The sequence below is a fragment of the Lepisma saccharinum genome, chromosome 11, assembly GCF_977018435.1.
Source record: "Lepisma saccharinum chromosome 11, izLepSacc3.1, whole genome shotgun sequence".
In the NCBI taxonomy this organism is placed as follows: domain Eukaryota; kingdom Metazoa; phylum Arthropoda; class Insecta; order Zygentoma; family Lepismatidae; genus Lepisma; species Lepisma saccharinum.
The window spans coordinates 42,147,680-42,291,858 of record NC_139239.1 but is presented as its reverse complement, the minus strand read 5'-3'; the positions used below and the strand labels follow the sequence as shown (position 1 = coordinate 42,291,858).

The 144,179-nt window shown below is 38.3% G+C and overlaps 1 protein-coding gene and 1 long non-coding RNA gene across 2 annotated transcripts; both read left to right on the top strand.

Annotated features, from left to right (window-relative positions):
• Positions 1 to 11,813: 11,813 nt before the first annotated feature.
• LOC145995218 (uncharacterized) lies at positions 11,814 to 14,255 on the top strand. The gene is made up of 2 exons (XR_014442426.1): positions 11,814 to 12,027; positions 14,183 to 14,255. It is a non-coding gene; the product is annotated as an uncharacterized LOC145995218 (long non-coding RNA).
• Positions 14,256 to 35,750: 21,495 nt separating this feature from the next.
• On the top strand, positions 35,751 to 94,231 carry LOC145995006 (sodium- and chloride-dependent GABA transporter 2-like). The gene is made up of 2 exons (XM_083131538.1): positions 35,751 to 37,277; positions 93,734 to 94,231. Exons 1-2 carry the CDS (start codon positions 35,751 to 35,753, stop codon positions 94,229 to 94,231), a joined length of 2,025 nt encoding a protein of 674 aa, XP_082987664.1.
• Positions 94,232 to 144,179: the final 49,948 nt, after the last annotated feature.

The window sequence follows — 144,179 nt, the reverse complement described above, 5'->3', positions numbered from 1 at the left end:
CAGGTCCGGCAAATTGTTGACCGCCATATTGAATTCAACGCAAAAATTTCAAAGGAAGGGGGGTGATGTGATATATCAAATGAGGCTAGAATTTCACGAGAAATGAAGTGACGAAGGATTTTCCAACGTATCTTACGCCAGCAAAAAGTTATACACATATCTTTCACTTACGATATATGCACATTATAATGTTGTCAATGTTCCTGTGAGCACACTCGTTGACGTCTTTCACATTCGCATAGAACATTTGGTAATGTAGCATGTGCAACAACATCGCAAGCAGCAACTATGCCTTCTCTCAGATGGTCAATATCAGGGACTTTTAGTGCATGCACCATTCTCTTCAAATGTTTCTGAAGGTAAAAGTCCTCCTAAGATGTTAGATCTGGGGAATGTGCAGGCCTTTTAATAGATCCCCGTGTGCCCATCAATCTACCTACAAAATTACCATGAAGAAATTGCGAAAATGTCCACATAGTGTGGTCACACTCTGTCTCCTGTTTCAAAACTCTCGAAAAGTGCCATATCCCGTAAGCAAGGGTGAAAAAACCTGTTCACTTAACAAATCCAAGAAGCCCTCACCATTTAATGTTCGCCATACATTATACCACATAATTAGCTTACCAGCAACAACCATTCGACTGAGCAAATCACGGGTATTGCATATTATTTTTATTAACTTCACCGTGAACATAAAAATTTGCCTCGTCACTGAAGAATTTTTCATTCCAAAGGAAGTGTCACGTAATTGTTTGAGATACTTTTCCCAATATTCTTCACTATTCAACTATTTGGTGAATGTAGCTGATTAAAATCATATGCAATGGTGCGTATACTTCTTTCTCTCCCAAGATGTCAGCGTGATCTCGATGAGTTCCTAACACGTTAGGAGCATTCCAATGCTTTGTTTTTAACACCTCGAAAAGGAGAAAATGGTTACAAGCATGCAGTAATAAATTTTTGCTGGTTAAATATATGTTGGAAAATCCTTCGTCACTTCATTTCTCGTGAAATTCTAGCCTCATTTGATATATCACATCACCCCCCTTCCTTTGAAATTTTTGCGTTGAATTCAATATAGCGGTCAACAATTTGCCGGACCTGCGCTTGACACACACGGCTAGGGATCTCCCTGTGCCTAACCTATTTCTTTTATGACCAATTATACCCAGGATAACTCCTTCACATTTTGTAGGGGGTGTTAAGGGACTTTTGACTCGTTATAGTTCATGTAATGGGGCTTTTATCAGTCACATAGTTACACATATTATTTTGTATCTTCTGATTCCATTGCAGTCCCAAAATGATTTTTTGATATGTTTTATAGTATGGCATGAGGGACCAAATATATTTTTTTCACGATTTTTGGTGATGACATGTTTTGAGATATTCATGGTCAAAGGTCATGGTCACGTGACAAAATTATATTTTTATCCAAAGGTAGGCTTGTTATATATCACTGGAAAGCATTTTCAATTCCCTGTACATTAAGCTTTATTTGAGCTTCCTAGGCAAGATAGTGACGGAGTTACAGCACATTTAGTATAGCTAAGCGGGCTCAAAAAAGGAAATTTCTGCAAACTTTGACCTTGAATAATTTAACAATTACAAGACGCACGAGACAAAAAATTTTCATAGTTACTAAGTTCTATGCATAGTTTCAACTCCCCAAATTTCATGAAAATCGGAGATGGTCAGGTTAAAAATTGCACATATCTGTGTTGATTTGGCATGGAATGACTCGTATTTAAAACTGCAATTTCTCAATGAAGAACGATTTCTTATCCTAAAATAATATGTGATTTCACATTGAATATTTCACAAAACGCAACTATGTATATTCAGATTATGTCGCAGTGTTTGCTTGTTATTGTCACGAATTAATCAGCCTAATTTCCCAATCCGAAAATGATAAAATCCATCAACAATCTAAGCAGACGGTATTTTTTGTATTTTAATTGTTTCACGTTGCTTTCTAACGCCTGTGGATAATCGCGATGATTAGATGAAACCGATGATGGAACATGAACAAGATAACAGCCATACCCAGGCCGGTACTAGATGGAAAGTCGACCGCGTAACGTGCTCAACTGCTGAGCCAGCAAGTAGACACAATTATTATTTTATACATTGTTTGAAACAAAAACAGTAGCTATGATACGACATCCAAATCGGAACTCACACAACGCTGTCTTTCAAGGAGGGGGGTTTGGTTTATAACGTAACATTATATCATGATAGTCTTCATCACAGATTTTCGAGGATCGACCTCAAGTGATTTGCAGCCTGATGCACATGTGGAGAAACTATGTAGGAGCGAGTCCACACTTGGGAATGGTTTTATACAGACTCTTTGGCAAGTGCACATAGTCGATGATACCTTTAGTAGTGTTACTCAAAGAGTTTGGAGATCCGGTGAACAATGATTTCAAATGGAATCTGCTCTGTCCGGTTAAACATCGGTAAAATCAAGTTGCTGGGTTATAATAATTAGTTCTGGAAGGCTTCAACTCTGAAGCAACTGTTTTATTATCCTGAAAGCACACAGTTCGGATTCCACTTTAAACTGTAGGTCAAGTCCCGATTACCCTTACTGTGCATAAAGTGGACTTAAAACACCAAATCAATCAATCAATCAATCAATGTTTTATTATCCGACAGAGACCTCACCCATGCTTTCAAATTGCACTGTGTAAACCGGTTAGCAAAGGTTGCTCGAAACAAACCATACATCACGAGATCCGTGTTTTTAAACAAACACTTAGCTGGAGGAAATATAATACTGAGCCTTATAACATATTTACCATTGTATGCATGTATAATTTGGCTCTCATACATAGAATTCATATGCACTCTAAAATTTATTACAATTAAGGCCATAAGCCTTACAATTAAAGTCATATTCCTTCCGTCATCATTCATTTATTTCTCTTGTCCTAAGAAAAATGAAATGACCACTCATTTGTTTTACGAACATTGCTGTGTTTAATATCCAGGGTTACCAGATCACTATGAGGGAAAAGTAGGACTTCCTATTCCAAAATGTAGAACTTCCTATTCCAAAATGGACTTTAAGTCAAAATGTAGGGCACAAATCATTCACAGTAAATAATACATATCACTAGAACATGTTAGTAAATAATGTAAAAATTAACACATTTTCAGTTTTAAAAAACAATCTATTTTTAAGGATTTCTTTACAGGATACAAAATTCCCAAACTTGTAATCAATAATATACAATACATTTCTACCAAACGTGTTTTCAGTCATATTTCTCGGAGGAACCAATTTTTCTTAAAACTTCAGATTTAATCAAAATATAATTATGGAATTGAATTATTTATACTAAAGGAATACTAAACCTTTTACAAACTCTGTGAGAAAATTGTTGATACCCGGTGGAGACACATAGTTGTTCGGATCCCACTTTAAACTGTAGGTCAAGTCCTGACTAGCCTTAGTGTGCCAGAGGGGGCCACTCCGCGACTTGCACGTTATTGGCTAGAGCTTGTGACGTCACCAAGAGGACACGAGCGGAAGAAAGCAATGCGTAGAATGTAGTAGATGGCCCATGAAACGCTGTGTTTTCGTGCATCTTTTGATATTATACACCAAAGCTGTTAATTTAATTTGACAACAAGAGATCAAATACGCGATAGAAGAATACACTTATTCCGAAACAATGCATAGTTTATTTTTCAGACATTATTATGCGTGATATCTTGACCCTGTAGGCTGTAGTCCACTGCCGGCTTTTCTTTCCAGCTAACCTATTGAATTTATTGTAATGTCTAATTCTAAGGAAAGTTCTTGTCCGGGCATATTCTGATATGAATTTTTACTGTTATTTAGCGTCTTCTTCCACTTTTGGCTAATCGCAACGAACAGGATGAGTGAGGGGCTTAGGAGGCTCGAGACCCCCCGAAAGTTTTCGGTTTACAATAGATAAAATGAGGTCTTTGGTTTATTGGTTTATTGTGGTGTGAAATAAAATAATGTGACGATAATTTAAGGAGAGAAATAATTATCGAGTCAAGCACGAATCCAAGGTGGGAACCAGGGGGCTCCAGCACTCCCTTCAGGAAATTACGCTACATAAAATTAGGTTCGTTGCTTCTTGAATAATGTGATGATAATTTGAGATAAATAATTATCGAGGCAAGAAACAGAATGTTCTATAACCCTGTTATTGTTAATAGCGCGTTTCCAAGGTGGGATCAGGGGGCTGGAGCCCCCCTTAAATTTTTTCGTTTTACACTACATAAAATTAGGTTCTTGTTTTCTTGAATAGTGTGCCGATAATATAAGGAGAGAAATGGTGATGAAATTGACGAATGGACACTCAGAAACATCCATACCCAGGCCGGGATTTGAACCTGGGGCCCCTGCCGTCGTAGCGCGATGTGCTAACCACTCTGCCACCGATGCCGGCTATTAAATATACGTGGAAAGAGTTTCTGTAGTATGTTTGAGTTGAGTCAAACAAATTTCATAATGTGTATTCTCGCGGCATGTATTCAAATATGTACTAATACAGGGCTAAGGCCTACCTACCGACTGCCGGCCTCACTTCCACCTGCCGAGGCGGAAGATCATCCAACCTGTGGACGTGTGGTCAGCACGACGTCCCCCAGTCATTTTTGTAAGTTTCCATGACCGGATTACGCTTTTCATTCGTAGCTCTCCAATTTTCTCAGAATGGTGGGTGGCCACCGGCCCCTTACATTCCGAAACCTCAAATGGAAAGTTGTTACGCTTCCCCTAGGAGACTCGAACCTGCGCGTTACGTAGCCAGAGCCCAAAGCATGACGTCTACGTTTTAAAAGCAAAAGTACCTTCTGCGCATTGTAACATGTCATGAATGAATATAGGGATAATGATTCCCAATCTCGGCCATTTATGAAGGTGGTGTTAGCATCAAAAATACTATTTTCTTTTAGACCTCTGATGAACCTGAAAGCAGTTTTCATGCTAGGACGTTGCTGAGAAATTCCCCCTCGAGACCAACCACCCTGGGAACAGAATTCTCGTCTTCAGCGTGACAATCAGATTATTTACCGACTGAACCAACGAGGCTTTTTAAAGTACATATAAAATAAATTAAAGCGCAATTTCTCAACAAACGCACCTAAAGTAAAGTAACACAGTGCAATTGTTAATTAGAGTTGGCTACCTACGAGATGTTCAAAGTATTCTTTTCGCGGGAGATGTTTCAACTTCAAAGCTAATATATCTTATCTTGCACTCAATATCCAATGAAGCAATACTTAGAAACTGAGTTCCGATTGTGTAAAGGCTTTTGAAAGTTGCATACGTGATGATACGGAAGGCGAGTGTGGAAGTATGGCCAGAGGCGCAACCACGAATTTTTGTCTGGAGGGGGCAAGTACCAGAATAAACGTACCAATAATAATAATAATAATAATAATAATAATAATAATAATAATATAACATTAATAATGGCATTTTATTACTAGTGGTAGTAGTAGTACCAAAGACATTATTATCCTCATAAATTACGCAAAAGGGAGGTAGATGTCTGTGCTAAAGCATTTGTTTGCAACAAGCGATTTGAAATATTTTTTCAACACCAGAAATTTTACATTAGCTAATAATTGAAAACAAGCATACAAACTGTATTTTTGAATGGCAGAAAATGAATGATAATTGCATGCCGAAGATATTTTTCTTGTACATATATCATGTATAACTTTCATATGTTTTACACATATGCAACATGGAGCGACATACAATAAGGAAATACATATGCAAAATGCTAACACTAAATTATGTACGTATTCAACGTTTATTCAATACATATATACAAAACATATTATTTAAATACAACACATTACAGAAAACAAGTAAATTGCGAGCGAAGCGAGAAAGAAAATTTTTAGATCCAATTTTTGCAGTTTAAAACAATATTGATTTAATAGGGAACAAATAATCTCACATGGCGCCAAGGCATTCTCTCTTTCACAACTTTTTTTAAAAATTTAGATTATTTGGCGCCCATGGCCGACTCCCGCCGCTCCCTAGCTACGACTCTGAACTTGACGAGACTGAGAAATGCAGGCACTGCAAGCGAAGCAAGGAAGAAAATTTTACGAAATGTATTTTTATTTGTATAAAATTTGAAATAGAAGGGGGTAATTGCTCCTCTGTGCCCACTGCAGGTGCCTTTGGCCATCAATGTTTGACCCTCCTAGAATTGACTTCCGTCGAAGGTTGGGGGGCAATGCCCCTGCCCCCCTGTGGTTACACCACAAAGTAAGTCCGAAATTTGGAGGAACAAATTTAATCAATCCTGCTGCAGCAACTTGTTTTTTGGGAAGCGATGATTACTTTATTCCAGGCGATTTTCTTCTATTATTATTGCACGTGGCAAGAGCACAAACAGGGTGATTTGTTCTCATTCTACCGGCATTCAAGAAAAGGTGTGTATAAGTAAATAATCGACCCATTTATCTCAAGCTTCCGTATACGCTAACGAAGTAAGTTCCATTCTATCCTCTTAATGACGTCATAGCGCGCACAGAATCAAGGGAAAAAATCTAGCCTACCTAATACAGGTACTTTGACGTTGGAATTTGTAAAGCGGTCGTAATAGAAGAACGTCCTGAATACATAAACTTGATAAATCGGCGTTCCTATAGGTGAATCCTCATAATTGTTTTACATAAAAGTAACTCTTGTAGAGGGGTACCTGTCAAATTCCTGTTTTTTTATTATCTTGATACTTTTCTGTTATGTCGGAAACACTTACAGTGGGTTAAACGAAGCTTTAGCACGTCATATGGATGCACCCCCTCCCCCCCCCTCGACTCCAAATTTACGTATGGAAGATGGCGAGAATTTAAAATTCGTACACTTATTTGACAAAAAATGTTATAACTCGTAGACTATTGGCCACTCTACTTCGGGTAACTTTTGTTTTGCAGCTAAAACATCAGGGCATGCAGCAGTGCAGAAATCAAAACGCCAAAGCCAATAAGAGGGGTTGGGTGGGCCGCGGTTCCCAACTTTCAATGAAAAAATCATAAAAATGGGAGTTTGGCTCTTCTTCCCCAGCAATTTTGGGAAGAAGATGAAAATTTAGCTTTATTTTCAAAGAATGGTCCTTTCTCAACAGAATGAAAGTAATGTCATATTCCTGGGTGCATTACATTATCGAATATGTGAAACAAACTCCCCATTTTTATGATGTTTTTCATTGAAAGTTGGGGGCCGCGGCCCACCCAACCCCTCTTATTGGCTTTGGCGTTTTAATTTCTACACGGTTGCATGCCCCGATATTTTAACTGCAAAACAAAAATTACCCGAAGTAGATTGGTCAAATATTCTACGAGTTCTAACATTCTTTGTCAAATAAGTGTACGAATTTAAAATTCGCGCCAAAGGCCTCGGCGAAACCGGGGTTATTTTCTGACGACCCCATCGGCAGAGTAAAAGAAAGTCTACTTTTTCAGATTCGGCTAGATCACTTGCTTGGGATGGTTCACTCAGACAGCTCCACTTAACTGACAAGGTTGAAGAAATTTTTAAAAAAAATTAAGTCAAGCATGTTTTTTCTAGAAATCGAGTTTCACACACTAAGAATAGTTTGCTTTTACTGTCTGGTAAAAAAAGGGTAAAGTGCTCCCCTGTGCTTAGCACCACGCCATGAAGGCATATAGGGGGTGTGGGGGTAACGCCCCACACTTTCTTGAACCGGTCGTGAGTGGGGGTATGCAATATATTTGTTTTTAGTATTTCACTTCTGCCTTCATTATTTCTAAGAAAAAAAACACAAACTTCACTTACTGTACCAAGACAGTTTCTCACTGAAGTCTGATTTTCCACTGATATATCACTACCCAGTGTAAAACTAAAGAAAGTTGGTTGTTATTTTCAGAATCCACAAACCGTGCACAAACAGAGAATTTTCTATACCTGCCACGAATCTAGGACAATTGCGATGAAGCCAAAATTACGGACAATTGCGATGATTTTGACGGTGGTCATTTTACAAATTAAGGGTAGGACAATTGCGATGATGTTGACGGTGAAGGTAATTTTACAAATTAATGGTAGGACAATTGTGAAGATCAGGACCTAAGTTAACCTAACCAAAGGTGCTACAGAACTAATGATGCTGTAGAAGGTTGGAACAACAAAATAAATAGGTGGCTTGGAAGACCTCATCCAAAAATTCATGATGTTCTGACCTGCCTCAACAGAAGAAACCAACATGAAGTACATGCGGATGGAACTTAATCTAGAAGGTCAGAAAAGGAAGAAGCGCGACATTAAAATAGACGAGAGTGTTGGAAAGTGTATTTGCACATATAAGGAAACGGACGGGTGACTTCAAAAGGTGTCTGTTGGCTCTAGCCCATGTTCAAAAACTTGATTGAACCCAATTCCCAGCCAAGTTTGACGAAGCACTTCCGTGCTGACAAGAAATAAAAGAAGAGAGAAAAGTAATAACAACAATACGAGAATGAGGAAATAGTTATGACTGACGATGTGTGTGGAATAACACTGGTTTTAAACACGCCAAAGTGGTTGTAATGCAAGTACGTTTACAAGCTACCTTGCCAGTCTCAAGCCTTCAGAAAGTGTGAGAGGAATCAGTGTTCTATTCGAAAATATCAATATTTCCAAATAATTCTCTTGTAAGAGGTTTTGTACGGGGTGTTAAGTCACTCTTCAATTTGATAGAAGGTTTAAAATGTCATCGCAATTGTCCACCCAACCTTTCACTTCTAACTGTGTTCATCACAATTGTCCGACTACCACCTGCCACATCAAGTGTCTTATGGGAGAAAAATTCTGAATCTATCATAGTAATTTTCAAAAAGAAGAAGGGAATTTTGGGCGGGGATGCTCCGGATCCACTGGACGCACCCCCTGGATACACGCTTGGTGTAAGTGTGTCCGTATGCGCATTGCTGTCGCCGTCCAGGTGAGTGTTATCTTCATTGCATTTATCTTTTATGTTTCTATGAACGTGAATGTGTGGAGCCCTTCCACGCTCTCGTGAGCCTCCATAGTTTGTGGCCTGTGCTGCTTGTTCAGTGGAAGGAAAGGCGTGTTAGCCTCAGTTTCGGTATGTAAATGAAGTAGTCGAACTTCTCGGTGAACACAGAGGCCCAGGTTCGAACCCTCTTTACAGCATGTATCATTGTGTTTGTCCCATCATCCATTCATCAGTTCTTCATCGTCGCGATTAACCCAAGAATAGAAAAGCGATAACCGAAGTAGAAGATAAAGGAAGCCCAAATAAATAATCAGAAATAATTCAGAAATTTTCAAAAGGATGGATTATCTGGTGGAGGATATGTTTAGAAGTAAGTATTATTTGTGGACCACAATATCATGCATAAAACTTTAAGAAAAGAAAAGAAAAACGAAAGCTGAGCAAATAAATAGAGGAGGAAATGGGTATATAGCCACATGAATCTCCCCCAGGCCAATCGCTGACTGAAATATGCTTTAACCCTTTGCCAGATGAGTTGCAAAATTAGAACTAAAACGTTCGGGCAAGATATCCTGACAACGCCTGAATTATTGTGTAGTTGATTCTCTTTCTAAACATAACCATTCTGCATGCAATTTCCACCTATTAGGACCAATTTCAATTCCAGTTTTATGAAATTGCACAAGCCTTTGAAAATCGCATGAAATAATTTGCGTGATTGTACAACATTTAGAGAAAAACATTGGATACAATCACGTTATTTTGATCTTAACATTGCAAGAAAACTTCTCGTTTTTCTGTGCTTTTCCTCATATATAAAGTGCATTGTCAGTGCACTATATATATATATATATATATATATATATATATATATATATATATATATATAATGTTACTGAGTTACCACAAAAAAATCATTGTAACATAGCATTAATCGCAATTGGTATAACACAACACATATTTTTTCTGTTTTTGTTATTTTAAGTCGCTCTTCTACTTCTTGGATTATATGCACGATGATGATAATATAATGGAATAGGTGAAGACACATCCATGGCTGACCAGTGTTCGAACCTGAGACCTCCGGCTTCGTTGACCACTCCGAAACCTTGTAATATCAGAAGAAAACAATATCTCCTACAAAAAATTTCCATAAGCGGAAAAGGGTATTTCTTATTCTAAATTGTGTAAAAAATAATAAAAAAATAAGTGTTTAGAATCCCTGTTAAAACATTCGCTGTAGTCTAGAATAGAAAATATAGGTATACAGTGCCAGGAAAGTATCACAAATATCTGACAACCGTGAAGTTCATTCTGAACTCTCTTGCAGAAACTATAAATAGATTTAATTATTGTTGAATGTAGAATACCACTGTACTTGGTCCAAAAGAAGGACTTTGATCAGCCGAGCCTTAACGTAAGCAAAGAATGGGACCAATTAACTAGAACTATTCATGCATACAAAATACGTACGTGCTTTATATTATTTTACATCAAATGTTCTTTAGGACGTAATGTGGACTTTATACAGAGATAACATGTAAACGTAATTATCGTTTCTTATTAGCTACAAAACTATTCACTCCATTTAAACATCCCTCCACCAGATGGTTAATAAAAAATTGAAGTATCACTTTAACCACTAATCAGGTAGTCAGTTCTATTTAACAGTTAAATTTTTCAATTAAATACTGAAAATAAACTACATGTTCTGAAAGAATACGAGAGTTGATTTTAAATTTAACCTTACTGGTTTACCACGGGCTCTGACGTGTCTTTTTCGAACAGTTTTCCAGCAACATGAACCAAATCATCGAAAAGCAGGCAAGAATGAAATATGACGTCACAAAAATTGGAACTCTAATAATAAATATCAGCAGAAAACTGTATTGTTGTCTAGCAACAATATTTTAGCTCAATAATACTTATATGTTCCCATAGATCTTATATTAGAAAAAAAGCCAATGCAAATGTGACATAAAAAACTATTAAGAGACAAAAATTCAATGAAGAAACAAAAAGGTAAGGAAGATATTTTTTTTAATTATATAAATATACATTTCTCGGTCATTAAAATCTTAAGAACTCACAGTATTCATCATGAATTTCTTTACAGGAACACAAAATGAATCAAAATCAATAGGCGTGTGTGGAATCCTGAAAAATCTGGTCCGGGATGCGGAAAGAATCAAGTTCCGATCCCGAATTAGTCTATTGTAAAAATATGGATTCGTAGAGTAACAGCAATGCCACACATTATCATATGCAATAATAGCCAATCTAGAATCTGTACTTACTTTAAATCACGAAAGTTTGAAAATCACGAATCTTATTTTCTACCGGTCATAAAAAATAATTGGGAAGATTTGATGTTCTAAACGTCTTTTTTAAGGTAACATTCAAAGATCACAAAGTTAAATTCCTTATAAACGGCTGTTTATTATTGATATAATTACATGAAACATTCACCTGAAACATACACTTTTTTGGAAATGAATGAAATCATAGAAAGGCAGCTAATCATGTACAATTCCGTAGGTAAAATTATATTGAGTTAATATTATTACACATTTAAGCGAGCAAATGTTGAGAAAAATAGCGAATCAAACGCCAAGTTGATATTTCAAAATTAGAAACCGCCTGAACAATATTTATGCTCTTTTCCCACGGAGATGGAATTCTTATTAGAAGACCTAGTAGCAGCGGTTGGAAAGGCGATCTCGTAGGGAGTCTATTTCTGTGGATTACAGGCTTCAAATCCGTAAATGCCGCAGAACATTATAATCATACATATTGCACAATTTGTTCAGAGTTATTTATTATACGTAAAGTTGTAGTAAGAATTGAATTACAAAGAACACATTTGGATTTCTCAGAAAAGCGTCTCAACATCCTTTGGGAAGTGGAAAGACGCCACCGAACCCACATTGCCTGATGACAGCCAAGTTCAACCTGAACGCCACGGCCTTCTCGTCTTCTGAAAAGCCTATGGGACGGAGGACGATTATCACGATGATCCAGGCAACAGCATCTGCCAAGAGGAGGACTGTAAAAGCAGCAGGTGAGAATTTTACATCCTGTATATAATTAATTTCGCTTATTATTCCAAATGTGACACCAACGGAAAATGTCTCTGTATGCCTCTGTTCAGTAGTTGGGGATGCAAAGGGACGCTAACCACAAAGCAAATGAAGAACTGAAAGATAACACTGATAAACAAGCTGTAGATATCTGACATGATGTTTACGTTTTCTAATGCAGTTTTTAATGCTGATTTCAAATCTAAAAACCGTTTTGCTCTATCACGTCAGGTTTTGAAGATATCGACAAAATTTTATTTTTCATGGAATACCGTTCGTCGAAAATATTTTCATCGTTTTTTGTTATTTTTCATGCAACACCGAATTTTTTTTTCGTCGTTTGTGAAAACAGTTATATTTAATGTAATATGTCGAAATATTTTCAAGATCGCATTACTATACTTTCATTTGTTTATTTTTTATTTTGAGTGACAGTGGATTATAGCGTCCAGAGGTTGCATAAATTCACCAGATCTGTTTTGCTACGTGTGCGGCTATCTAACAGACAAATCCCATCGAAAGTCTTTTACACCGTTTCTGAAGAAAGCACATGAACTATACTTTGATTTGAGTGGATAGTGGTAAGTCGTGGGCACCACAGTTCATCTGTTTGACATGTGCATGCAAATTGCGTGGTTGGATAAGAAAGGAGAAGAAGTAATGCTGCTTCATCTGCGGGTGGGATAGCAGGGATAGGAAGTACCACTACATAAAGAAGAATTGGCCGATCAGAGATAGAATGCAGCCATGAAGTTAAAACGTCCTTCGTGTGCCGTTGGTTGAGCGTGAAAAAGTTATCATGCCACCGCTTCATTTCAAGCTGAGACTCGTGAAGAATTTCGTGAAGGCACTAGACAACGACTCAGATGCTTTTCGGTACCTGTGCAACAAGTTTCCGGAGTTGAGTTAAGTGAAAGAAGGTGTGTTCATAGGTCCACAAATAAGGAAGATCATTGCTGACAGCCACTTCCAAGACTTACTGTTTGACACTGAAAGAGATGCATGGGTGGCATTCAAGTCAGTCGTAGCCAGTTTCCTTGAAAATTATAAATCTGCTGATTATGTGAATGTTGTGCACAAGTGCAATAGTGCGTACAGACAGCTGGGTTGCAACATGTCCCTCAAAATTCATCTCCTTGACCCACATCTTGACTTCTTCCCCGAGAACCTAGGTTCAGTCAGCGACGAACATGGTGAACGTTTTCATCAGAACATCTTGGTGATGGAGTCACGCTATCAGGGTCGATGGAGTGCAGGAATGTTGGCCGATTACTGTTGGATGCTTTAGCGTGACATGCCAAATGCTCAGCATAAACGCAACTCTACAGCCAAGAAATTCAAACCAAACACACCATAATTTAAGGAAATACATATATTCTATATGTATGTATTTTATATGTGTATTATACCTTCAACTAGATGTTACTATAGAATATGTGTCATGTGACGCATTTGCACTATTTTCTTAGCTAAAGCCATGTTCATTAGTACTCCATGTAGCAATATGTGCTCTAGTGAAACCTATGTCTGTGAATTGTTTGCCTTGATACAATGTTAAACACATATACAGTAAATGGTTGATGTCGTATATCTCAAGAATGGTGGGTGTTACAGACAAATGGTTTGCATATTTTGAATCAGCATGTTTCAATTGTCTTAGAACGCGTGTTGGATACCAAGATATCCACCGAAATTATTTTTTTGTTAATCAGTGTAATTATTGGGTTCACAAAAATCTAGAGATTGTACCAAGACGGCCTTTCAAATATCGAAATACTTATCTGGCCTCTAGTTGTAGAGGTTCATTGATGCATGATTCAATTTTGGAACGAAAAAAAAAACATTTCAAACTTGAAGATTGTTCTAATTTACTGTCGTTCAAAGTGAGTAAAATCTTACAAGTGAATTAAAAGGCACACGAAAAGACTCTTTAGGAGAGAGCTTTTAATTTCCATATATTTATTATTATGCAACGTGTAGATTGACCCAGAAAAGGCCACACTGCTTGCTTCTTTCATGACAGTTTGAGGTTGTTGTTTCTATCGCACTGTTAAAGATTCCAGTTCCATTGCTTTTAATTATTAATTAATAATATCTCAGCATTGGGTTTATTTGTGTTTATCTTGTACCTTTCAGAGGCAACTCGGATATCCAGGGACGACAAAATCACTGCTGCAAAGTAGAAGCGGAACAATCACAACAAATTGGTAAGTACCTACCATTGGCTCCATATTCTGTACTTGCTGTTGGCATAAATCTAGTTAAAAATGTCTCTTAATGTTATTCTTCAAACAAGAGCCATTCTGTTTACTTTAAATTGAGGATTACATCTCGAACATTTCCGCAGCAGATTTCAGCCAGCCCTAAAAGCGTCTCTTAAATTTCAAAGCTAATATTTGCTATTTTTGCAGTAAAACTGACGAATGTTCAATTGCCGAGTGTCAAGTTTCAATAGCTTGGAGAACATCAACATAACTAATGTCATTTGGTAAAAGTCAGCGGAAAAGATATTTCTCTTTTACAATTGTTTTCTTTTTAAGTTGAATTTAATGTTATTTTGTTCACAGAGATAGTAGTTTAATTTTATTAAAATTTAAAATAGTCTAATTCATGTTTTGAACGGTTTTATTATTACGGAAAACATAATTCTACGTCTCGTAAATCCTTTCACTCTATTTCTACATTATGTAATCGACTTTATTATTTATATTATTTATGTGTGCAGTGGCGTGCCCATGGGGATAGAAATTATAATCCATCTTTTGGTTAAACTTTCCAAAAATAAATAAATTAAACACATGAAGTCCTGCTCCAAAATATCATACCCCATGCACGCTCGCTGAAATTGAAATAAGCGAAAACACACCGCTATGCTTAAAAAGAGAAACATCCATTTATTGCCAGATTGTACAACTGTATAGATCGAGGTTCATAATCCTCGTCCATCTCATGCCAAGGACTGCATATTTTTGTGTACAGTTTATAGTGGCATCATATTCCTTCACCAGATATCAAACTCGAGAGACTTGCAAGACAGCTCAGGTTATAACTCATTACTGGTCAATCCATAACAAGTCATACAACATGGTTGCTTGACCATTTTTAAAAAAGTTTATTTTTTGTGTGGTGGGAGCCTCATATGTTGACAGTTCAGAACCACTCTTATTTTATTTTTACTATCACCGATTTAAAGATGGCGGGCATTATTTTATCATGGCTCGCGTCATTTTCTCCATTCGTAAGCATCAGCGGCAACTTTTTTATCTCAGCTCTGGTAAGTCCTACGACAATGAGACAAAATCTGTGATGTTAAGAACATTATAAGCTATAATTATATTTCTGTGTAATTTTCTAAATATTATTCCTTCATAATAAATTTTAAGGTCAACATTCTGTATTTTAATCGCTCAAAATGACATTTTCGGACATTTTTTGGGGGGGAAGGCAGTTTGTTTGACACTTGAATTTTTTTTGTGTAAGTACCTGTAGAGTATGTCAAAATTATTTGAAGCTTGAGATTTTAATATTTCTTTTTCTACAGGGTCATAAACATGTACTTTTTGTTAAAAAATTCCAAGTTCAGGGTTAAATATCTCTGGTGGGCAGTTGTTTAGAAATCTGAAATTTGTACACAATACAGTACTCCATGATAAGTAACTTCAGTAAAAATTTTGAGTTTGAGATTTAATTGGTTTAAGAGATACAAAACTGGTGAAAAATTCAATATTTTGTATTAAATGTGGTATACCTAATTTCATTTTAATGAACGTTTCATGTTAAAATTTTGCAAATTGTAATTTGGAATGTCAATAAACAACATTTCAATTCTGAAATGGATCTACAATAAAGTATATATACACGAGGGCTTCTTGAAAAGTAAAGCTTCCTATGCTTTTATTTTCTTTGTAAACGCATTTTGGATTTTGAGCAACCATACATTGCACTTATAAGACTTTCCAGCTTCTCCATTGAAGGTTTCAAACTTCTATCGCCAGGAGTGCTGAACTATTGCAAGGAAAATGGCAGCATGTAACCATGCACTGTTGGTGAAGCGCCTGAAGTAGCGTGCCATGATCGAGTTTCTAACCGCAGAAAATGTGCTACAAATTGACATACATCTGGGACTGAAGGCATGTTATGGGGATGAATGTGTAGACATCAGTACTGTGCGATCTTGGGCTGTTCATGCTCATAAAGAAAATCCAAGCTGAACACGATTCCGATGACCTCCATCAGTTGAAGTTCGTGGCCTTTTATCCCATTCTCTCACATAGCTAAGATTTCTTCAGCTGGGGTTTTCGTTAAGAGCATGATAAACTTAAGATCGCACAGTACTGATGTCTATACATTCATCTCCATAAAATGCACTCAGTCTCAGATGAATGTCAATTTGTAGCACATTTTCTGCGGTTAGAAACTCGATCATTGCACGCTACTGCAGGCGCTTCACCAACAATGCATGGTTACATGCTGCCATTTTCCTTGCAATAGTTCAGCATCCCTTGGCGATAGAAGTTTGAAACCTTCAATGGAGAAGCTGGAAAGTCTTATAAGTGCAATGTATGGTTGCTCAAAATCCAAAATGCGTTTACAAGGTAACAAGGAAAATAAAAAACATAGGAAGCTTTACTTTTCAGCACGCCCTTATTGTAGATCCATTTCAGGATTGAAATGTTGTTCATTGACATTCCAAATTATAATTTGCAAAAATTTAACATGAAATGTTAATAAAAAATGAAATTAGGCATTCCACATTTAATACAAAATATTGCATTTTTCACCAGTTTTGTATCTCTTAAACCAATTAAATCTCAAACTCAAAATTTTTACTGAAGTTACTTATCAATAGAGCCCGGAAGTTTGGCAAAATGCCTCTTTTTATCTACTGCATATATTGATAATTTTTTTCCGGATATAAGTTTTTTATGTTGTTTCGAGTGTTTTAGAAGCCTTTTCATTTTGCCTATTTTGCCTATTTGGGACCCCACTGCCTATTTTTAATTATAATGCCTTTTTTTGCCTTTTTCAATGAAATTGGACCATTTTTTTTAAAAAAAAGTGTGTATATAAATTATTTTTCTCCCAAAAAACTTTGTTGGCATTTATTTTTCTTCCGTTTATTATTTGAATAATTTTCGCCTTATTTAAGTAATACTGAACTCACGCATGTTTCAACATTGCTGAAGGAGAAAAGTGTGAGAAAAAAGTATTTCATGCTGATTTAGGATATTGCCTTTCGGTTAACATTTTCTTGTGCATGATTGACTGCTGAAAACCTGTTGCAGAGCATCTGCACAATTACGTCATCACGTCCAGCGTCCATGTCAGGAGGTTATTGACAAGAAAAAGCACTAATGCCCAAGGGCCTTTGCATGGATTCCAAAATCAAGTTCTCTATCATTAGTTTAGTTCTGCACTTTGGAGGGAAAGGATCATGTAGTTGTCATCATGCCAAAATTTAGTGTGCCATTAAGTGTTAAGTTACATGGTTACGTGCGTGAATTTGGTGAAAATTGAAATGCTCTTCCCAATATAGATTTTAACATTTTGCCAGAAATTATAGATAAAAGTAATAGACTTCCAAATGTGCCTTTTTTCGGTTTATTTTGCCTTTTTTCATTTTTAGTGCCTATTTTCCACATTATAAATGCCTTTTTGCCTGCCTATTTTAACGAAAATAAATGCCTGAACTTCCGGGCTCTACTTATCATGGAGTACTGTATTGTGTACAAATTTCAGATTTTTAAACAACTGCCCACCAGAGATATTTAATCCTGAACTTGGATTTTTTTAACAAAAAATACATGTTTATGACCCTGTAGAAAAAGAAATATTAAAATCTCAAGCTTCAAATAATTTTGACATACTCTATTGGTACACAGGTACTTGCACAAAAAAATTCAAGTGTCAAACAAACTGCCTTCCCCCCCCCAAAATGTCCGAAAATGTCATTTTGAGCGATTAAAATACACAACTTTGACTTTAAAATTTATTATGAAGGAATAATATTTAGAAAATTACACAGAAATATAATTGTAGCCTATAATGTGCTTAACATCACAGATTTTGTCTCATTGTCGTAGAACTTACCAGAGCTGAGATAAAAAAGTTGCCGCTGATGCTTACGAATGGAGAAAATGACGCGAGCCATGATAAAATAATGCCCGCCATCTTTAAATCGGTGATAGTAAAAATAAAATAAGAGTGGTTCTGAACTGTCAACATATGAGGCTCACACCACACAAAAAATTAACTTTTTTTAAAAATGGCCAAGCAACCATGTTGTATGACTTCATATGGATTGATCCTACTAGATCTGTTTTTGTCCATATGGCAATGCTTGCTATCAGTAATGAGATTTTTATGCTCTTTAACCTAACAGCTGAGGGGCCAGGGAGTGAGCTTTTTGCATTCCACATTTACCTTTGCTAGTGCAATAAATGTCAATGTTTTAAGTTATGCAATAATTTTGACATTATATTCATGTCCATTCGCCAAAACTAGATTTATATACACAACCAACTCACTCTTGCAATATATTTTCTGATGCGACATTGTGAAAGGTTCTCGTATGTTCGCGAAACAGGAAATACACGTCATAGCTTCCGTGAATTGAACGCAAGGTTACTGGGGCACGCAAAATACCGTAAGAAGAATTATATATTCCAAATGCAATCATCATTTTTCTCTTGCACAAATAGAATAATCTGGCTGAATTTACAGTCTGAAACCACCATGTTCTGGCACCAAGTATCAAAAACCTGTGGTTATTTTATTATATGTTAGGAGGTGAGTGAAATGGTTGTTGCAAGTTACATTTTAAACCCAGTACATGTGTAGGAAAAACTGCATATAAGCTGTCTCACTCTCTCTCTCTCTGTCTGTGTGTCAGGTGGTCGTGTCGTTCGCTAGTTGTATGTCACAGCTTAACCCGTACTAGGTAATATTTTTTTTATATGAGGCAAGTTAGCATACTCTGGTAAGGTATATGTTTCAAGCCTCTAGCTGTAGAGCATTAGCTTTAGCCTATTTGCAAAGTGTAAGTTTGGTAACACTACTCGTCGAAAACAGCTCAAACAGTGTTGCCAATTGTAGGTTAATTTTCCCCGTTATACAATTGCAATAGGTGAGTTGCTTATAGCCTATCTGGAAGGCTTGGTGTGTGTGTATCCATGGCTTATGTCGTAGGTTAATTTAGTTTGCAATAGATCTTGTGTGTGTTGGCAACCGTCACCCCTTACAAGTGATATAGCAGCCTTACTTACTGTAAGACATAGTGTGTATGTATGAGTGGGTGAGGTTAGTTTAGTTCACGATAGATCGACCTGTCACGCTATGCACTACTTTCTGCCTTTGAGTCTCCTGTAAGGCTATATGTGGGTTGGTTAGTTTAATTCACGATAGATCACACTTTGAATTTGCTCACTCTCTCTCTGTCTGTGTGTCAGGTGGTCGTGTCGATCGCTAGTTGTATGTCACAGCTTAACCTAGGTAATATTAACTGTACTTCAAAAAATAAAATTGTGTGTATCTCATGCCGAACTAGAAACAAAAAAAAGTCAAACATTAAGCATGCATGCAGATTAATTAAGCCGCAAGTTCAAAATGTTGGCCCCCTCTTCCCACAAATCGCATTACATACATACATACATGTGGAGGACCCGTGGCCTGCCTCCCAAGAGGTTTGGTTAGCATGCAATAGATCAGTATGCTAGAAAATACAGAGAAGAAGAAGAAGAGGGGGGAAAGAGGGAGAAGAAGAAGAGGAAGCATTAACACTGCACCGCCAGTTAGCGTCATTAATTCTTCTTCTTCATTTTACTGCGTACTTATCATCTTAGAAGGCTACGCTGTCTACTCCTATTTGTAGGTTAGCCTCGCCTGTGAAATATCATATGGCAAAATGTTTAAAAAAACAAAAAGGTTTGTGAAGCGACTAGTCAGTGTTGCCAACTCCTATTTGTAGGTTAGCTTCGCCTATAAAATATCATATGGTGAAATTTTCTTGGGGGGAGTTGGCAACACTGCGGCTCACTTAATGGCGCAGAAGCAGGCTTATTGTACTACTGATAAGACATTTAGAAGATAGAAACATAAGTAATTTCATTAAAATTACAAACGTACCAGCACACACACACACACGCACACACACTAACACACTCGAGCGCGCGCGCAAATATATATATATATATATATATATATATATATATATATATATATAGAGAGAGAGAGAGAGAGAGAGAGAGAGAGAAATGCTACCATATGTATCGCATAAAAGAAGAAGTGCTTATGTGTTAATTTTCTGAATTTCCCTTTCAAAAATGTTAAGCCTCACGTAGTTATTTTATAACTATTGCCCCTTGTGGATCATAGGTCCTACACCGATTTCTCAAAACGTGGTGATAGTTTCTCTCTTGACAAAGTTTACTGCGTAGAACATATTTCTTTTTGCAATGGTCCTTAAGCTAGGCAGCTAGGTCCAGCAAATAAACCGTCAAATTATTATGATGTGTACGTTGGCCAAATAAGTTAAATGCTTGTCTACAAGTAACAATCAGTAAGATGAATGTGTAACGCGAAAGTTGCATTTAAGAAATTGAACTTTATCACACCATATTGAGAATTTTTTTAAAAAACAAAATTCAAATAAAAAAAATCTGGAGGAAAATACCGCTTACTAGAGACTACAGACACGCACACGCACATGTACGTTTCAGTCGCATTGTAGAGAAACGTTGCATCCTTATTCAGTTTAACATGCGCGCAAGAGTTGAATCACTGAAAAAATCGACTCGCCGAATTCTAAATCTCTTTTGTACAGTGAAATGCATATATATTCTCAAGTTTTAATCTGCGTACGAGGCAAGTAGTGTAAAGAGAGAAGAACGTTTTGTCACTTGCGTCATCCAGAAAGGCTAGGAATACAATGGTTACTGACTATACAAGGTTAGAGATATAGATAACATTAGCCATTGTACACTAGAAGAAAATTACTAATATTCGGATATTTATGGCCTCGTATTTCTAGCTTGTTCTGTTTCCCCGTGCTGAAGTGATTTTTTGGTCCTGTGCAGTACATGCCCAACTATTTTAAAACCATATTTTAGCATCAGGTCATATTTTATACAAAACATGCTATAAAAAGGATAAGCGTAAAACGCATTTAAAAAAATCAACAAATATTGATGATAATAATATAATGTTTGCACAGGCTTGAAATTGAAGATACATGTCGTCATCCAGTATAACTAAGAAAGTGAAGTCCAATTTAAGGTATAACTTTTTCATATGTAACAAATTTTAATTGAAAATATATCTTGAGTTGTTTACCACCCCAAAAATATTTATATTTGCAACATTCCACTGTAAAAGAAAATAACAATTTTGTGAAATTATTAACAAAATTAATAGCTATTTTGTATTTTAGCAGTATTTTTAGTTCATATTTTAAGATATATATTTTGAGATCATAATTTTGGTACGTTTTAGGATATGTCACTGTTACCTGTACAGTCCAAAGTTCATAAAGGTCTTAGATCATAAATTCCTACCCTAGTGAACGTTCTTCTTTCTGCTTGCATTTCTTACTAACTTTTTTAAAAATTTGTTTCAAGGTCAAGATAAAACCTCTGCAGGTGCAGAAACCAGCAGTGAATGCTACAGTCCGATGGAACAATGGAAGCCTCTTGGATGCTGATGTATGAAGTCACATTAAACATTCTAAATCTAAAGACCTTAAAGCGTCTATCATTTATCCCCAATTTTTAACTTATACTGTAAGGAGTTTGTGTATAATATAATTAGTCCTCGGATTTTTAGGTTCTAAAAAGTGTGCTTTTAGATTCCTAAAATAGGTTCTAAAAATCTTAAAATAGGTTCGAAAAACCCTAAAATAGGTTCTAAAAGTTTTAAGTTAGGCTCGAAAAATCTTGAAGTAGGTTCAGAAAAACTTAAAATAGTTCAAAATTCCTAAAAAAAATGCTGATTAGGTATTAGGTAATGAAAATGGGGCAGCTATATCCTGAAATACTCACTACCTTGTTTTGCCTAACCCTACGGCGATGGCAGGAAATTTGCTATTAAAATCCACTCTTCGCCGTATAATTAGGCAATCTTTTTTTATGTTATCCACAGTCATTTTTTGTCTGTGAGGATCATCTCATATGCTGAAAATAATCTTTCAACAGTAACATAGTCAGTGGTGCAAACTTCAATGCTGAAATGTTAGTTTGCAAGGCGTGAATTCCACAAAGCACCGAAGTGACGCGAAAGTGAACAAGACCACGCAAATCAGAAGTTTGCACTTTGGACTGTACAGGTAACAGTGGCATCAGACATTTTGCTTTGTTTAGAGCTTTGAAAAATGACCATAGACTTGGAGGAAGGGAAATCGACAGAGAGTACGTTTCAAACACGTTATCATTGAATTTTTTCGTGACCAAACGAAGCAAATGCCTCGGTGTGACATAAAAATCCTGTAAAACTTTTAAAAATATATAAAAACAAAAAAAAAAGACTTGATTTAGGCGCATTAACCTAAAATAGATTCTAACAAGCAAAATAGGTATTTTAGGCACTATAAAACTTCATCAGTTGCTGCATTTTAAAGAAACGCTGACATAACTTATTATTTCTTACATTCTTGTAAAGGCAAAAATAGGTTAAAACCTAGAATCCGAGGTCTAAATATAATGTAAATTGAGAAATGTAATGCCTTATACTATTTCAGATATATGATCACGTTTACTTGGAATAATAGACAATAAGCAAGAACAAAAGTGAAATGCTACTTGCAACAATTGATAAAATACATACATAGAAGATCACATAGAAAAGTGACAGAACTCAAACTGTAGCTATTTTCAGTTAATGTTATGGTGAGATTCACAACTTTTGATTCGTATACTTGTACTTCTTTTCGTCTACTTTTATATAATCAAGACGATAGGGATTATCATTATCATACGGAACTGATAAGGGCTATTTAGGAAGAACATTCATGTTCAGGCAAGGACTCGAACCCAGGAACTTCAGTGGAAAGATCGAAAATTGTCTACTTCAACGCACCTGGCTACGGAATCGGCTACAACTTTTGATTCAATCATATTGGAAAGTGGCATATATCTGTGCAACTTGGATTATCGGCACTAAAGAGTAGTGTGTCAGCTATCAATGTATCAATATGCAGTACTTTTAAACATTTTTTCTTACTACTATAATCTTCCCTTTATTTTTGTGCGAATATCTCTGAACGATTACTTTATTTCCTTTGTACGCCATATGCCACTATGCACCCTACTAATCTATTTACTGTGTAGAATTATTGGGATGAGCAGTTCCGGATTTACAAATTATGGGCCTCCCAGCAAAATATTACCAAAAGCCCCCCCCCTCTATTTATCTGCCTCTATATAAGTGTGTGTTTGTGTTGAACATAAAATACACGTACACCCATATATTCTAATAGGTTCTATTGAGTTCTGCTGCAGGACCGGAACCTTTTTCCTTGCACAATTGAAATTCGGTCAAGTTGCATATTGTTTCATTGAAAAAAGGTTCCTGGACCGAATTTAAATTCATCCAGAAAACAGGTTCCTGGATCGAATTGAAATACTTTATACATAAAAATGTTCTTTACGGCCTAGAACCCATTTACACTTGTTGATTTTCTCTTCCGGACGGAAATTGAATTTATTTACAATTCCTGGAAATTAACAACCCTGAGATTGTTAAGGATCCATAAATCCATATATTGTAATGGGTTCTATTTGGTTCCGTAACAGGACGGGAACGTCTTATCTCACACAATTTAAATTAGATCCAAGTTGCGTTTTGTTTAATTGAAAAATAGGTTCCTGGATTGTATTTAAATTGATCTGGATAAGAAGTTCTTGTACCGTATTTAAATTGAGCCGGAAAAAAGGTTCCTGGACCGTATTTAACTTCAGCCGAGAAAAGAGGTTCCTGGACCGTATTCTAATTGATCTGGTAAAAAGGTTCCTGGACCGATTTGAAGTACTTTACAGATAAAAATGTTCTTTACATTCCAGAACCCATTTACGTTTACTGATTTTCTCTCCTGGACCAGAATTGAATTTATTTAAAATTCCTGGACCTTTAACAACCCTGCTTGTAAGTATCCCACTGAAAGTAAATGAGATCGTGATAACACAGACTGCCCGTATACAGCAGAAAATACTATATAGCTCCGCACCAAAGAACTAGGAAAGAAAAACTCGTGGTTAGAAAGAAATTTATGTTTAGTTTGTGGTGAGGAGTATTAAACAGTTTCAAACCGAAAAGCTATTCCAAGTTAGGCAACTTAAAATTAGTAACATATGAAGGGTACAATGGAAAAACAAGGTCCACTTTTGTTGAAAATTGAGATTTTTATACTATGCTGTTGTATGGGTTGTGTACTACGTCCCAACATGCTTAATTTAAGAAAACACTCATAGTCCTGCCTAAATCAGCATCGAAAAAATGTTTTTCTGCTTCATTCTGTAACATTTTGAAACTTTAAACTGCATTCGTGGTGGTTTGTATCGCACTTTAAACTGTAGGCCCACCCCATATGGGCGTTTCTGTGCTTCAAACAAACTCGAGTAATCAAACAAAGTAGTCTTTCCTTTCTTTTTTTTACTTTTACAGTGCTAGGCATATTACTAAGTTTATTGTTTTATGGGTTGGGTTGGGTTGAGAACAAAAACGAAACAGTTTTATCTCAGAATTCTATCAAGTAATTATGATGTAGTAATATGTACTGAAACTTGGCTAACTTCTTCACATAATGATAAAGAATTTTTCGATGATAGATATGTAGTCTTTAGAACAGATCGCGATGAAATATCCACAGGGAAATCTTTGGGAGGAGGCGCGTTATTAGCAATTTTAAAGAAATATCAACCCACCAAAATTGAGTGTACTCTAGACAATCCCACCGTCGACTCTTTAATTGTAAAGGAAGACTCAGGACGAAGTTAATGCATACATTTGTGCCGTCTATATTCCTCCCGATTCACCACCTCTGGTGTATGACATGATATTCAGGCACATAACTACACAATGTCCAAATGGGTGTCGTCTAATTTTAGTTGGCGATTTTAACATACCAGAAATCACGGGTACTAACTGTAATTTACTAAATTCCGGAAACAGTTGTTTAGAGCTCCAAAATTTTCTTGAACTCCATTCCTTAAGCAGCAATAGTAAGGTAACAAACACACTAGGCAGAACACTAGACTTAGTCATAACTAATATGAGCCACGTGATCGCCGAAAAGAACGAAATGCCGCTAGTTCTCAAAGATAAGCATCACCCAGCTTTATCGGTGTATGTGTCCCACCCACAACCGTACAGAATAAATTCGAACCGACAAACAAAATATATCATTTTAAAAAAGCCGATTTCCATAAACTGTTTCAAGAACTCCAAACAACTAACTGGAACGAACTAAAAAAATTATCGAAACGTAAATGATGCTACAGATAACTTCTATAAGATTCTAACTACTGTATTCGATAAATGTGTCCCCTTTACGATCTGCAACTCGCGTCAATTTCCTTGCTGGTTCACGAGCGAAATAAAAAAAAGATATTGCTTTAAAAGCAATGCTTCACCGAAAATAGAAACAGCAGAAAGGCGACGCGTCCTTTCACGAAACCAAGTTCAAAGAATTGCGAAAGAAACTCAAAAAATGCATTAGTGAATCATATCATAAGTATTTATTGAACTGTGAACTAAATATACAACACGATCCCCGACACTTCTGGTATTTTGTCAAAAACAACAGAAAAAAAACACCACCTCACCCCACTACTTACTTAAATAAACCTCTCTTAAGCAATAATGAAATTGCCGATGCATTCTCACATTATTTCAATTCAACTTGCAAACAAGCTAAATCTACCTACAAAAAACCCTTTCTCGTAGACAATACCAACAAACTGCTGGATGCCCTACATATCAGTGAAATTCCTCTCAGGGACGTTGAAGAAGCAATAAAATCGCTCAAACCTAAAAGAACAATAAGTCCAGACATGATTCCTCCATATGTAGTAAAGGGCTGCTCAGAAAGCTTAAAATATCCACTACACTTCCTATTTAACTTATTGCTTTCAACATGCACTTTCCCAGATAAGTGGAAGGTCTCTGAAGTCCCATCCCAAAGGTTTCCGACAAGACCGAAATCAATAATTACAGGTCGATATCTCTCATTTCGGCTGCTGCGAAAAATTCGAAAAAATCTTGTACAAATATATATCTAGCCATCTTCACTCAGTTCTTTCTCCTCATCAGCACGGCTTTGTTTCGAAAAGATCAGTGGTAACGAACTTGGTAGAAATTTCCCAATTTATCTCCACCATGTTAGACAAGCAAGGACAGGTAGACGTAATTTATACAGATTTTTCCAAAGCATTCGACCTTGTTGATCACGACATTCTTCTAAAAAAGCTCCACCACTATAACCTCTCACTGCCTCTCTTAAAACTCATGTCTTCTTATCTCAAAGGCCGCAAACAATACGTTAAGTACTGTAACAGCGCATCCTTGGAATTCCAAGCCTGCTCAGGTGTTCCGCAAGGCTCAAATCTAGGACCCCTACTGTTTTTGGTGATGACAAATGATCTCCCAGATAAACTTCAACACTCTGAAACAATTTTGTAAGCAGACGATTTAAAAATTTACAAAAGTATTACAAACTAGGGATGACCAGATCCGGATTCTGCCGGATCCGAAATCCGAATCCGGTTGGTTTTTCGGAACCGGAACTTTCGGATCCAGATCCAGAACTTTCGTATCCGTCTTGCCATCCCACATGAGCGCTTCTTTGGAAAGTAAGAATGTGTTTATAACATATTGTTACCTTCTAATATACATATACTGTATATACAATATACATACATACATATATAGTGTGAGTGCGCGATTTGTAATTAATACACTAACAAGGGAGATCTAAGTCTCCCCCTCCAATTTCCATGAAACTTGGCAGGTGTATAGAGGGGCCCAAAGGAAGAAATACGTGTCTTTTTGTTTCGGCTAAAAAACTGTTTTATGGGGCAAACCCCCCCCCCTCTCCTCAAATGTTAAGATGAGGACAAATTGAAGTGGGAATTGACCCCTGTATCCCCCTCCGATTTCCATGAAACTTGGCAGGTGTATAGAGGGGCCCAAAGGAAGAAATACGTGTTTTTGCGTCTCAGCTAAAAAAACGGTTTTATTGGGCAAAACTCCCCTCAAATGTCAAGATGAAGGAAATTCACGCGAGGATTTGACCCCTGTGTGCCACTCCGATATCCATGAAATTTGGCAGGTGCATGGAGGGGCCCAAAGGAATAAGTACGTGTTTTTGTGTTTCAGCTAACAAACTGTTTTAGTGGGCAACCCCTTCTCCCCCCAAACGTCAAGATGAGGAGAAATTGAAGTAGGGATTTGACCCCGAAACCACGTAAATATGGCATAGGAAGAAACAGGGGGCATAGGACCCCTCTATACACCTGCCAAATTTCATGGAAATCGGAGGGGGACACAGGGGTCAGATCCCCACGTCAATTTGTCCTCATTTTGACATTTGAGGGGGGTTTTGCCCCATAAAACAGTTTTTTAGCCGAAACAAACACGTATTTCTTCCTTTGGCCCCCTCTATACTCCTGCCAAGTTTCATGGAAATCGGAGGGGGACACTTAGATAACCTCCCTTGTTAGTCTTACACTTTGTACATAACACTGCATATATTATAATGTTTTATTTTAATTTGTAAAACTGTAACTGTAGAACAATTGTATAATTTTTGTATAACATTTCTATCTTGTTAAATGTGTTAAAGGTTTCATCCTGGAATGGAATGTCTCACATTTATGTGTGTTTCCATTTCCAATACATTCGAATGAATACATATCCCTTTCAATGGCATTTACAAAATCACCTCTGACATTTTATGTTAAACAAGTAAGATTATTTTTGTGCACGTGTGTGTTAGCCGATGCGTAGCAAAGTATTTAGGAAGAACACTTGGAAAAAAAATCTTGAAAGACTAACTAATGAAAAATTTCTTGTAATCGAAGATCATAATACCTTTTAAGGTGTGGTAATATTATAATGGGATTGAGATACGAAACTCTCGGACCCGGAACTTTGGATCCGGATCCGAACGGACCCAGATATTTCGGATCCGGATCCGTTTGGCCATCCCTATTACAAACAACCGAACTACAAAATGATATCAATTTCCTCGCGAAATGGTGCGAAGAGACCAAATTAGTGCTTAATCTTAACAAATGCAAAGTAATGACTTTTGGTCGCAAAAAACGTCCTTATTCCTATCGTTACAATCAATGACCACAGTTTGGAGAAAGTAACTAACTATAAAGACTTGGGCGTCCAGTTCGAATATGATCTAAGTTTCCAAAAACACACGGACCGAATGATAATCGAAGCGCATCGAAAGCTTGGTTTTATAATGGGAATGGGAAGCGAATTTAAAAAGAAAGAAACGTTCGAAATTTTATACAAATATTATGTAAGGTCAAAACTAGAATACGCATCTGTTGTCTGGTCTCCACAAATCCAAACCCATATACACAAAATCGAAAGAGTGCAAAACAAGTTTCTTAGGTTCCTGACACTAAAAATAACCGGCGTCTATCCCAAATATGTTCCACGCGAAGCATTAAGAAGTTTTCTCAATATAGTCCCCCTTCACAGCCGAAGACAGATCCATGAATAACTTTTTCTGCACAAATTACTCACAAATAAAATAGATTCCGAACGTCTTCTTTCGAAAATTAATTTTTACGTACCGTACAGCAAAGTAAGGCCGCGCAAAGACCTATTCCAAATTTCCAGAGCCCAAACGAAATCTGCAGATACATCTCCAATTCGAAGAATGTGTAAATTATTTAACGAAGTTAAAAAATCAAGGTACCCAGTGGACATCTTTCTAAGCACCCTAAAATTTAAATCCAAACTCCATACCTACCTCAGAAAAGCGCGAAAAAACTATGATGTAATAGTTCCGTAATCACGAGTAGAACAAACAGGATACCCACACAATATGAATAATACCACAAACATTATTAACTAAATAACATTAAATATTTTTAAACCTTTTGTGTTTTTATCTTTCTTTAATGTATTTACTACTATATTCATCTTCTCTTAATGTAATATGAAAGGTGACAAGCAAATACGTTAATCACTGAATTGTTTACTCTCATTTTTATCACCATGAATTAACTTGGTTTAAAGTCTGTATCTTCTCCTAAATATTTTAAATCTCGTACAATGTAAATCTGTGTAATCATCTTGTTGTTTAGGCAACATTATATACTTGTATACCTTAATAACAATGGTACATGTATATACGTATGTTTGTGTGTGTATATATATATAACTTATAATTATGTAATCACAGAGTTATGTATCCATCTTATATACAATTTTATATATATCCATGTCATGAGAGAGTAATGTATGAATTATATGTTTGTGTCAATTACTCGTATTTTAGTATGTACAACTCTATAAAAGGACATTTTCCTGCAGTGTGAAGTTCTATAAATAAAATTAAATAAACTCCCAGTGTATACTTTTTTGCGAACCCTATATTACATGAATGGTAAGGGGCCGCTGTTTATCTTTGCCCCCCCCCCCCGTACTGCGTGGTTTTGCGGATTATAGATTCGGCACTGAAGGTACTGAAGTATCATTTGAGTGCAAAACAACCGCCTGCGTACCATTAGATGTAAAGTTCTATTCATAATTCCAATCGTGGCAGAAGAAGGTACGCTATTTGACTATCCGTAGAAGTCGCAAAATAGAAGTCAGGCTGACCCTAACATTGTCTCCGAGGTAGCTATTCTGTAAAGTTTTCCCTACTTTGTTTTTTAATAAGCTTTTATGCTTTTCTATAGGAATGAGCATCACCGTTATGCTAGGGGCGTATTCAAAGATCGCTTAAGAGGGGCAGAGCTCCCCTCTATTGGAGTAACTTTTGATGAACCAGATTAGGTTATAGTATTAATTTGTTTATATTATTATATTCATAATTATGTTCTTTTTTTAAAAAAAATCGCGCCAGTATAAGATGCCGAACCTAAACTTAAAACGTTTTCTTTCCAAAGTGGAAGAGTGGGACACACAAAAGCAGTGGCTGCTCGTGGTGATCCAAAGTGGAGGTGCGATAGCTCACAAATTTGCCCTATTGATTTGCTTTATTTTACTTCGCCTTTTGTGTCACATTTGGCTTATTTGCGAAGATGGGGATGAGTGATATGATGAAATTGATGAATGGACACTCACAAAATCCATGCCCAGGCCGGGATTCGAACACGGGATCCCTGGCGTCGTAGGGCGATGTGCTAACCACTCCGCCACGGGGGCAGGCACAAATTTGCTCTACTAGTAATGCGAGTTTAAATGATGAATTTCGTATAACAGCCAACGTGATAAGAAATTGATACGTTCGTGTTTACCGAATATCATGTTTTACACGTTTTAAATTAATAATTATTTAACAGTAATGCGAAGAAGATGGAAGGAGGAATAGAATTTTAACAGATTTAGTCGTTTAACAGAGGGGAAAATTCAGAAGAAGGGATATTAATTTTTACACAACTTGATAAGCACAAAGACGAATATTTACGTGCATTAATCGTGAAAATTTCTAGTAAAAAGTTACACAGAAAATGTCTCCTGTCCAACATGACTAATTGATATGTGAAATAGGGCACCAAAATAAATATCTCACTGGAAAGGTGATATCTGCGTTACCAGAAGCTCTAAAGTAAAAACTTCAAACTTACCAGAAATCTTCAGACATGCTTGTAACTAAAATTTATCCTTCTGTCCTTCAACGCGAAATTTGCGAGTGAACTCACGACCTACCTTCTTTGACACTTGTCTAGATTCAAATTTGGACTAGATTTTTTGTTTATTTTTTCATCCAGACTTCCAGACTTCTGGTAGAAAAACTTCGCAGCAACAATTTCTCCACACTGTTCATCGCGACAAATCCACAACTACCGAAAAAGCTTCACTTCACTTTTCCATGGAAAACGAAGAGTCGTTTTATTGCTTCGGGGTTCCCAGACAATTTTGCCAAATTTTAAGAAATTTGTAGTTTACAGGTTCCTGTAGCGACTCTTGGTGAGTTTAGATGACGAGTTTTTAATTTATTTAACATCCGCCTTGAAAAGAAATTGGAGAACTTTGTCACATTATCAGGAATTTTTTCAAACGTGCTAATCAAAACATGTATTTAAATCTACTCCACATCATTGTAATCCAAATGTACTTATCACTAAATTCAGAAAAAATACAACTCATATAGCTACACGATAGTTTTGCGTGTAACAAGAATCTATAGCCGACTTCCGTGGCTAGCATAACGCATTACAAAGCCACGGCTCCTGGGTTCGAATCCCGGCATGGGTATGTGTGTTCTTTGTGAGTGCCCCTCCATCAATTTCATTATACCATCACTCATCCTCATCGTCGTGATTACCGAAAAGTAGCAAAAAGCGACGATAAATAACAAAAATCATGCAAGAGTCTGTACTTTTTCAGTTAGCAACATTTTCTTTCCTCGTTCGAAATTGCGTTATTTATTGCTCTACTCTTGTCATAAATGAATAAGATTATGGAATACAGAATGATTTCTTTCGACGATTGTTAATTTTCCTTCTTGTGTTAACTTCATTGCTTCTGGCAACTCTTCATTGTTTACCGTTCTCCGGAGAGAGGGCCAGTTTCGCCTAGGGGGTGGGTTTCGGACGACAAACCCTCCGTCCTCCCAGCCACAGATCCCGCGCGTGTTATTCCACCAGTTCCCTCGCCTCTTACCCCTCGCGGCCGCGCCTGAGAATGCTCTACGTCTCGTAAGGTGGGAGGACGGCGCCCCGCCAGATTTCTCTCGAAGTTCCGTATTCCCCCGCACGGTGGCGTGCAAACTTTGCAATTGTCGCGGAAGAATGAATACAGAACCGACTAACCAACGATCTAAAAGCAATGGAATATTTGCAATTAAGACAATGTAAAAGCTAATATATAAATGTCAATGTAATGTTTGTTCACTTGTGGTTGCACACGGCAGTGCGGCGTCCGTATCGTCCTTATGAGCGGCCGCCCCTGCCTGTAACAAAAGTTCAGGGATGATGGGGAGGGAGACAAAAGCATCAACACGAGATAAGAAAGTCCAGTCCGAAAACGCCCCAGTCAAAAGTTATAAATCAAAACCGTAGTTGAAAGATAGAAGGTTCTATGGATGTGTTATAGGGGATGTGTTACAATATGCTAGTATATAAATTATGTCTGAATATGAAAACATTCATGTAAACTTCGCAGACAAAACAAAGCTACTGAGATGTTGAATTTTAACACCGAAGAAAGAGAACATGACAACATGAAGTATTGAATATTTTCACAGAGGTCCACCCATTTTTATTTCAAGAATCCATTTTGGCATTGATTCACCACTTCCTTTGTTATTTAAATATGTGCAGTTATATATTAATTATAATAATTACATAAATGACCATCAATAATAAAAAAAACAATAATTGTCGTGTGTCACACATACATTTTATCATTGAGCAAACTTTCAGCATAGTAATTATAATAATTACAAAAATTACCATAATTACCAACTAACTGTACACTGTTACTGTTATGATACTAGTGGTTGAACACCAGTGGCGTAGCGTGATTCTGGCTTCCTTAAATAAACCTGATCTGAATATTGGATAAAGAAAACCCAAAGATATTTTAACTAAATAGAATCTATTTGAATCTAAGCCATGCATGGGCTTACTCAATTTCAAACACAAAATGCACACACTCTATGTTAACAATAATAGCATATGTATGTATTACTTAATGAAAATTCTCATTTATACTGTAACTCGATCCGACGATCCTTTAGTCTGAACACTTTAATCACGTCGTCGTAGAATCGGAAATTCCTGGTCAATTTCTTTAGCAGCTCCTTTTCAATGGATATCAGTCCCAAGTCAGATTACCTTGTGTCTGTGTGCTGCGTTGAAATGTATGAATCCTCTACAGTGCAGAAAACTACTTTTCCACCGACGAGCTTGAGGCAGGAACAGTGAGGAACAATTCTGTTAGTTTGTACACTTGTTCAACAGCTTCATTCAAATGGGTAGTACGCAGGTACTCATGAAGTTCAAACACACTCTTTACTCGATATTCGGAATAAATTACCTGTAGCTCAACTTTCAACTGGTAGCAATTGACAAATTTCGCATACAGCTTAGTTAAGGACACAGACTCTTCTTCTGGAAAAGCCATGTCATATTTTTATTCTTATTATTCTTTTTCTTTCACTAAAAAGCCATTTGTGGGAAATGAGTAGGATAAATTTGCAAATTCAAATGCATTCGAGAATATTACTCATTATCATGGTTACGATATTTGCGCACATTTTGAAAAGCATATCAAGCAACTTAGTCAAAGGAAAAGGTAAAACAAATCTGTAAATCATAACGCTAAGTATTATGCGTATGCTTTTAACATTACGGGCAACTGGTATGCACGCGCCTAACTTTGCGCGCGCTGCCGGATCTAGGATTGCCAGACATTCCTCTTTTATCTTTAACTTCGCTGCTTCTAATGAAGGTAATATCCAACATTAAACCATCTCTTTGTGAACTTAATAGTTAGTTTACACATTTAAAATGACACCTGTTTTGTTAGCTACACCTCCCGTCAAGCATCGTTGAAACAACACGGGAGTCGATTTTCTTGGTTCTCGTCCGACCGTGGCAAACAGACGCAGCGGGGACAGAAATCTCGCCAGTTAGCATCCACTGGTAATGCGCCTTACAGTGCCTGAGAATCGGGGCGCCCTGTGATTGGTTGAGAATATACTACGTAAGCAAACACATCCGCCATGGGCGAGTCCAAATCATTTCTTCCATTCACCCACACGTAAGTCCTCTCAAGAAGCCTTACAGAGAAACAACTCGAATCAAAACAAGTCCTCAATTGCTTCGTTAAAAGTTCTACTTGCAGTCTATTATTTCTGTGTGTGTTCAAGCGATAAATACGGGAATGAAATACGTGTTCTTCAATAATTTCAACTTGTAAGGTGGACTTACAAGCCTTACGTGTTGAACACACATCCCAAGAGGGAGGTTTGGTAGGCCAATCACGTCATTTTTACCTGCTATGCATGTTACTTGATGATATGGTGAAATTAATGAAGAGACACTCACAAACAACATCCATATCCAGGTGGGGCTTAGAACCCGGGACCAGTTTTCTGTTAAGTAGACCTTGTGGCCAGATAGGCTAATCGGGACTGGATCTGCAGTTCAAAATGGTGCACGAAACACTGCAATGTTCCTTCGCCGGAACCCCTTGATTACGAGATGATGTCAGAAATGACTTTACACAAAATTAACTTGATTATGCAACTTCTTCGAACGTATTAAGCAGATTTCTATCTGACTATTTATAGGTAAGCCGAACTAATATATACACGTCAATCAGAAATAACATTGTTAAGACATTTGTGTGCGTGTATATATGTGTGTATTTCGGATTTAGGGTTTGGAACTGGAAGAACTTCCTGTAAACTAAAAAGACTAAATTCTCTTAAAGCCACTGTCACCGATTGAGAAAACTTTAAACTTCCCCTTCTTTATACTTTCCCGACATTAACACTTCGAAACATTGGAAGACATCCCAATTATCTTGCACAGGGAAGGAGCAATGCCATGGATATTATTGATTGTTGATGTTTTAAAAATCGATAAAGAGTTTCCATGGAATTAGTGCAGCGAAAAAATAAATTAGCACTATACGCATATTTTGCGATTAGCAAGAAAAAGAATAGATATTCACGATCGAAAGCGAAAAAATACAGTGAAGCTATGGACAACAGGTCAAGTGATGAGCAATCTCTGCCAAGTATCGAAGAGAGCGAGATGGATAGAAGCATAAGTGATGAAGCTGGGCCAGCAATTGAGACCGAATCTTCTGAAGCAATTGAGACCGAACCTTCTGAAGCAATTGAGACAGAACCTTCTGGAGCAATGGAGACCGAACCTTCCGAAGCTATGGAGACCGAACCTTCTGAAGCAATTGAGACCGAATCTTCCGAAGCAATTGAGACCGAACCTTCTGAATCAATTGAGACCGAACCTTCTGAAGCAATTGAGACCGTACCTTCTGGAGCAATTGATACTGAACCTTCTGGAGCAATTGAGACCGAATCTTCCGAAGCAATTGAGACCGAACCTTCTGAATCAATTGAGACCGAACCTTCTGAAAGCCCACTGAGAAAATCCAAATCGAAATTGATTCCCCTCAAGAGATGCCGACAGAGAATCCCGAGTCTCTATGTTGAAGATGACGAAGATGACGAAGATGAAGTAGACGTTCCACCCAGAGTGGTGACGTTTGCAGACGTCGTCGAGCAGTACTCAATCAGCGATGACTCACGGTCAATAATCTCCGAGCTTCGAGTCCGACTGGAGACCAGAAGCATCAAGTTGATGGAACCCGACGCACATCCCGGAGAGGCCAAGAAGTACTTGAAACGAATGGAGATGTTCTTCTACTACCTTATCCCATGTATCGGCATCGGAGGCGTCTTCAGATTCCCCTACATGTGCTACATTCATCGAGGGGAGCCTTCCTCGTCCCGTATCTGCTTATGATCCTTCTTTGCGGAATACCCATGTTCCACTTGGAGACAGTTGTTGGGCAGTTCACAAACAGCGGATTCATCAAAATGTTTGGTGCGGCTCCCATAATGAATGGAGCTGGATATGCAACAGTGATCCTCAATGTTTTCCTGTGTACGTACGCAAGCGTCATCGGCAGTTATTGTCTTTTCTTCATGGTCTATCCCGTGAGCCAACTTATCGACTGGAGTGCGTGCCAGTACTCTTGGAATGATGGAAACTGTACCGAGGTGAGAAATAGTGGCTTGGCAAGCTTGTCGGTGGCTCTGCAGAGTCCGTCGGAACAGTACCTCAACAAATTCGCCCTCAGAACATCGGCCAGTATCGATCAGCCTGGAGGACTCGTGTGGGAGCTGTTGACGTTCCATCTCTTGTTGTACGCTCTGATCATTGCTTGTTGCTCCTTCGGCTGGAAAAGAATTCGAATAAGTTTCTATTTTCTGATGCCGCTTGGATACGTAGCCATGGTAGTGATGATACTCCGTGCAGTCACTCTCCCTGGCGCAACGAACGGGCTTATAGCGTACTTGGTGCCTGACATGAACGAATTTCTTAACGTCAAAACATGGGTGGACGCTGCAGTGCAAGCACTGTTCACCGTCGGTGCAGGACTAGGGATGGCGGTTCATCGAGCACGGTTCAACTACGTGAACAACGACTGTTCGTGGGAAGTGTTCTGCGTTCCTGCTCTAAGCACAGTGGTCAGCATCCTCTTTGGACTCATCCTATTTTGTGGTTTGGGATATTTGCAGGCGCAGACAGGTATTCCCATCTTCTCTTTGGCAAAGGACGGACCAGCAGCTATGTTCTCAATATATCCTGCAATGATAGCCACCTTCCCCTTTCCCCAGTTATGGAACGTGATCCTTTTCCTCTCTCTTGGCTTCATTACGCTCTCTTGGATAGTAATACAGCTGGACGCCTTGCAGTGGAGTTTGTTCGACTTATACCCTGTACTGAAGAAGGAAAGAAACTTTCGCATCACAGTGACGACATTCTTACTGCTCATAGGCACGGCACTGTGCCTTCGAGAGAATGGTATCTATTGGATGAAACTTCTCGATATCCACGCAACGCTAACGATAGTCATTATTTGCCTCATGGAACTGCTTGCTTTTGTATTCATATTCGGCATGAAAAACTACGCAAAACTTCTTGATTTTGTTTACGGTGCAAAGACTATTAATGTATTATGGTGGTTGTGTTGGATTTTCGTGACTCCCGTAACACTGCTCGCTGTCGTTTGTGCCTTCGTGATCTACAACGCAAGGATTTCGTACGGGACAGAACCGTTCCCCCTTTGGACTGTAATAGCAGGGTGGATCATAACGTTCCTACCAGCAATTTTTATACCAGGGTACGTTATATTGAAGGTATTAACCACGGAAGGAAAGCTGGTAGAAAAGTTACGAAATCTAGTCCGCGCATCTACTCACTTCGAACCAGAGAATGAAGCGGATGCGAATCGCTGGCTCGACTTCTGCAGACTCTATTCGCCCAGCAACAGCGTTGCGGATCGCGTATTATCGTTATTCTCACGGCGTTCACGTGATGTTGACGTTGAAAGTGGAGAAGCGACTGTATAATTTCCTTTCATGTAGTTTACATATATAATTTCTTACAATGTATTCAAAATTTTAAAAATACAAATACGAAATGAACTTGTGTGAGTAAAAAGTAATTTTCCATGCAAATTTAACATGAAGATGTTCAAACTTCACATTGTAATCCATATTAAGGTTTACCTCTTCTGTAGACGCTCCTAACAATAGAAATAGTAATTCAATATGAGCCGTGGAATCATCTTTCTCTGTTCGTAGTTTCGTCTGTTCCAGAAAAACGTTTCTAAAATCTGCTTTAAAAAATACTATATCTTTCAAATAACCATAAAATTCTGAAGAAATAAAAACAGCAAATCCGTGTGTGCTATTCTAAAATTAGAACTTCTCATCTCTTCCGTATTACATGTCAGTTTATTTGAATTTTAATTTGAAATTATTACTATATATAAACAGTGCATGATCTACAAATATTGGGTCCTCCTGCAAAATATTTCTAACGGCCTCAGGCCCGTAGCCAGAATTTTATTTCGGGGAGGGCAGCAGCCGACATCTAAAGAGAAAAAAATTGTGGGTGGGTAGAATTCTCTAGTTCCGATTAGCCTTATCTAATATATAAAAATGGATGTGTGTGTGTGTGTGTGTTTGTTCCAGCATAACTGTCGAACGCTTGGAGCGATTTCAACCAAACTTGGAACACGTATCACTTGCAATCTCGAAAGAAATACTGTGGGGATAAGACAACCCTGGCACCCCTAGGGGTGGTGTGGGAAGGGGGACATGTAAAAATAATCGAAAACGACCGATATTAGTGTGGAATCCATACTTTTCGGCGTCGCTAAGATGAATAGTGACACTGGCAATGCCGTTCAAATCCAACACACCCCAGCAGCCCTAGGGGTGGGGGTATGAAGAGGGTGGCATGTAAAAATAATAAAAAACGACCTATATTAGTGTGCAATCTATAGTTTTCGGGGTCGTTAAGATGAATAGCGACGCTCACAATGCCGTTCAACTCCAAGACACCCCTGGCACCACTAGGGGTGGGGGTGCGAAGTGGTGACATGTAAAACGACCGATATTAGTGTGGAAACCATAGTTTTTGGGGTCGCTAAGATGAATAGTGACACTCCCAATGCCGTTCAACTCCAGGACACCTCAGGCACCGCTAGAGGTGGGGTTGGGAAAGGGGACGTAAAACGACCGATATTAGTGTGGAAACCATAGTTTTTGGGGTCGCTAAGATGAATAGTGACACTCACAATGCCGTTCAACTCCAAGACACGGCTTGCACTCCTGGGGGTAGGGTGGGAAGCGATTGATAAGTAAAAATAATCGAAAGCGACCGATATTAGTATGGAATATATAGTTTACGGGGTCGATACGATGAATAGTGACACTCCCAATGCCGTTCAACTCCAAGTTCATTTTGGACAATAGTTAGAATTCATTATTTTCCTGTCTAATAGAAGATTGGTACAAATAAATACCTGGGTAACGAAGGGTAATCAGCTAGTTGTACATAAAATGGACATAAAACAACACTTCGTCTCAGTGGCGGCTCGTGGTGAACCAAAGTGGAGGGGCGATAGCTCACAAATTTGCTCTACTTGTAATGTGAGTTTAATTGATTAATTTCGTATATAACAGCCAACATGATAAGAAATGGATATATTTGTCTTTACTGAATATCATGTTTTTCACGTTTGCACATATTATGATAAATTAATAATTATTTAACACTAATGCGAAGATTACGAAAGATGGAAGAAGAAATAGAGTTCTAACAGATTTAGTTGTTTGTTTTTTAACTTAACAGAGGGGAAAATTGATAAGCACAATGACGAATATTTACGTAACTAGTAAAAATGTTACACAAAAAAACGTTTCCTGTCCAACATGACTAATTGATATATGAAATAGGGCAGCAAAGTAATCTCACTGGAAAGGTGATATCTGCGTTACCAGAAGCTCAAGTTCTACAGTAAAAACTTAAAACTTACCAGAAATCTTCTTCAGACATGCTTGTTCTAGATTCAAATTCGGTCTAGGCCGGCCTAGGTTTTTTATGTTTATTTTATTCATCCAGAATAAAATAGAAAAACTTTGCACCAACAAGTTCTCCACATAGCTCATCGCAACAAACGCACAACTACAGCACACTACCGAAAAAGCTTCACTTTTCCATGGAAAACGAAGAAACAACAAGCAAAGAGAATCAAGTATTCTCTTTGCAACAAGTGTCAATGCTATCGTCTACCCATGAAATCATTTTATTGGCTCAGGGTTGTCAGACAATTTTGCCAAATTTTCAGAAATTCGTAGTACACAGGTTTCTGTAGCGGCTTTTGGTGAGTTTAGATGACTAGTTTCTAATTTATTTAACAGCCGGCTCGAAAAGAAATCGTTAAACTTTGTCACACTATCAGGGTTTTTTCAAAACGTGCTAATCAAAACATGTAATTAATTCTAATTTTGTGAGTAACACGAAGCTGTAGCCGACTTCCGTGGCTAGCATACAGCATTGCAAAGCCATGGATCCTGGGTTCGAATCCCGGTCTGGACATGGGTGTTCTTTGTGAGTGCCCTTCCATCATTTAATTATCACTTATCCTCATCGTCGTGATTACCGAAAAGTAGCAGAAAGCGACGGTAAATAACAAATATCAAGCACATGTCTGTACTTTTTTCAGTTACCGATATTTTCTTTCCTCATTGGAAATTGTATTATTTATTGCTCTATGGAATACAGAATGATTTCTTTCGACGGTTGGTAATTTTCCTTCTTGTGTTAACTTCATTGCTTCTGGCAACTCTTCATTGTTTACCGTTCTCCGGAGAGAGGGTCTGTTTCGCCTAGGGGGTGGGTTTCGGACGACAAACCCTCCGTCCTCCCAGCCACAGATCCCGCGCGTTTTATTCCGCCAGTTCCCTCGCCTCTTACCCCTCGCGGCCGCGCCTGAGAATGCTCTACGTCTCGTAAAGTGGGAGGACGGCGCCCCGCCAGATTTCTCTCGAAGTTCCGTATTTCCCCGCACGGTGGCGTGCAAACTTCGCAATTGTCGTGGAAGAATGAATACAGAACCGACTAACCAACGATCTATAAGCAACGGAATATTTGCAATTCAGACAATGTAAAAGCTAATATTTAAATGTCAATGTAATGTTTGTTCACTTGTGGTTACACACGGCAGTGCGGCGTCCGTATCGTCCTTATGAGCGTCTGCCCCTGCACAAAAGTATCATAAAATCAATAGCTATTCTAATTCACTTTTATCTAATTCCATGTGTGTTTCAAAATATTAGAAATATATTGATTGATGTTGCTCTTGATATGTACATACCAAGATGAGAAGAGAATTTTAGTGTCCTGGACTCTCGGTTTCGTTTTAGACTTTTGAAAAATTTACTTAAATCTAATTCACTTTACTATGTGAGTTCTTCAAACATACCAATCTGATTTTGGTGGTGTAAGGGTAAATTTAGATCTAAAATTACCATGAATTTGGAGAAAATTTAATGACTGTTGTGGAAGTGTGTGTGTGTGAGGGGGAGGGGGAGTTGAAGGTGTGTGGAGACATAACTGCTGCTAAGTCTCGTTAAAATCCCTAGATGCAGAGGTTGCAAACTGCGTTGTCGGTTTGTTTCAATTCGTGAATCTCGCATTGTGTAAACAAAATCAATGAAAATGAAAATTGACCACTAATCTCCAAATACCTATTTATTGAGCCTCCTCGATGGCGCAGTGGTACCGTAATCGCCTTGCAATCAAAGGGGTCCCTGTCTCGATACCCGGTGCAGGCACATAGTGGTTCCGACCCCACTTCAAACTGTAGGTCCAGTACCGATTAGCCTTACTGTGCATAAAGTGGACTGAAAACACCAACTCAATTAATTAATCAATCGAAATATTTGTCCACCTCTCTACGTAATAAATGTATTTTGGTCAAACTTACCAAGTGAATATTAGCAAAATAGTTGTCCAGTTCTTTTAAACTGCTCACTGTAGATGGGCAAATCGGGACTGGGCACAGTTCAGTGTGTGATCCGAACCACTGAAGATTGTCTTCACTGTGAACCGAGCCCAAGGGGAAGTTCTAAAAAAATGTCATTTCCACATAGTAACGATGTTGGGCCATGACTTTTACGAACAATGGTTCTGCAGAATTTTTTCTAAAAAGTGGAGAGGAGAGGGAAGTTCAAATATAGAAAGGGTAACACTCATTGCACTCAGCTCAAAGGGCTTCTTAATCAAGCACCGTTTTTGTCTCTAACATGAGTGCGGAATGTTTTCGTGGTTAGGTCAGGCTTGTTAGGTTTAAATCTCTTAGCACAAATATACTACATTTAGCCTAACTACGAAAGTATTTAGCCTGACGTCAAAAGACGAAATACGGCGCTTTACCAATAATGCTTTTGAGTTGACTGCGATGTGAGACACATAAAAAAATGTATTCTGAATTGTGATATGACTACTTGGACGTTAAGGGTTATCGTGACATGGACATATTTTAAGATACACGCATACACACACGCGCACATACATATTCACATATATGAAATGAATTGTTGTTTTAAATCCGCTTTATGCACAGAAAGACTAATCGGGACTGAACCTACGGTTTTAAAGTGGGATCCAAACCACTGTGTAATGTGCCTTCACCCGGTATCAAACTCGGGATTCCTTGATTACAAGGCGACGACGTTACCACTACGCCATAGGGGAGCCCCCCCATATATATAGAGCTCCCGGATGTCGTAGTGGTATTGTCGTCGTCTGGTAATCAAGGAATACTGCGTTCGAGACCCGGTGGAGGTACATTGTGGTTCGGACCAGGTGTGAGAGAGAGAGAGAGAGAGAGAGAGAGAGAGAGAGAGAGAGAGAGAGAGAGCGAGAGCGAGGGAGAGAAAGAGGAAGAAACCGAGGAAGAAAAAGAAACAGAAATACACGAGCGAATGAAATAGAGAAAGGACTAGAGAACAGAGAAGGAACGGTGAAAGCCGAGAGAGAGACTGGAAATGAGAAGAGAAGGAAACGAGGCAGAAAATTGAAGAGAAGAAGCAGTAAAAGAAATAACCAACAAGAGAGAAAGTAAACAAGAATAAATATCTAAGACTTCAGAAGAAATGCGAAAATTTAGATGAAGAAAGACAGAAGAACATAAAGATGGGAAGGAATCCAAATATATGTATAAAGAAAATAATACAAGTATTAATTAAACAAGTTTACATATTACATACTCCATAGGGTACCCAAGCAATCATCTCTTTAAATTGTGTTGGAAAGTAGAGTCTACAATAGTGATGACGTCAGAGGAGGGCAGGACGCAGACTCCTCCCGGTATCACTCCAGTAGACGAAAATTAATTTTGCAGTTAATGACCTTCGATGATCTTATCCAAAATTCTAAACTCATAAAGAAATGACTGCTCCCCCCACACACATTTTTCCTTCCGTCCGCCCCTTCACCTGCCTCTGCTGGTGATTTCCAATAAAGATCCAAGAAATAACAAAATAAGTGAAGAAAGAAAAGGCCTAGTATAATGCTAAATACCATGCATGTTTTACAAAAGTGAAAGAATTCTTACTTGGAAATACATGCTAACAGCACCAAATCTGACCTGCTTAACCTATCTACGTATGCTTAAATAAAAAGAGCTTAACCTTCCTAACCTATTTAAATGCTAGTTTCTGCTATTTTCTACAGTCCTTCACATCTGACAACCAAGTTTATAATCATAAGGACTCGCGTACTTTCGACGTGGCCTTTGGCCACGTCTTGTACGCTCGCATGCGTGACCTTCAGCCACGTTGTGAACGCAATCATGTTTTAGATGGAGTTCCTTAATGATCTTAATGACTTTGAAAATGTCTGCATGTTGTATTGGATGATGGGGAACATGTGTACAAGTTCGTTAATTTGAAAAGTTTAGAAAGTAACTTTATGTGTGTATGGGCTCTAATAAGGTACAAATATTCAAACTATTATTGTATATTTTCTTAATAATGAACTGAGTAAGTAATAACCGTTTCAAGATAAGTAGTTGGATGTTTTGCATTAACGAATTGAATAGCGACTAAATTGAAAATGCAATATTTACGTATTTGTTATTTTCACATTTTTGAACGTAATTGGATAATGACCGTTTTCCGTCATTCCCCTCAAATTCCTACCTTGCCTCTGTAATAAAATTCTGATGCTCGTATTTTGAAATTCGAAAAGTCTAGCATAATTCCCTTACAGTATTTTTCGGGTCGAAAATAAACTTTCTTTAAGTTCCCTAGCAACGTCCGTTTCCATGGACAACAACAGGCACGGCAAGCTATAAGGAATTGCATGTCATTATACCCCCTAAATATTTAGTTAAAACAAGCACGATGTAGATATTTACGCATTAAGTATAACAATATATACGTAATTGTATCTGGGCTGAAACTCCTTACCATGTAGATGTCACCCTTGTTTCAGGCACCTTTTCAAAACCATGAGTTGATTCATCTGTGTGCTATTGATCTGTGAGAAATATAATGCAGCTAGACAATTAAGAATTGAAGGAAACAATGTGTGCAAAAGAAATGCCCGTGGCAACGGTTGCTAAGGACGTGAGAAAAGGGCATTTTCACCCTTAAGGAAGGGCCGATTGAGAGATTTTTGAATTTTCTCGGCCTTTTGGGACGATTTCATGGGGGGTCGTAATCTGGTGTTTTTCGCCTCCGGGGCTTCCTTCATGGAGAACATTTATGTCAGTGAGTGGTGGGATTGGGGCTTTATATATATTGGATAAATAAGAAGTTACGTTTTGGGCCTGGAAGGAGTGATATAATTCGTCCACTGAGAATGTAAATGTTCTATGTCCAATTTTTCATTTCTTCAGGAGAGCCCTGTAAAGTTTGACATGATATATTTATTGAATCTTTGTTACAATTACGCTGATAGTTTGTAAAGGCTGATATATTGAAGCCTATCTAAAAAGAAGTAGGTATTTATGCTGTAATTAATTATGGAAATTTCAGATAGAACAATTGCACGCAACACTCGTTTTTATTTGAGAGTGCCATTGTTCTATCTACCATATATACGAGCACTGCATTCTGGAAACGAGATGGAGATGAAACAATTTCATTATAAATTTGTCATTTGGTAGCAAAGTAATATAAATAATTAATATTTTGTGAAATCAATCAAGTACTTTGAATCCACTATTATTCTAAATTCTTGTCTGTTATCAACAAAAGTAAGAATCGAAGACCATAACATTGTTAAGTGACAGAGGTTAGAATGCAAGTGGTTAATCTCATACTCAGATGACGCTTGTGGTAGGTTGATGAAATTGTCGTAATGTTGTTCAATATCTAGTGTGCATAAAGTGGACTTAAAACACGACCTCAATCAATCAATCTGTGAGAAAATTATTTCTTTCATCTCTACATTGTGCTGACATTAATGAAAATACTCTCTCATTATTGCCTGCATTAATTACATTATTAACTGGAATGACAAACAAATATTCAGCAATTAACATAACTTGAAATAATACGTATTTTCCTTAAGATAACTTGAACTGGTTCCAGAAGTTTCATTTGGTGGGTTAGGCGTGGTAGTGCAGTTCACAGGATTTTAATGCATGTTGTTTTCTTTGATTACTCTTTTTTCGACCGAAGCACATCTTCTCTTTATTCAAATTATGTGACGTTCAAAATGTAGGACATTTGTGATTTTTTTCAAATTCCTCCCGGACACCGAACATTAGGCTAAATGTACGTCATGTCTGAGGGGGGTGATGATGTCTTGTTACCCTACGCACATATGGTGGCACTGTAACTAAGACAAACTAACAATCTACATCCACGCCGTAAAAGCGTTCGAATCGGAAGAAGAATGAACTACCAAGTCTCGAGCCTACGTCATGGTACTTCGCAAGGTTTGTCACAACCTGCCTAATGCACGCCGATCCAGTGGCAAGACTACGACCATGGCTTTGCAGCGTCGAACTTGCCGTTTGGTCTGATGATTCAAGGAGTGTTTCGTTCATCGTCCAGAAGCACTGAAGACGACCTTGGTAGACCTGCGCGCATCAAGAGCTCGTAAACAAGAACAAGCACACCAGCTGTCAGAGAGAATTTGGTGTTTGTATCGTCGAATGTATAGTGTTCAAGTGTTCCATTTCTAGGCACACACTAAAGGGGCGGATTCGGATCGAATCATTTCAGGTAACTTGTCTTCATCCTTATTCTGGTGCGGAGAAAAAATCAGTTTGCAAACTGTTCAACAAATTGTTATTTTGAACTTAGGCCCGTTGTTGCAAATTAAACTGGATCATCGAAATTACCTCTGCGAATGAATTCCTGCTTACCTTCAGTTTCCAATTATAAGCACGTCACTGTAAAACTTCACACAGCTAACAGTCACGACGAGAGCGTAAAACTATTTATGATTTATCGGCGATGTGAAGAATACTTCGAACTATTTACATAAAACTCAATTCAGAATGAGATCACGATTATCTCGTTTTTCATGATTACCGATATAACACACTGATCTAAATCATAATAAAGGTACGTATTGAATTATCGAGCTAGTTTTGAAATGCAAAAAGAGAAGTGGTGCATTTCATGAAATTGTAATGATCGTGGTGTAGAAGTTTATAATTATCGTTGCGTAATATTTGTTTTGGATAACTGAATGTACAATTTGAGAAAGATTACAAATATATTTGTTAAATTCTTCACGTTATAATACCCTTGTTCTGTTTTGTAATCATAAGATTCGATTGGTTAAATGTGCCAACTTACATAAAACTTGATCAAGAATCAAACTAGATTCTTGTGACTTGGCACTTTAAACAGAAAATTTTGAACATTTGATATTAATCAGTTTATTTAAAATTACAATTGAAGAATTGCGTAGTATTGAATTTGATTCAACCACATTTAAAATTTAGTAATTTTTGCAAACTACAATTTTTTCACATTTTACTGCATTATTTAATCTTCCAAGTTGTTTGTTGTGCAATCCTTGACATTGGCTATTGCATGTTTGAAAGTTGTTGTGAAGCTATTTCTTTAACTAATCATTTTGCATTAAACTGTCACCAATTTGGATGAATATTTTTTTGCGTAATACTACTAAAGAAATGGGATGTTGAAATCTTGTATTACTGTCGATGTCGACATCGCGCTGGGCGCGTTGCTATGAATATTATGCTTTGGTATCTTGATATATTATCACAAGCTGGAAGTTGAGCATTTTGTGCAAAGTATACAATAAATATTAGTAAAGCTACAATTTTTGTACATTATTTGCATTCTGAGAATATACGATTTAGGTAGTCTAGTAGTATATAGGTGGTAGATGTAGTATATGTGATTCTTTTGGTTTACTGTTTATTATGTACCATTGCTTACACATTATTGCGTCTTGAATTAACCTTTTGATGAAATTTCACAACATGAAGAGATACGAATTTTCCGGTAATATATTTATGCAAAACTGGCCATAGTGAGTAAATTGCTAAAATTATTTATACGTAATTATTTGCTCCATTTCTTAAACCGTAAGGGTGAAGTCAGAAGGGCGCCGATCCCTTGTAAACCTATGGTTCCAAACAAAATAGTTTTTGCAGCCTTGGGTTGTTTGAATAGTGGAGCATTTCCCCCTTCTTTGCGCTTCCACTTATTTTATTGTAACTAATCCCTGGGGCCTAATATTTCTAATACACAACGCTACAGACAATTACTGAATAATTATACTGGATAATGATATGAACCAGATGCACATCATATATTTTAGGAAGAAGCTAATTTACTGTTGTGAAATTATAAATTCGCTATGCAGTAAGTGCTTGGATTTTGTCTTTAACCGGGCCTTACTAATCTTAATGCATTTTGCACAATATTGCATTTTAAGATTATTTATTTTCGAACCTACACCTGCTCCATCTTCTACAATATGCACTTACATATAATGATTAACATGAAAATTAATTCTTGCTTATATCTATGAGACTAAGGTTGATAGAGAAAATTGTGTGAGCAGGCGCAGTTCAACAACAAAGAGTGTAATTAATGTTTGTGTTCATCACTTTTATGGATTTCGCGAGTTATAACTTCGAAATACAGCCTTGTATCAACGAATTATGCAAATCACAGTCTTGGGATATAACACGATTTTTTTTCATTGGACACATTCATTGGCTAAATATTTGATAAATGTTAAATAATTTATGAAGGATATGAAATGCTAATGACGAATGTAAAGTAATTTATGAAGAATGTGAAGTATTGATGATTGTAAAGTAATTTATGCAGAGTGTAAAATATTGATGATGAATGTAAAGTATTTTGTGAAGAATATACAGTGTTGAAGATGGATGTAAAGTGATATATGAAGATTGTAAAGTATTCATCATATTCTACAATACATTGAAAAAATGTGTGGCAGTTTTATGCATGCCTAGCAGTTGTTTCTTTACACTTACTCAAACAGCTTACACACCAATGACTTTATGAGCGTCTCTTTTCTGTGTCTTCCTACAGTCGGATGCCACAACAATACCTGACTAAAATGTTAAGGGCTTCATTTCATGAGTGTTAATTTTATTCAATTTGTACCAGTGAAACGCAATTGTGATTATGTGGCTATCGCAATCACTTTATTATCTTAAATACTGGCGCAAAGTGCTGTAACTTGGATTTTACAGCCTCCGGAAAGATGTTGTTTTCCGTCACACAATGTTTTTAGGGCAAGCGCTCACTTTGTCCCTCCTGGGGGACACAAACCGGAATCTAACTCATGATCCATGAAATATTAATTTTTTGGCGGGTAAGCGGTCGGTCTAATTCAAAGGTCGAGGGTTCGGATCACGCTCGTGGGAATTGTGGCTCCGCTAAAAGCTTACCATATCCCACAAGGGAACCAAATAATGCATTACAGCATACAATGTATATTAGCAGGTAATAAAAGTTCTTCCCATTTCCTTTTAATACACCGACGTTTTGGCTGCGTGTTGAATTCTTAATTTGAAAGCGTATGAGAGTTTTAAACTTGCCTCCTATTGAAATGAGTGGAGCAACGCAGAAGTGAAATTTGAGTGTCCTTAGCACAGAAAGTCCAAATTCGATCTCTGTTAAAGGCGGTCCCAGTGTGGGTATGGGGTACATAAGAATGTGTATTTCATCGAGAAAACCAGCAATTTATGTATTTACTTAGTCATAAAGAGAACGACACCCATTAATCTCTTGTTTACAGCACCATCACAGCGCACCACGACGCCAGGGATCCGGGTTCGATTCCTGGTCTGGGCTTTCTTTGTTGAAGTGATTGTTGTCCACTTTATGCACAGAAAGGTAAATCGGGACTGGACCTACAATTTAAAGTAAAATCGGAATCACTGTGCCATGTGCTGGTGTTCTTTGTCTGTCTTTATCAATTTCATCATTGCTCACCCATATCGTCACGATTAGCCAAAAGTCGCAAGGAAGCGACGTAAAATAAACTATCAGTCAATTAATTCAATCAATCATGTTTGCAGTAAGATTACATTATTGATTTTGCAACGTTTATAGTTATACGGAGCACCTTTTTGCCCTACATACCCCATATGCTAATGTCGTTATGTGCATAGTGCCTCCCGGATGGCGTATTGGTAATGAAGGGGTCCCGGGTTCGATACCCGGTGGAGTCACATAGTGGTTCGGATCCCACTTTAAACTGTAGGTCCAGTCCCGATTAGCCTATATGTGCATAAAGTGGACTTAGAACAACAACCCAATGCTATCCTTATGTGCATAGTAGCAGCAGAACACTGGAATAGAGTTAACTCTGATCAATTAAAAGTTGTTGAAAGCAGATCCATGCAGTCGGAACGTGTCAACTCTTTTTCTGTCGTGAATGTAATTGCTTTCATATGGATGTGTCGTTTGAAGAAAGATTTATATTCGTTTCCGTGTTGTTTGCTAACGCTATAAGGGATAAACCGATAAGTATTTAGTGTGGATTATTAGTGTTGTTATAATGCTGCAAGATTAGTACACTTTACGAAAAATAATTTTCATGTACGATTCTTATGTGAAAAGAAACTCGAAAATGAAATAGAAGAAAACAGAGGAAAGGGAATAGTGGAAAAGAAATAAGTTTTATTTGCATAGAGCTGTGCTCTTAGAGGAAGTAACTGCTCTTAATTCTAGTGACATTTGAAGCTGTACCGGAAGAACTAAACTTGTGAAAAAAGCGGAAAAACATTGAGAGGCTAATTTATTAAGTTGAAACAAGAATGAACAATTAACGTCCGTGAATTAACGATTCAAATTTCTCCTCGTCAAACAAGACAAGAAAGGAGATGAATTGTTTATAGATTTGCCCGCATCGGGAGACTGCAAAACAGAAAACTGGAGACAGACAATGAAGACCGAAACAAAGTAAAGGCTAATTCGTAATCGTCTAGAAAGAGGATGAACGAAAATTTAAAGACGTTAGAAGATGCTCTGCAAATCCTTGCGGCTCTTAGTAGTCCATTAGGGGTAAAAGCCACTCTCCTCCTCAGAGCGATGCCGCCTTATTAACGGAATCTGCTGCCCTGGAATTTCCCCTGCTGAATTTTTCATCGCTTCAGCTGATTCTGGAAAGAGATTCCGAGTTCCGGTTGAGAGAACGAATCTGCCAGATCCAAGACCTCCAGATTCTGCTGACAAAAGAAATCTCGTGATGCGATCTGGGAGAGCTATTGTTCTCGGAATCAAGCTACTGCATACAAACGAAACAAGAGTTTAAATTTTTTATAGACATTCTGAGGTTTTACAAGATGACATTTGTTGCTGTAGGAAGTGGCGGCGATTGGGTTCCAAAACTGAGGGGGGGGGGGGCAAGGACAGTTTACTTTACCTTGGTAGACAGGGACGTAGCTAGGTTGATCAGTTCGGGGGGGCCAAATCTAAAATTTGTTCCTATGCAAATATTACCAGACAGTAAAGTTAAACAACTCTGTGTGATGCACACACACACACACACACACACACACACACACACACATATATATATATATATATATATATATATATATATATATATATATATATATATATATATATATATATATATATGTTTTATATGTACATTATATTACCTTATAATCTTGCTACATATATAGTGCATTGGTATATAAAACTACTACGAAGTGTATATAATATATATGTGAATACTGGAGGTCAAATAAACATTAGAGTTCAAGAATTTTCAGGAAGCAAATCAATTTATGAAAGTACTACTATTAAACTATTACTTTACAGTTTTCTTAATGTATTTTACTTTCTGCCTGTCTCAATGACAACTTCTTCTTTTTTATCGAAACTACTGTGGAAGTGCTAAGCTGATTTCTTGACATCTGATAAATTATTCTGTGCAGGATTTTTCCTATTTAGCTATTCTGGAGAATCCTCCTGTGGATTGCATTATTGTCTGTCAAGATATTTAATATTAAGTTTCCGGAAAGACAAAACTACTACATTTATTTTCAACACAGCTACAAATGCAACCATCATGAGGATTCTTCCAAACCTACAGGTGAAAGGGCCGATGGTGTAGTGGTAAGGTCGTCGCCTTGTAATCAAGGGGTCCCGGGTTCGATATCCGGTGGAGATAATGGCACAGTAGTTCGGATCCCACTTTAAACTGTAGGTCCAGTCCCGATTAGCCTTTCTGTGCATAAAGTGAAGACAACAAATCAAACAAACAAACCTACAGATGAAATCTTACACATATTCATTTTTCGGAATTTACGAAATCTGCTTAGCACTTTCAGAGGAGAGATGTTTTTGAAAATTCCTCTCTGCTGAGACATGCAAAAATCAGTACAACGAAGCTTGTAAACACAGTTTTAAACTATATACAGGAGTCGCAGCTGTGGACTGTTGACACATTTGTGTTCGTGCTTACTTACGTAGCAATTGCTAATCTTGAGACCGAGGCCATTACCGGAAGTTACATTCTTGAAACTATCAAAGAATGACGTCGTTTCGTTTGTAATGCAAACGAGTCTATGACACGATCAACATTTAATGACGTTGAAATTTCTTGTTCTATGTTTATGGTTGCCAAAGCAGATGTTCTCTCTTGGTTTGATTTGTTTCTGAGGTAAGATTTTAATCTCTTGTGCACGCTAAAAGATCGTTCACACGCACAAGATGATACTGGTAACGTTAATGCTACTTGTAACAGCTCTGCTGTAATTGGAAAAATTGTTTCCGGCAAAGCTGAATGAACCGGGATTTTTTCCCATCTGTTCAAGCGGCACGGGCGCCCACCCAGCGTCGTATAAAGTGGGTACATGGAGGGAACTCTGGCGGATAAAGGCGGCCACCTTCGGCCGTGATCAAGAAAGTATGGAGCCCAAACTCCACACTCTCTATAGGCCTACATGGCGTGGTGAAAAGCACAGGGGAGCACTTTACTTTTTACATTATTTGGTATCCAGTATGTCATCATTAACAAAACATATTACATACACGCACACACACATACACAGTTTTTTGGGATAACAATTATAATTTGTTACTTATTAGAAACGCTTATATTGAGAGCGAAGCAAACTAGAAAAATATTACTAATTTCATATCTTTCATTCTTTCAAGCAAGCAATAACAATTTTACTTTCACGAGTCATCATGTAAGTAAACTGCTACATTTTCTTCGTCCTCTTGCATCTGCCCCGCCTCCCTCCCCCAAAGCCCTCCTGCCTCCTCACTCAAGTTATTCCTTGCTCGAGGACACCGAGGTCATTGGACCGTTCTGGTACTTGGCACCCTGGATAGAAGCAAAATCTAGCAGAATTAACAAAATGAATCGGAAACAGAGATTTACTGGGGAAGGGAAAATTTAACCATATTTGCGTATTGCCTTTCAGAAACTGTGCTCTCAAACAGCAGGGGTACAACCCAGGGATAAGTCTTCTCTACCATTTGATTGTCATTTCCTTCCCTTTATCTTCTCCATCTTTCCTTTGTTCCCTTAAAGCAAGAAAGACCGCTCCTTGCAATTTGTCAGGTTCGACAGGTGACGACTGTCCTCTCGCAGGAATATTTTATGACAGGCAGTTCAGAAAGTATTTGGGACGCAGTGCCGCCTTTGGTTGTCCGCAACCTTCGCGCCAACATTTGTTGAACAAGCTTGTTGTATTGTCTCCATTCAAGCTTTGTGCTGGTCTTAGGACCGCCTTGTGCCTTGTCAAGACGTTGCTTTCCTGAAGATAGAAGATCGCGTTTTATTCGTATTTCTGGGCCTCCTCGATGGCGCAGTGGTAGCGTCGTTGCCTTGTAATTAAGGGGCCCCGGGTTCGATACCCGGTGGAGGCACATAGTGGTTCGGACCCCACTTTAAACTGTAGGTCCAGTCCCCATTAGCCTTACTGAACATAAAGTGGACTTAAAACAATAACTCAATCAATCAATCGTATTTCTGGCTGCGAATTTAGGCAGGGACGTAATGATAACAATAATAGGACGTTACAAAATCATATTAATAATAGTAATAATGATGACGCCTTTAACATTGAAATTATTTTCAAATTTAAATTCTAGCAGTATTCCATCGCAAGCAGCACTTTACATTACGCGAGTGATTTGTAACTCTCCTCCAGACACAAACGTACGCAGGATTTTCTTTCGGAGGGGAGGTGGAGAGAGACAATATAAAATATTTGGTAATTACCACTTTTGGGATTCCTTTTTAAAGTTGTTCAAAGAGAGAAATGGTATCTAGGGTCATTTTAGGGGGTGTGGGGGTTGCACTTACCAATTTGTTTTTTTCCCCGAGTTCTTTACAGATTTCATTTCAAAATTTTGTTTTTCTCAAAGTTTCGGGAGAGTTGTATCCTCATCAGCTCCCCCATGTGTACACCAATGCCTCGAGATGTAATAGGAAAAATAGGACGCGTGCCACTTTTCTTTCGAAAATTGTGCACCTCTAAACTTGCACCCTGCATTATCGCAAAACGACGTTGGTGGTTTGTACAATTGTCATGAAGACACTGACTTAGGTATTTTCACACTTTGTTTATTTCTGTCTCAGTTCGTGTTATCAGTAGGGAGCGGGTTTATAATAGCCACAAATCATGCTAAATAGACAGGTAAATTGGCGCCAAAAATGACAACTTCAAAAAGCCCAAAAGTACGTAGTAAATATCAACTTGTTATTACCTTTCTTTTCAGTTCATTTGTAAGTTTTCCTTCATTAATTGCCATTTACTTTTATTCTATGTATATTTTATTTTTCAAATTATGTACCGCTTTTTTGTTACTTTTAGTTAATCGCAATGTTGACGATTATGAATGGCAATTAATGAAGGAAAACTCGCAACCGGCCATCACAATTATATGTAATATGTAGAATATTATTAGCGACTCAAATATTCTGGTTTTTCTTGTTGTTTTTTAACATTCTCAAGAATAAATTCACATTTTTGCTTTATATTGCACATTTCTTATAACGACACGTTCACCACGGCGGGCCTCCCAGGTGTGGTTTACCACGTTCCCTTATAACCAAAGAGTGCCAGGTTCAAGTCCCGGTGGAGGCACATTACACAATGGGTCGGAGTCCAATTGACATTATAAATCCAGTTCCAATTAATATATTTGAGCATAAAATGGACTTTAAACTATTTTTGATTACGATGACAAGTTATTGTAATAATGAAAGAAAATAATATCTCCTTCAGGATTCAAACCTAGGACTCAGTTTTACAGAAATTGTAATCTCTAGACCAGTGGTTCCCAAAGTGTGCGCTGCGGCGCCCTGGTAGGCTTACGGGGCCGCCGCGTGATATTCCAATATTTTCAATGAAATTCAGTCATCGATATGATTGTTCCAAATACATGTTCTTATTTTGTACTTGTTACATAAAAAATGTTTCTGAATTTTAAATATGTTTATTTTTTAACTTAAGGCAAGCAACGTAAGCACACTAACAGAGCGTTACAAGTGTTAGATAGGGCCTCCCCGGTGGCGTAGTGTTAGAGTTCGCCACCTTGTAATTAAGGGGTCCCGGGTTCGTTACCCGGTGGAGTCACATAGTGGTTCGGATCCCACTTTAAACTGTAGCTCCAGTCCCAATTAGCCTTACTATGCATGGACTTAAAACATCAATTCAGTCAATCAAAGCAAGTACTAGATAGGCCTACATTCATGACGTAGGCGCTGTGGAAAAATCTTGAAACACGAAGGGCGCCGTGAAACGAAAATGTTTGGGAACCCCTGATCTAGACAGTGGAGATTAGCTTTGTTCCTTCGTTCGTCAGTGCTGTATATATTTTTTAAAACAATGCAAATATAGGTAAAAATTATTTCTCCGTTCTGCGAGGTATCGGTAGACCGTTAACATCTGCTAGCAATGCCAACAATGCATTAGTGTACATGTTATTATCTCGGCTTCCACTCTCTCCGACATTCATTCTAAACCATGGCATTACTTATTTAACTTATTCCAGTGTTCGTGGCGGAGTTGTAAGCGTAAAGGGCTACGAAATCAGAGATCCCATGTTCAAACCTCCACCAGCCATTGGTGACTCATTCTGTTTGTCTATGCTCCCATCACTTTTCCATCCGTCCATCATTCATCAATCCACATCGACTTGTCGTAAAAATTAACCTACGAGGTAGGAAAAAAGGTAAAATAGCAAAAATGGAAACCTATTGAATTTTAGCCGCCTCAGTGGCTGAGCACGTTAGCTCCCGAATTACGATTTTGTCCCCAAATGTTCTATGTCCTCTTCATGCACAAATAGGAGGCCAATCGGGACTGGTTACTGTCCATTCATTAATTTCTTGTATCACCGTTGCATATCTTTGACGAAAATCAAAGTACATCCAGTGTTCGAATAAAAATGGGGGGGGGAGTTTATAATTTAACTCCTGACCATGTAAAGAATTTACCCTCATAAGTATATTCTAGATCATATTTTGCCATTGCTCAGAATTTGACGCAATCATTTCTTTCAATTTCAAGTAAATGTTACATTAATATCAACATATATATTGTCAGTTTCTGAACTAAATTTTACATTAATATTAATACTGTTGTTGGTTTGCAAATTACAATATATATTTAATGAGAAAATATTTCCTGATTAATTTGCCTTCCTCTAAGAAAAATAATTCTGATATTAAATAAAAGTCCACTGAGACGAGATCAGTGATTACTGAAACCTTGTACAACAATTGGAAAATTTGTGTTATTTACTTTGAACCCAAGAAATTTATATAAATCAGTCCGTATGTTTTAGATACGGGATTCTTGAAACCCCTCCCCTAGAGAAATTTCTGCCCAACGCAGTTGGCTTTCTGTCAGGTACAATTCTCAAAATTAGAATAGGGAAGCTGTGAAATTTTTCCCTCAGCATTTTTTCAATTTGAACACTGGATACAGACATACACATATTTCATTTTTTAAATTTAATCTACGAACATACACACACACACACACACACACACATATATATATAATTGTTTTACAAAAGTAATTGGTACTCACTTTGTAATTCGCCCACAGTTTCATGAATTTTAGATGGTATGACGTTCCTTTGTGTTCCTTGATTTTTTCACATGCTTTCTTCCAGTTGCGCATCCCTATTTTCCTGAAATTTGGTTCTGCATATCCTGAATCTGTGCCAAATTTACGGCATGGAAAACAAAAGCATGCGTCAAGTTCCACACTATATTCTAGCCACGGCGCAGATGCAAACCAGTGTTTTTGAAATGACCGCTTTCGCTTTCCGAACGTAGTATTTGGATAGTTTTGCAAAACTGGTTGCCTAGGATTATCTACCCCAAGATCAGTAATTGTTTTCACATTAGTACATTCACTTGTTTTGTCTAACTTTGGAACGTCAGAACTTGGACCAACACCCTCTTCATTGCCGTCATCTTCCACATGTTTTGAGATAGTTTTAAAATATCCGGTTTTGATCAATTTATCCATTCAAGATGGAAATGCACAACAACGCTAGAACTCTTCCCACACACGAACAAATACACAGTGACCGTAGGAACCCGATAGCAGACCTTCCTCGCAAGCAAGAAAGTAGTTGTATTTACAATATTATAAACTCAAGAAAGGAAGAGGCTATTTGATTGAACAATCCGATTTGCTTACACTTGAAACAAAGCCAAGAGGGGCCTATACCCCAATTCTTCATGTGTGATATGCTCTGATTTTTAAGAAATTCTGAATTTCTAGTGTAGAAAAGACGAGGGCTCAACAGATAGATTTGCCCATACTTAAGATAATGGCAAGAGGGGCTTATACCCCAATTCTTCAGGTGTGGAGGTTCGGGTTTAAGTCCTCATAAAATGTGAAGCCTCCCCTGATGGCAAAATGATAATATTGTTGTCTTGTAAACAAGGGGCTCTGGGTTCGAGTCCTGATAAAATATTTAAGATTGAAATACATGTGGCAAAATAATATCTCTACAAGTGAGATTTTGAGAATAATTACTGCTAGTTGATAGCCCCCAGATCTGAAAACCTCCTCCCTCCTCTGCTCAGACAGATTTGGCCATGTGTGTAAAAGCTATATCTGTGTGATTGTTGTTTATAAACTTGCCAAAAATATGGCTTTTTTTGTATGAAAACATGCAATCCTGAATACAATTCTGGTTTTGTCTTGTTCTGTTAATATAAACACAAGTGAGACTTACAGAATATTTATTGCACAATTCAAAATCCAATTTTGAATTGTATTTAGTTGATATAGAGATGAGGTTTTAAACCTGGTGAAGTGTGTTGTACATCAGCATAATAGAGCAAAACTATCACCAAAACCTAGTTACTGCTGTTGTTTGGGTATAAAAGCACCAGCTCAGCCACTAACTGCTGAACCCAACTGATATTTTTTATTAAGCATAGAATTTTGATTTGAACCCCAAGAAATTTTATATAATAAACAACAACAACAAAAATGCCAAAACAAAAATATTGCAATCAGTGTAATAAAAATATATCTAGTTCTAATTGGGCTAGGCATTGCCGTATTTGTGACCGTAAGAAATGCAGAAAAACCACAAAAATGTGTCCAAGATGCCATAAAATATTAAGCAAGGCATATTACAAATGGCATAAGTGTAATTCTTATGCACAGTCATCAACATTGCCCTCGCAACCATCTACATCTGGTCTGAAAAGAAAGCATGAAGCACCTGTTAATGCTGGACCTGCAAAGCAGCCACGCTATGCACCACCTATCCATAGCAGTTTTAATGGCCAATTAAGAGATTATAGGTTTGTATCAGAGCCAAGATGTGGCATTAACAATTTTTTGAACAGTAAAAAACCTGATGTGCAGGCAATTCTTAATGCACAAAATGGCTCTTATAAGCTCTCCCTCAAATTGTATACTCAATATAAGAAACCAAATGGCACAAAATTTACACAGCCCCACATAACAGAAACTGTACCTGTATATTCAAATACAAATTTAGACAGAATAATAAGCAGTTTGATGGATCAATTGAATATTAAACACTCTGAATTTGCAGCAAAAGAGTCTGGATGGAGTCTATGCGGCTCTCCACACAAGTTATATGTTAATATTTCTGAATTCAGCCCATTACAAGGATCTACATCTCTGCCATTACCTGCCAATATTAAAAACAGAAGAGCCGTAGTTAATATAGAAAATACCGACCAGAAATGCTTTTTGTGGTGTATTTTAGCGGCTTTGTTTCCAGTTACAAGGAATCCTGAGAGAATAACTTATTACAAACAACATGAACACAAATTTGATGATGCAATGAAGGGTTTAGAATATCCAATGTCTGTTCAGAATATTGATAAATTTGAAAAAAAGGCCAGGCATATCAATGGCAAACAATTATCTATTAATGTATTTATTTGTTCCACTGGCCGTGGCAATTGCCCGATAGAACCTCTCAGAATCAGTACAATTGATGATGATTCTGCTATTCCGATTGATCTGCTCTTAATTGAAGGGGATGGCACATATCATTACACTCTGATACATAATCTTGAAGCTTTAGTGAGAACACAACTAGACAAATCTAATACAATATTTAAGTTGTGCAGAAGATGCTTAACTGTATTTGATGGTCAAAAAATGGTGAATAGGGTTCGGGAAGTAAATGCAGAAATTGCAAAAAACAAGTTAATTGAGCATCTGAAATACTGTGGCAACTATAAACCTGTTCATATGGTGATGCCTAATCCAAGTGAAAATTGCAAATTCAAAAAGTTTGAAGCCTTGTTGGAACACCCAGCATATATTGTCTGTGATTTTGAATCAAACCTCAAACCTCTTGCATTCTGCAATCCAGATCCTGAAGAATCTTCAATTACACCATACCAGCTACATGAACCTTCCAGCTTTTATTATGTGGTTGTACAGGATGGTGTTGTTACTAAAAAAGATTCATACATGGGGCCAGATGCCATCAAAATATTTGCACATAGAATAGAAATTGAGTGCCATGACATAGCATCTAATATCTTATTAAAATCAAAGCCCATGTTGCCTTTAACAGAGAAACAGATTGAAGATTTCAACAATGCAGAAAAATGCCCGGTATGTGATTCTGAATTTTCAGATACAAATATCAAGGTGAAACACCATTCTCATACAGATGGTAAATTCAAAATAGCACTGTGTAATAGCTGTAATATTAAGATCACGAGACCAAAATTTGTCCCCATATTTTGCCATGGAGCATCCAATTATGATTTTCATCATCTGATCAGATATGATGGGTTTGAGAAGCAGAATTTAAATATTTTAGCTGAAAATGATGAAAAATATATATCTATTAGCAAAATCATTAAAGTTAATGGTGTTCCTATTCACATAAGATTTCTTGATTCTTACAGAATTTTATCTGCTAGCCTGGCTACACTGGCCACTCAATTATCTGATGATCAATTCAAAATTACATGTGCATTGTTTCCAAATCAGGACCTGAAATTAATTAGGCGGAAGGGTGTATATCCATATGACTATGTTACAGATTTTTCTAAATTTGAAGAGTGTTCTTTGCCACCAAAACAACAGTTTTACAGCAAAATCAGAGGATCTGGAATCACTGATGATGATTATCACCATGCCCAATTGATGTGGAACAATTTAAAATGCCAGACATTTGGTGATTATCACATGGCATATTTGAAACTTGATGTGACCCTCTTAGCTGATATACTGCAGGCATTCAGAAAATCTTCCATGCAAAATTATGAACTGGACCCAGTGTATTTTTACAGTGCCCCGGGCCTAGCATGGGCTGCAATGTTTTTAAACACCAAAAAGCAATTGGATCTGATCCAGGATCAAGATATGTATCTGTTTATGGAGCAATGTATAAGAGGAGGCATGGTGCAATGTTCTCAGAGATATGCCAGAGCAAATAACAAATATATGCATGATTATGATCCAGCACGGCCATCAAATTATATAGTGTATGTAGATGCCAACAGCCTCTATGGTCATGCCATGATGCAAAAATTGCCATATGCAGGGCTTGAATGGGTTGAAGATTTCAATATTGAAGATCTTCAGAACTATGATGACCGTGAATATGGCCTATTCTTAGAGGTTGATCTGGCAATTCCAAAAAATTTACAGAACAAATTTTCTAATCTGCCCCCAATTCCTGAGGTTCAGTGCTTAACTGGCTCTAAACAGAAGAAGCTCATGATGACACTGGAGGCAAAACAAGGCTATGTCATATATTACAAAAACCTCCAGTTCCTGATGAAACATGGTGTTCAAGTGACCAAACTTAGAAAAGTTTTGAGGTTCAGGCACTCAAGATGGTTGAAATCATATATTGATACAAACACGGAGCTTCGAACATCTGCAAAGAGCCAATTTGATAAGGCCTTGTTTAAATTGATGGTAAATTCTGTATATGGCAAAACTATTGAAAATGTCAGAAAACATACCGATGTTAAAATAATTACTGACCCCAGCCTGAGCAAAAAATTGGTTGCAAAGCCTAATTTCAATTATAGAAGAATTTATGATGAAAATATGGCACTTTTCAACATGAAAAAAACAAAGATTAAGTTTGATAAACCTATTTATGTAGGGGCTGCGATATTGGAATTGGCCAAATCACATATGTTAACATTGTATTATGATGTGCTGAAACCTTTTTATGGTGATAATATAAAATTGATGTACATGGACACGGATAGTTTTATTCTTGATATTAAAACAGAAGATGTTTATAAAGATATGACCCAGCCTGAATTGTTTAAATATTTTGATACCAGTGAATTGCCAGGCCATTTGAATATTCAACCCCACAACAAAAAGGTGCCCGGCAAGTTAAAAGATGAGACACTTGGTGATGTTATTGTGGAATTTGCTGGGTTAAGTGCCAAGATGTACAGTTTTAAAACATGTAGTGGTGTTGCTGCTAAAAAAGCCAAGGGTATTGGCAAAGTAGCTGTGGAAAAAGAGCTTGAATTTGAAGATTATAAAAATTGCCTCAAATCCCAGAGTTTAATCAGAACATCAGAATCCAGAATTCAGAGTGTGGATCACTTATTGACTTCAAATATTGTAAGAAAAGTGGCTCTGGACCCACATGATGATAAGAGATGCATTTTATCATGTGGCATACATACTCTACCATGGGGTCATTGTGATTTGAAAAATGGCAATCAATGCACAAGCACAGAGCATGATTTGAAATAAATAAACATGCCTATGAACTTATTTGGGTTCAAAAAACAAGGTATTATGGACCTGCCAACACCACAACCCTCTTCTGATATGCTGTCTAAACTGAGTGGTTTCTTAATTATTCATCTGAACAGCATACTTACAGATTTTGATGATGAAACAGGCAAAACATTGTACATATTTAACAATAATTTAAATCATTACCAATTACCTGTAGGTGGGCAATTGCAATTTATTACAACTCCTGAGGGTGATGTTAAAATTTCAGTAGGGAGAAATATTTATAGAATTAAGCACTCAAACATGGTTTCTGGCACTGTTTATACTGTTTCTGCTGGTGACTGCTTATATATTGAAGTCCCTGGATCCTATGATAAGCTTATACCCTTTTTTATAGAATTAAGAATCTGGTATTCAATAATAAATAACTACTAAATCAAAAATGCCTAATGATATTTTTGGCCATACAAGACATGAAGATCACAGTGATGAGATTCTGATGCTTGATGTCAGAGTCAAGAAATTAAGAAGTGATTTACAAGCTTTACAAACTACACTCAATGCCAGTCTTCAATTAGAAATTACAAATTTGCAATCACAATGCATGGACCCTCTTCTTAAAATTGATTCTGAACTCAAATTGTTGCTTCAGAAATATACTGACCTGGCCACATTAGATAATTTTCAAAGTTTAGAAGAAGCTGTAGCAGCTCTTCAAGCCAAATTTAAGACCCAGGCTAACAACTCTGAGCAATTGAAACAACAATTGGAAGAGCAGATAAATAATGTCCAGGCACAGCTCCAAACAATTGTCAAAAGCATAAAATCACAAGAAGATTTTGATCTAGTGATTTCCACTCTAAAAGAACAGATTCAATCACTCCAAATACCTAATCTGGACCCTCTGAACAATGCCATAGCCGAGGTTAAAGAAAAAATTGAGGCACTTGAAAATTTTATGAACAATTTGCCATCTTCTGATGCTTTGAATGCAATAACTCGGAGTGTTGCAAATATTAAGCTGCAACTTGAAACATATGAAGATTTTGGAAAAATTCAAAGTTCCATAACCCATCTTGAAGGTACAATAGCAGCAGTGCAAAGTGATTTGGCAAATGTACTAGAATCCAGATTGCCCGGGATTGTAGATACCCTTGTCAGTGTCCAGCAACAAATCACAAAGCTTGAAAACCTCAACACTGAATCTGAACTATCTCATTTTCATCACTTGATAGATGATATCCAAACAAAACTTGAAATTTTACAGCAATCAACACCCTCTCAGGCAGATATAGCCCTGCTCCAAATGCTATGCAAAATGTGGCTGATGCTTCTGAATTAAACAATGTGAAATTGGCACTTGAATTTTTGCAAAATACAGTATCAAATCTGCCTACATCACAAGAACTTAAAAATATTAAGAGGGCAGTGAATCGCATATTGAAATCAGAAGATATCAAGAATATCCAAGCAGAGATCAAACATCTCACTCAGACAGTGGCCACTCTACCAACCAATCAACATATTAATGAACTGCATGCCCTGTTTGAGGATATCAGAAGACAGGTCCATGATCTTACAGCTCAAAATTCAAAATTGGCAGTTGTTGAAAATTTGCAACAAATTGTAGCTAATATCAAGCAACAGCTAGGAACCATGGAATCCAATCAAGCATATGCTCTGTCTGTTTTTGCCACCCAGCTACAAGAAATTGTGCAACAATACAAGAGACTTGCTGTGGACATAAAAATAAAGCCGGGCCATGATGATGTTGTTAGGACTATCAATGAGCATCTTGAATCTGTAACAAGCAGATTGCTCACAGCAGAAAAGGAAATAACAGGCATAATTGAAAATCCTAAACATACAGTAATTCTTGAATTGTACAGCATCCCCAACAAAGAATATGATTCTCCATTTACACCAGGTGGCAAAATATATATGCTGTCCCCTGCACAATTTTATTACCAATTTTTTGTTGGGGGCACATTGAGACCAATCAAGATCAAATATTGGCTTCAACCACAGGCACACCACTACCCCACATTATCAATAACAAATGCTGATAACAAAGTGAAAATCACCAGTGTAGAGTTACAGGATTTTACAGACCCCAATACATTAGAAACAGCCTATGTTGAAGATGATGGCTCTTTGGAATTTAAAATACATATAGGGGACAAATTGTATTTAGAAAATCCTGCAGTATCAGCTGCTGAACACCCCATAGTTGCAATATTCTTGTTTACATATTATGTCTAGACAAATTATTGTTGATGAATTACACAGACAGGCCAGACATAATTTTAAGAGACTCCCAGTAGTCACAAAAAGCATAGATGATTTATGGCAGGGGGACTTGATTGAAATGGCAAGTGGGCAGTTGAAAAACTTAGACAAAATCAACAAGGGCTACAAGTATCTACTCACTGTAATAGACACATTTTCAAAATTTGCCTGGGCTGTGCCACTCAAATCCAAGACTGGGGCATGTGTTACAGAAGCCATCAGAACAATCATCAATCAGAGTGGAAGATCCCCGCGCTATTTGCAAACAGATAATGGCAAAGAATTTTATAATTCAGTGTTTCAACAATTTATTAAAAGCCAGGCAATACAACATTATTCGAGTTACAGTGACCTCAAAGCCTCAATTGTAGAGAGATTCAACAGAACCTTAAAAAATCTTATGTATAAACAATTTACACTGCAGGGTAATTATAAATGGGTTAATATTCTTCCAGAACTTCTACATAAATATAATAATTCTGTCCATTCCACAATCAACATGAAACCCTCTGAAGTAACTTCATCTGATGAGCAAAAATTGATCAGCACTGTTTATTATCCTAAATATCAGCCAACAACAAGAAAGGCCAAATACAGGGTGGGTGATCAAGTAAGAATCAGCAAATATAAGCACTTATTCAAGAGGGGCTTTACAAGAAACTGGAGCACTGAATTATTTACAGTGGTTCAAGTTAAACCCGGGACCCTTAACACTTATATAATAAAGGATCACCGAGGAGAAATTCTCAAAGGCAGGTTCTATGAACAAGAGCTCAGCAAAACTAAACAGCCTGACACATATCTCATAGAAAAAATTATCCGCAGAAAAGGCAACAAGTTATTTGTCAAATGGCTAGGACTCCCAGAACACAGCTGGATCGATGCAAACAAAATAATAATATGAGCACCTGGGATGTTATAAAAAGGCTGCCAGAACCTGAACAACAAAATAAGAGAAATGGCAACTTGTTACCTGATAATATTAGGTGTCTTATTGTTGGGCCATCTGCTTGTGGTAAAACTACACTAATGGTTGATAATTTTTTATTGGCACCCAACTGGTTAGACTGGAAAAACAGGCACTTGTATATCTTCTCTAAGAGCTTGGAACAATTAAAATATCAGCAGCTGATGAAGCTATATGATGGATTGGATATTGCCACTTTTGAACCATATGTTAAGCCACTTCATCAATGTCTCGATAATTCTGTTGTTGTGTTTGATGATATTATATTGGATAATCAAAACAAGGTTAGAAATTTCTTTACACAGGGCCGGCACAAAAATATTGATTGCTTCTACCTGGCACAGACTTTTTCAAAAATACCCAAGCAGCTGATCCGAGACAATAGCAATTTTATATGTATATTTCATCAAGACCATACCAACCTCAAACACATACATGATGAATATGTAGGTGGGGACCTTAGCTACAATGATTTTTCCAAGTTTTGCAGCAGGTGCTGGAACCAGGACAGTTATGGGTTTGTCACAATTGATATGACAAGAACACCCAATAGTGGCAAATACAGAAATAAAATCAACAATTTTCTAGACATTGAAACATAAATAAATAACCATGAAAAGGCCAATCATTGATGATCTTAAGTTAAGAGATTATCTTGTAAAAAGATTTAAGGGATGGAAATCAGAGAACCGTGGAATTTATGAAAAACACAAACAAACAGAACAGCCTGTAATTGATGCTATTAATAATTTAGGTAAGAATATCAAAACTGTTACAGAGCAAAATCAAAATTTGCTCACAGAGCTTGTACCTGTAGCTGCTAGGAACATATTAGATTATCCATTCACCCCACTTTCCAGTATTCATACACCTAGTCCTATTGCTCCTAGAAGAATTGAGGCTAGTCAGGATCCTATTGAATTGGGTCTTCTTGCTCAAAAATATTTAACCACACCTAAAGACAATAAAGATGAGGTGTTTGGCTTATATGCTGACACAGAGCTTGATGGTAGCATCATACATAGAATTGGCAATTTCAGAGTAACATTTATGGGAGATGATATAATTGTATATTCAGAATCTCGACTCGGAGAAAAAGGTGCTTTTGTTAAGTATCTCGGAACACCTGGATTATGGGAACTGATGACTAGGAAAAGGCCTGGCAGCTATACAGATCAAGATTATGAGGATTACAAAGAAATATTAATAAAATCAGATGCTCTATACCAGAACAATGATCCCACACAAAAAAGAGTCAAGTCAAGCAGTGGGGCAAAATACAACAATTTAATCAAGCCCATATGGTCACAAATCAAGACTGGCAGTGGAATCAAACAATACAACACCCTGCCCAAAGAATTTGTCTGGGTTGATGATGTCAGGAAACTTGTAGATAGGTTATTGGTGATAGCTGGGGAGGAAAATGCTGGGAACAACAATTTTTACAATGAAAAAGTTGGAATTATGGACATGATAAGCACCAAATTGTCTAATTTTATAGTGAATGACACTAAGGGGATTGGATATCTTATAAAAATTATTAATACTCTACCCCCCAAATTTTGGAATATTTCTGAGGGCCGGGGGCTTGTTAATGACATTATAAACAAGTTGCCATTTGAACTGCATATTCCAGGCTATCAGTATTGTGGTCCAGGTACAAAATTGGACCATAGATTAAACAGAGGTGATCCTGGTGTTAATCTCTTAGATGCTGCTTGTAGAGACCATGACATAGCATACAACACACATTCTGATCTTGACAAGAGACATGTTATGTTGCAGACAAGAAATTAGAAGAGGCTGCATTTGGCAGATTTGTAAGCAAAGATGCTTCTTTAAGTGAAAAAATAGCAGCATTGGGAACCACCATAGCTATGAGCACCAAACAAAAATTGGGGTGGGGGTTGTGAATATGTATATAATAAACCTACAATGAGGGCCAAGGGTGTTATGTATCAAATACCTTATGCTGGTCTCAAATCTCTTAAAACTATTGATAGCCTTTTGACCAAAAAGCAGCGCAAGAAAAAAAATTCTTGTATTGCAAAGGGACATGGTATGAAATTGTTACTTAGTACCCCCCAATTAAAAAAATTACAGCAATCAAGAAAAAAATCACATGTGGGGGGATTTATATTTACCATCCCTGCCATCTTAGCTGCTCTCGGGGCTGTTGGGAGCTTGGCCGGGGGATCAGCCGCCATAGCAAAAACAGTAATAGATTCCAAGAAAAATAGGGCAGAATTAGATGAGCAGAGGCGCCATAACCTGGCTATTGAGAAACAAGGGAAAGGTGTTAAGAGAGCCATGAATAAGTTTAAAAAAAACAAGAAGCACTTACAAACCAAGATATTGAAGCTTTAATCAAGCCACTGGGCATCAAACATTTTAGAGGTGTGTACATGTCTGATTCTTTACCAGAACAACCACTCAACAAAGAGTGTGGCATTGTTAATTTGGATGAGTACAAAAATCAGGGCACTCACTGGATTTGTTATCTTAAATATTTAAAAAATGAGGCATTTGTGTTTGATTCATTTGGAGGTGTTCCACCTGAAAATTTAATAAAATATTTAAATTCAACTAATCTTTATTACAATAATGCCCGTGTTCAAAATTTCAAAGATGTTAATTGTGGACATTTGTGTTTATCTGTTCTTAGATATATGTCTCAAATAAATAAACCATCAATTGAAGATTTTCAAAAAGCCTTGTGGTATCTGAAACATCATGGGGGTATTTCATCTCACCAGCCAAAATTCAATATTGAAACTCAAATTACATGATGACATTGTATATCCCAAAACAATAGCTCTCAGGGCATTTTATGGCATGTACCTGATCCCTAATATTACACACCACAACAACAAAATTGCAGTAGGGGATCAAAAAATTGTCATCACTCCAGGGCAATATAATCTGTCCACTCTAAATGCTCAATTACCCAGAGGTATTGTGTTAAGTCAAAATTCTGTCACTCACAGAGTAGAGATTGTATCTGCCACAGAAACAGTGGATCTGGGTACTATAGGAGAGCTGTTAGGCTTTGAGAACAACACAAAACTTGAACCAGGCATCAAACACACTGCTATGAATATACCTAAATTCTTAGCCATAGAAACTCTGAATATTCACTGTAATGTAGCTGAGGGTATGATCACCAAATCAAATGGCATAGGCACTCACAAACAAACAGGAATCATTGCAACATTCAAGCCTAACTCTGAATTTATGGAGCCTATTATCTACAATCCATCCCCAACATTATATTTTCCTGTGTGCCATAATAGAATAGATTATATTGAATTGATGGTCACTAATGAAAAAGAAGAATTAGTTGATTTTGCTGGAGCCACAACAACTGCTATCATAGAGATTAACATTTAAATAAAAATACATACAAGAAGAAAATGGAAAATATTGAGAGTTATGAGCTACAATCACTCCCCCCAAACAGGAGGACATTTGCAAATTTAAATCAACCCAACACAGAGATTGAGGTTGATCTTGATGTAGGGGATGGATTTATACACCCCCACAGAGCAGATCTATACATCAAATTTGATGTTGTAAAGCTCGATGGTACAGATTATCCGGCAAATTCAAATATAAGATTGGTGGATAATTTTGTGCCACATCTATTCTCTGAAATTGAGATCAGAAAGCATGGCGTTGTTATAAACAGAGTGGATTATCCCGGCATCACCTCCACAGCTTTGGCCACATTAAAATTATCCAAAACCGAGGCTTCATACTACAAAATAGGCGGATTTGAGGCTGGTGATAAGATATTATCTAAGAACCACACTGTGCTGTTCCCTATGCGCCTGTTGCCAGGATTCTTCTCAGATTTCAAAGATATTATGTGGAAGGGTGGTTTAAGAATTACATTTAGAAGAGCTGCAAATGATAATAATGCTTTGATGAGGTACAGTGCAATAAACTCTACAGGGGAAGCTCTGCCTAATACCCTACCAGATGCAGGCAAATGTATTATTCAGACTATGGAGTTAAGAATCCCTGTTGTTGAGTATGAAGCCAGTTATGCTCTTAAATACAAAGCTGATATAATAAAAAATCCACAGATTTTTTTACAATTTTATACATATCAATGCGTACAGAAGCCCGCATCTGGTACATATTATGAGTTTGATGCTACAAATTCATTCTCCAGCATACAATATGACATGCCTGATTTTGTAGTGGTACTGTTTCAAACTGGGAGACACAATAATCAGGAAAAAAATTCAAGTAAATTTGATAACTGCAACATCAAGAACATATATCTTAAAAATGGCAGAAATGAGGTATTTCCTAGAGAGAATTACAATTTAGACATGTCCAAGGATGATTTCCTCAAATTATATGAGGCATTTTCTTCCTTCAAACGTGTCACTACAGGCAATACTGATATGTATTACACACCAGATGAATTCAAAGCACAGAGACCCATGTTTGTAATCAACACTTCAAAAAGAAAACAGGTTGTGGTGAATGACAGAACAAATATTAAAATTATCTGTGAATTTCATGAGGCATTACCTGATGACACCATATGTAGTGTTATTCTCATAGGTGAAAAATCATATGTTTATGATGTAAGAAATGAGAGGGTCACAGAGCAATTCTAGAAGATATTTGTTCTATTATCCTGTTGTACAACACACAAACCTCAACTGTTTATCAGCTAGCAGTTAATATCTTATGTGTGGGCAGTTGTATATATTTCAATCTTATACAGAACTCAAACCCAAAGCCCCTGATTACAATGCCACAATATTAACACGTCTCCAAATGGAATATGCCCACATTTTACTGGGTTCTGAAGACCTTGATACAAACAAAATTGGATTTTGTTTCTGTCATAATATTTTCCAAGTCTTTGCCTAGGCTTATATTATCAGAATAGAATTGCTTTCAGCATGAAGAGGGGCAGTTCATTGCCACTGTGTGAAAATATGTATTTTTTATCTCAATAATCTTTGTTACACTTTTACATGTTACAGACATGTTACACTTTTTCCCTGTCGCACAGAAAGATTAATGGCCCCTTCAGTGAATCGCACAGAAAAATCATTAATGCTCCCCATCTAGCCGTGTAGATTTTATCTCTTGCGTGCCGGCAAGGCATGGAGGCAATTAATTATGCCTACCCGCTCTTCTTCTATTGTATTGAGCGAGTGGTTATAAAACATGAGAAAATAAGAAAATTGAGAAATTCAGTTTTTGTACAATATATTGTTGTAAAACATTTTTTACCAGGTTTTCAGATCTGGGGGCTATCAACTAGCAGTAATTATTCTCAAAATCTCACTTGTAGAGATATTATTTTGCCACATGTATTTCAATCTTAAATATTTTATCAGGACTCGAACCCAGAGCCCCTTGTTTACAAGACAACAATATTATCATTTTGCCATCAGGGGAGGCTTCACATTTTATGAGGACTTAAACCCGAACCTCCACACCTGAAGAAATGGGGTATAGGCCCCTCTTGCCATTATCTTAAGTATGGGCAAATCTATCTGTTGAGCCCTCGTCTTTTCTACACTAGAAATTCAGAATTTCTTAAAAATCAGAGCATATCACACCTGAAGAATTGGGGTATAGGCCCCTCTTGGCTTTGTTTCAAGTGTAAGCAAATCGGATTGTTCAATCAAATAGCCTCTTCCTTTCTACACTTATAAGTTGAGTTTATAATATTGTAAATACAACTACTCAAGAACACAAAGCTAATCTGTGGCTCTGAAGCTGAAGCATACAGCAATTTTAAATCTCAGAACAATGTCAGTACTGGAGAACTCTCTCCATAGCCTATGTCGCTCGACCACCTACTGTTGACCGCTCGGCCACGGCGGAGTCTTTGATTCCATCTGTATTGGAAGGGTCATTTGCAACAAAAGGGTCGGATCTCTGGTTTCCAGGAACTTAGGGCAAGGGTAATAACCTCTAAGCAGGCAGATTTTATGACCTTGGTTATAATCTGGTAAGCAAGGAAAGGGTGGAATTTTGCTGTCCTACATTTGCTTCCGAAGATTTTCTTCGGAACAGTGTTTCCAACTCTGCTACAAATTTACCAGAAAATAATATGTAGTATTAATTTAGGATAATTTTTAATCGATCAAAATTTTGTTTGCGGGAGCCAGAGTTACAACTGCCGGGGCCAAAGTCCCCCCATGCCCTCCCCCCTAACGACGTCCCTGTTGGTAGATAAGATTTAGCATAGTGCGGGAGCAAAAGTGGGAAAAAGTCTTGGGAGGACGCAACTGCCACCCTCGATTCTAGTAATCGCCGCCACTGGCTGTACGTTACAGATAAATGCAACTGCCATTATTGAACATAAATTATATTAAAATGAACAAATAAATATTCAGTTTGTTATTTCCTACTTTTATTTTCAATTTTCCCAACAGAATGAAGATTCACACTAGAACTTATGTAGATTTGCTGTGAGCTTCAGTATGATTTGCGCTAAAATCCTTTACTCAGATTTTCAATTTTTAAGGATAAAATTACTCCCAGTGCTGTAGCAGTCCAGCCAGTAGGGCGTCTGACTACCACGCGGGGACCCGGGCACGATCTTCAGTTTTTTTTGTTTTTTTTTGTTTTTTTTTTTGAGGATTTTCCCAGAAATGTTTTTGCATGGAACGGCTCTGGGATTCAACCAGCCTCACATAAATGAGTACCTGGGGCGGTAAGGTCGTCTGGAGCGTGGTGCTGATCACATCACATTCACATTTCCCTAATGACCTCACGGCATGTTTCAACGTGCTGGGGTTAGCTTTACATTTGCGTTGGTTGGATAATAAACAAGCCTCCTCGTTGGCAGAGTGCGTTGTGAGGTCGACTTACGATTTCTTCTGAAAGTTCCTAGTTCGAGTCTCAGCCTAGGCAGCGGGCTGAGGGCTGTTTGTGAGTGTCCTAACATCAATTTGATCCAATCATTATTAATCCTTATTGTCGTGATTAGTCAGAAGTGGCAGAAAAGTCACGCAAAATAAGATAAACACAAATACAGAGTTTAAGCTACATAATGCAGATATATAAGTTGGTGAGGGTAGCAAATACTGTTTAAAAAGATACCTCTTGATTCCTAGACGTTAACGCTCTTGAAGACCTCTCCGATGAAATCGTGTTAGCGCTGTCGGCTTGTAAGCTACGGGTCATAGGTTCGATACACATTTGACAGTGATTCGGATAGGGTAACTTCGGTGAATAACGCCAGGCGGGAAACAACGCCATTTCAAAGTTTCAACTCTGAAAGCATGGACGCATGTAAAGTTAAGGGGTGACTCACCGTTTTGCGATAAACAATGGTGCCTGGTAGCATTGCTGATAAGAACGGTTGCCATTGTCGAGCCTTCATTTAAGAGAAACACTTTGAACAGTGTAGACGTTTGAGTTGCGTTTCGAGGAAAAAGGGTCCGTATTTTCATCGCGCCAACAAAGATGAGTGTTTTTTCTATTGTAGGATTAGATTTTAAATGTTAACAATGTTGTACGTACACAATACGTTTATTACGTAAGAGAATGATGTGTGTACGGTTTTCATGGTCGGTGTCGTAAGTTTAGAACAGTTGGTTAAACTGCAATCTGTTGTTTCGGGGAATAACGCCACTCAATTTAAACTCAAATTTAAGGAAATGTTGATTTCGAAAATAGTTTATTCTTGCTCAGTTACCTTCGAGGCGTACAGATATTTATTCTCGGTTAATTTCCTCTTTCAGATGGCAAGAAAATGTAGAAATATACAGACCAAATGGTCAGTAGATGACTTTAGACAAGCTATGGCAGCCGTCAAATGTGCTGCATGTTTGTTCCAAATTCCTCGCAGAACTTTGAGGGACTGGGTATCGCGAAAAGACAAAAAAAGACATGCTTTTTCTAATAACTTACTACAATAATTATTTTTCCTAGTACAGTTTAGTAAAGAAAATGTGAAAGTTTTATTTGTAATTAAGATAAAATGAATGTTTTACTTGTAATTAAGAACATGGCGTTATTACCCGATAGGTCTGGAAATAACGCCATTTTGCATTAACAGAGAATTTAGTATTTTATTGCTTTCATTAAAACAGTGCAATCAATATTTTATTATTACACATAGAGGAAAGTTCATTCTCCTAAACATGTAAGTTTCATGTTCCTAACAATAAAAATGTATGAGTTATAGAACAAAATGACCAATTGGTGGCGTTATTCACCGAAGTTACCTATCACTTTAAACTATATGTCCAGTCCGTATTGGCCTTTCTCAGTACAAACTGGACTTTTCAAAAAGCTAAAAACAACTCGAAATGTACTTGTGTCTAAATAGAATTTAGCATTTTCTTACGCGCCTAGATTTTTTTTAATTAATCTAGTGCCGCGATGACGTCAGTTTAATAAAATGAAAATTATAGCGGAAAGCACTATTCAGCACGAAACAATTTGTTTCCAAATCAAAATGTTGAAAAAAGTTCTCATTCGTCATCAAAACAAACACGCACAAATTATTTCTAAGCCAGATTTTGACGTAGAAAAATAGCATTAAGGTACTAAATCAAATCCTTACACCGATACACAGATACTTACTCTTTGTGGATAATTATCCTTTTATGTATGGTCTGGACGCAACGATTACTTTTTCTGACATTCATTGTGCATGCTAGATTAAAGCGACGATGGTATCCTTTAATAGACGGGTCGTTCCATCAGCAAGGAAATTACGTCGTGTAATTATTTTTGCTTGTTTGGTGTCCCCGCGAGCGAAAACTTTAGCTTTGCCAGACCGCTCAATCGATTGCAGCTTTGAACCGGTTGATGATGAGATTTCAACATTTGCGATATGACGAAAACAAACGCGGTCACATAATTTACCTTCATCGTGGCCTGTCCCTCTACGTGTTCATTAAAGCTTCCAACTTCCAACTTATCTAAAATGGATCTGATGGTGATTCAAAGGCAAATTGTGAAGCCGCATGCGAAGCTAAGAATCGACGTTTAGGAGGGGTTGTGTTGCTTTTGTTCCTTTCCATTCAATGGTGCTTTTGCGTTGGCTGTCGTTATTGTGCAGCATTCACATCGTCGCATCAGACCGTTTCGATAACAGGATTGTCTGCATTGGGAACCGAACTCGAGACTAAGCTAATGTGACTTTACGATAGGCATTAGGGTTAAATAAGCGGTGTAATGGCTACACCAAATATTCAGTTTGAAGCTTTCTTTAGTATTCCAGTGCTAATAAGGATCATTGAACAGAGTATATAACATGTATCGCGATACGCTAACAGCTTATCGTTGTTAACATGTTTTCATGAAGACTCCTCTATTGAAACTTAATGCAAAATATAGAAGTAATGTACATAAGTAGAGATGGTAAAATGATTGAAAATAGCTCTCCCAACGACCAAAGTACAGTGTGCAGCTCTCATATAAATTTCATCTCAATGTTTCTCGAGTTACAGAATGTGAAACTTTGTAAACATAACGCAAATAGTTATTTTATTCGTCATCCTGAAATTCATTGACCGATTTAATTAAAATTAAACCTGATCAATTCTCATAAGCGTTTATGTACTTTTAAAACATTAACTCAAAATCTCTAAATTTGTGATAGTTGTCGTGACGACTTTCCCTCAAACACCACCGCCAGCTAAACTACTCATTATATTTTAAAAATATTTATTACAAATTACAGGCCAAATAATGCCACAAAATTCCTGTGCGAATTGTTCCTTAATGTCCATAAATGCTCTCTAGAAAAACATTTGAATTATATATAAAAAGGGGCAAAACGTGGAATATACGAGGGCGATTCAATAATTATTGTCCCCGGCATACTTAGAGGATATGAATTGCAATGAATGATGGGGATATTGTAGCCTAATGTCTTAGATGCCTATATGCAAAATTTCAGAACCGTAGGTGCTACAGTAAATTTGTTTTTCTCTTTTTATGTGTAAGAGGTGGCACTTAGTTTGAAAAATGGAGAAAACCGAACAACGAGCTGTCATCAAGTACCTCCAGAAAAAGGGGATAAGCCCAAAGGAGATTCATGAGGACATGGTCAGTGTGTTGGGTGATGGGGCTCCTACCTACCAGGTGGTAAAAAACTGGTGCCGCGATTTCCGTTGCGGCAGGGAAAGCTGTCAACAGGCCCCTGGTGCTGGTCCTCCAACAACAGCATCCACCCCAGAAAACATTGATGCTGTGCATGACATGATTATGGCTGACAGAAGAATCACGGTGCAACAGTTAGCAGACATCATGCACATCTCTGTAGGCTCAGTGGAAACCATTGTGCATGAACACTTGGGATTCAGAAAGGTGTCAGCGCGATGGGTCCCCAAAATGTTATCCCGTGAACAACAGAAAGACAGAGTTCAATGTTCAAGGGCTGGTTTGGAGCTGATGGGGGTAGACCTGAAGCAGTTCTGTGATAGGTTTGTGACAGTGGATGAGACATGGCTCCACCACTATGACCCCGAGTCCCAACGACAGAGTATGGAGTGGCGGCACAGCAATTCACCTCCCCCCCCCCCGCCGCAAATTCAGGGTGCAAGCATCAGCACGCAAGGTTATGGCCACAATTTTTTGGGATGCGAAGGGTGTGCTACTTATTGACTACCTGGTGGGACACACTGTTACTGGGGACTATTATGCAGCCCTAATCCCTAAGTTACGCGAAGCAATCAAGGAGAAACGGCGTGGGATGTTGCGGCGAAAAGTGCTGTTTCACCACGATAATGCTCCAGCACACAGAAGCCATGTTACTGGTGCCGCAATCCATGCTGCTGGTTTCCATGTGTTGGAACACCCTCCCTACTCACCCGACCTCGCCCCTAGTGACTTTCATTTGTTCCCGAAGTTGAAGGAGCACCTCAAGGGGACGCATTTTCCCTCAAATGCTGCTGTTATGGACGCTGCGGAAGAATGGCTCACGGCTCAGCCACAGACATTCTTTGAAGCTGGCATAGTGGCTTTACAGCATAGGTGGAAGAAGTGCATTACTGTGAAGGGGGACTTTGTGGAAAAATAATACTGCGTATATGTCAGGGACAATAATTATTGAACCACCCTTGTATATGGCAAAACTTTCTCTTCATAAGAAAATAATTGTCGAGTTCTTTTACATGGGTCAGAATATATTTATTTATTATATATTTTGTATTTGCTTCATTTTACTTCGCTTTTTGTTGCCACTTTTGGCTGATTTGTGAAGATAGGGATGAGTGATGATATGATGAAATTGATGAATGGACACTCACAAATATCCATGCTCAGGCCAGGATTCGAACCCGGGTCCCCTGGCGTCATAGCGCGATGTGCTAACCACTCCGCGGGTCAGAATTTATGTATGTGGAGATAAGTTCTCTTCCTGTTATATGATTTCAGTTATAACTTTTAGGCCAAGTTATGTAAGATGGTTAGATATATTTTTGAAATATTTTTACTACATTCCAAATATCTCATTTTTTAACTTTCTGGTCATTTTCAAGGCAACTTTCCCCAGTTCAAGCCTGGTGCTATAGCTCCCTACCCCCCTCCACACGCAGTCCCTCTTAAATCCTGATATTTTGTACAGCGTGATTGGATTCCCAAAGTCACCACCCAGTGAATCCGTGTGAAAGCATTCTAGGACAGTTGCTGGGAACTTACAACCACATCTGCTCAATACAGTGGCGTGCCCAAGGGGCTTTGGGTCCAAATTCCCCCATTTGGCCGAGTATTCTTAAGAAAAAGAACGTCACAGACTGGAAAAGAAAGTATGATGAGGGCTGAGTATTAAAAAAGTAAACGTAATCAATCAATCAATTTCATTGTTTTCATCCAAAGTTTGAACTTGGTAGCCCTATATGCAACATGGTCCTCAGGTATCACAGACAGCCGACCAGCTTCGTACTGGGCTCTGTGTCACTGCGTAGAAACCTACTTAGGAAGCAAGGGTCAGGCACGCATGTCTTGGAGACTTCTGGAGCGAACGCACTGCAGTCGAGGGCGAGAATTGGCTCTGCAGTGACGCCCCGTGAGACCAGAGGCGCAAACAAAGAAAGTTTGTTTATGGCAGTATCTTTGCTGAGGCTTTTAGGCCTGCGACTCGGGCGAGGTCGTGTTTGGCAGTGCTTGGTGCTAATCCGCTTGCTTCAACGGATTAAATATTTAGTGCGGGCTGAGACCTAGCAGTGGAGATTCGCGCCTGCCCGATCGATGCCCGGCCACAGCAACAACCCACTACTGCGCGTGTTTTGTTTTCGTGCTGGCCAATTAGAAGAGAGTGGAAGAGCCTGTTGCGCTTTAAGTTATACCTTTATACCTCACTACAATCATCTCAACAACCTTCTGACCTTTGTCAACAAAAATTCTCTCTTGAAATGAAAGAAACCTTATATTGACATTGCAACAAGATTTTATGTGTTAATCCGCGCGACAACCATTAAGACATTCGCCTCGTCGCAGCTGAGAAAATAGTCCTTTGCCATACTGGGCATAAATATGGGTCTCACTCATGGACGTCCGCAGGATTTTTTCCAGGGAGGGGCAAAGAAGCTATTTTTATAATTAACACATATTATTGTGGCTGAAATGAAATTATATGTGTGAAATATATAACTTTTGGTTGACTCATTTTCCACGGCTCCCCTTGTTCCCCCTTCCGGACGCCTATGGTCTCACATATTGCACAAGCCTCAAACAACTTCCCTGCCCTTCGGTTTCTGACTTAGGCCCGCTTTAGACGAAAGCATTTCCTTTAAGATTTTTGCTAGCACAAATGCTATGTAAATGATTTCAAAAATTTTATGGCAGATATTGCTTTACACAGAAGCGTTTCATTAAACATTTCGGTAAGCTTTTGCAATTAGAATGTATGTATAATATATACAGCCCGAGAGGCACGTCGAGTTACACCATCTATTCTGAGTGCAGGGTGTTTACAATTGAAACAACTAAAACATTCTTCCATACGTGTACAGTAAATGTTGTAAACTATGTATTTTAGCAGAGCCATACTTTTGTACAGTTCTGTTCACAGAATCTGGCACACTTGTTTGAGTTAGATCAGCTTCGGAGCCGATGGAGTGTGGCACTACAGCCGAAGTAAAGGTTCGGGAAAACAGCACTCTGCAGTGTTGCTTACCACGAAAGATTTTCACCGGATGCAGGGAAGTTTCTGACTTGCCGAGTGGAAAGAAACGGTTACAGGAAAGCTTTGCATTTTAATTATTAATACAGTGCAGTGCCAAATTTTAAAAGAGAATGTCGGGAAAAATCAGGAAAATATGTTCGAGATAATCAGTATCTCATAACTAATAAAAAGAAACCTGCCTCAATCCCTTTGCTTGCGAGAAGATGATGTTCATTTGAAAGCAGAGGGGAGTGGATGGTGATTCCATTACCCTTTTTCCCTAGCTTAACGTAACAGCAAAGCCGACGTTCACCAAGAGGACCCGGGTTCGAATTCCGACCTGAGCGTGGGCGTTCTTTGCGAGCGTCCCTTCATCAATTTTCCCATACCATCATTTATCTTCTTCGTCGCGATTAACGAAAAGGGGAAGAAAAGCGTAGCTAACAAGAAATGTATTAAATTGACGTTCTAGATGCGGACGGGAGAAAATATACAATCCAAGGCAATAAGAATATCTATCACGGCCCGAATGATGTGACTTCAGGATCACTTTCGTTACTTTCTCTTACGTATGAAAACTGCTTCTCTAGCTTGTAATTTGAACACGAAAGTAGGATAAAAAGGCTCCCAAAATCAATACAGGCTGGATGAATGTCTTCATATTTTCCTTTAAAAATATAATTATGTATGTGCCATTGACTTATAAGATTCGTCGCCACATATCAGAATCTGCTATGTTGACAGAAGCTAGAAGATTATTAGGGGTTGGAAACACTAACCTTACACAAAAGCACGTCTTCGATCGTCTTCATTAATATACACACATAACATTAACTTATTGTCTGCGAGCAATGTGTGCACAGCTTAGAGACACTATACCATGAAGCGTCATGCTTTCGAATGAATGTAATTAGATTGGAGGGTTCGATACCCCGTGTGGTCAAAGCTTTCTTTTTTCATTTTTCTGCCAAACGGGTGCCACGAAAAGCATTTCACCGAGTCACAGCTTTATACTTTGTTGTTGTTTGTGTGGCAAGGAGAAAATAATTATTGAAAGGACTATGCGTGTGGCATAATTTTGATTTGGAACGTATTTTTTCTTTATTGCGTTGTTACTGGAACTCCGTGTATATAACAACCACTTCTGATGTTTTCTTCTGGTAACAAATCCCACCGTAAGATCAAACGTTATTCTTCTGTGAAAGAAAAATCACAGAATTTAAGTTCGAAACTTTGGGTTACATCGATAAGTGAATATTAATGTTTTTCATCATTCACTTGCCACTTCCCTCATTACACCCTCTCTCACACACACACACACATACACACACACACACACACACACACAAATAAACACTAACAGACTTGTTTCACGCTGGATTCCAGATCAGTAATTCCTGAATGAGAGGAAGAATTTACTGTTAAAATTGTAAAGTCAAGACATTGCTGTCTGCCATGAAGGTGTTTTTATTAAAAACAAATACAATAATCTTCAACTACTATTATTGGAAAAAATAATTGATGTTATGTTTAGATAACAAACATAAATTCATTTTATTGATAATTAGATATTTCAATTATCAATAATTATTTGTCATATTTTTCATGATGATTTTTTATCCCCCTTACCTTCGGTAGCCACTCCTTCCTCCAATAAGAATAAATTTACAATTTTTCTAATCTCAATTTTTTAATTTCCAATCCATTTTTTCCTTGCTTCCTATATTTTATGTTTACATACAAGCGGAGGCACGCCACCCTAGCTCCCCTTCCAGACTAACAGGTGTGTGTTGTTCATTTGTGTTTGTGATTGAATCATTCAACTTATCGCCATTCATCCCCATCTTCGCGATTAGCCAAAAGTAACAGCAAATCGAAGTAAAAAAAATGAAAGTAAATCAGCCAACAAATTATGTAATTGAAACTTCCTCTTCTCGCGCTGTCGCCACAGCGCTAGACAAAGATATGGAATCACGTGTTTACCTCGCACCTGGCTTCTCAGCAGGAGGCAAGACAGGTTCCATGAAGAAACCTTGGCACACAATGAGCGCATAGAGCGCATGCGTCGTGGGGCTGACACGTCTCGTTTTACTCTTTAAATTAGAAGTCAGAAACTTCATGACCTGAGTTCGAACCCTGGTGAGACTATTGTTTTTTTTTCAATGTGAAAAGTTACATGTGACATGTTTAGAAATTAGACTAAATTATTTCGGCTCAATTTGGCATTTACGAATATGATTAATGCATAACATAATTGCGAAAGCCACCAACTTTCAATTCAATAGCAAACATTGAGATGTCAAAAAGTAGTGCCAAAGAGACCTATATTTTTCGTTTTTAGGGGAAAATACATAAAAAAGAATAAAATAATGACTTTATTTTTTTAAAAAATATTTGATTTTCAAAGTGACATGTGTCTGGCAAACTTTTTTTGTTGTCTGCATAATGTCTCGCAAATCTGTCGGCATGTCACACTGCACTGTTGGAGAGTTTAAGGCACTAGATGTTACAAAGTTGGAACCTTCAATACAGATCTAGGCTGATATTTTTTATAGTTGTTCCATCATGAGCTTGACTTTTGATTTAAGCCCGCTCATGCAAAGACAGTCTAATCGGGGCTAGGCCTACAGTTTGAGGTGAATCCGAACCACTGCATACCTTCAATGGGTATCGAACTCGGACCATCCGATTACAAGGTGACGACTTTACCACTATGCCATCGGGGAGGCCTTTGCTTCTATAATGTTTGTAGGCTAGGGATGTATAAAATCGAATCTCTAAATAAATTCATGAAACATAAAAAAACATAGTTCAATAATGAAAAAGTGAAATAGCCCATGTTGCTGCATAGAAAGGAGGTAAGAAAGTATGCAAATTTATATCATGGTTTTAATGGTCTAAATTAAATGCTCACCAAATATTGGAAACTTGATGAGTTCAGATAGGCACTAAACTCAAAATTGCAGTCGCATTTTGAAATGAGGGACAGCTAAATTGCGACTGCATCGTGAAGAAAAATATTATTTAAGCGTTTCCATCATTGTGTAAAAATTTTAGTTTCCTGATTGAGTTGCCTCAAGTCTCTTTCCCTTATACTATTTAAAAAGGAGTTAAGAAATAAAGTATATCCTAGTTGCACCGTGACCAGTTTAGAGGACATTTAACCAAATTATACATGATGTCTTGGAAAGCCAGAATAGAAATATATGTTACTACACAAAATTTAATGTAAAGAGATTTGATACTAGATTTTCAAATGGTACAGCAGTATTTTCTTTTTGCTTCAATGTACATGTTCGTATAACAAATTCAAACATTGAAAATCATATCATACTATCAGGTTCTATTAAAAAAAAACACACAAAATTACTCTAGTTGTAAGAATATGTTTATACTATGTACATAGATTTATTTAATAAGCCTACCGAAATGTGAAGATAACACTCGGAAAGAACCGCCCATTCAAAAAAGCCAGCTTTTTTGAAAACATTGTTTACGTCTAGCTACGAATTTCATATTGTAAATTGTATTTTATATTTAGACATGAGTGTCCGTTTTACAGTAGGGAGATAAACGAAAACCATGGAACAGGAAAAGTACTGCCAACTCGTCTATTTTCATTGATTTGAGACACTTTTATTAAAAAAGCCGAGAAAAGCCAAACAAAAGAGCCGCGGAAAAAACTCCGTTATTTTTTTAAAAAAAGCCGTGTTTTTTCGACCACTTCCAACTCTAGTATTTATGCCAAGAGACCTAAACCTAAGAAGCCTAAGCTAACAACGAAAGCATTCCTTCGCGCTTACGTTAGAAGGTGAGGGGCGGGAATGTTGTTTGCGGCATACGTAGATTAAAACAGCTTTCAGACCGAAGCAACACTTGACTATAGCGACACGAGTGGCAAGCAACACAAGCCCGTCCAGTCAACAACAACAACAACAACAACAACAACAACAACAACAAAAAAAATTCCTGCCTACCAACATACCGAGGCGATACGGTGGACTCAATCGAGAAAACAGCACAGTCCGAGTGACACACAATCGACAAGAGCCATGTGGAACGTGTCGTCTCACTTTCATATGAAATGTTACGTTTATTTGTGAAGGTTCGTTCTCAAGTGAGAAGGGGTCCTTGTCACTTCAGTCTGAAAGTTGCCTCAGAGGAAGTGAAAAGAAAATTATTGTCTCTTCTCCGAGACTAAAAAAAAATAAAAAATAATAACTAAGTATAGCAGCGGGGGCCAACCTTTCTTGGTTTGAGGGTTAATGTACATTTCAATAATCACTGGCGGTCTATTTATCTTATTAGACCTAACAACGAGAGCCTAAAAAAGGAAGCAAAAGGCAAATACCATAAAATTGACATTCATTATTTTATTTTATGTATTTATTTATTTATTTACAAGTACTTATTTATTGATTAAATACGTTTTGGCTTCAGTACTGTGGGCCAGGCACTTGTTTTAGGCCGTATCTTCCCAGTTCATCATTAGCATCTTTTTATCCTTTTAATGAGGTATTTGTTTTTTAAATAAACATAATTACTACAATTTTATTCCTCCATAAACACTCATTTTAACAAAAGTATTTCACTTATTGCTGGGCATCAGTAAAAAAATTACACAACTCTTTTGTACTTTTCAGCAGTCAGTTCACTTGTTTCCAGACACTTGACACTGCATTCCGCCAATGAGTTTATCATGTTGCAAGTCATACGTACATACTTTGATTTTATTGCATTCATTGTAGAGAACTCTGACTCACATAGATATGTAGATCTGAAGAATGCAGTCCGAACGGAGAAGGCAAAGAACATTTACATTTTTTATGGTTAATTATTATGTGATTCAACAAAGAAAGAAATTAACTGTTCGCGTTGGCCACCCCTGAAGTATATAATGATCCTCTATTGCTTTTGACATCTAAAATTAAAAGAATACCCAGAAATATATAAAAAGGATTAAAATACCTTCAATAAACGAATGGGAAAATAGAGATCGAATCCTCTTCAGGTCTAAATTCAATCAATCTAAAGTTAAGAGATCGCCCCACTTGAAGTCTAACATTAAACGATATTTTTGAAATGCCTAAACCTGAAAACAAATTACATAAGAACGAATGATGGTTGCCAAATTGGTGTAAAAAATTAAGCGCTCACCCTAGGAGACGATACTAAATCGTCAATAATCGCAACGGATGACGCCAGTAGCAAAGGTCATCCACCCCCTTAATCCATCGCTGAAAGTGGAGTCAAGTTCAATAGCAGCTGAATGGTTCACTAGAGTTATCTGCCTAATTACTTACAAGGCTGAATATCAAGTTATTGTCTCATTGAACGTCTACAACAAACTGAATCTGATTGGTGACAGCTGGAAAGAAGGTCATGTGCTCTCCACAAGAGATGGGCCAATAGTCCGCTGCTGTTGTCAGATAAGGGGTAAGGGAGTGGGATTGATTTTTTGTTTGATTTGGTTTATTTTACTTCGCTTTCCTGACACTTTGGCTAATCACGAAGATAAGGATGAGGTATGATATGATGAAATTGATGAAGGGATACTTAAAATGAACACCCATGCCCAGACAGGGATTCGAACTCGGAACCCGTACCGTCGTAGCGCGCTGTGCTAACCACTCCGATACGAGTAGGTCTGTTATTGTCTGGAGAAGGAATGTTAGAAAACTATCACCAATATATATTATCTATATCGGGATAACTTTCGCGCAAGACGTCAGCGTTGATCACTGCTTGAATGGAATCGATGTTCTAAGACTTCCGCACTGCAACATTGTACGTTCCCAAATCGTAAAATATTTGATGTTTGCCGCTGGTGCTGGAAATACAATGAACACCATCCCGCCTTTGTGGCAACTGATTACTGCACTGCCATTCGCCTTGAGCTGCAGGCAATGCTTAATGAGTTTCTCTGCAGAGACGTGAGTAAGGAGCTATTAAGGAGGTTCCGTGCTGGAGAATATCGCCGGGGCGTGAAGGGGCGGGAAGGAAGCAACACCTGTGTGAATGTGCCACTTGTAGGAAGCCGCCTGCTTGCAACTGACATGACTCATGGCGGCGCCTTCGTTTATAAAATCTAATTAATTGTTCCCGGAAAGGGGGAATCTGCATTGCGCAGGAACGCCACCATTGTGTCTTGAAGATGGTGAGCGAGAGTTTGCCGAGGCAACGCCGCACAAGATAATGATTTGGGACTCCTATGGTGGGATAAAATTGATGGCTTGGCGGTATAAGGAATCCGATTCCTTTGTTTCACGCACCATAAAGATTTTCACTCTCCAGTCAGTATACAGCAGTTGATAGCAAGGTCGATTCATTTAAACCACTTTAAATAAATAATTTAAAGAATAATGTACATAAGGATTTTGCAGTTATCAGCATCACCTTTGGTGAAAGTACATTAATATCGTAATCATTTAATGGTGTTTATTACACTTTAAGAAAGACAAGAAAGGAAACAAAATATATGTACTGATGGAGTGAAGCTCATACGAAAGGAAATGTAATATGTAAACTGTAAAGACACTTAAATTAATATTGATTTAATATTCAATAAATTTTAGAGGAAAAAATATCAAACATTTTGTGTAGAATAATATACAAAATACTAATGATGTTATACCGTAAATAGTGTAATTATCATAAAACTGTAAATAAACATGGCAGATGATATTTTGCAAACTATCATTTAAAAATTGCCAAAATTCATCTACAAAGACTTTAAAAAATATTTTAAGTTACAAATATAGGATACATCCAGAATGTTTTATCTTCACTGAAAGAAAAGTTACTACAATTAACATAGTTTCATTAACACACTCAACAAACATTTCCATAGTAGGTTCATATCTACAGTATCACACACAGAAAAATGTAGACTATATTTAATTATAATTTCTTGTTTGCTTTAATCAAACTGTTCAAATATTTTACTGGGCCAATTACTATAAAAAGCCTTTCTATATATAAAAAAACATATCTATATGTATGGTGCTAAAAACAATGCAAGCTACTTCAGGGGTGCCGACTTGTCAAAATTATTGGGGGGGGGGGCGGGCTCTGATCACTGAAATAAATTAATGAATGACTCACTCTCTAAATTTTTTAAGTTTTGGCCTCAGTGTTCGGAATCTCATAAAAGCTAGGGGTGTGCGGGATCCCGAAAAGTCGGGACCGGGATCGGGAAAAAAATTTCCCGTCCCGATCCCGACTTCCGAAAATGATTTCCCGTCTTTTCTGGATCCCGAGCAGTCGGGAAATACCGAATGCACATTTTAAAATGACGTTATTTCTCGACGTTTTCTTCATTGTCAATTTCTGGAACTTATCGTAAATTGTTAGTTTTTAATCCAGAAATCACTTAAAGTGAAAATGACGTGTAGAATTCGAGATTTTCAGAGCTTCGGGAAATTTCGAACATTTTCCGTCCCGAAAATTTCCCGACTTAGTCGGGAAATTGAACATTTTTCCGTCCCGATCCCGTCCCGTACACCCCTAATAAAAGCCCATGAATTCCTCAAAAATATCAATATTTTATTCACAGTTAGAATGCAGAATATTAATTGTCCACGGATGGATATGTCACAAGTTTCGTCAACCATAATAGCAAAATATTCCCAACTTTTAATATCTGCTACCACGGAGAGCAAAACAGATCTCCCTAAGTTTTGAATGTCATGTGAGAGCCATTTGTAGCCCGAACGTCCCATCCACTCTCCTAGTTCATGCAGATCGTCTTTTGAAACTGTTTTTAGTAAAAAAATTAACAATACTCATAATTACATACTTAGTATATAGTAATAACTCATGTGTTTTGCTGTCTCTGGTCATAGCCCCCCCCCCAAAGTTGATGGTTTAGCGGTCTCAGTCCCCCAAAGATGATGGTCTAGAAAATTTTAAATGTGTATTTAAACTTAAGTTCATGTGGTACAATTCAGAGTAAACTTTACAAGAGAAGCAAAATAATACATTAGATCCTCTTAAGCAAAATTATTTGGGGGGCTCTGCCCCCACATCCTTAATATTGGGGTGGCCGAGCCCCCCAAGCCCCATGGAGTCGGCGCCTATGAGCTACTTTAAGCATGTTTTTTTTTAAAAAAAAATCGATTTAAATAAAAATCATCAAAAATGATTTTCTAAAATAAAATTCATGATTTTTATCCACCCTGTTTACTACGGATGTGGTCGTTACTGTAGGAACATCAAATTCTAGTACAAGATACCTGAATATGCAGTAAAGTGAATGACACCATGTACAGTGTCTCTCGAAAGTTTTAGGACAACGACATTTTAAACTAGGCAACCCAATTTACACAAGGCGTTGGTGGGTTGCGTGTAGAGTTAGGCTCAATTTCAGGGTTGCCACATGCACAATAGATATTTATAAAATACGCGAAAAAATAAAAACAAGTATTATTGTATAAAATTATTAAAAATATCACTATTATATTTTCAATTGACAAAATTTATTCTCAAAGAAAAAAATAGGTTTTCTGGTATTTCATCGCTGATGAGTCTACAGAAAGGAAAAGAGGTGAGAGAAAACGAGAGGTGACAAAGGAGAGCAGAAAGAGAAAGCGAAAAGAGAAGAGGAAAAGTAGAGGAGAGAAGAAAGAGAGGAGAGAAGAGGAGATTGGAAGAAGATGGTGGTGAGGAGAGATGAGGAAAATGGAGCAAAGAAGAGAAAAGAGGAGGAAAACGAGATGAGAGAAGAGGAGAGGAGACGAGAAGAGGGGAGTGGAGAGTAGAGTAATGGAGAGAAAAAGAGAAGAATGAAAAGAAGAGAAGAGTGAAGTGGAGTCGGAAATCTAAGACAGGAAAGGAGATACGAGGAGTGGGGATGATTTGTGACAATTCATTACATACGAATTTTACCTCTTTTCCCACTCGAGTTCAATGGAAGGATACCTCCGCAAATATCGAATGAAAAGTTCTCATCATGTGCAATTCTCCATTAAATATTTTCGCCGAGTCGTACTACCTTCGTTTTCTTTGTTACAAACAAGTATTGTTTGCACATTACATGTAGGAGGAGAGTTGCATCTACATTTCACATTGGTCAGCTCCTTCTACTTACTTTCAGGAGCGAAGGCTTGTGGGGTAGTGTTTACCGTTCAGGACTGTCAATCTAATGGTCGTAGGTTCAAACCCTTCCAGTGGCAGAACATTTTCGTAAGTTTTAGACCTATCCCATTGTGTTCATTGTCCACGCCGTGAGAAACGGAATGATTCAGTTTGGAATTAACGATGGGGGGAAGGGGAAATATTAAATTACAAAATCTCCATTTCAACGGAGAAGTGGACAAAAATTGGAGAATTCTTATAAATATTAAAATTACATTCATGTTTTTAGTGGTATAATCGCAGGTAAAATCAAAGATCTTACATGGAAGATTTTATCTTGCTCTGAAAGAACCCAAAAGGCATTTCGAACCGATCTAATACATTCTCCAATACATTTCAAAATGTTATTGAATGTTTCATGTCGATAATTTAACCAATGCATCAATTCTTGACGCTGAGACGATATTTTCTGAAACTACCTCTTCTCTTCAGTCCCTTCTGTTCTTCTCTTCTCCTTCTTCTCTCCCCTCCTTCTGCTCTGCTTTTATCTCATATCGTCTTCCCTACTTTTCTTGCATCTTATCACCATCCCACTCATCCCCACTCCTCGTATCTCCTTTCCTGTCTTAGATTTCCGACTCCACTTCACTCTTCTCCTCTTCTTTTCATTCTTCTCTTTTTCTCTCCATTACTCTACTCTCCACTCCCCTCTTCTCGTCTCCTCTCCTCTTCTCTCATCTCGTTTTCCTCCTCTTTTCTCTTCTTTGCTCCATTTTCCTCATCTCTCCTCACCACCATCTTCTTCCAATCTCCTCTTCTCTCCTCTCTTTCTTCTCTCCTCTACTTTTCCTCTTCTCTTTTCGCTTTCTCTTTCTGCTCTCCTTTGTCACCTCTCGTTTTCTCTCACCTCTTTTCCTTTCTGTAGACTCATCAGCGATGAAATACCAGAAAACCTATTTTTTTCTTTGAGAATAAATTTTGTCAATTGAAAATATAATAGTGATATTTTTAATAATTTTATACAATAATACTTGTTTTTATTTTTTCGCGTATTTTATAAATATCTATTGTGCATGTGGCAACCCTGAAATTGAGCCTAACTCTACACGCAACCCACCAACGCCTTGTGTAAATTGGGTTGCCTAGTTTAAAATGTCGTTGTCCTAAAACTTTTGAGAGACACTGTACCATGTTGTTACATCCTCCATATGGGACAACGTGACACACTTCGACAAATTCATGCAACTCATCAGATCCTTCAAACACATAATAATTTAAAAGGGCTGTGGCAATCTTGGGTACCAGATCTAGAACCCTCCGACTTTTCTTCTTCTAGGAACACCGAATGAGAGCGTGTTCATAAAAATAGTCCACACACACACACACACACTGGAAGAACTGTAGCACGTCACCAAGACTTGCCCCTCGAGTTTGAGATTGCAACTGTCCCCAATGTGTGTTGTTGCAATATTAAGTTAAATATATCAAGAAATGAAACTTAACGTAATACTATAATCCGCATTTAACTGCAATCACCATAGTAACCAATAACAAGGCAATATAATATCAATATTCAATGAAAGTTATATAACAGAATTTTCCTCATTCTTTTCGGTTTATGCACAGAAAATAAAAATATATACAATTGCAAAATGTCTTTCATTTAAAGGACTATTACAAGATTCGGGGTGTAAGGGGTGACCTTCCACGTAGTACACCCAAATGTCAACCTCACTTACACGTTAGTACACCCTGGACTGAAGACTAATGAGGCTCTGGCAACTGGCCCCATGGCCAGTATAATTTTGTTTGTATTGTCCTGTTCTTTTGTCCTTATGTGTGCTGAGTGCCCCTTTACAGCCTCAGCTTTTAACAGAAGTCAGAACATTTTAAGATTTTTAATTATGCAACGTTAGAGTTGTTCTTTGTAATGATAAGGGGCTGGCCCCCGTTTAATGTGACGGGAGCAAAATAGCCTAAGTGCTGACGCTCCCACAATTTTAAAATCAAATTCAAGATTCGTTTTATGTCCATTATGAACAGATAAGTTAATCGGGACTGAATCTGTAATTTAAAGCGGGATTGGAACTACTATGTGCCTCCACTAGCATCAAATCTGGGACTCCTTAACTACAAGGCGACGGAGTTACCACTAAGCCATCGAGGAGGCTTTGCTTACCCGTCGAGACTGAGAAAGAGACAGGTGTTTATGAATCGAGACAAAACCAAGATGGGAAAGAGTGATGATATGAACAAATTGATGAAGGGACACTCACAAAGAACACAAACGCTCATATCGGAATTTGAACCTGTGACCGTTGAAGTCGTAGTGCGCTGTGCTAACCATTCCGCCTAGGAGGTCGGCTTTTCATCCTTCATGTTTAGCGGTACAGTAAGTTATGAAAGGTAGAAAAACACCACTAATAAACCAAAATAGGATACAAACTCTCCACAGACGGTTTTAGAAGATCCTAAATCTCATCCTTTAGCTGTTTTACAGGTCTTAAATTGATGCAAATCCCTTTGTCGTGGTATTGTGCACAATCTTGAGGCGAATTCCATTGCAATTAAGTAAAAAACACCGACTCCCACCTCCGTGGTCCAAATCCCACTTAATGAAGTGGCTCCGCGGAGAAAAATGTAGCACAGGAACGGCGACAGAAGAAATAAGGAACAGAGGACAGGTGGACCTTCCGCGTGACACGAGCTCTCAAGTGGATCAACTCTGTCTTAGCCAACGGTGACAGATAGAATCCTCTCACCTGCGTTCTCACCCCATTGTTCTTTTCTATCCCCGCGAAAACAATCTGCAGGGATGACATCTCATTTTCTCGTGACGTGTTCCTCCTTCCCTGGTGCCGGATGAGAAGAGGGAAGGACTAAGAAAAAGCAATAACGAAGAACAGGGAGGAGGGAGGAGGGAGGAGGGACGATCGGACTGGAAACTTATCCTCGTATGATTCTTTAGTTTTTCAAGTGACGTCGTTCATCACGGAGCAAAGTGGCGGAAGGAAAATAAAAAATGAGTAGATTTTCACAGCAGGGTTGCCAGTTTCAAATTTTTATCGGAAGAGGTAAAGTAGAATGAAAAATTGTTTGATTCGAGTTGGTATTTTAAGTCCACTTTATGCACAGTATGGCTAATCTGGACTGGACCTACAGTTTAAAGTGGGATCTAAACCACTATGTGCCTCCACCGGGTATCAAACCCGGGACCCCTTGATTACAAGGTAACTACGCTACCACTGCGCCATCGGGGAGGCCGATAGAAAGAAAGTGTTGTAAAAATTCCAAGTGGAAATCGATGAAAGACAGAGAGCTACAATTTAAATGCAAAGGGAAAATTGTACCCACACTTTTCAGCATGTCCTGATTGGGTGTTGAGATAGTACCTATATGTCTGTGACCAGCTGCATGGTTCTACTGACAAATGCAGTGTTAAACACAAAATTCACCCATATATCCACTACTACATATCAAAATGTATTTGATTTTTTTCTACTATACATTTTGTAAAATTCGAATAGCAAATTCACTAAATGAGGAGAATCAAGGAACATATGTGGTTCTCTATTTAAAATTAAAATTAGACACACTGAAAATTTCTTTTTTTTCCCCTGTTTGTTGTTTCGTTCACTCTGATATGCAAAACTCTCATTTTCGGAGTGAATATAACCAGTGGATAATAGCATTATGTGTACTAGTAGTTGCAACCACCGACTGTGTTGAATGGAATTACAGACAGGAGACAAAACATGATCACAAAAGTACTGCTGAAAATGCTTTGCCAGAACACTGAAATTTGATAAGAAAAATGGTGACTGAAAGAAAGGAACGGCGAATGAAATAAAAGCAGAACTATTGAAAAATGATCCTAAGGTGGAATGCAGAAATTGCATTGTAAGCTGATCTACACGTTTCAAACCGCTGAAAATGACAGCCAGCTAGCTACATGAGCTAAAAACTCTCCAGGTGACGGTCCGGGTTATCTGGTTGAGAGAGTAGGAGGAATTGCATTTGACCTCAAGGGTCTTTGGGAAACGTCATGACGATGTGGAAATTGAAGGCAAAGGATGGAAAACTGGATACAAAGGAGTTTTTGAGTGGTTTTCTACTAGGTTATAAATAGTGCGATTCACACTCAGATTTTTACGCGAGTCCAATGTCTTAATACGGGCATCAACAACACTCAATTTGATCACAACTGACAATTCAGACACAGACACATTCTCATATGAGTTGTTTGATCTTGTTTCCTATTTTATTCTTAAGTTTCGTCCAGCAATTGCTTTCACATGACAGTTTCTCTCGTGAAACAGCATCACTCGAAATTACTGTTCGATGATTACGTTCAAAGCAACGATTGATCGTGAGGAATATTTTTTTAAAAATAGTAAAAAATAAATAAATGTAGTGGAATACTAAAAAACCGAATAACAATTTCCTTTGTTAAGGTACATTTTGTATGAACAACCAACAATCAAGCAAAGAATGCCGAAAAACATACTTAGAAATTTATTTACGAATGGTTTACATACGAAAGGATAATATCTATTAATATTTAGCAAGCAACTGGTATTTTAAAATAATATTCCTTATCTCATCAACAAATATTGAAAATTATTTATACGTGAGTTAAGTCATAAGTCATGGCAACTATTTTTTTTTCTCGCGAACAGGGGACAGCACTAAAAATCTAAGATACACGTTTGAAAGTGTATGAAATGTACTTTCGAAAGAAGCCATCGGATGATGTATGTGAACAAAGGTGAGATAATAAGCAGTCCGTGAATGACAGCGTTCGAAAATTGAGCTCATGAAGCAGGAGCAACTTTCGTACGTTATGGGAATGCATGGGAATACCATACAGACCTACGGGAAAAACTGGATGTGCATGCCATGCCCTATCGAACAGTGGATGGATAATCTGGGTGAATACTTTGAAAGTTGTTAAACAGTGTAGTCTTGTGTACTTGTTGTTCATGCCATAATAAAACACTGTTATCCAATGTCCTGTGTTCTGCCTCTTCCCTACGAGAGTCTCTTGCATCCAGACTTCATCTGGTGGCTTCATTCGAAGGTTCATTCCATACAGTTTCAAACGTATATCTTAGATTTTTCGTGTTGTCCCCTGTTCGCCAGAAAAAAAATAGTTGCCATGACTTATGACTTAACCCACGTATGTATAAATTTTCTTGTCTTCGTCTGAACAAATTTATTTTTGGCGGTTGTGGGGATCGAAGTACGACAGACTTGTGATTTTGCTACAAGTCCACTGAGCTTACCAAGTACTCCACGGCGCTGCCTGTAATTCTATTCAGGGTAATTTAAAATGAATGGTGCATATTTACACGGTTATTATGACGTTACTATTTATGGTAGAAAATCAGACAAGGCATCAATATAAAGAAAAACTCTGGAAGTTTTATTCCCACTTAGCTGGCTTATTCTGCTTAGCCGATGATCCACCAGGATCGCCAGTGTAGCAAAATGAGTAATGACCCTTAGAAGGCGTATTGTATGTTGGAGCTATCGGAACTGATTCAATCACAATGGTGCAAAGACGTGAGTTTCGGTAGTAATGCATATGCTTCACCCTTCCGAAAGATGCCAAAGTTACAACTGCGAATTGTTAGTGCCCTCGAAACCGCTGACGACGACTTGCTGTTTCGTGCATAGCAAGTACTTGATTATCATTTGGACCCTTTCCGCGTTACACGTCGTTCCTATGTTGAATCTTTGTAATGCGAGTCATGTGAGTAAAACTTCCAGAGTGCTTCTTTATGCTGAGGACTTGTCTGATTTTCTATCATAAATAGTAAAGTCATAATAACTGTCAAGTTACACCATTCATTTTGAATTACCCTGTATTTCTTTTTTTGTTCACCAACACTGACAAAAAGAAATTCGTTCATTTCAAGACCAGAGAAGAGGTACTCTCTCTACACGTATTGTTAGAATAGCACTAGTAGTAGACAATGGATAATGTCCAATTAATATTGCATGATATTCCTAAAGGGAATATCCTATTGACTGACTCTGCAAATCTTTTAGAATAATTCAATACGAAAGTCATAGATTGCCAAAAGGATAATGCTAATCCCCCACACAAGTGTCATTGGATGACCAAATGAATAAATTAATGTAGGATTAGCTGCAACATGCACCTTATTCGCTTTATTTTGCACCATCGGACTGCCATGTCGTCCGACAGCTGAAATATTTTTTTTGTTCTGTGCATTTTTCATCAGATCAAGAAATCAAAGCAACAGTGCAGCAGTATTTTGCAGGCCTCCCAGAATTCAATTTGGCGATGGTGTAATTGTTTTCAAGCATCATTGCACAAGGTGCCATTTTTTAAAAAATGAAATGAGTTAAAATCTTATTTCTACTTCATTCCGAGAACTTTTCAAATTACCCTCGTACAAATGCATAAACTTCTACAATCTTCTAATAAGTCATCAGATTAATCGCTTAACTAGAGGAGGTTGGAATTTATAAATTAACAACTCCTGAAGGCATAAATTTAAATTTAGTGTCATTATCATATCTGTTTATCGTTTCAATTCTTATTTCATTCCATCCCTCTACGAATGGTTAATACAACAGAAAGCTGAGTGGTAAACCAAAGATTTAACACATTGCCAGGATTACTTGTTTCTGACTAGCCCAGGGAAACATAACTGTCTTCAAAACCGGTTTTACTGCCGAGATAAACATCACATTAGGAGTTGGTAGTTGCTCGTGTGTTGTAAAAGCTGGATCAGTAGAAAACAATTGATGAAGACTACATTGCCACGAACGGTCGTTACGATTCACGACACGGGTTGCTTTAATTACTGTGCACGTTCCAGAATATGTTCTCGTCACACATGCTAGATTGGCGAATCTGTGCCTGAGTTATAGCTACACAGAAACAGTAGATGAACATGAAACAATGTGCACGGTGAATAGATTGCAGGATAAGAGCATTCAAACATATCAAACGCGAAAACGATGAATCACGTCTGCTTAAAAGCTATAACAGAATATTACGTGAACAGCCGTCGCCAGAAATGTTAATATTTGTAACACAGGCCTTTTATAAAACTCGAATAGTAGAAATAATAACACTAAGTATTATTATAAACTAATAAAAATATATCAATTTTATACCATATTTTTATTATTATATTTTCATCATTATCATCTACTAGGTTAGCAGTGCAACGCAATGCTTTTTCTCAGAGAGCTCTATTTGTGACTCGACTTCATCCTGAAGTTTCAAATACTGACCTTCAGCAATATATATCGCCAGAGGCCAACAGCACGCACAAGTGATAACTCGTACGCAGGGAGAGTGCGACCCGCCCCATTCAACCTCAACAGCGCTGAAGAAGTGATACACAATGATCGGACAGTACTTCCAGCTCCAATAACCAAGACGCAAACTGAATCAACTGTAGATGCCAGTTCCGATATAATACAGGATGTCCCTTTAACGCCGACCGAAGAAAACAGCACCCTGCCTAGTGTCGATTCCATGGAGGTTTCAGTATCTGCCAATGACGAGACTACAATCACGACGCTAAGTATCCATACTACGCAGATAACTCCTGAGGAAACCATCGAGAACTCACCACCAGTAGATGCAGATTCTTCGCAGACGACAAACATGGACCTGAATCCCCATCATTGCCGACCCCAGCTTCACCCATACTGGGAAAGAAGAAGAGGAAGAAGCAACGTAACACAGACCAGAATCACACCCACCCGGCGAAGAAAACGAACGAACAGCGTTCACCATCGCCAGTGAAGTATACCCTGACCCCAATTGTGCCCAACCCTTTGGAAACACCCCCCAACCCCACGACGACGACCACTCTAAATACCGATTCTTCAGGAAACCTGTAAGTACATGCAATGTTTTGGTTGTTTATATCATTAGTGTGTTATATGACTGCTCCCGTGTATCATTTTGCCACACTAAATGTGAACAAACTAACCTCTACAGTCAAACACCATGCCTTGACCGATTATATAAAGCAAAGTGCTCTCGATCTTCTTTTCCTTCAAGAGGTCGGTACAGACGATTTTACATGTGGCCACGACTACACTATATATAATAATTTCACATACAACGCCACAGGTACTGCCATTTTGGTACGACAAGGTATACCTGTTAACAAAACTTTCCTGCATCCCTCTGGGCGAATTATGTGCGTCGAAATAGGTCAAATCTGGTTTTGTAATATCTATGCGCCTTCAGGATCAGTGGCCCGCGAGGCACGAAACACTTTCTATGCAACAGAAGTGGCGACAGCTTTAGGGGGCAACCACCAACATATTGTCCTTGCTGGGGATTTTAACTGTGTGTTACGACGACAAGATCAATATCCAGGGTTTAACTCATCCCTTAGTCTCTCTACCCTGGTCGAGGCCTTTCACCTAAAAGATGTCTGGGAAACCAAGCACCCACAACTGGAAGGATTCACCTTCATACGTCAGACTCGGCCAGTCGATTAGACCGTTTCTATGTAAGTGCGAACTTATTACCCAAAGTGTCATCTATAAAGATTTTTCCCACTTGCTTCACCGACCACCTCAGTGTGCAACTAGACATGGCAATGGACGCCAAAACTGCAGTCCGGGGACGGGGATACTGGAAACTTAATAGTCGGGTTCTCCAAGATGAACAATTTCGAACAGCCTTCAAACAAAAGTGGAAGGAATGGGAAAATATGAGCAGGCGCCAAACTGACATCATCACATGGTGGGACACGTTCCTGAAGCCGTCAATCAAGCATTTTTGTATAGCATACACACGTATGATGCACACGGATTTCCATAAGAAATACAACTTCTATTATCGCGTACTCCTCGAGTTGACGAAACAACTCATACGGGGCGACCCAGTCCTGCAGGAACTGAAACGTATACAATCGGTCCTACTGAGGATGCACCACGAGCGAATGGCAGGTTTCGTGGTGAGAAGTCGTCTCCCAACAATTGACCCTCAAGAACAAGCCAGTATTGCCCATGTAAGCGCAGAACAGCGAAGTGGGAAAAGGAAACTCATAACGAGATTGCAACAAGGGAACGAATGCCTCACACAACCCTCGGACATTCGTGCATGCCTATATGAACACTATGCAGCACAATTTAAGGCACCCCAGGCGGAAGAATAACACGTGACATACCCCGATATCCCCACGCTATCAGGGGAAGATGAAGCCATCTTAAACCAACCGTTCACTAAGGAAGAAGTGGAAGCGGCCATCCAACAAGCTCCAAAAGGAAAAACCCCGGGCATAGACGGACTACCGATTGAATTATTTCAAACATTTTGGCCTACCATGGCAGACCTGCTTATGCGGTGGCTCAAAGCCTGTTTTGCGCAGAAGAAGTTAGGTCGTACAAGCTCGACAGGGGTCATGATCTTAATCCCGAAAGTGATACATCCCTTAATTGATTGATTGATTGATTGATTTAGTTTATTTTACTTCGCGTTTTGTGCCTCTTGGCTAATTTGCGAAGATGGGGATGAGTGATGAAATGATGAAATTGATGAATGGACATTCACAAACAACCAAGCCCGACCGGGATTCGAACCCGGGACCCATAGCGTCGCAGCGCGATGTGCTAACCACTCGGCCACAGGGTCGGGCAGATACATCCCTTAACACCTGAACATTATCGCCCCATCACTTTGTTATGTGCCGATTATAAAATATTGGCACGAATTAAGGCTCGGGTACATTTGTGTGTAAATGGAACATTATCCTCGCCGTTTGTTCTTCAGCGCTCTGTTAGGCAAGGTTGCCCCTTTTCACTCCTCGCCTTCTGTACAGCTCTTAGCCCCTTCCTACACCAAATAAATCAACGACTACAAGGAATACAAGCATATGGCATGACCTACCGAGTTTTTGCATACGCCGACGATGTCACAGTGGTGGTGCGTGATCATCAGGATTATATTAACCTAATGGAAATCTTGGAACAATTACGAGTAAATACAGGTTTGTGTCTCAACCTGAGAAAATCAAAAATACTACCCTTGGGGAGAATGGCAAGGAACTGGACAGAATCTGTCCCAATGAACGTGACGGACGTATTGAAAGTACTCGGGATCTATTTCTCGAGAAACCTGGTCGAGACTTCCAACCACACATTTCAAACCATAGTGCCCAAAATACAAGCGGTATTACATTTCAACCGACTCCGCCAACTGTCACTAAGCGCTAGAATCAAATATGTCAACACTTATGCACTCTCGAAACTATGGTATGTGGCGCAAATACTACCCGTGCCTACCCAAACGGCTGCGAGAATCCGGAGAATGATCACACGCTTTCTCTGGCACGGTCACCTGTTCCATGTAGCTCATAACACACTATGCCTACCAACTCGCCTTGGAGGACTAAACCTGCTGAGTATCGACCGACAAGCGTAAGCCTTATTTTTGCACCGCCATATCACCATGATGGTCCAGCATCAAGATAGCATTACGGCTCGTGTGCTACGCTCCATGCTGGATGAAGTGGAACTATGTGCCCCAATTTACCCAGGTGTTATACCCACTAAATTTCTCTATTTACGAACAACCATAGTGGAAATTTGTTACATGTTGATGCTCCTTCCAAGTGTGGATCCTTCTGATATAACAGTCAACTCTCTATCAAAAATGCTGCAAACCCGGATGAAACATATTCCGCGTATTGTCCCATTATTCCCCAGTGTGCGCTGGAACATCGTGTGGAGAAACATATCGGCGACCCATCTCCCCAATCGAGTGCGCTCCATATGGTACTTAACTGTACACGATGCTATCGTCACTAGAGTACGATTGCAGAGATACCTTATGGCAGACAACTCCCATTGTACCAAATGTGCACAGGACGACACCTTAGTGCATCGACTGACGACATGTGTGACAGTCGTGGAACATTGGAAACACCTGAAGAAGTTACTTGGAATCATATGCCGCCGCTCTCCGAATGACTTCACGGTGAACCATATATTAACTCCAGAGTTTCAGTATTTTCCTCTCACAAGAACACGTGCAGTGCAATTTCTCATAGGACATTATGTCTATTATGTGCTTGGCAACCAACCTCATGTACAAAAAATGTCATTCAAATTCTATGCCAGTGAACAATATTATCACAATGATCAGATAACCTGTAAAGCCTTGTATGCAAATTTCCTGCATGTGATCCTTTGAAATTCACGTCCAAATGTAAAATCTGTGTAAGAAGTAGCTAATTTCAATAAAGAAAATTTAAAAAAAAAAGTGGTTAGCACATCGCGCTGCGACGCCAAGGGTCCCGGGTTCGAATCCCGGTCGGGCTTGGTTGTTTGTGAATGTCCATTCATCAATTTCATCCTTTCATCACTCATCCCCATCTTCGCAAATTAGCCAAGAGGCACAAAACGCGAAGTAAAATAAACTAAATCAATCAATCGATCAAGACAGAGATTATTTTATAGATTTAGATCCAATGTACAGGGTGCTAAGAAAAGATAGAAATCTGGATTTAAACAAACAGAAATCTGGTGGTGGTGGTTGTCTATTATTTATTAAAAACAAGGTTCAGTTTATGATCTTGGAATCACCTTTTACAGAATTGGATGTAATTTGGGTAAAATTACTGTCTAATAATTCTGATCCAACCATAATAGGATTGCATTACTTGCCACCTGATTTAAACTGTAACTTGTTTGCAAACTACTTAGATTGGGTAGTTCAAGAGATGTTAATGAAACACAATACAATAATTTTAGTTGGAGATTTTAATGCTGGTCGAATTGACTGGGCTACTGGAAATTTATATTGCTCTAATTATTATGTTAAAAGGAAGGCTGAAAAAATTGTTGAAATCGCAACACTTTCAAATCTAATTCAGCACAATGTATCGTATGACCCTTCACTGCCTTTTAATGTTTTAGATCTTCTACTCACTAACATTTCCATTGGTAACATTAGTTTTAATGAACATCCTTTATCTAAAATTGATAAGTTTCATCCACCGTTCTCATTTTATTTTGAATTGGATAGGTCTAAAAAAGACAATATAGATACAAGGGAAAATAATATTTATAGATGTCTTAATTTCGCCAAAGGTGATTATGTGAATGTTTATAATGAATTATTGCATTTACCATATATGGTTGAAATATCTAATGATGTACAACAATCTGTTATGGAACTGACTAGAAATGTGTATGAAATATTAAAAACAATATTCCTTCAAAAGTTAAAAGAACAAACAATCAACTGCCTTGGATGACAAGGAAACTAAAGAGAATGATCAATAAAAAGAGAAGGTATCATGATAAATTTAAACTTACAAATAAATGTGAATATTACAGTACTTATTCCCAATTAAGGAAAGATGTTAAAAAGGAATATTCTAATGTAAAGGAGCATTACTACTCCTCCTTAGAAAACAATGTTAATGGTGACAAGAATGCTTTTTTGGTTTCACTTTAATAGAAAGAAGAGAGAAAATACTATCACTGAAATTATTTATGATAATGATGTACTGTTCAATGAATATGATATTGCTAATGCTTTTAGTGAGCTTTTTCACAAATCTTTCTAAAAAAGAAGTCATGTAAATTTTTAAAATATTAATCTTCATTCATACACCAACTTAATTGATGTACCTGTTATCTTGGAAAAGGATGTAAGTGATACAATTAACAAACTAAAAGGCAGGTCTTCAATAGGTCCTGATGGCATACCTAATTTTATTTTGAAAGCAAACAAAGATGTTTTTGTACCATTGTTAACTAAAATTTACAACATGTCACTTACTTCTGGAATATTTCCAGATATCTGGAAAAATGTGCTTATTGTACCTGTAACTAAAAACAAAGATGGAAAAGCCAATGATCTTAATAATTATAGACCAATTACTATATTAAATTCCATGGCAAAGGTTTTTGAACATATAATTGCTGACTATTATTTGTCTTTTTCTTTTAAACAATATATTGATGGAAATCAGCATGGATTTTTTAGAAATAGGTCTACTATTACAAATTTATTGGTTTTAATAGACTCTCTTAAATCTAACATTAAGAAGCAATCTCAGACCGATATTTTATTTATTGACTTGGCTAAAGCCTTTGATAATGTCAGCCATCAGCTATTAATTTACAAACTCGACCAAATGGGATTATCACCACGATTTCTGAAATGGTTTTCCAACTTTTTAGTAAATAGAAGTTTCTCTGTTAAGATTGGTGAAACAACTTCTTCTAAAAAAGAAATACTTTGTGGAGTACCTCAAGGGTCGCCACTTGGCCCAATTCTGTTCGCTGCTTTTATCAATGATGTTACATTATGTTTTAAATCTAGCACATGTTTATTATATGCAGATGATATAAAAATTTTTAAGAAATTTTAACAAATAATGATGTCGCTCAACTTCAAGCTGATCTCGATAGAATGACATATTGGTGCAAGATTAATGAAATGGAAATTAACTTGAAAAAGTGTAAAGTTTTAAGATGTACTAAGAAAGTTAATTATATAGTCTCCAACTATTTTATTTATGAAAATAAAATCCAAGTGTGCGACAGTCATAAAGACTTAGGAATATTAATAGACTCCTCACTCATATTTGATGAGCACATTTCAGAAATTTGCAAAAGAGCAAAGAGAATGATTGGTTATATATTTTTCTCATGGAAAGTTTTTAAAAAGGAAGATACCTTAATATTCCTGTATAAAACGATAGTTCGTCCTATTCTTGAATATGCAAATGAATTATGGTTTCTGACTGCAACTAGTCACCTTCAAAAAGTTGAATCAGTTCAAAAACGTTTTATCAGGTTATTATGCACAAAGTTTAAAAAAAATTACTATGACCAACATTACTCTGAATGGTTATCACAGTTGAATATGTTTTCCTTAGAAGAAAGAAGAAAAATGAAAAGGATAAATTTTGTAGAGAAGATATTAAATTTCCAAGTTGAGAGTGAATACTTTTTGAATAATATAGCTTATAAAATTCCCAGATATTTCCATAGGTATATCTCAATTCTCACATGCCTAAACAAGGCCAGAGGTTTAGTAGCGGATCTTGTTGAAACCTACAATTTGAATTTATGTTGATGTATAAGATTGTAGGATCCACTGTTTTATTTTATAATTATGTATTCAATTTTTTAATTTTGTATAACCAATTTTGACATAGTGATATACCTGGTTGTTTAATCGTTATCATTACTTCAATAAATATGATTATTATTATTATAAGAACAATACACAGTTAATTGCACAATATTATATAACAATAAACAATTATTAGTATCAGAGATATAATAGATCTCGTTGAAAACTGTAACTTGAAGTGTAAGTATGCTAACTTGTTATGTTATGTTATTCTACAGCTTACGTATTTTATTCGTGTAACTTTGTACTTTTGTATTTGACTTAGTGTTGTATAAGGTTTCATACTGTGCTCAACACTTAAAATAAACGATTATTATTATTATTATTATATTAAAATATTATTATTATTATTTTCATCATCATCATCATTGTGAAAAGTCTGTTCGACTGATTATCCAGCAGAATTGTTTTTCATTATTTTTTACAGGCCTGCTAATGAAGAAATTCTTACAATCGAGGAATTATGTAGTTCTCGAATCTTATGGGGCTTTAAACTTCATTGAAATATAATGGAGGTGTATATTGTTCTAAAGTTCATTAGAAAACGTGTTCAAAGAAGCGACTTTACGTTGTTTAGTACAGTAGTACACTTCTTAATTCTGAGGTGCTGGTCCTTACTACGACAAATGATTTTCATGGAGAAAAAAACCGGCAATTTAAATAATCTTGCGAAATTTTATCTTTTCTTCTTGCGTTCCATAGGAAACAAAGCCTTCTCAATCTTCATTTGACATTAGAAACAATAGTTTACAAACTTGGGGTAAGATCTTGTCACGGTATCTAGTGACATGTATAACGCAGTTCGATATAAATTATTTTTTGTTTATTGATTCATTTTATGTTCAAATATAAAAGTGTGACATTTCAAGGTATTAATCTCCGCCTCGCAATAGTATGACAATAAACGACCGTCTCAGTACCGAACTTGATAACTGGACCGTGAGTCACGACCGGTTTTCCGTACACATAACGACGTTTGGCCCCGTGCCGGGGTATGATTGACACGTCATTTCGGGGACCGTGAGTGCACTCGTTACATTTGGCGCCGCGAACATGGGACGGCAACTTCTGTCATGCCTTTCTTGGAAAGCCAGGTTGCGAGAGCGGTAGAAATTTCATCGTTGTATACGTCATGCATAAAATTCTTGTGTTAGGTTCCTGGTTCTTTGTGTGTTTTTCGTTTTGTATTCCGAGGGTTATTCTCATGTATTTGTCGTAGGTTCACGTGTAAGGACACGTTATTGGGCGTAATTGGTAACAATAGGGCAGATATTTTTTCGGCGAAAGCAGCAAGGGCAGCTGCATAGGGCATTTTTATGTACTTTTTGTGTATTTTTTTGGTTGTTGGCGTAATTTATGGCTTCAGGCTGAGTTGCGGGATAAGGGATTCCCGACGGACCTCCTTTTCCTTTTTATGTATCGATTTGTAATTCACATTTTGTGTGAGCTCGCGTAAGTTTGCGTAACTGTTCCAAGATTGAGCAGATATATAGCGAAAGGCCTTCATGAGATTAAGAAATCGTCGTATAGACTGTTTGAACAAGAGTGACGTCATGCTGGTTTGCAAAGTTTGTGGACAGGAATTTTCCAATTTCGAAGTCGACAGCGAGGGAGCCGGACCGGTTTGTCTCCAGTGCAAGGGCCCGTTAGAAAGGGAAATGGAGATACCAAGTGCCCAGGGGGTACATCACGTGCGGACGATGACCACAGCAAGGAACAAGGAGATGACGTAGGAAGTGGCAGTGGTGCCAACCATCTCCAGCTAATCTTCCAGATGCTCCAAGGAGTCCAAAGCAACATCCAGGGGTTGCAGGCTGAAATGCAAGGAGTGCAAACCAACATCCAGGGGTTGGAAACCAGGGTCCAGACGAACATCCAGGGGTTGGAAACCAGGATGCAGACCGACGCACGAGGGATGGAAGAACGCCTCCAAGGGACGGTTCGCGCCTCCGGAGAAGAAATAACGCAACAACTCCTTCAGACGATCCAAGAATCCGAGGCTCGAATCGAATCCAGGATCGCCAGGACCGACGCTCGCCTCAATGAACAGGAAGCCAAGGTGGCAACACTGGCGCAGAGCGTGCGTGAACAGGAAGGAGCTTTACAACACATCGGCCGACAATGTGCACAGCTGGAGTCAGACTGCACTCGGAGCAACGATGCCCTCGAGCGTCGAGTACGGCGAGCGGCGAGCGTAGCGGAAGGGAATTCCGAAAAGATAAAGGAAATAGAAGAGAAACTGCAACGACTGAACGTAGCCGACGTTCCCGGATCATCGCGAGAGCCGGCAGCCATGACGTCATCGCAGCCAGCTGCGGTCCCCTCGTCTTCAAGGCGCGCGAGTGACGCAAGACCGACTACGCTTGTCAACGGGGGAAGCGAAGTGGAACCTGGACTACATCTTCCATCGCCGCGACCGTTCGAAGCCCAAACTTCAAGCCGGGAAGATATACGGTCTGAACCAGCAACGGCGAGGAGGGCTATGTTCCCGCCTGAATATAAGAAACATTTCAAGAAGTTCTCCGGGGCCGACAGGATATTGCCGTCTGCCTTCATCGAGGAATTCGAAGCAACAGCCCGGGAGTTAGGACTTGCGGATGGGGAGCGATTACTCGTGCTGAAAGGCCTAATGCAAGATCGGGCAAAGAACTGGCTGGATCGGAATGAAAGACACTTTCATTCATACTCGGCGTTTAGAGAAGCGTTCTTGACACACTTTCAGCGCCCCATGCAAGTGGAAAGGATGCTTATCCAACTGAGGAACGAGAGGTACGACAGGAACGGGGGACTTACTTTTGCACAATATTTCTGGCGTAAGTTCAATGAGTTCCAGGCTCTCAAGCCACAGATGACCACGTCGGAGATAATTGCGGCCCTAATTTATCATTACCCGCAAGAGATAAGACGGCATCTCAACGGGGCGTGCGTTTTCGACGCAGAAGCCATGTCGCTCACGCTCGAGAACCTTAACCAGTGCGAAGAAGAACGCGAGAGGACGCGAAACGAAAGATGGACCAAAAGGAGGCGACCGGAGGATGAAGGAAACCGGGGAAACAAGCACCCACGCGTCCATTTCGTCCAGAGGAGGTACGATGGGCAACAACGCGCTCCAGGAGCCGAAGTTCGCCAGTTTCGGGATGATCCGCCTTCGCCACGACAGAGACGCCAGTATCGGGGACAGAGACGTCGAGGTGGTCAGACTCATAGGTCGCCGGGTCACCATGGCAACAGCGACAACAGCAACTTTTACAACGGTCGAGTGAACAATGATTATTATCAACGTCATCCCAACAGCAGACCGGAGAGCCCGCGTTCGGACAACGAGAACGCAAGGCGCAGCCCGCCAAGGGTTCAAAGGAGCCCGACGCGAAACGCGAACGGGCCGAATCCCAGCAACACATCTCCACAGCCGGGGCCGTCAGGTCGTCAGCGCCGAAGGGAGGAATGGGATGGCGAAACATGGTTAAGCGACATCGCGCCATTTTAGAAGTATAAAATAACATTGCGCCATACCCAGAGTGTATAAAATGTATATTTATTATGTAAATTGGAGGTATCATTTATATCATGTGTTTTGTGTTATCGAACTGGTTGACTTTTCTTGTACAGGGTGTTAAAAAATTTGTAGTCAAAATTTCATGCCCCAGAGTAGTAAAAAATTTTATTCGCCTACAGAATTTTTTGATCGGAAGGAGGGCGAGATGTCACGGTATCTAGTGACATGTATAACGCAGTTCGATATAAATTATTTTTTGTTTATTGATTCATTTTATGTTCAAATATAAAAGTGTGAGGTATTTTATTTTGTGGATAAACTTGTATCCGAGCCAGACGTCGGGAGTTGGAGCCGGGTCTTTTCTTGAGTGACAGCCGCCGCTTAGAACATGACATATTTGCACCAACGCGGAGATAAGGAAAGATTATTTTCGCCGCTACCGGGCTTGAGTCGCAGCAGGCGTTCGAACCCATGTTCACAGATGACCAGAGAAACCAGCTGGAGCACAAGCCTGCAAGGATCGAAGACGCCTCGGTGACCGAGTTTCAAGACAATGGACACAGGTCATTCGCGTCTCCTCCAAAAGCGAAGCCAAGCTACCTGAGCGTGGGTTTCAACGGACGAATTTGATTCTCTTATAAATATACGGTGCTACCATCCCAGACACAGTTTTTACCCGGATTTCATAGAGAGAGCATCTCCGCGCTACACTCTCGCGTGATCATTGCTTTGTGTCCGTGAACTTTGTTTCCTTACGTACTGTGAGCGACTTGCAGATAGAGAGTTACCAGTGTGCGCCTTATTTTGGTGAAGATTACGCGGTGATTTGTTTTTGCCAAGCGTGGACTACATAAGGATGGAGGGCTAAAGAAGATAGAGAAGGGAGGGCCGTCGCTCCCCCTGACGCCTGCAACGACGCCGAAGCCAGCCAGACGACGCCAAAACCAACCACTGCCCAAAACCCGAAGGACGTTTTCAGAACGACGCCGATCGAAGCCCGTCACCAGAGAGAGAGATTGAAGGACGACTCCAGAACGACGCCGATCGAAGCCAGAGGGAGAGATTGAAGGACGACTCCAGAACGACGCTTCCAGAAAGACGCCGAATCGAAGCCCGTCACCAGAGAGATTCCGAACCGGCGCGTGACCACGTACACCCGACGCTAGTGACAAGAGGAACTCCCGAAGTTCTGAGGAGGTGCAAGTACACCATATCGTCGCAATTATTCTTCGTCGCGATCTACCTCGGAGGACAACTTCGCCACAAACGAACCGTGTGCAAGCCCCGCGTCCAGGAGAGATGAATGACCACGCCATGTAGCAGAGTCTGGTACAGTATACTTCAGAGGGTCTCATGTACATGTAAACGTGCGTCGTTAGTATCAACACCGTACAGTTAACGCCGAAGTCTCACTTATTCGCAAAGTTACTCATGAAACCCCGAACCTAACCCCCGCGTTTGACAATTTTTGGTATTGTAGTAAAAAAGGGTTATTTCATGTTCAGATGTTCAAATTTAATTGTCTGCATTCAGCGTTAGAAGCTCCATTTCATTTCTTTAATATTTAGTATAAATTGTCAAAGTGTGCTCCATTTCTTGGGTAACCGACCGCCCCGTCGCGCCATTTAATTTGTCAATACTTGACTGATGAGTCCTGTTTAATTGTGGAAAGCGTAGTTGTTTTTATTGCAAGGTCGTGTGCGTGAAATAGTATTATTGGTTGCATAGTGGTTTTTAAGGTAATTTTTGCTCGCGCCGACGATTGATTAGTGTATTCCGGCAGCTGGAGCCAATTAAGTTTTTGCATCACTATGTAATTGAGTAGTTGTTCTCATTGGACGAGAGAGGCTTGTGTGTAAAACCCCCGTCCGAGAAACTTGTATAATGTCGTGCTTACGACTCGATGCATACGTTCATTCGAACGAAAGATTTAACCACGCCGACCCAATTGTCTTAGTTAACCGCTTTCCGAGGGCTGGCACTTAAGTTAATTTAAAAGAGCACAGGAGCTGGCAGACAAATGCCCTAAATTCACATAAAGGTTTAAAAATTAAAAGGAATGGTATGTTAATGAGATCCATGATTTGTATCCATACTTCACATGTAAAAATACCTCATGTGTGTGAAAGAGAGATAGAGTGAATGTTGTGAGAGTGAGGAGGCTTTGTAAACAGTTGTTGATTGCAATATTTTTCGTTGTTACAATATATATTCACTTTTTTACCGTTCGTCAGTGTTGTTATTTGACGTTTTTCAGGTACCAGATATTATGCTATTAGTGTTTTTATGATTGTTCGAATCTACATATCAAAGGTAAACAAAACAGTGTAACATTTCAAGGTATTAATCTCCGCCTCGCAATAGTATGACAATAAACGACCGTCTCAGTACCGAACTTGATAACTGGACCGTGAGTCACGACCGGTTTCCCGTACACATAACGACGTTTGGCCCCGTGCCGGGGTATGATTGACACGTCATTTCGGGGACCGTGAGTGCACTCGTTACAATCTGTTCCAAACCCACAGTCACCATAAGCAAAAGTTTGTCTTCATGAACAAAACCTGAAGGGGAAAACATTGAGGTAATTTTACTCATGAAAATCAAGCATTCATTTTTTTTTTGTAATAATAAAACCCATACAAAAAACTTATGAAACCGCTTGAAATTTCAGTTAATATTTATTTGTTCTAATATTTATGACACTGTAACGTCGAATGATTTCCCAATATTAGTTAAATAAATTCAACATCGAAAACGTTCTTGGGCATGGTGAAGAAATAGTCCCATATTGAAATACTATCCTTCAGCTTCCACGGTTGCGCAAAAAGCACGGATTTTACGTTCCTGAGGTCTTCCCAAAAACAAAATGTTCATTTGCTTGAATTCAACAAAGAATGCAGTGAAAATTGAAAGTTCATCTTTGTTTGCTTGTTGCCTAGAAACTGTGATTTGTCACGAAGGCGAATTTAATTGGCAAAATGACAAAGTAAACTGGCAAATGGTGATATTGTTTTCTTCCATTGCAGGGCACCTTCTGTTCTTTCTCCTGAAAAAAGTTGGATCATTACTTTCGCCAAAGCATCAATAGAGGTAAGATCAGTAAGATAAGGTAGTGTCTGAGAAAATAATATAATAATTAGACGAAACATTAAAGGAAAATATATGAATGAAATAATTGTTCATTACGGATGGGACACAGGAAGAATGACACATAACTTGTTCGGTTTAAGAATATAAAGAGAAAAACCATATCGAAAATGAGAGAAAGTAAGTCCAAGACTGAAGTGGACAGATTTTATTGTTTAACATAAGGACATGAAAGTTAGAGGTTGAAGAAAGTTATAAATAAGGAGAATTGGCGACCCTGGAACCTTTCTTATCAAATTTAAAATTGTTCCAAACCAATTACATTAAACATAGTATGTTACCAGATCACTGGAATCCCCTTGGTTAGTTTTCTCCTATGATTGTTTTTGTTTCAGAAGTTACGAGAAATAATTGAATGTAAGTACAGTTCCCGCACATAATTTTATTTTACTTAAAAGTTTAATCCAATAACAACTCTAGGAAAACATTTATGTGAAGTTTGTTAATAAATCAATTAATATATAATCAAACCATGTTCTGTTATTCAGATAAAGTGTCACATTCGATAGCATTAAAGAGTTCAACACTGCAATTTCATGAGAAAAACATAAGCAATCACAGAATTTTTACTACTTTTTGACTTTTATTTATTATAGATTCTTAACACGCAAGCAATCTCTACCATTTTGCAATGTTTTAACCATTAACAGAACAATCAGAACCAATACGTTGCTGACCAAGGCAGTTTATTAAGATAAAACACTTAACACGTAACGTTTCGACCCTGTATCAGGGTCTTCCTCAGACGAAGAACTAAACTAATTTTTTTAGTTTAGTTCTTCGTCTGAGGAAGACCCTGATACAGGGTCGAAACGTTACGTGTTAAGTGTTTTATCTTAATAAACTGCCTTGGTCAGCAACGTATTGGTTTTAATATGGAAAAAACAAGGCTTAATTATATTACAATAGAACAATCAGACTCACATATAGTAATTTATTTAATTTTGTATATATAACTCGCTTTTGTTTCTCATTTTATGACAGACAAAAATTGCAGTTTGGTAATTACTGTTAACTTAAAATTTTGGAAAATATGCGATATCGCCCGAACGGATTTCTTCAAATTTACAAGAGAAACTACTTACTGAAATCAGTTTCTGTAGCATTGTCGAAGTTCTTCGAGGTATTTCCTTTCGCGGAAAATGAAAACTTCACCATAGAATGCTGCAGAACAAGAAATAATCACTTTTTTATGTAAGGAACTTGCATTTTCTGACATAATGCCGTTGTTTCCATTATGTACCTGCAGATGGCGCGAGCGTCGAAAGTCACGCGGTCTCGCCAGTGTTTCCAAACGTGCCTTTTTCTTACGAGATTTTTTTAAAACTATGCTTACCTAACCCAACCGAGCCTAACCTAACCTTGCCTGAAATGGTCCGTGGGGCTATTGTGAATGGTTTTTGGGGCTATCGTGAATGGTTTTTGGGGCTATCCGTGAATGGTTTTTGGGGCTATCGTGAATTGTTTTTGGGGTTATCCGTCAATGGTTTTTGGGACTATCGTGAATGGTTTTTTGGGGCTATCTGTCAATGGTTTGTGATAACATAATGAACGTATTTTTCGGTGAAGAAGGTTTAAACACTGCATACCACTCCAAATCGACAAAACACAAGCACGACGCGTGATGATCCATGACGAGTGCACGCCATATTGTCTGTTACCCAAGCGGAACAAGGAATACAAATAATGACTCGTAATATGAAAAGTTGACACTATTGTATGGTAAAAGGCATAACTTCGCCTTAAAGAATCTTCCGCAATGCAGAATAGGTAAGTATCAATGTTAAAATTAACGAAATAAACGCGTGAGAGGTGTTCGGGCAATATCGCATATGTCTTTTTCGCACAAATGCTATTAACTATCTGAAGTAATAGGCGAAACAAATTTCATTATGCGCTGCAATGTTTGCAGGAAAATGATGCTGAATACTGATATCTCTGTCAGGGGATCGTGTTCGCATTCATAACCCGTCTCCACGGAGGATGACGTTCCCCAACTGTTGCTCGACGTTGCTGGAACTCTCCAAAATTGCCCATTGTTTTTTTTATATGCATTGTTAACACTTAGAAACAGATGACAGATGCACATATTTTGCGACTTCTATTTCAAAACCAGTGACGGCGCCAGCCTAAAATAAGTGGGTTGGGGGGCTACAGATTTCGGAGTCAAATTCTTGGGGGGCTGACTAATATCGGCTAAAAGGTATTTAAGTAATACTTGAATACGGTATAATTTTACCAGTGACATACTTTACAGTCAGATCCAAAGATAAATCACTGAGATGTTATGTTGCATTTTGTTCCACAGGCAAGAATATTTTATGTAAAATAAAATGCAATAATTGTATTGTTTTCTTTTCCTAAGCCATTATCGAGAAGATTTTCACATACGTACTATTCATATGAACAGTAAACAAAATGAACCATAAAAAATACACTCATTATCAACTCGATGGATATATGCATAAATAGTACACGTAACACTCTTTCTATGTAAAGAATGTAAGTACTTCTTTGTTCAATTAAGAAAATAACAACAGCAAGAAACTACGATAAGGTACGTCTGTTTTTATGAACAGCTACAACCTTGTTTAAATCCAAAGATTTTGCAAGCTCTTTCTCAAAGGACAGAATAGATATAGCATTCAACCTCTCATTACCATTTCGATTACGAAGGCAACACTTGATTTGCCGTAAGCAGCCTTTGATGGTGTGTGCACATTTCAATAACACAAAGCTTATAAAGTTCGTAAAAGGCAATTTTAAATATTTCAACCATTGCAAGCAGCTGCTGAAGGGTCTTTATTTTGAGTTCCTTTCTGTCTAATAGTGTGCCACAACTCTAAACTGTACAAATCACAACATTAGGGAACGGCGAAAGATTGTAGCTTTTCGTGCTACAGAAAAGCGGCACTAACTTAATAAAGTAGGCATCAAATATGCAAACCACTCTTGAATAGAAAGTACGTATGTTAATGATGCAATTTTCTCTGCTATGATGAAATATCTAATTTTTTTCTTGTTCAACAACTGGAATTCAGAACTTTGGGATGAAAATGGGGAGGATGCGAGAAGTACAGTACACTTAGGAGGTGCCACTCTCAAGGAAGAAACATATTTTCACTACAAATTCACCTCCACTAGGAGACAAATATGATACATTGACATAAAAGCAATGAATATAGTTGCAAATCTTGAACTGGCCACTTTTATTAGTGAAAATACCTATAACTGCTGAAGATTTTTTTGTTTTAAGAATATATTATGCATAAATACTGCATAGAATTGGATCAAGAGTTTTAGATTTACTTCAAAGATTGATTCTTCTGCACATAATCAAGTTTGTCAACTATGGTGGTACTGCAGAAAAGATTTCCTAACCTCACAAATTATAATTATTTAACATGTAGGACTAGGACTGCGAGCAAGAAAATTGCGCAAGCCTGCTGATATTCGCACCGTGTTTCAATGATTACTTGATTGAATTTGTATTAAGGTCTATTATATGTACAGAGGCTAATCGGGACGAGAGCTACAGCTTCTAGAGGAATTGAATTAAATTGAATTGTTTTTTAAGTCCACTTTATGCACAGATAGGTTAATCGGGACTGCACCTACAGTTTAAAGTGGGATCCGAACCACTGTGCAATGTGCCTCCACCGGGTATCGAACTCGGGACCCCTTATTACAAGTTGACGACGTTGCCATTATGCCATAGGGGAAGCCCTTCTAGCGGAATCTGAATGACTTAATAAAATGTTACCTCTTACTGGGATCGAACCTGGGACCCCTTGATATGAAGACAGCAATTCCATCGCTAGACTATGGGGGCTGGGAGGCCAATTTTAATATTTCCAATGTTTTAGCATTTAGGAATTAGGTAGTTTGTGTACTCTTTCATTCTTAAGCTTCGTATTTCTCCCTCTCGAATATTTGCAATGGTAAGGATAGGAAAGCTTGTGTTGCTGCAGCCATAAACCTTCGGGTTTAATAATGCTGGAGAATTAGTTACTTAAGAATAGATATAGGTAACGATGAAACCAATGCAATTGTCGGTACTCCAATGAGGAATTAACAAACAGAAATAAATATAAAACTTCCTTAGATTTTTGAACGTCATCCTTCTTATAAAAATTCATTTGTTACACCTGTTAGACCTATTCCGACATATAGTGATACGGTTTACAGAGGCTGCCAACGACAATCAAAGAACAATCTCACAACCACTGAATACGCCCATCTTTCAGGCAGGCAGATGATTTCGTAGCAAGTTTGGCGACTCCTGATTGGAAAATTACTTAGTATCGAATGACCAGTTTCCCATTGATTTCAGAACACAACGTAATAAAGTAATTGCGATATTTATTTATTTATTTATTTATTTATTGAACTCAACAGGTACATACCTAATTACAGAGCCCATATGAAGGATACATAGTCATTACAATTACATATATTTCTGTAATATAGAGATAGAAATTATATATAAATATATATACATATATACATACATACATATACATGCACATACACATACATATATATGTATGTATGTATGTGTCTGTATATACATATACAGACATACACACATACACATACACACATACATATACACATATATATATATATAAAATATTAAAAATATTTTTATATATATATATACACTTTATCACACAATTTAAATACGAACTTATGTGTTTAAGCTTAGGCCATTGTGTTAATAGTGGCTTTACTGAAGTCCCTTAGGTTCATAGAAAAGATGTTAATGGTGTTATTCTTGATTAGCAAGTTATTGTAACTGGTGCACATTCTCCACAATGGAGATTTCTTTTTAATTTCGGATCTAGCCTTTTTTATAAGAAAAACTTCATTCTTTAGTCTAGTTTTCGACGATGGGATTCGAAAATTAATCTGGTAGAGTAGATGTTCAGCATCTATTTCGTGATTTAACAATTTACACAAGAATACTATTTCATGTAACCTTCTTCTGTGACACAGCTTTGTAAATCGACATTCATATATTAGGTTGTCGTAGTGTTCAAATGTGGGGTAAACTTTTTGAAATTTGTATTTTAAAAATCTAAGAAATCTCGATTGGACTCTTTCAATTGCTACACTGTACTTTGCTGTGTCTGTATTCCATATAACAGATGCATATTCGAGTTTGGGTCTTACATATGAATAATACAAAACTTTTAGTGTCTCTATACTCTTGAAATCCCTCCCCATTCTAAGAATAAACCCAAGGTTCTTGAACGCTTCACTAATTATTTGTTCTACGTGTTTATTAAAAGTAAGATTTGAATAAAAAATAACCCCTAAATCCTTTACTGTAAAATTTCTTCCTAGAGTATTGTTGCTTATTTGATACTGAAATTCAACTGGGTTTTTCTTTCGAGTATATGTTACATAATGACATTAACTGATATTTAGTGTTAAATCATTGATTTTTGTCCACGTTTCTAACTTTGTAACATCATTTTGAAGTTGCACACTGTCATCATGTTTGCTTATTTTCCTGTAAAATTTCAGGTCATCTGCAAACAGCAATTTGTGTGAGTTTTCTAATGAATCCGGCAAATCGTTAATAAGTAATGTGAAAAGAAGTGGCCCAAGGTTAGACCCCTGAGGTACTCCTGAGGTGACTCTTATCTCGTCGGATGTGTGGCCTTTATACGTTACGTACTGCTTACGGTTCTGCAAATAGGAAGCGAACAGTTGACGCAGTGGTTCAGAAATATTGAAGCATGCTAATTTACTCTATAGAATATCGTGGTTAACCAAGTCGAACGCTTTGCAAAAGTCGGTATATATTACGTCAACCTGACCTCCTTCGTCCAATGTTGAACTAATAAAATTGGTAATATCGGAGAGATTGGTCAACACCGATCTACGTGGTACAAAGCCATGCTGAAACGATGATATTACAGGTTTTACGTGGGTAAATATGTAACGGTGCATGATTTTTTCGAATATTTTTGCTGGGGCTGATAATATACTTATTGGTCGGTAGTTTTGTACGTCATTAGTGTTATTACTTTTGGGAAGTGGACAAATTGCCGTGGCTTTCCATTTTTCAGGAAATTTGTGTTTTGCAAGAATTAAATTGAAAATGAGATATAACGGGTATTTCAATATATTACTGCAACCTTTGACTACATAGGGCGGTATCTTGTCCGGTCCGGCTGATTTCTTAGGTTTTAAGTTTTTTATTGCTTTTTCTACGTCCTCAATTCGTATCTCTGTAATAAGATTATCCAAAGTTTCATATTGTTTATGGTTAGGCAATACTTTCATGTCATATCTAGGGGGATCTTTTTTATACACCGACTGAAAATGCTGTGCAAAAGCTTCGACTACTGATAGTCGGTCTGACAACACTTTATCTTGGAACAGTACAGGATCTTTGTTACTTTTCCTGCGTTTATTTGTAACAAACGACCAAAACTGGGTGCTATCTTTTGCAATATTTATTTCCGAATTGGCAACATAACTGTTGTATGCATCAATAATTTCCTTACTAACTATTGTTCGAAATTCGCTAAATTTATTGTAGTGGTATCGAAAGTCTCCCGCCTGTTTTTTCCACTTCTTGTGGTGATAATGTTTCCTATTTATATTTTTAATAATGCTGCTCGTAAACCAACATGGGTACTGTCTTTTGCGGCTTTTCTTTAAGGGGATACATTCATCGAATATTTTATATATAATTTCATAAAACACGTCTGTAGCTTGATCAACGTCATTCTTTGTTTTCAATACATCCCAGTTCGTGTTAAGCAGCTTGTGATAGATGTATGGAAAGTCGGCTTTACTAAAGTTGTACTGTAGCTTATGACAAGTTTTGTCGCGGGTTTCTTTGACATAATTAATATCTACTAGCAACGAGGGATGGTGTGTGTCTTCAGGAACTAGCGGCTGTGTGTTTCGTGTTACTGTTATTCCCTGCCCATTTATCAAAAACAAATCGAGTGTTTTCCCATTGCTATTTTTAATGTCGTTCAAGCTTTTTAGTTGATATACATTAATAAAGTTGTTTAAATCGAAATACGTTGTTGCTGATGAACTAGTTAGATTGTAATTGCTACCAGTTATATCTGTCAGATTAAAGTCCCCACCTATCAGTAGTTTAGCGTCACCAGGTTGACAGTGCTTTTCTATGAACCTAAAGAATAAAGTGTATGTGTCTTTGTTACTATCAGGTGCTATGTACACAACGCAAATATATACAGTTCCTAGTCCATTTAACCATAGTTTAATCAAAATGCAGTCTATATTCGGATGTAAACACGGCGAATCTATTAATGCACTCTTAACGTTTGATTTCACTGCAATGATTACACCACCACCCATTGTTTTACCAGACACTTTTTTGCTTCGGTCCCCCCTATATACAACATATCTTTCATCGAAAAGTTCACTATTCTCGTGGGAATCTGCTAACCAACTTTCAGTTATCATTATTGCACTAAAGTTATTACAAAGGACATTGGCGTAAAATTATCTTGTTTTGGTTCGGAGACCCCTAACATTTTGGTAACATAATTGAAACAACGAAGTGTCAAGTTCTTCTGAAATACATTTGGAGTTGCCTGTACTTACTTGGCCGTTATTTTTGGGGAGATCTCTTTTGTCACCGGGTTTGCTGACCTCTAGCCTGGTACGCGGAGGGAAATCTTCTATTGTGCCTCTGGGGTAAGTTATTGTGACTCGTCTGTACTCGATTCCTGCTGCATACCTGCGGGCGCCGTTCTGCATCGCTGATTGTGGTGCGTCTAGTTTCCTTGTTGCTTCACTGTATGATTTCCTATTCTTGGTTTGAGCTTTTGGGGGGGAAGGGGGTGGATGCTGATCAGCAAAGTTCTGTGATGATGATGATGATGCTGGTTCTGTAGGTGATTCAACGGGGAGAAGGGGCTGGGTGCGGAGATGTTCAGTTTCTCGACCGGCACTAGGAGAGACGACACACTTGTCATTAACTAAATGATTTGAAGTTTGAGAATTGACAACACTTTCACTTATTACGTCACTCGCTGCACACGGAAGTCCATTTTCACTCAAATAACTTAAAGTGTACGATCTGCCTTCTATCACCAACTTATCAAACCTCATGACTGCATATAGGTTCTGTTCTCTTGCCTGTTGCAAATAGTTTGCCAATTCCCTCCGGGTTTCGCGCACGCCCCTTGAAAAATCCTCATGCACACTAATTCCTGTTCCTCTAAATAAGCGAGCCCTTGCAAGAATCAACTGCTTGAGTTTATAGTTAGAAAATTTAACTATTATTGGTCTCTTAGACCCAGTCCCTAGCCTGTGAGCTCTATCTATATCGAAATCACCGGTGTCTATTTCCAATAGGTCCCACAAAGCATCCCGCACTAGACGTTCCGAGCATTCCCACGTTTCACCTTGAATTTCGTTGAACCCTCTAAATATCAAATTCTCTCTCCTCGATCGGTTTTCGAGATCGTCTAATTTGTACTCACAAAACTGAAGTTTTTCCTTTAACATGGCGTTTTCTACCTTTAATTCTCGTAGTTCCATTGTTAACGACCTTACGTCATCTTGGACGTTTGATGTTGTTCGAGCCATATTGTCAAGTTTTCCGTCAATCGATTGCAACTTTTCGATAATATCGTCAGTAGTGTATGGACCGGGATTCTGTTCCACACCCGAAATAATCAATGTCATTACGATCACCAACCCCAGGAAGAACAAGCCGCTTAGATTGAGAACAGTTCTTGCTTCCACTTTTGTCACTGGCGACTTCCTGGCCGATGCATTCCAAGCACCGGAACGGAACTAGAAAATGTACGAACATTGTACTTACCCCAATGGAAGTTTCATAATGGAAAATGGAAATTTTACTTTTTAAGTTTTCGGTTTAAATGCAACTACCGTACTACAAAAATGTAGGGAGGCTACCGGGAGGGTTGAGGCCTGGTTTGGAGGGGGCTTTAGCCTAACCTAACCTAACATTGATAATACTACCACATTACCTCGCTTATTAAGCATGGGTTAGTAAAAATGTAAAATTTGGACACGAGAACGTTTCGTTTAGGTAAAAATTAATATATTTAGGCATTAGTGTTTAAATTGGTTATTATAAGATTAGGATTACTTACATTTCCGTAATCCGTCGCGCAACAGCCCATGAAGGGCCTAGGCATACCTACCGACTGCCGGGCTCCCTCCCACGCTTTCCTTCGTCACCTCTAAGCGTGGAGATCTTCAACCAGTATTGGAATAGTCGGGGGGTCAGCCCGACGTATCCCAGCCGTTATAGTAAGTCTCCGTGACCGGATTACGCTCACTCACTCGGAGTTCCCCAATTTCCTCACGATGGTTGGTTGCCACCGGCCCTATACGTAGGCCGAATAAATTCCGACCAGAGCCGGATTCGAACCTACGCCGTCCCGCAGCGAACGATCTCAAGACGAGTGAACACCTTAACCCGCTCGGCTACGGAGGAGGACAATTTCGGTGTTTACCTTACCAAAAATATTGTGTAGCTGAAAATTTTTGGAAAAGTTACTTCACACCTCCCTGAATAGCATACCAAAGATTCCCGAAAATTCCATATCCTTTCATAACCTTAAAATATATAAAATACTGTTGTTTGTTTCGAGAATTGTTAAGACTTTCAACTCCCAGTTATTTTTGATTGATTGATTGAATTGCTTTATTTTACTTCGCATTTTGTGCCACTTTTGGCTAATTTGCGAAAATGGTGATGAGTGATGATGTGATGAAATTGATGAATGGACATCACAAACATCCTTGCCCAGGCCGGGATTCGAACCCGGGGCACCTAGCGTCGTAGCGCGTTGTGCTAACCACTCTGCCACGGGGTCCGGCAGTTATTCTTATAAAGTATTATAAATAGTGGCTCATATCCCACATATGAAGGTTAAAACTAATCTGTTTTTCTACAAAACTACTTCTTTTGTAAGTCTTGAAGCTTTCAGGGCGACGAATGATCTACCCTGAAGATGAGATTGACGTTAGCTCTCGAAAGCTTGGAATCTTTTCCACAACTCACCTGGTTGATAGCCCGAGAAAATCCTTTATACTTTTTGTCTTTCAATTTATTTATTTATTATGGGTGTTTACCGTGATAAAACTTTCATACTGAGAAACCGGACGTTGAGAGGTGCTACAGTTCTTGAGATATATATATATATAAAAAATATTCAATACGGCGGACGTTTATCAAGATGCCAGCCGGCTGAACCCAGATAGCGATCCGCTACTCGACTGAAAATATCTTAAATGGTATAACAAGTAATCCTAACAAGTCTCTTGCTTTCATCAAAACGTCAATTATTCGGGACTTTCCGCCGGAGTATGATACATATCGTCCCTACTATCCTCCCTTTTGGTACTCTCCTCCCATTGGAGACAAATTTTATGGCGTATCTTTAAATGATTTATATTAGGGTACAACTATTATTAGAAACAATTTCCTGTCACTTCATATATTGAAAAGTTACAAGATATAAACTTCAGAAAATATTACAAAATTTACATTTTTTAAAGTTTATATTTTAAATTACGGCAAAACCACTGACAATAGCGAAAAATGAAACGGAACCTTTTTTGTAGCCCATCTAATGTGGATCAAGACCAAAAAGAGATTATCTGCTTATGACAATTAGTTACGGAGATTGAGGTCAGGAATTAAAGAGTCTGCGAATCTGGAGTTATGGTGCAAGGGGGGTGTACCAACTGACCAAAATGAAGCCTTTGCGGAATTATTCCCGACATGAAACCTTTATTGACTTGTATAATTTTGGATAAGACGTGTTGACGCGAAGCTCAGCTTAGGCTTTTTATTCTTGTTATCTCCATATGCTTTAGAACAGAAGCCCATATTAACTTGTATATGCGAAAGTAATGCACAACATTATGAAAGACTAAACTTGCATCTGGTTGATTGATTGATTTGACTTTATGCACAGTAAGGCTAATCGGGACTTGGCCTAGAGTTTAAAGTGGGATCCGAACCCCAATATGTCTCCACCGGGTATCGAACCCGGGACCCCTTTATCACAAGGCAACGACGCTACCACTGCGTCATCGGAGAGGCCGTAACTTGCACTTGGATAGACATATTAACACTTCTTATATATTAACTAAAATACAGTTAAACTTCAACAACGTTTATTTGAAAATTACTTCATTAGAAGGGGAAGAATATTTCCTAACTGTTCATAATGCAGAGATGCATTTCTATATATATACACTCCCCCCACATATATATATACCGGGTGTTTAAAAAAAACGATATCATTCCGTAATCTAATAACGTTACCAATTCTCGGTCAAATGATCTGAAAATTTAACAGTAGGTGAGGAAACACCTGAAAAGTCATGTGTAATGTGGTATGAATACACCTTTAATACATGTCTTGTTATTAGTGATGAGGCCACAAGCACACGAATGGCAAAGTCAACAAGCATAATGTTAGCATTTGGGGAGAAGAAAATTCCCATGGCACACTCCAGCAACTGATACACTCACCAAAAATGGCAGACTTCTATGCCATCTCCAAGAATCATCTTCGTGGCCCGCTTTTCTTTGCAGGAAATGTGTCCGGTGATGATTTTCTGAAAATGTTTCAGACCTGACTTATGACTGAGAGTTGACATGATCAAAAAAGGGCAATATTGAATGCTTCATACAGTGAATGGAAAATGTAATATTTAATAAATTTCCACCAGTAAAAAATACCGTTCTCAAATTTTGCATCTAGGATACCATCACAGCGAATAAAAAATATGCTTCCTGAAATAGAAAAGTAAACGTATTTTTTGTCACTCTTCCATATTGCTTTTCAATGTTCTAGATCAAAACGTGAGAGTGAACAGACGTCACTCGTTTCGTCTTCTTCGTGCCAGAAGACTATAGTTTACGTTTACCACTCATCTTGAAACAAGTTAAACAGAACTTCCAAAAGCATCCACACCCACGCCACGGTTCACTGGGAAGATAGCAGAAAGAGGCAGATGAGGAAGCGGTCACAAGATGTGAAACAAGAGGGGGGGGAGGTGGACCTTGCACTCGAACGCGAAAGAAAAGTTGATTATCTAGGTTTTCAGAAGCATGCACACATTCGAGGAAAATGTAATTTTCAAATACAGGCCAATTGACGTCCTCGAAAATATTTTTCACGGGACACGAGACGTGTTACTTAAATAAGGGACTGTCCCTTAAATTCCGGAACGGCTGGCAACTTTTGCGTTTGTATAGTACGGTGTGAAGCTGCGGTTTCTTGATCAAAATCCCAGATTATATTCTGTCCCGGGAATATCTGGGAGAGCGAAAGATAGCTTGCCTCTGCGTAAATAGTGACTCGATAGGGCTTGATCAACGAACGCGTACGAGGGAACATGATTGCAGTTACTGCTTCGCTTCGTCCACTCGTTTTCTCTCCAATTCTACTGTTTTGCGCGGCCTTTCTCCAGAGATTCCTGAGATAGAGTATAGAGATGTTTCCATCACCTTATTAATTGTTAATCCTACTTTCTTTGGACGCGGTTGTCCTAGAGAGAAGAAATGTGACGTAAATTTAGTAATGTGTTATATATTGAATTGTGTCCAGTGTCCAATAAGATATTACACCGGCGTTGTTTCAGTAACCTGCGTAATGGCTCGATCATGATTAAACGATATCATTTTTTAGTTGTTTGCTTCAAGTGCCCCTGTTTTTTCTTGTACAAAAAACGTGCTTCACCATCACGGCAATCTTGTCTTTCTCAAGAGCTCAAAGTTCAATGGGAGATCTGAAATTAAAGCCACGAGACCCAAATATTCCTGAAATATATGCAACCCAATTTACTTTAGCGTACAAGAAGGTTACACTCCAGGATGAAACTGGATCAATGTGGTTCGCATTGAGGAGATACTTCAATGCGTCCTAAGGAGATCAGACTATTGGTGAAGAGTTAAGTATATTTATTGTGGCAATGACGTCAGTGTTTCGCAGACCACCCACGTATTCTGTCCCAGCAGGCAAGTGGATCAAGATTGCAAACCTCAAGTTCGAAAAAGTTGAGATTTATGTCGGTCCTGCCTTTCTAGTAAAGAACCGACGCGCGAGAATTCACGCATTACAGGCGAACAAAAATCTCTGGTGGGGTTAGCAACACTGAATACTCCTCCACTCTTCGGCCATCAAGTATTTTCCTGTTCTGTGCCGAGTCTCCAGGGATTCTTCTTTTCTTTTTGAAGTAGCCGATCGGAGAGGAGGAGAGAAAAGGTTCAGAGGAAGGAACGTGTCTGAGTGTATCAGTCAATACGAAAACTATCTTAGATTTGCGGCGACCAAACACCTTGTAATCGAGGGAAAGGAACGAAAGCAAAAGATCCTGAGGTACATTGATTTCCCTGGAGTCCTTGGGGAATTCAGGGAGAGTTTGCCTACGGGAGTTCCCGTACTTCCACCCCGGAATAAATCTTGTCCGCGAGGCAAGCGCTGGCCGATAGAAAGAACCATCGTTTCTCTCTAACGCACAAAGCGTGTAATGAATGGAATTTTCGCATGTTCTCTCAAAGCGAGCACCGTTTGCTTTGAATGCGTGTGTAGTGTGTGTGAGAGAGGAGGGGAGAGATACGGGGAGATGACTGGGAGAAAGAGAAAACAGAGAGATTGAATAAGAAAGAGAAAAAGGGAGAGAGAAAGGGGGAGGTAGTGAAAGAGAGAGGGAGAGAAATAGAGAGAGACAGGAAGAAGATAAATGAGAGAGAAAATGGGAGAGAAAGAAGAAAGACGGGAAGAAGATAAATGAGAGAGAAAATGGGAGAGAAAGAAGATAGACAGAAAAAGATAGAGCAAGTCAGAGAGAAAGATGAGAGAAGAAGAGAAATATAAAAAGTGAGAGAAATAGAAAGGACGAGAAAGAGAGAGAGACAGAGAAAGGGAGAAAGAGGGAGAGAGAAAGAAGTAAGAGAGGGAAGCAAAGCAGAGAGAGAGAGAGAGAGAGAGAGAGAAAGAAAGAAAGAAATAGAGAAGAGAGAGACAGACAGAGAATTATCGAGGCGTATGATAAACTAAAATTTATATGTCTTATGCGGAAAGCAGAACTTGAATGGCTAGCTACTCTTTAGACAAAGCAATAGGTGATGTTCTGTAGCATATGTGATTTTCAACGCATTTCTTATTCCCTCTACTTTGCTCGCAGTTTTTATGCTTGTTGTTAATTTGAAAATAAAAGTAATTTCTACGGATAGACTTTCCGCCTAGCTGAATGATAATCGCTCTCGCCTTAGGTGAAACCGTTCCTGGGTTCGATCACCGACGGAAGGCGGGACATTTCTGTGCTCACACAGCATCAGGAGGAGATTGATAGAGATACTTGAAAAGATGAAGTAGAGGACCCCGTAGAGAAAGCCAGGGAATAACGGGTGTGCTCACCACTCTCAGCTCAATGAAAAACCGCGTGGAAGCCCTTGGCCTTTAAGAATGTTGAGTCACATAGGATATTATCTGATTCGTTAGATTAAAATGGATGGAAAAAAATATAAAAGAGGAAAAGAAAATGCAGGAAAAGTGATTATCTCAACTTCAACCTGCAGTAAATGAGAAGAAAAACTCAGATGAGACAACCACTAAAAATGCCAACTTAAATTTCTTATTTATAATAACTAGGGCTTGAAAGTTGGAGACCTATAAATTGCCAAAAAAAAGACATAAAAGACTTAAAAATATATAAAAAAAGGACCTAAGAACGGAAAAAGGACGTATAAATGTGATCCAAATTAATTAATAACTTCACCTCCTTATCTGACAAGTTACGGTTAAAGGGCCTTGTACCGTGCCTGCTTCAGTCGTCCAAAAAAAAATTTCTCTCGTTTCAGGGATGGTTCAAATATATTTCTTTCTTTCTTTTTTTATTTATTTCTTTACTACAGAAAGGATGTTTAAGAGGTGGTGAACTACTAATGATTCGAATTGAGAATGGGCAGTAAAAACGTAGTCGAAAGAAGGTGAAGTTGCAATAAAAAAGCCGTTAAGACCTAAAAAAGGACCAATAAGCCAAAAAACGCCTAAAAAGGCAAAAAGAGACAAATAAAAACCCACCTTTTTCTGGCCTACAATGACCCAAAATGAACATATATTATGTTGGGCCTCGTCTTTGGACACTAGGGAAAAAGAAGGATTTTTCCTCAACTTCCCGGCCCTAATAATAACTATTCTAACGTTATATTTTCTTGTTGAAATAGAGGGATTTTATCCAATAACCTCTCATCGTTCATGTCAGAGAACAATTTCATTTAACAACAATGAGAAACGATTAAGGCATAACTTAAGTTTTTGCAGCCGCAGAATAACCACTGGCACACCCGCTCAATATTCCTTCAGCCATGCTTTTAACCGGAAGACGAAACCGTTCAATGTGACTCATAAATACATATAACGTTCCCTCCTCCCCTTTATCTTTTGTAAAGAACGCACAAATAGTTTTGGTAGCAAATTAAAGGAAGGGTAGTATAAATCGTCACAAGACATTAAAAGATATATATATCCTATATTTACACAAGGGACGTCTTCAGTGCAACTACACCAGCGTGAAACGTGTTGCCCACATTGTGCAAGGTCAGGCGAGTACGCTAAAATACGACAATGCATTTAGAAGCAATATTGTTTCAAGGCAAACAAGCGTTTTTATTGTTTAATCAAAATCAGTATTTAGCTCTCTTTACACGTTTTATTGTTACCGCAACCACAATCCCCAGAAAATTTCATATTGTTTAAAATCAAATGACATTTGCGTTTGTTCTTTTTGCCTCCCCGATGGCGTAGTGGTAGCGTCGTCGCCTTGTAATCAAGAGGTCCCGGGTTCGATACCCGGTGGAGGAACATGGTGGTTCGGATCCACTTTAAACTGTAGGTCAAGTCCCGATTAGCCTTACTGTGCAAAAAGTGTACTTAAAATCTCAAATCAACCAACCAACCGTTTGTTCTTACGTTAGAATCCACGTAGTGAATAACAATATGCTTTTGTAAAATTTGTATTATTTACCAAAAATAGATGATCGTTTTTGTCGGCTTCAGCTAATGCTTATTTTAAGCTCGTCACTTATTTTAAAATTCCTGAGGTTTTGAAGCTTTATGACAAGTACATACATCCTCTCCAAACTCTGTCGCGCAACAAGACTTTGGAGCCGCAAGTGCTACGAACGGATTCTCATTTGGAGATATGTTGTCCTTGCAATGTGCCACCGAACCCTGTTAAATTGTAATAAGACCTTAAACAGAGTGTCCCAAAATAGTGTTTACACTCTTTGAATGTTATTAACAGAGAAACTATTAATGATAACTTGACTGGACTTTTTGTATTTGAAGCTGCAATATCTACATTGAGTGTGTGGGAGCGTGTGTAGGCATTCTGTTGTTTTTAGTTCCACCACAGCCCACCAGGCGGTAGGCATTAGTGTACCCAAAGTGGCAGAGGTGAGAAATATTTCTTTTGAGCAATGTAAGAAGTGTCAAATAATCACTCAGATCTCCCAATATAACACCGTTAGATTTCTACCTCAGGGAAACTGAAGAACGATGTGTACCCCACAATTCCATGGTCACTGGATAGTGTTGTTCACGGGACGGGACACGAGACGGAACAAGCCTTTTGAAATTCGAGACGGGACGAGACGGAATGCCTTTCTCGTCTCGTTTTCGAGACGAGACACGAGACGGGACGGGACGGCTTTTGAAAAGTCTCGTCTCGTCTCGAATGTCTCGAAAAAATAAAAGCAAAATATTTAATCAGTTGCAAATACTTGTTTTGCTTGGAAAAAGGTATTTCAATTAGAAACGTTGATAATCGCGTGTTAAGTCAAAAGACGACTATTCTAGAGAGAGGAATGAATGAATGAATACCTAAACTTATTTTCTATACTCTTTCGAAACACAGGGTTACTCCCCATTTTTACTTTTTAATTCATTCCAGGTTAATAATTTTATGTTACGGTAGTACTCCAGATACTAATACAATTCTGAATAACATCAAGTAAAAGGGCAGGTAGAGAAGGTGGAAGGACGGGTCAATACATCGTGGAGTATCTGAGTCCGAGATTTATCTTGTAAACATAGTCTCAGCTCTATAGGTTGGAAAGATAAACGGACCGACGGATATGGTTTTTTATTATTATTTAATTTTTACATCAAAGGGTGTACAGAAGTGAATGTTATTAGGAAGTGGGAAAACCATTGTGGGAAACATGGCATTACAAATTGATAAGGAGTTGTTTGGAAAGTTATTAAGGAGTCCAAGATATTAGCAAGACTAAGAGAAAGAGATAATTAGGGACAAATAATCTTGCATTATCCCACTCCGAACAGCTGAGACCTAAAGAGGAGGAGAAAATACGGGAAATATGGAAATAACTAATTTGGTGATTTTAGTGTTTACAGGGAACCATGACAAGATTTTACCACGTGATTATTTGCACCGGTTGCAAAATTTTTAGAATGCTATGGAAATTTCGGAAATGTCTTTGTTGAGAAAATTCTTGTTGTTTCCCTCAGGCATTCTACAGGTGGTTGGATTCGATTTTTTTACGTCCGTTTGAAGATTATTTCCAATGCTTTTTTTATTTATTTATTTCTTATTTAAGGAGAATACTATTCCTTGGATTGTAATAACGAAATACTGAACCTGATATAGAATAGATTTCAAATGAAGGAAGTGCACTAAGTTCTGTATAATCGTCGTAGAAGGAAACGTTGTTCTATGGGGACTCCCCGATGGTACAGTGGTAGCGTCGTCACCTTGTAATCAAGGGGTGCCGGGTTCGATACCCGGTGAAGGAACATAGTGATTTGAATCCCACTTTAAAGTGTGGGTCCAGTCCCGATTAGTCTTTCTGTAAATCAGATGAAGGAATGTTGTAACTGTTCTTTTTATTCTGTGAATTTAGCCTTCAAGTTTATGAGCAAAATACATGTAGTATCTACTGTCTACATTTTCAATCGTTACTAAACAAATTTCACAAAGTAGTTTTATCAAACTTCAGAGGGAAGCTGACACCAATGTCAGGGTGGCGGGAGCCTGTTTACGGCCAGGGTGTATTCCGAGACTATTTTTCGCCGTTCCTCACTGACAGAGGTTTCGCTTTGAACAATGGACACCGTTGCTTCAGGGGGTAAACACCAAACATAGGGCGAGGTTGACCTGCAGTAGCGGGTAAGTGCCATAAATCCAGGCCTAAAGTAGGAATGAAGGTTGATGCAAGGGAGGGGCAATAAAAATTCTGTAATTTGCTTTGCTTGCTGACAGGAAGTTTTGCAGGAAAAGCTGAAAAGGAAAACGGCAGACTTTGAATGAAAGAGGGACAGTGAACGCAAGTGCTTTGTATTATTCGCCGACACACAAGCTTCCATTTCGAAGGTGAGGCTATCAGCAGCGAAGTTATTATAGGGTTGGAAGCAGTGACGACGCCAGAGGAGGCAGGGGGACGCCCCATGTCAGACACTTCGCCACCCCCCCCCCTCGGGCCCTCCAACTGAAGTTAATTAAATATCGAATAATAAGAGAGTTCATTTATAAGAGTATGACGATTTTCACCTTTTCAAAGTGGTGTATTCTGCATGATATCACTTTCCTGCTTATAATACCAACTTGATTAACAAATATTAATTTGTTTAGTATATATATAGAGCTATGTGTATGTGACTTTCGTTCAAGATTCGAGCGCCGACCTGGGCATAGGTGATTTCTCATTCATTTATGTCCTGTAATAGCCGAGATTAACCTAAGTTTTAACCAGTCTTAAGAAATGGGAAAAAGTGTTGAATGTGGATGGTTTTAAAACATCACGAATATTTTCAGGACCACAAGACATCATCTGTAGTACGGGCAAATTATTCTAATCGTGGTCGTTAGTGACAACGCTAATTATTAAAAGACATTCAAAGTTGATTCAAGATTTGGTTGGTTGGTTGATTTGATGTTTTAAGTCCACTTTATGCACAGAAAAGCCAATCGGGATTGGACTAATAGTTTAAAGTGCCTCCACTGGGTATCGAACCCAGGACCAAAGGTGATCGAAGAAAACCCGACACTACATGTCAGTTGTTGTGGATTCATCGCGGTTTCTTACTATTCACGGACTTGAATTTCGAGATGATGAGTCTGAGGAAATCGTAACAAAGGGAATTTCTTCGATACTCTTGAAGTTAATGAGGGGATATTATTTGGAAATGTATTGAACGTGAACCTTAAAATGCAAATTACACTTAAAATTCGATTCAAAACATATCGCGGGCAGGTAAAGGATGCTTATTAGGATTTGCCACTCTTCAATCATTGGATGCAGGTTCGCTCTTTCTCGTACATATCAAAATCGAAGAACTTCTTCCCATGAACCCCATAGGTGCCTGTAATTGTGTAGCAGACATACGTTGGAGTGGTAGAGTAAGAGTAAGTAATGCCAGGGTCAGAATATTTCTTGAATTATGAGATAACTGTAACCTTTATCTGATTTTTTTATCCTGTGATAACATTTCCCTGAAAGGTGAAACACAAATTTTGCACAAAACTCTTCAGCATTACGAAGATGGTTGTCCTTAAAATCTTTGAAAAGACTTGCTCGAAACAGGATGCTGGATGCAAACTGCCATTGAGAAGAAATGTCAAGTCCTGGACGTACCAAAGGTGGGCAATGTGTTCTCCAAAGCACATAGAGCAGAATTCTCCTATAGGAGAAGTGCCTCACATTGTTTCTAATACTTAAGAAGATTAATTTCTTCCAACGTCACGTTTATTTTGCAAGAAAATTAAACTCTTCGAAGCAATTTTTCGTCATTTATATTATTATCTTATAACTAAAATATTTATATCAGTAGTTTCATCTCAAGAAAGACGATGAATTATAAAATTATGAATGTCTTCCAATACTGAAATAGGTCACTAGAGACAACGCAACTTATCAATAAAAAATTATTCATGTCTTTATTAAAACGAATCATGTGGAGATAAACTCGTAATCAAGAAGTAAATTTAGGCAGTAAACGTCCACTCTAAATAAAAGACAAACACAAAACACCATACATGAATATAATAATAATAATAATAATTATTATTATTATTATTATAAGTATTATTATATATGTATATATATATGTGTAGTGTTTTCGGGCGTTTTAATGTGACTGCCCCCTTACAATATTTTGTTGCCAGCCTTCCGCCCCACCAGTCACATTTCCCTGGCGCCGTCACTGGTTGGAAGTAAATTTATTAGGACGAGGAAAGTAACATTAGCTGTTGACAGTGTTGCACCAAAGGACGTTATGTGTGCTACTGAAATTTAAGCAAAAAATTATGATTGTTGAGACTTGAGAGTTGTTTCCTTCATTTGATCGTAGGAAGAGGTTTTCTGAGACAGAGTGGGATTATTTTACACATACATGAGAAAGGGTGGTTGTTTAAAGATAGAGACGTATTTTGCACATTTTTTAAAAGTTCAGATAAAACGAGAATTTAGCCTTACTCTTATGAAAAGAAATAACGCAGTACAGGGAAAGAATAACTCTTCACATTTCTCGCACCTGGTGGGATGGAACCCACATGCACAAGAGTATTGCAGGAAGTCTATGAACGAGGATGAAGAGGGATATGTGAAATTTGGCTTAGCTGCGGGTGAATTAGTGGGTTCTAATATTCTTAAGGTTGATATTGGGTTTTAAGTCCACTTGATTCACAAATAGGCTAAATCGCGAACCGACCTACAGTTTAAAGTGCGATCCGATCCACTTTGTGCCTCCATTGGGTATCGAACGCGGGGACCCTTGATTACAAGACCTCGACGTTATTACTACGTAATCGGGGAGGCACCCAATTTACACAAATATGTTGATTCCAATAACACGTTATATGTATAATCTGATAATGACGCACTTTTGGTGCATCTAAACATATTTTTTTTCAACTATAGCATGTCTAAAAGAATCATTGAAGTTGGGATTTTTATAACTTCAGGAGGCACGGCTCTGTAAATGTGCGATATAAAATATATGCAGGTTTGCCTTCCATACGTGGTGGTTTTGTCACGTTTCTTCGCTTCGTACAACATACACTTTTGCAGGAATGGCTTCTTGCATCCTCCTGGGGCCTTGCTCTAGCTAAACAAAAATATATTTCTTTAGCATAATCGAGGGTTACTTTTTTATGCCGAACAAGGATTTTATTGCGATCATACGGCTTTGAATGACAGTATCAATGAAGATTTATGTACACTACTACTTATAATAATGAGAATAAAATATTAATCAGGAATCGGACACAATACCCCGACATATATTTCTAGATGCGTGCCTGCCGAAGGATAAATTAGATCAAGCGGCTAAAGAGAAAACAAAGAAGTATGTGCGTCATAAGCTGAGCATAAGAAACAGCACAATATCACAAAGAAACACTTTTTGAAACTTATGTCATAGAAGATGTTTAACAATATTAAAAACAATAAATGCTTTCTATTTGTAATATACTAAGTATTGAAATTTTAAATAGTCTTTTGTGTTCATACTACATATTTAAAAACGTTTTTGTTGCTCCCGAGCGCCAAGCTTAGAATTTAAAGAAGAAATATACATTTTCATAGTGCACGGAAGTTTGACATTCAGAAAGAAAGAAGGTCTACTGGAAAACATTTCAAAACTTCCAAAAGGTATAGCAGTAATGAAAAGAGCACTCTTGTATGGAAGCCAGAAAAACCACAAGGTAGATTTCATAAGATACCTAGCAATCAGTAACCAACAAACTGCATTTTTAATAATAATGTCCTCATGATTAACGAACCTTATTTATTCTCACCACGCAATGGGTAAAATATTTGGAGCTTTATCCCACTTTCCGGAAAAATATTTCGTGTTTCTGCTACTTTTGACTTTTGTTGGCATGATATCCCGGATCACTTTTACGAGACGAGACGAGACAAAACGAGACGGGACGAGACGAGACGGGACAGAACCCTTCGAGACGGGACACGAGACGGGACAAACGAATATTTTCGAGACGAGACACAAGACGAGACAGCATTTTCACGAGACGGGACGGGACAGACCAAAGTCTCGTCTCGTCTCGTCTCGTGGGCAACACTATCACTGGATGACACGAAACAGGCGATTGACACTACCTGTGCTTCCATTTCTATGGAAAACATATCTGCTGTTTGTTGATCTGTTCTACAGCATTGCAGACAAAGTATTGCTGCCAATGAACATCTATAACTTTAAGGTATCTGACACGCGAAACAGTCCATATTTGCTGTTATTAGTGTTCCCATTATTAACGTTCAAAGAGTGTAAACACTATTTTGGGACACTCTGTGTATCGGTTATGATACACACCATTTTCGCGAGATATTTTATTAAACATTTCAGAAACTTATCTTAAAATTATATTAGAGAAATGCTATGGAAGAGTGCAATTCTGTGTACAATAGTCTTGCAATCATAGAGAAGAGGTCGTTTAAGTATGATACAATTTAGCTCCTGATGGCTTGATGTGTCTTTAACAAGAAGAAACTTGACATATGAGTCACCTCGGATACTTATAGGGATATTTTTTTTTTGTATTAACGATGTCGTAAAATGTGTATGCATGTTTTGGTGGTATTGTACTTTTAGGAGTATTTAACTCCGGCCATATCATTTCTACAACTGTGCTATTTTTGTCCTCACGAAACGTACTGTATTATTCACAAGTACGAGTGTAAAAAGCAGACCACTAAAGCGTGACCTCGTCACCGAAATAAACGGCGTGAAAACTGTAAAGCTCTTGTAGCGCTCTTTCTGGCAAAGTCGGGATACCGGATGAAAACGTGCTTGCCCAGTAGTGCTCGTGTATTCCTCATGATAATATCTCTCATCGTTGAGGTTTAATGTATAGTAAAACTACGGTGCCATGAGGGTTGAACTAAACTAGCAATTTACACGGCCTCTGCAGTACGCTTCCTGCAAACAGGAAACCACCCGTGTAGTTCTGGGTTGCATACCTTAGAGGAAGGATTTTTATGTGAAATTGACGTTGTGCGGAAAAAATCAACTACACTCTGTGTTGACTATGTGTGGAGCAAGGCCACACATAACTGTAGAGAAGGGAAGGAAGCGAGTGGGCGGACAAAACAATGCGAGATGCTGCAGCTATGTTTTCCCCTCTATGCACTCACTCCCTCTCATTCATTGGTGAAGACTTGTATTCGTTTGAGTTCTCCAGAGATTTGAGGAACAGTACGATGAGGTTCGTGTTCAAGACGAAAAGTGGGTGAGCGTGAGGTGTTAGAAAAGTTGTATTGAGGGGAAGGAAGAAGTAGGGTAAGAAGAAAAGTGTTGCTAACTGCATGTCCGATTGTTTTGCTCTTGCCGTAGTCACTGAGTTCTACATTTAGGAGAATGAAAGAATAATACGTGTGAGTTACTTGCAATGATATTAATGCCAAAAAAGCAGGCAAAGATCGTTCCAATTATGACGTGTCCTTATAACGAATGTCAGTGAGAGACATTACAAATTTGATGAAGCAATTTCGAGATGTGGGTACAGTTAAGATCTTCGTATATCACATTCATTTGGAATCCAAACAGCATAACAATTAGAGTTTCTTTTAAATTAACTGCATCATTCTGTTTCACGTGAAATTCTACCTCATTCTGATATGCCATCTTTTCCTTTAAGAGAATGAATTTGACTCGATGCTGTCAAACTTTAAGCTGGCCATGATATTGGTAACATAACTCCCTGTATCTTATGTCGTGTTTCAAGACATTTCATTCGTGTTTCCCTATTCGCATTTGTTTTTAAAATAATTTTTCCACGAAAAAAATCACGTCTCCAGTAGCACATGTTGAAATTATGCATACCAACATATTTTTAATTAAATTCTAATGCAATCTGATATATCACTTGACCTTCTTTCCATTTTAAAAAAATGAAGTTGACTCCAAGATTGTGAACTTCAAGATTGCCGCTGTGATGGTATCACATCCTATAAAGATTTCCCTATTCCTACATCATGTGTCAGGACCTTTGATTCCTGATTCGTATTTTCCATAAACGGGTGATCCCACACTTATAGATCACCCTGTAATCCGGTGTTGATGTTATTTAGTACAGTACGTAATGAAGACACTTTCAGGTTACATGTGTTAACAAATTATTTCCTGGTTACTTACTGTGTGCCATTATGTATTTGAATCGCCTTGTCCGCTTTAATTCACTATTTATTACAAAATTTCTGCACGTGGCATTAAAATGGGGAAATATTTTTTCCTAAGTTGGCAACATTGCTCCTGAGCTAAAATGTTAGTCATGTGACCTACCTCACATGCAGGTTCACTGAATCGAGAGTTAATTGTACCTACATCAGCACCGTTGCATCAGCGTTAATTACATCTGGTCGCTGCATCCCGGGTTGAATATTCACTCTCAGGAAGACAGGGATCAACAGAGATGTGTCTCGCTCTTCATTCCTGGGTAGATTAAGTGAAGGGCGAATGATAGGATTGCCCCCTTCCCTTTCGACTCATATACGTTAATAATATATCGCCAATTAATAGAGGTATCATGGCCGTGCTATGAAATGTGGAGATAGAGCTCAGCATATTCTCGTTCTTGGCCATGATGGAGCATCAGCACCACGCTCCGGTCGCTCTATCCTCCAAGGTTTCTCCCAGGTACGCATCGATCAAAGACTGGTCACCTCCAGTATTGCTTCACGCAAAGACATTATCGGAATAATTCTCATCTGTGTTCGTACATCCGGGTATCGAACCCGAGTCTCAAGACGCTTTGTCAACTAGAACAACGCGACTCTTTAATTAGTAGCCAACTATGCTCTGCCCGGATTACTCTGGAGCAAGGTCGCGCATAGCGGCAGTGAGGAGGTGAAATCGAGTGGGTAGAGCGAAGCAGTACACGCTGCTGCGAATACTGGTAACTTCAGTGGCTTCCCCCTCCACGCAACCCCATTCCCTCTCACGTGTTCATTGGTGGAGCCGTCTCGCGTCATTACTTACGCAGAGGCTTGTTTTCGTTCGCTTGCTCCAGAGATGAATGGGACAGAATATACTAAATATCGATCGCCTCTATGTTGACTTCTAAAATTAAGGAATCGCCCTTTCAAACATCTAGCACTGACGATAAATGGCCATTTAACAACAAAAAAGAATGATACCTCCATTGGATTCTAAATTTAAACGATCACCTCTGGAGACGAAATCAAAAACCAAAAAAAAATAATCAATAAAGTTAGTGGATCTTAGCATTCCCAATAAATAAGATCGTTATTCAGTCACTGTATCCATTTACATCCTAACTAACTTATAACTTATTTACAAGTACTTTATTCATTTCATTGTCATCATGTAATTTTCATCTATGGGGAACATTACTCGTAAAGAAAAAAGTGTATACCAACAACCCTGAAACCGTAGAAGAGCTCATGGATTCCATAAACAATGTGATTCGTAGCAATAAAACGTGAACAATCGCTATGTTTCTGCTTCCGTTACAAAAATGAATCACTGTGGTTGTAATTCCGTGGCATTTGCTTACATTAAACCTCTTAACATTGTCCTTTCAGGAAGGAAATGAAAATTAAAGACGATGCCCAGGACTTACGTTTCTCAACCGCTGGGCCGCGACTCGGTACCGGGTTCTGGCATCAATTATTCCGGGCCGCGATAGTTTCTCCTGACGTTTGCGACTTGCAGTCCAAGCTGCAACCACCTGGAAAGATGACCTTTCATTTGGGGTTCACCGGCGATAGCAGCCAAAATTAATTCAATGATATTGGCCAGAGGAAACTAAAATATTCCATCAGATCCAGTCACTGTCATCTAATTTAAACCTAATATTATATTTGTCAACAAGCTTAGACATAAATGAACTAAAACTCTCTATGATTGTGTTATAATTTATTTATTAATATTACATTTCAAGTGTACATATTAATTAACATTCTTAGTTTTTCTAAAAAAAAATACATAGCTATTTACGAGATAAATGTTGGAATCGGGGCATCGACTTTTAAAAACTGTCTCAATTAGGTTCCAATGTCGTGTTTCTACAGTGTAATATATAATACGGGGTATTTAAAATAAAAGTATCCCCACAAATATCAACAAATAAATAGAACATTGGCCTAGAACACATGCTCATATCATGGTAACTGACCGTAGCGGCAAGTGCGGGCTTACATGTGTCTTACCATCTGTCAGACATCTTATTTATATACACTTGCGTGCAAAGAAATAGATCCACCTCACACTTTTGATATAAAATGTTTACTTGTTCTTACGTTTCCTTCCAACTGTTTGGAGGCACATAAAATGTTTATCCAAATGGAAGCGTCTAATCCTACTTATATGTAGATAAAGTTCAGTAAATACGTATGATGTTAATGAATTTAATAACATTTTATGTCAAAAGTGTGAGGTGGGTCTATTTCTTTGCACTCAAGTGTATAAGGTATAACAGTGGTGTAATATGTTATTATTAAGCGTATCATTATGATGGCTCATAATTAGGACTAATTTGTGTAGTGATTATTTTATATACAACAAGCTAGCCACGGTGCTTAACATTTGAATACGTTAATTTTCACATGTAGGATTACATGCAAATTATATTTTTTTATTTGTAACTACTGCTTGCAATTCTTAAGTCACGCCATGTTCGTGGTTCTAACAGATGGTGTAATATTGTATGACATTTTGAAAAGTTCCTTACTACTATGTTTCTTGTGAAACATGGATTTATAGTCATAGAGTCATGGGAAACCCTGGACATATCTAGAGACATTTACAAGGATGCAACTGCTCCTTGCGGTCAAAATGAACCAAGATAGTTGTTGCTCCGGAGCTATTTCGTACAACTGGCTTGCTAGGAAACGACTGATGTGTTGAGGGATTTGTTAATTGCAATTGGGCTTTCCCTCCGATGCTTCCTTTGTTTGCGTTCCGATTTTCATTTGTTCTCTGTCAACGTTGTTGATGCTTTTCATCAAGGCTTTTAGATTACACGAATGCCTATCCTTAGCTGCTGCTGGGTATTTCGAAGTGCTTAAACCTAACCTTACAGTACACAAGGGATGTAACTACCCAGAAATTAATATATTTTTAAAGGAAATGTTTGTCTTGTCAAGGGTTCGTTTCCTTTCTCATTTCCTTTTTCAAGAAGCTTTCAATGGGCTTATGTGAAATAAAATGAATCAACTGAATTCAGCCCTTGCCTAGTTTGTGGCACACATTATTCATATAGTTAAGGAGAAGAGAATATATTACATATATTATTATATATACAGGGTGAACAGAAACTATAGGGACAAACTTCAGGAGGTAATTCTTGACAGGTAAAGGAACAAAAAAGTTCATATCAACATATGTCCGGAAATGGACAGTGAGCCTGCAATAAAGCAATTAGTACCGGTACACATTACATTGCATGACTTTCATCCATGTTACAATAGGTGATAAAATTGGCCTCCATGGATTGCAATGCAAGCGTCCACACGTCGCATCATGGATTGCCTCACTCATTCGAATGTTCCAGCCTGTACCCGAATAGCGTCACAGGCTACACGGACGCGCTCTTCAAGGGTCTGCACATCAGGAACAGGCTCAGCATACACAACACTTTTCAGATGCCCCCGCAAGGAAAAAGCCAGTGGGTTTAAGTCCGGTGATCGAGCGGGCCATGCCACAAGGCCTCCTCGTCCGATCCATCTTCTGGGGAAGATGTTGTTGAGTTATTGACGAAGAATAATGCGAAAGTGGGCTGGCGCTCCATCAGGCATCAGCCACATTATCTGTCGTATTGCCAAAGGCACATTCTGAAGCAAAAGAGGCAGTGTTTTCTGAAGGAATTCCAGATACGTCTGTCCGTTAAGGCGTTGTGGAATATCAAATGGTCCAAGTAGGTGGTCGCCAATAATCCCTGCCCAAACATTGAAACTGAACCATTGCTGATGAGACGATTCAACCCTTCCTCGAGAATTGACTGTAGCCCCCAGATGACGATTGTGTAGGTTGACGATGCCATCTCTATCAAAGGTCGCTTCATCGGTGAAGAGGACTGACGACAGAAAACCCAATATGGTGGTGGCTTATTGCAAAAACCAGCGACAAAACCGCTCCCTTGGAGGAAATTCCGCTGGTGATAATCCCTGCACACGTTGCAGGTGATAGGGATAATAGCGGCTTTCATGCAGAATACACAACACCATCGCTGGGCTTACACCATGCTGCCGAGCCACTTGCCTGGAGCTTGTACTGGGGTTATTCTCAATATCGTGCAGCACATGTTCCTCAAGATCTGGTGTATGCACACGCCACGGCCGCCCTCCATGTTCGCCTGTATGAAAGGCCCCAGCGGTGCTGTCTGTCCGGGTACGTGGCTCGATAAATCCGTGCGGCCTCTCGACCTTTTCCATCTACTTGACCGTATACGAAAACCATCTCGGCTTGTTCCTGGTATGAATAACGGACCATGGTGCTTCGACATAGCTCCAATCACAATTTACAACACAAAAAAACACACTTTGAGTGTTGTTATGAGAGGATGATGTCGTTGTTCAGTGCCATCTACCTTAGCAAATATGCGTTTCCGGACATATGTTGATATGAACTTTTTTATTCCTTTTCCTGTCAGGAATCACCTCCTGAAGTTTGTCCCTATAGTTTCTGTTCACCCTGTATATTATATAATTTTAGTCCGTCTTTATAAATATCGTTCTTTTGATATTTTTCAGAATTTGGTATCCAAAATATTAATTTTTACATTTGATAATTCTAATCCAATTTGGAATTTATTCAGAGCTTCCGTCTGTGATATTCAACTAATAAATGGTGTCACATGAATTTCGAACAAGGGTTTTATTATAATTTTATTAATTTTAGGCAATTAATTGACAGAAGACACAAACACACGCATACATACGACATGCATACAGTCACATATGTTGATTCTAACCATAAGTTGTTGGAATAAGAAGTTAATTTTCGTCTCTAACAATGCATTATTGCTGATTATCGTGATGTACAATGAATGATGCTTTACAAAGGAACTCCTAAAACAAAGGTGGACATTTTTTTGTGTTCAAAAATTTTCATATGAAGTAATTTTATAGGTTAGCATCCGGAAATTTTCGTGACACGTAGGTTGGTGTTCGGGGATTTTCTGGTGACCTAGATGGTTGTTTGGGAAATTTCGGGAGACGTAGGTTGCAGGTTCCCTGAAATATGCACAACACGACTATTTTCCAGTGGTATTTTTGAATTAAGACTTTCAGAGGATAATTTAACGTAAATTGAAGCATGTGTGGGAAATCAATTCCGTCGGACTGTTCAAATTGTAACAATATTATCCAAGGACCTTCACGTGACGTCAAATAGCTGTGTTTGTCAATTAATGCTGAGGGGGCCATCCGTAGATATTCTACCCATGAATGCCCATGGACGTAGCCGGAAATGAACATATTTAGAAACAATAGCCGGACACGACTGTAGGCGGCAAATGGAATATGTAGTCAGCTGAAACGCTTCCCGAGTGTTGTGAAGCATAGTTGAATTTGGAAATTCTTCATGTTGTGAACTGTAGGGAACTATCCTACACGTAAGCAGGATTGTTAAAGATCCAGGAACTCATTCATTGTCATTGGGATCGGTAACGCAGACCGGAAGTAATTAATTTTTATTATATAATATAAATACATGAATACAGATAGAAACAATGAATATAAATAAAGAGAAGTAAAGAATTTCACATATACATACATTACAAATATACTCATTACAGTAACAGAAGAGAGAGAGAGAGAGAGAGAGAGAGAGAGATAGTTCAACAGATTTTTGTAAAGAGAAACAGAAGGAGAATTATATATAAAGATATAGAGAAAGATTGGAATAAACAAATGGAGGAAGGATAGAAAGGAATCGGGGAAGAAAGAAAGAATTAAAAAGAGAGAGCGGGAAACATAGAAAGTGAAAGAAACTATGGCCTACTTTTTAATAGTCCATAGACCATGCTAACCGAAACAGAGCCTAACAGAAGGCAGAGGCATATCGACCTGTAAGCAACCTATGACACGTTGTGACGGCGATGAGGGAGAAGGGAAGATTACAGAACCAAAATATAAATTGTTTCGTTAACATTCACTGTTTAGCTTCACAGCTGGAAGAGACCTACACTCATCACCAGAATACCGAAGAAGAAGGGTTCGAAACATCCATGGCAACACTCAAGCTCTGAACTAGGATTAGTGGCAGTCCCTATTGAACTCTTTGCCCACCCTCTGTCGTCAGCGCCCTCGAAGAAATCACCAAAATCGTTTACGAATAACGAAAAAAGCGTTAGTTCTCATATTTCATCCTCTACATCCTTCTATTTCATTTATTTCTTTCAATTAAGTGTGTACCCTCGGCTCAATCTTAGGCAGGTGAAAGAAGAGAACCATGTACAGTCACAGGCAACAAAAATGGGACACCAAGATTCTGATATATATCCCCTTCCCTGCAAGCGTTAGTGTGTTGCCTAAATCTACGCCGGTGGTAGAAGCTGCCATTGAAAATTTGCAAATAAAATCCTTTATTCGCCTTGGAGTTGGGCAACACCCATAACGCTTTGTAGGGAAGCGAGTATTTCATGATCTAGGTGTTCCATTTTTATTGCCGATGATTGTACTTGAGACAATATTAAATTTGCCAATCATTACATACGTTACATACCACTATATTCTACCTTTCTCACGTGACGTTGCTTAGGAACTTCTTACAATTAACCCAATTCTGTAAGCAGTAATATGAAGTTTGTCAGCCTGTCCTATCCTCTCAGAAAGACACACGAAGGCGTTGTCGCTGGTCCATGACACAGGATTGTGGTTTGGTGCCCTTTCGCACTATGAAGCACCGGCATTTTATGTGCGCCCTTTGATTTCTTGTATGCCATGAGTTGTGATATTTATACCCTACAAATTTTGAAACTAGCAAACAAAGAAAAATCATTAAAAATAATAGAGGTTACATTAAAGTTTCGTAGTTTGCGTTTCTGATTTTAACAAAGTGGAGGATATTTCAGAATTCTTCATTTATGTCTGATTAGTGTTTGAATAACATCTTTCAAAACTTATTACTTCTACTTTTGGAAACAGAATAATCCAGCAGTGTGTTACCAGCATATACGATGGAAAGTCAAACGAAAACCTTTTAAGACAGACAAAGATTATATGGCAGACTGCACACAGTTCAAATTTACATGAGGCATCAACTGTTATATAAAACAATCTCAAGGCTGCAACACTGATAAAGTGAGCTTCAAGACGCCATTTTTGTCATTTTAAAGATGGCGCCTCCTCTACACACTTGCACCGGTGAAGAGGATTGATTTCTTGCCCTCTATCAGCCTAAAACTCTGTGCAAGCTTACCACACCAGCAAGTTTACTAATGGAGGAGAAAGTTCGACGATGGCCTCTTCGCAGGCAGATGGGTGGAATGGCCTTCGCAGCGGTTCATAAGTGACTGCACGTGGACCCCAAAGGCTTAGTATTCTTGAGGTATGTAGGCACTAACTTAAATTTAGTAAACATATGTAGATTAGGTTTTTGTTTTCTCGCCCTCGTACTTCAGCCAAGTGTAAATATCTCCGTCGCATATTTTTTTGTCTTTAAAAAAATTACAAACTTTCAATGGTGCTCCCTGTGCAAGGCGCCTTAAGCTTCAGAATCCCTTGCCTGTCCCTCGCTACAGAACAGTGCAAGCACAGTGTTTCTGAGTAGCTTGTTTCCGGTTCCGGAGGTAAGCACAGTCGCCACTTCCTCCCCCGCGGCCCGCGAGGCTCTCGGAATGTGGTGGCGAAGATCATCTCAAGCGGAATCTTATTACCCCTGCTGGACCGTCGCCAGCGCCATCGATCCCTGCTTGTCACGGCGCCTGAAGTGCGACAAGCGGGAACAGGTCGGGACTGTTGATTCCGTCGGGATGCCGAACGGAGTAAACACGAGCCAGATTGTTGGTGACGAGGAGATTGACTGGCTCTGGGTGGAATTGAGAGGCGGTTTCATTCAGATGGGTTTTTATCCGGTCCTTTTCAACGAAGATGGGGAGCTGATTGCTAGGATTTTCCTAAGAGGCAATTCACATCTGAAATTGCTGCTTCGGCATCTCTTTCAGCTTCAGACAGATACTCGAAAATGTAGCTACGGCTAGGCCTAATTATAGTAGAAAGTTATTTGGTTCTCTCGTTTATAGAGTCAAATTTCATCCTGGCCGAGATTTTCCTAAAGAATATTAGAAACTTTCTGGTGACATAATCCTGACCAGAGGTTAACTTATCCGCTAAAGTTGATACGAGATTCTATGCAGCAGTGTTGCCATCTCCAGCAATAAGAAATATATATCTGATTTTATTTTTTGTGTACCGGTACTTTTATTGTCTCCTTCAGATACTTGTAATAAGGTAACCATTTGTAAGTTTTGAAAATAGTATTTCTGTAATCCCTTGTTGAAAAATTGGGGGTCGTCTTGGATTCAGAGATACACGGTATTCCACGTACTCTCTCCCGGAAACGAAGATGGTGGCGAAACAATGCAGCGACTTTCCGAATGGATTTTCAATGAGTTTGTCGACTTCTGTTTGAGATACACAACTATTTTTTGACCATTTTTTTAGTAGGGGTAGATTCCTTAATGTATACAATATGAACGTACCACAAACATGAAGTACTATACCGAAGAGCAGTTGCTGGCATGCAATCTTTCACACTGCCAGATTTGCGACGAATGTACAGATTGGCCGAGAAGTCCCTGTACACCGTATCAAATATTTCATGCAGACAATGTACAAAATAGGTTTCAAACATTTTTGACACAGTTCTGTATATGGAGCGAATTACTTGGACGTTGCCGTATGTTTCTTGTACTGACGAAAAGACTGGTATTTCTTATAAAAAGCATTATGTCAAATTGCACAATAATCTGTTTCTCGGTACACATGGTAATATTTGAAGTTATGATTAACAAGTTGAAATGTTTCTTATCAACATAGTCTATAGCCGAACTTGCCACTCAATTTTTTTTATTGAGGTTCGCCTACTGTCGTAGCAACACACATACACCATCCAAGGAAGCGGATATTTTAGAATGTAAGAGTGAAAGTGTCCCATTTTAATTACCGGTGACTACTTTACCGATCCATAACCAATTTGATCAAATACAGATGCAGTAAAACGTAGAATGTAAGAGGAGATTGAAGATAATTTGAGTACTTCGGTGGGAGACCCTGATACTGTATACTTACGCTATACCAAATATGTTCGTTCTTAAATTTGTACTTGCGGTTGTTAGATCTGTGATATCATAAAAAGGGACTGCATATTGATTTCAAGATTTTATTAAATATTGATTTGATTTATTTTACTTCGCTTTTCTGCCACTTTTGGCTAATCGCGAAGATGGGGATGAGTGATGATACGATGAAATGATGAGGGGATACTCACAAATAACACCCATCCCCAGGCCGGGATTCCAAACCGGGATCCTGACATAGTAGCGCAATATGCGAACCACTCCTCCACCGGGGCCAGCATTTAATACTGATTATATATATATATATATATATATATATATATATATATATATATATATATATATATATATATATATAAGATGGAAAAAGAGAATTGTATGTATTTCTTGTGAACAAGACATGAAGATTATTATGTAATTTCCCGACTACCGATTACCCTAAATGAAAATGTGTGCATTGCTTATTTAATAGAGCTTTATTTAGGTATACGATATACAAATAAATAGAATGTTCTTCTTCAGTCATGTGACTATAAGGTCCTCACCCATGGCATAATGGTAACACCGTCGTATTGTAATCAAGGGGTCTCTGGTTCGGTCCCCGATGGAGATACAATATACAGCGTGTCCACAAAGTCCTGCTACCATTACAATAAAACATAGCTCCTAAACTATATGAGATAAAGACATGCGGTTTTTTGCAACGTGTTCTACAGCTCTCAAAGTTTTAATAAGTGGTAATTTATTTTTATTATTATTATTATTTGCAGATTATGTTGTGAGCGACAATGACGACAGGACAGGAGAAGGCACAATGTGTGTGGTATGCTGAGTCTGGTAATTGTAAATAAAACTTTGAGAGCTGTAGAACACGTTGCAAAAAACCGCATGTCTTTATCTCATACGTGTATAGTTTAGGAGCTATGTTTCATTGTAATGGTAGCAGGACTTTGTGGACACACTGTATAACTGCCCAGTCCCGATTAACCTATGTAAGCATAAAATGGACTTAAAACAAACTTCGACTTGTGCACATGTAATGAAATATTTATTATACTTGTGATTTCACGTATTTTGTATGTCATTTAAGTACAAACACAACTGCACATAAAAATACGTACATATTAAGAACAAAGCAAGTCGTTCGTTCACAAAATCGGAATATTTTTACCGCCTTCTTTCATTTCCCTTTGAACTGCAGGATTCATTGCAAATATAAAACTCAGGCATATTTCTGTTTGTATTTTAAATTCCCTCTCTTCATCTCTCCCTCTCCTCCCCTTCACATTCGCTTTGAAAAGTCCTCTTCTCAGGGAGCCGCCACGACCTCACCACTGAGTCCAGCACTGATTGAAATGGAGGGTTCCCCGAGTGGTGGTGTCAGGACCATTTACAGTGCGGTCAGAAATTCTGGTGGCGAGCTCTTGGAATGACGCGTGGCTAACATGGTTGCTCCACCAGGGATTCCCATTGGCTCAAAAGGAAGCAGTGGCGGCTGGCCAAGTGCAACAAGTGCAGATGTTTTCACCTAATTTTCAAATTAATATTGACATTTTTCATTTGCTTGTTAAATTAAACTATTTCTCAGCAGAACGTACGCGATAATACTCAAATTACGCCGCTCGGCGCTACGCACGTGAGTTCGTCGAAGAGCAAACCCCGCCAGGGTGCGGAAGACTTAGCCGGTTGTCATGGCAACGGTGACGTCACCTAGCGTTGGCCTTGAACATGGTGTCGCCCTCTACGTGAATCAGTTCTCTCGTCGGAGAAAACATCGCATCCAGTGCTTGTGGCAAAATCTTCGCGTTCTCGCGAGATCTTGTTCCGCGTGTGTGTTTCGCGTTTCCTATCGTGTGTTGTGTTCATGTGTTGAGCTGTGGTTTCTACAATGAACCCAGTAAATGACTTAGTGTGTAATTTGTTGCAGACACCATTTTCCAGATGGACGGATGAAGACAAAAAAGACGTTTTAAATTGGGGGGGGTGGCACTGGCACTTACTATTTGTTTTCATTGCCTATAAATATACTTCTTCACCTGTTATTTTAGGCACGAGCCGCTACTGAAAGGAAGTCGTCCAGACGAGAAGCCACCGGTCGCTCAATTTCCTGTCTTTTTCCGTGCTCATTTCTTTCTCAAACATGTACAGTCACGAACAGTACCGGGTTGTAACGATTACATTGAAAATCAATGTATTCATTACAACCCGGCAGTGTCCATGACTTTACAAGTGCGTATTGGCCTACAATATGGCAAAATCGAGACTGATGATTTTGACATATATATTTCTGAAGTCTTACAAAGTTTCTTATGAGTCCACCTGATATTTCGAAGCACTGTGTAACGTATCTCTACCGGACATAGAACCCTGATCCCTTTTGGAACGAAAGCGTCGCGAAGAAATGTAAATTTATTGACAGCCGAATCGGAAGAATGAATAACAAAGAGAGGAATGTGTTGACAAATCATTACTATTGGCAAATAGTACAGAATATATTCAAACAGGATCTGAGGGATCCCGGGTTCGATACCCGGTGGAGGCACAAGTGGTTCGGATCCCACTTTAAACTGTTGGTCCAGTCCCGATTAGCCTTACTGTGCATAAAGTGGACTTAAAAACCTCAACTCAACTCAAACAGGATCTGCTGTGGTCCAGTCAGTATGGCCCCTGACTGTCGCACGGGAGACGCGGATTCGATTCCTGGGTGGATAAAGAAAAATGTCCCTGACTGTAAAAATGGGTACCTGGGGGTAACCCTCGGGGGTGGTGGGGGTATAATCGTGAATGTTAGGTCTTTATCCCCACATCCTCTCTCATGGTACACTGAAATGGGAACGGGGTGACTTTCTATAGTACAAGTGATGTACGTCAACACTACCTGTACCTAGATATGAAAGTCAAAAGCGAATATAAACGCCGTTTATTTTGAACTAATGAAATGATCTTAGTTTATATGGATTTGCTTTCACTCACTGACTCATCAACACATATATTGTAGTCGTTATAGACATTCGTTCTCGCTACCGAAGTTTGTGGATTCGAGTCCCGGCCTTAGTGTCTTTTCTGATTGTCCCCTCAACAATCATCTAATCATCACTCATCCTTATATTAGCGATTAGACAAAAGTGGCAGATAAGCGAAGTAAAATATACCAAAGAAATATGCCAATAAACGCCAATGCCTTGCTCACGATTCGAACCTAGGATTCCTGGCTTTGCAGCTCATTGAACAAACCACTCAGAAAGCACGTGATCTCCAGGATGCTAGTTTGCAACGTTAACTACTCACCTAAATGGGTTGGAATCGTCAGAATGGTCTTTAATGTTTCCTCTGGTGTCATAAATAAGCGCCGAGACAAAGCAAGATAGGTGGGTAAGAAAACTTGCGTCTGAAAGTCCGAAAGGAATATCACATCAAAACAGAAAAGTTTATACGCACAGAGAACTAAATGCTTCATACCGATTGATGCACCAAAACGCGTCGATTGATGCACTAACATGTGTTTTATGGCATCTGCGAAGAATCAGATTCACATTTGATGCATGTCAGTGCATTTTTGTATGTCGTAAAAGAAACACGAAAGTGAATCACCTGATGCAAGCGAGGATTTCTTTCAGTCGAGATGCATTATAA

Excerpts from the sequence above, each read along its gene's own strand:
- LOC145995006 (XM_083131538.1), top strand. The coding sequence starts at position 35,751 with ATGTTCCACTTGGAGACAGTTGTTGGGCAGTTCACAAACAGCGGATTC. Across the intron at positions 37,278-93,733 it reads GCAACAGCGTTGCGGATCGC|AGGCCAACAGCACGCACAAG; the intron begins GTATTATCGTTA and ends ATATATCGCCAG.